The 141,304-nt window shown below is 39.4% G+C and overlaps 10 protein-coding genes across 18 annotated transcripts; 3 read left to right on the forward strand and 7 right to left on the reverse strand.

The window, feature by feature from the left end:
- Positions 1–3,865: 3,865 nt before the first annotated feature.
- Positions 3,866–20,287, forward strand: phldb2a (pleckstrin homology-like domain, family B, member 2a). 2 transcript variants are annotated; one of them, XM_063488043.1, is made up of 17 exons: positions 3,866–3,961; positions 6,411–6,485; positions 7,328–8,277; positions 8,411–8,743; positions 12,701–12,835; positions 13,512–13,649; positions 13,879–14,025; positions 14,843–14,953; positions 15,033–15,122; positions 15,212–15,349; positions 15,706–15,805; positions 16,843–17,041; positions 17,145–17,235; positions 17,322–17,468; positions 17,589–17,808; positions 17,935–18,020; positions 18,172–20,287. In XM_063488043.1, exons 2-17 carry the CDS (start codon positions 6,431–6,433, stop codon positions 18,310–18,312), a joined length of 3,081 nt encoding a protein of 1,026 aa, XP_063344113.1. In that variant the 5' UTR covers positions 3,866–3,961; positions 6,411–6,430; the 3' UTR covers positions 18,313–20,287. The 2 variants fall into 2 exon arrangements, with proteins under 2 accessions (XP_063344113.1, XP_063344114.1); XM_063488044.1 differs by having other exon boundaries at positions 16,846–17,041.
- A 1,347-nt stretch (positions 20,288–21,634) lies between these two features.
- Positions 21,635–26,164, reverse strand: si:ch211-244c8.4 (mucin-5AC). Its single transcript, XM_063486544.1, has one exon. The coding sequence runs from the start codon at positions 25,863–25,865 to the stop codon at positions 22,647–22,649; it is 3,219 nt and encodes a 1,072-aa protein (XP_063342614.1). The 5' UTR covers positions 25,866–26,164; the 3' UTR covers positions 21,635–22,646.
- A 1,361-nt stretch (positions 26,165–27,525) lies between these two features.
- LOC134636529 (organic solute transporter subunit alpha-like) lies at positions 27,526–33,618 on the reverse strand. The gene is made up of 8 exons (XM_063486545.1): positions 33,543–33,618; positions 33,293–33,444; positions 33,070–33,143; positions 31,611–31,769; positions 31,335–31,446; positions 31,074–31,220; positions 28,371–28,476; positions 27,526–28,272 (listed from the first exon to the last, which is right to left on the reverse strand). The coding sequence occupies exons 1-8, from the start codon at positions 33,613–33,615 to the stop codon at positions 28,118–28,120; spliced, it is 978 nt and encodes a 325-aa protein (XP_063342615.1). The 5' UTR covers positions 33,616–33,618; the 3' UTR covers positions 27,526–28,117.
- A 2,874-nt stretch (positions 33,619–36,492) lies between these two features.
- On the reverse strand, positions 36,493–43,547 carry zdhhc20a (zinc finger DHHC-type palmitoyltransferase 20a). Its single transcript, XM_063487479.1, has 12 exons — positions 43,421–43,547; positions 42,308–42,334; positions 42,114–42,208; positions 41,901–42,021; positions 41,402–41,471; positions 41,051–41,083; positions 39,295–39,415; positions 38,867–38,999; positions 38,633–38,759; positions 38,177–38,263; positions 38,009–38,088; positions 36,493–37,892 (listed from the first exon to the last, which is right to left on the reverse strand). Exons 1-12 carry the CDS (start codon positions 43,536–43,538, stop codon positions 37,849–37,851), a joined length of 1,056 nt encoding a protein of 351 aa, XP_063343549.1. The 5' UTR covers positions 43,539–43,547; the 3' UTR covers positions 36,493–37,848.
- A 1,439-nt stretch (positions 43,548–44,986) lies between these two features.
- pcyt1bb (phosphate cytidylyltransferase 1B, choline b) lies at positions 44,987–49,411 on the reverse strand. Its single transcript, XM_063487480.1, has 8 exons — positions 49,328–49,411; positions 48,155–48,254; positions 47,690–47,806; positions 46,130–46,281; positions 45,945–46,023; positions 45,710–45,852; positions 45,430–45,618; positions 44,987–45,223 (listed from the first exon to the last, which is right to left on the reverse strand). The coding sequence occupies exons 1-8, from the start codon at positions 49,409–49,411 to the stop codon at positions 44,987–44,989; spliced, it is 1,101 nt and encodes a 366-aa protein (XP_063343550.1).
- Positions 49,412–51,161: 1,750 nt separating this feature from the next.
- On the forward strand, positions 51,162–56,944 carry lipia (lipase, member Ia). Its single transcript, XM_063487490.1, has 11 exons — positions 51,162–51,245; positions 51,545–51,623; positions 53,140–53,510; positions 53,586–53,694; positions 54,444–54,545; positions 54,650–54,739; positions 54,821–54,985; positions 55,139–55,228; positions 56,356–56,464; positions 56,555–56,740; positions 56,860–56,944. The coding sequence occupies exons 2-11, from the start codon at positions 51,566–51,568 to the stop codon at positions 56,942–56,944; spliced, it is 1,365 nt and encodes a 454-aa protein (XP_063343560.1). The 5' UTR covers positions 51,162–51,245; positions 51,545–51,565.
- A 1,075-nt stretch (positions 56,945–58,019) lies between these two features.
- si:dkey-71d15.2 (SH3 domain-containing kinase-binding protein 1) lies at positions 58,020–60,767 on the reverse strand. Its single transcript, XM_063488297.1, has 4 exons — positions 60,606–60,767; positions 58,963–59,177; positions 58,722–58,785; positions 58,020–58,609 (listed from the first exon to the last, which is right to left on the reverse strand). The coding sequence occupies exons 1-4, from the start codon at positions 60,699–60,701 to the stop codon at positions 58,571–58,573; spliced, it is 414 nt and encodes a 137-aa protein (XP_063344367.1). The 5' UTR covers positions 60,702–60,767; the 3' UTR covers positions 58,020–58,570.
- Positions 60,768–63,814: 3,047 nt separating this feature from the next.
- On the reverse strand, positions 63,815–72,539 carry si:ch211-114c12.2 (uncharacterized protein LOC336578 homolog). 2 transcript variants are annotated; one of them, XM_063485970.1, is made up of 10 exons: positions 72,460–72,539; positions 71,158–71,219; positions 70,305–70,991; positions 69,346–69,984; positions 66,145–66,260; positions 65,912–66,023; positions 65,650–65,725; positions 64,667–64,738; positions 64,426–64,575; positions 63,815–64,330 (listed from the first exon to the last, which is right to left on the reverse strand). In XM_063485970.1, exons 2-9 carry the CDS (start codon positions 71,196–71,198, stop codon positions 64,435–64,437), a joined length of 1,884 nt encoding a protein of 627 aa, XP_063342040.1. In that variant the 5' UTR covers positions 71,199–71,219; positions 72,460–72,539; the 3' UTR covers positions 63,815–64,330; positions 64,426–64,434. The 2 variants fall into 2 exon arrangements, with proteins under 2 accessions (XP_063342040.1, XP_063342039.1); XM_063485969.1 differs by having other exon boundaries at positions 70,275–70,991.
- Positions 72,540–72,853: 314 nt separating this feature from the next.
- Positions 72,854–85,055, reverse strand: map7d2a (MAP7 domain containing 2a). Of its 6 annotated transcripts, none has more exons than XM_063486952.1 (17): positions 84,633–85,055; positions 82,618–82,710; positions 82,086–82,181; positions 81,922–81,999; positions 81,332–81,495; positions 81,142–81,238; positions 80,066–80,155; positions 78,490–78,596; positions 78,288–78,406; positions 77,800–78,173; positions 77,567–77,708; positions 77,307–77,478; positions 77,053–77,193; positions 76,884–76,934; positions 76,633–76,672; positions 74,905–75,556; positions 72,854–74,802 (listed from the first exon to the last, which is right to left on the reverse strand). In XM_063486952.1, the coding sequence occupies exons 1-17, from the start codon at positions 84,667–84,669 to the stop codon at positions 74,544–74,546; spliced, it is 2,712 nt and encodes a 903-aa protein (XP_063343022.1). In that variant the 5' UTR covers positions 84,670–85,055; the 3' UTR covers positions 72,854–74,543. The 6 variants fall into 6 exon arrangements, with proteins under 6 accessions (XP_063343022.1, XP_063343023.1, XP_063343021.1 ...); XM_063486953.1 differs by having other exon boundaries at positions 77,567–77,711; positions 82,095–82,181; positions 84,633–85,053; XM_063486951.1 differs by having other exon boundaries at positions 77,567–77,711; positions 84,633–85,051.
- A 7,909-nt stretch (positions 85,056–92,964) lies between these two features.
- Positions 92,965–99,195, forward strand: pdha1a (pyruvate dehydrogenase E1 subunit alpha 1a). Of its 2 annotated transcripts, none has more exons than XR_010095084.1 (11): positions 92,965–93,156; positions 94,251–94,319; positions 94,397–94,570; positions 94,762–94,888; positions 95,276–95,367; positions 95,531–95,623; positions 95,893–96,048; positions 96,413–96,484; positions 96,559–96,626; positions 96,707–96,857; positions 97,041–97,150. XR_010095084.1 is itself a non-coding variant. In XM_063487552.1 (11 exons), exons 1-11 carry the CDS (start codon positions 93,109–93,111, stop codon positions 97,889–97,891), a joined length of 1,173 nt encoding a protein of 390 aa, XP_063343622.1. In that variant the 5' UTR covers positions 92,973–93,108; the 3' UTR covers positions 97,892–99,195. The 2 variants fall into 2 exon arrangements, 1 of the variants encoding a protein (XP_063343622.1); XM_063487552.1 differs by lacking the exon at positions 96,707–96,857 and adding an exon at positions 97,727–99,195 and having other exon boundaries at positions 92,973–93,156; positions 97,041–97,149.
- Positions 99,196–141,304: the final 42,109 nt, after the last annotated feature.

Below are 141,304 nucleotides of genomic sequence, written 5' to 3' on the forward strand. Positions count from 1 at the left end.
ATTAAAATTCATATGTGCAAACACTGCCTGTGAGACATAATTCTGTTGTTTAAGCCTGTTAATTATTTTTATTTCTCATGGTTGTTTGTTTACATTAGGAAAAAAAAGCTAAACGCTTTTTATCGGTAAAAGCTGTTTACAAGTAAAACTTCACTGGATTTTCATCTCAGTTTTTATGTGAATGATTCCACTGACAGTATGAGAGCGATACAAAACGAACAAATGAAGATAAAGAGAAAAGATGGTGGTAGAATTATGACTTCCAGGGAGAAAAGGAAAGTATTTAAAAACTTCTCTGTGATCGCTAATCTCTGATCTTTATGTCTGTTGGTTAAATTCTACACAATATTACACAAAACAACACAAAAAAGGTTTGATAAAGCTTATCAACTAACATTAGAAATTGGTAGCGGTCAAGCATGTCTGATGCATTATTTCCCATTCCTGATACAGCAATGGAGAGCAGAACAGACTCACATAGGTATAATGGAACAGGCCCTGTTGAAGCTGGACATCACAAAGGTCTGAACACTGCTGCTTCATGCATAATCCGACATGATGGTGCTGATCGTAACAGAGAACCAGCACAATCGGATGCGCAGGATGAACTTTTAAGGAGTGTGCCAAATGCAGATGAAGACTCCAGTGTGACTTCACTGCCAGACACTAAAGAAGAAGAAGATGAAGAAGAAACACCTTTGGACGGGAGTGATGGGCTACAACCCAGTAACCTGGAGAGGGATGGATTTGAAAATACTAAGCCTGTACTTTGTATACCATAAAAATCAAGTGCATTTACCAACTGTGATCCATGTTAGTGTTTGGAAATCAATGAGCATCAAGTGGTGAAGCTACACACATACACACACACACACACACACACACACACACACACACACACACACACACACACACACACACACACACACACACACACACAGAAAGGTGATCCAGATCAAACTGGTAAAATTCAGCATGTGTCTAGTCATATTATCATCTTCATATAGTACCTGAATCATGCTGTCTAAACTATGATTGAACTTTGAGTTTGTGCTTTTTTCCCCTTTGGCTTTAAAATAAAACAAAAAGTGCCCATACTGGGCTCACCTTTGTCTGGCTTTTGATTTATTCTACATATCATTACCAAAACATACAACCTCCATGTCCAAAAAAGTTGGGATGCTGTGTAAACACAGTTCACCATGCCATCCCCAAATGCAGGAAAAAGCTCTATCATGCAAATACGTGAACTCGGTCAAAGCTCAACTAAAATAGACTGAGGTGGAGAACTAGTCGGTGGTCAGGTGAAAACGAAATTTTAAATTCATTTTTGCAAACATGGACGCAGTATTCTCTGGGCTAAGACAAGAGAGACAATCTGTCTTGCGATCAGTACTCAGTTCCTGCATCTGTGACGTATGGAGGCAGATTAATGCCTATGAAACTGGCAGCTGCTGGAAAGCCATCATCAATGCTGAAAGGTATGTACAGGTTTTAGAAAATATGCTCCCGTCCAGATGATTTCTGGCGCTGAACTGGCATACATGCAGTCAAAATCTTTCACCAGCTGGAAACATTTTGCATTGACTAAAATACAACAAAGAAGACCAAACACTGTTGATAAAAGAAGAGTGGATGCTTTTCAAAATAAAAGTTTCTTAAAATGGTGCATTTCCTCAGTTTAAACATTTGATGTTTTCTATGTTTGATTGTGACTCAAATACAGGTTTGTGAGTTTTGAAAATCATCCTGAAGTTTGGACTCAGGGTTGTATATAAATATTAAATATACTGGTTATTTACGAGATCAACAGAATTCTGTGTCTGTGCAGACAGTGGACTCGAGCTTGATTTGTGTTATGGTCGTATTGCAATATAAACATGGACATGATTTAATTGTTTGCGTTGTACAAATGTGACACTGCCTAAAGACGTCTGGACAACCCGCCTTCATTACACCACAGCCACTTAATTATAAGCTTGGTGGCATAACAAAGACGGGCGTCTTGTTTTGTGGTTTCAATCGGACCTTAAACCAATTTTCGAATTAAACTGACGTTTTCCATCTAGATAAGCAACGCAAACAGCTGTGATGTGGGTCATTTTACGGCCCACATCCTGCTGCTCTGATTAACTTTACTCGGGTCACTCCACAGAGTGGCTGTGGGAGGGTTTCATTTTTTCATTAGCGGTTGCACAAACTCCTCTGAGTAAATCTACATCGTTCAGTTTTAGCATGTCAAAGTGTGTGATGGTTGAGATGGCGGGCTGGGGGTTTGCCAGCAGGCCAAATGACAGATTTATTTATTTACTACAGCATTAGATATCCAAGATATGGGGTATGAAGAGAATAGGCAACTAGAATGAATTTTTCTATAAACTTTTTTTCTTTATATATTTGTGAAATTGGAACAAAAGAAAAGATCAACAGGGCTGACGGATATTTTCTAAGAAACCAAGCTTAAGTGAATCAAATCGCCACTTCGTATTCGCTGAAACATGTGAGACTTTTTCACGTTATGACTCAGACCTCCCAAAAATTACAGGAGATGATCATACACCCACTCCCACAATCTGACACCAACTTCTTCCCTACTTTTTCCACAGCTTAGACTCCACCGAATGCCTTCATGCATGAGTTCAGTCTATAGTAAAAAAGAAAAAATGCTTTTGCACGCACACGCATGTATACACACAGAGCCTGATGGAAATCTTTGTGTGGTTACTTTAAATCATACCTTTCTTTTGGACAGGAAGTGCCTTGTCATTCCATTGCTCTATGGCAATAACATTTCTTTGTTAGTAATAAACTTGAAGGGTTTTTTTGTTTTGTTTTAATGAGGCCCCTTTAAAGATTTACATGTGTCATTGCACTTTCCTGAAACTTTAAAGAATGCACGAGAGAGGGAGAGAGAAAGAGGCAGACAGACTTGTGAGTGTGCGTGTGCACTTTTAAGACAAAGACCCCGCCACAGTATCTGGAAGTAATCATCTCGTCCCGGCTGCGCTACACTCACAGCCCCCTCCCTATGATGTAACCGGAGTTTTTATGCATGATGGTTCGGGATGGTTTTCAGTGGGTTTTAGGGGATTTCTTTTAAAAAAAAACAACGACCATTTCATTCATTCGGCTCCCTGAAACTGCTGCTTCACTCTGTAGCCTACATTTTCTCATTGTATACCAAGATAAAATGTATGGAAGTGTTTCCCTCCACCAGGAATGAGATTATACAAACAGCAATTAAATCACTAGGTATGCTCTGTGTTGCAGAATGGGGTTTTCACCCTTTGCCTGCACGGTTAGTTGGGGAGGGGGAGTGAGGTTGGCCCCGTTTCAAGCATAGCAATGGGGCCTCCTCCCGCCTCCACATACTGCTGAAACAACAATCTAGGAGTCAACATTTTTTTTCTTTGTAACTCTTTTCTTTTCTGGAAAATGCACACTGTGAAAAACCTCCTCTGTCTGAAAACCTAATGTCTAATTTTCTGTAAATAGAAGGCCAGAGACCGCTGGTAGGACATTTAATTAGTTTTACTTTGAAAGTGGAGAATCAGCACCATCACGTGACAAATGCAGCCTTGCAGTAATTCACTCAGAGTCCATGATGGAATAATGAAAACATGATATTAATAATCAGTGTGAGGTCAGAGGTCAGAAACAGCTAGAGTCACTTCTGTCATCCCTCCTTGCTCATCAGCAATTCTCTATCTAACCAGAGAGGGGCAGCAACCGCGTCTGATGCTCGAAAGTAAACACACACTTCCCCCCCACCTCTCCCTATCTCTCCTGTGGAGGAGGATCTCAGCGGAGAGTTGAGGGTGGGAGGGGAGAGGGTCTCCAGCCTGGTCCTTTGTCATGGAAAGACTTTAGTGTGCTGTTTCAGAGAGAGAGAGGGACTGAGTGGACTTCAGCTTCATCACTAAAAGATCCTATAAGTATGTAACGGGGACAGAAAGCAAAGGTCAGTCGCTTTTCTTTTCTTTTCCTTCAAATTTCGCTTCAGCAGATGCCAAACTGGCTGGTCGGTACAAAGAGTGATGCTCCTGGAAAGTCAGGCGGCTGTGTCAGACTTAAGGTTGCGCGTTGTTTCTGTTTGTTGTACATCTGTCTGCGTCTGTGCTTTTACATGCTTGGAATAAATAAACTTGTAAAGAAAAATAACTCTTGTAGGCTAAAAAAAAGTTTATCTTTATTAACTTAACGTTGCCAGAAAATACTGCAGCTATCCAAAGAAAGTAGATGACAAAAACAGCAGTGGTTATCAGCAAGTTTCCAGACTACTCACCACAATCCCTGTAGGTACAGCGTGCTGTGAAATCAGGACATTTTAATGATTTTTTTTTTATCATAGCAAAAAATAAAAAAAATACAATCAAATCTTCTTTTTATATTACCTTAACCTCAAAGTTAATGCTTTGGTTTGCTGGTCAGAAAACTTTGAAGATTTCCTATATGTTGAAACACATATTCTGCGTTATATTTTGGCTCTTTGTAGACCCTCTAATTAGATTGAAAACGAAACTAATTGTTGACTGCATGGGATTTCCCTTCACTTTTTCCCTTGCATGGGAATAAAAATGACTGAGGCATAAGGCCACGGCAATTTCAGCACGTTAGAGCCTTAAAAAGCAGTGTGAAAGTATTCCTTTCGTTGTTGCCACACATTAGATGAAAGCCAGCTTATCAGTGGTCATTCCTCAAACTGTTTACATCTCCTTGTTTGTTTATGATCTGCACCTCCCTGCTGGCCTGCAGCCCGAGTAATGCAGTAAAAACTCATGCTCTTGACACGAGACAGTTTTTTTTTAGGAGGTCTGGAGAATGAACTCATACTGATTGATTGTGTCACTGTGTAAAAGGATACCCTGTTTCCTGTAGGCTCACTCTCCCTCTTCCTCCAGACAGCAGGAGCAGAAAATCTTGGATCAGCCATCTCTGTCTCACTCTGTGTCTGTGCGTGTGGATACAGGAAACGTCTGACTCTTTAAAATCCCTCGATAGTATCACCAGAACCAATAACATCCTTACTTTTCTGTGATCTTTGTGAGTTATGACCTGGAGCGAGGGGATTTGAAGATGGATTTCTTAGTTTTATTTAACATATTTTTTATTTTTGCCTTCCTTTTTCTTTTCCTCAGAGGGGAGCGCAAATCTTTATCCCCCACTCCACCACACTGGAAAAGCATGAGATTGAGGGCTGTGTGATTATGTTTATATAATAATCCAATCTACTCATTAATTAGCCAATTAAATGTTTATTCAAAGACATGCCAAAACCTATAATCCATCAAATCTTTTACTTTCTTTTTTTTTTTTGATTTTGTACATTCAGCATGAAGTGAGTCTGGACTTCAAACTGTGTGTGAATGACTGGTCATGAGTCTGTGGCTGAAACACTGATTAAGACGCAGGGCACTGCTTTTCAGATTTGGTTTTTATTGGTGACAGAGGGCCAGACATAAAAACTTTCCTCTAGACCTGTTTTAATACTCAAGACTTTAGGAAAGTTTTTATACGTCCTTATTTTGTGGTATTTTGAAGGATAAGTTAACAGAGCGGTGACTTATTCTGTGGAATTTGTATTTTTTACGTGAAATATTAAAGATACAGTCCCTCCAACCTTAAAAAATTTAAATAATTTCAACTTGTGGAGCTCAGTTATTGCGTTAGTTGGTCAATTTTGGAGTTATTAGTTGCTCTATCAGGCTGAGGGGGAAAAATAAATAAATAATTCACACACATTTTGCAAGCAGAAACTATTTTCTCTTTTACCAAAATACAGCCACCGTCCATATTACTCAGAAGAAGTAAGCATGTTGAGAGTGATAAGGTGTCGTGTTGCACATTAGCCATTCAGCCAAGCTTTCCTTTTAATGGATAGATGTGGGTGGCAGAAAGAAAAAAAAAATCTCCATGATTTAGTAGCTCATCCGGTTCATGCTCAGTGGAAAGTCACAGGTTAAGTAATTTAAGAAGTCCAAAAAGAAAGTGGTAAGTTTTGTTGTCATTGGTTACCCAAACCCTCATATCCAGGACAAATAAATCATCATTAAAGTTTGACCAACTTTCTAGGAGGACTGACCGATGGATGATGGACACCTCGCTCTCACTTAAGCCTGATAGTAACGATCTCCAACATGATATTGTTTACAGTAAGGTTTCTTGAGCTTTTTGAGTAGCTGGGTCTTGATTTCTTATGTGAACACCACAAGACATTTCTATAGCCAACATCTCCCAAACTGGAAACTTACTCAAAAAACAATTTAGATAAATAAACAGCAGCAGAAGCCATAGAAAAATATGAAAAGTATCTAACACAAGGAAGAATCTGGTTTATAGTAAATTCCTGTTTTTTATTTTTTTTAGGTTTTTCATTGATGTATATTGATTGCCTCTCCTTTCATGCACAGGGCAAAGCTAAATCAATGTGATGAAGAGCATGCTTCCCCAAAGGAGCGCTGTCGCCACACTGGGCTACAGCTCAGGTAAAACAACAACTGTATCATATTACTGATCACTACAATTACATTATTCAGAAGCGACACCAACAGGAAATGACATCATACAATTACATTTAATATTTATTACATGCCATTTGAATGGAATATGTTTCCACATTTATGGAAAGAACAGAGTCGGCTGAATCACAATAAAGCGGACTATGAGTATATGGTTAGCTTTCCTGAAGCAGCTCCGTGTCTTTCCAATCCATCCTCAAAGCTTCTGGGTTTCACTTAAAATGATATCTGAGTAAATGTGCATTGTGGAGCAGACGTCTGGACTATAATTTAGACACTGATCTGCTGAAAAAAATGCTGAGAATTTTATTTGAGTCTAAAGAGCGCAGTCATACTGCAACTATTCATGCAGGGAGAGCTCACACGAGAAGCAGTGCACTTCACTATTTATTTCATTTTGCAGGAGTTGTGAACATTCTTTCATCTCAAACAAACTCCCTAATATTTTGCATATTCAACGTCCAGTCACCCATGACTCAAGATCCACCCCCCGGCACAGATATTTTGGGTGTCCTCTTGCTGCCGAGACTATGATGTATTCTGGCTGGTCTTGGTCCACCAGCATTCTTCCATTTTTAGAAGAAACTTAACCACTGATTGAGCCAGTGTTTGTATTGGGCTCAGAACTGTATGAGAGTACATTCTTTGCTGGTTTCTCTACCCCCCACTTACTCAGCACATATGTGATAGCCCTTCTTTCAAGCCGAGCTGCTGTTTATTGTATTGAAGTACTTAAACTAACTTGACTGCTTTATGTAGGCCAAAAATAGATTGGCTTTCATGGTCTCTCAATTTTCTCTTTTTTGCAGACTGTGTGAAGATTGAGCACAGCAGTGGCGGCTCAGTGGCTGGCACGATGCTGAGGGGCTCCCGCTCGAAAGCTGAGCTACAGGAACTTATGGAGACGCTGCAGCGCAGGAAGAGCGCTCTGGAGGCTAGTCTGAGGGCAGCAGAGTGCAGCCGCAAGTACTTCAGTACATCTGTAGGAAACCAGCCCACCAGGCCGCTGTCGATCCTCAGTAACACAGAGCGTCCCCCTTCTGCCGCTAGAAACTTCTCTTACATGACCAGCAACAGCGTGCCACCATCACCCCGCCAAGGTGATCGCCAGCTAAGCTCTAATGGCTTGCTCCGTCACTCCCAGGCTCGCCACCAATCCCAAGACAGCTTGCTTCTCTCAGATGGAAGCTCTATGGTCTCCCCTTATGGGGAGCCCATACCACGTTCTCCCAGGGTCAAAAGCGGAGCAGCCAGTATGCCATCTAGCCCCAGAATGACCCGCAGGCTCTACTCACAGGGCAAAGCTGCAGGAGACTCCCGTCAGAGGAAATACTCCACGGGCTCCCTCAACAGCCTGGGTATGCACAGCCGTTCTCTGCCACGGCTTCACAATGCAGCAGATCCACCTGCGCTGTCACTGCCGTTACGCCACTCAGTAGGTTCCCACAGAGTGGTCGCTTCAGGAAACCGGCGCAGTCTCTCCTCTCTGGAGCAGCCTCCAGATGTGACAGTACCAGCCAGCATGCCCAGCACACCCAGGAGGGCTAGCCTGGCCTCTCTGAGCTCTATGGGAGTAGAGATTGATGGGACGGGGTTAGATCTGGGCATCGGAGAGAGGAGGTTGTCCTTTGGGAAGAGTGGTTTGAGTCCGGGACAACGGGTGGGCAGCATCACCTCTCTAAATGGCAAAGAGGAGCTCAAAGACTACCACCAGCATCAGAGAGATGAGCGACTCAGGGAGCAGAAAGTGCAGAGATTAGTGAGTTCTTTTTACCCAAATTTGTGCACTTTTATATCACTTTAACAATTTATTCATACACCTGTCTGAAAATGTAATCAGTTCATTATTTTCCTAGAATAATTTTAACCAAATATCAATCAATTATCTGCAGGAATGCCAGCGTCTAGAGACCATCTTAAACCTGTGCACTGAGTTGGGACAGGTAGCGAGAGAGCCAGCGGGATCAGCTGTTTCTGACCTGCAGAAGATCAATAAGGAGCTGGAGAAGCTGCAGGTGTCGGACGATGACTCAGTGTTCTCCGACTCTCCGAGCAGCACAGCTCAAGAGAGCTGCTTTGGAGCCAAAGCCAGAGACTTCCAACTCTCTGAGGAGCAGCAGGCCAGCCAGCGTCAGCAGAGCGGCTATAGAGAGGCCAGATCCCACTCACCTGCTATCAGTCTCAACAGCAGTGCACCCTCGCCTTCTATGCATCACAGAGCCAAAGTAAGTCCAAAGAACCCGTTCTCTTTTATAAGCACAAGTTTAGGAAAATGAAATAATATAATCAGTTTATTAGAAAATGATGGTATCAACTGAAGTATTCAGAAAGAATAAATCTACATCTTGTTGTGCAGTTTTCATTATTATTCTTGAAGTATCTTGTAGTTTGTGACATGTATGATGAGTTCAGTGGTACAGTTTTGTACTTCTAGAAGTCAGGAGGTTGGAAGAGTCTGAGAGAAAAACTGGAATTTTCTGAGGAGAAATTTACATAAATAAGAAAAGACTTCCTTTGTTTTTTGGTTGTACGAAGTCAAACAAATTGTGGGGGTTACCCCAAATTGAGATAAAGTTAACGTCACATTGCCTACAGTGGATGACCACCCAAACTGTACTATGCAGTCAGCATCATATCCACACTTTAATGAGACGCTGCATGAATATTCTGAAAAACTATATTGATTCAGGTGTAGTTATAGCTTTTGTCTACTTCTGCTACACTTACACACTAAGTGTAAGCAGATTTCACTGTTTACCAGTGGTAAATATTAATGAGGTTGTGAAGCAGGGTTGGGAATTTGAATTTTCCCATCGGGCCTCATGAGAAACTGAGACTCTTGTGGTTGACGCACCAATAAGCTGGACTCAGTTCTGCTCAGTATTAATTTTATCTCTTTATTAGGGGTGCAACGATACACAAAATTCACGGTTCGGTTCGGTTCGATACTTTGGTGTCACGGTTCGATATTTTTTCGATACAAAAAAAATGTTCATGCTTTTTTAATTTGTCATTTATTAAAATGATAAATTTATATTTTAACTCAAAAGTACAGTTTTTAAATTTAATGTTGCTGAAACAACAAAGTAATAAAAAATAAATCTATCTGATTGAGAAATCACTCATCTTTGGAAAAGAGAGTTTATTACAGAGAAATGGCTCTTTCCAAAATAAAAGCTATACTATACGCTTCTTCTGGGCTATATTCTCAGCAGCATATTAAACATATCAGGTCCCCATAAGGAGAATCATGTGCTAACGGCTGTCTAAATGGCTCGGGTAAAGTTTGTAGCATGCGTGCTTGTTGTTTTTGTCTGCTTCCACTTGTCTTTGCACTAGGATGATGTCGGAGTAAATGTGCAGTCATATTCATTGTGTTCCCACTAGTGCTGTCAGCGTTAATCTCGTTGAAATGACATTAACGCCACAACGCGGCAAATCTCCGTTAACGAGCTACCGCGGATCGCCCCGTGCGTGGGGTTGGACGGCGTCAACACGTTAACGAGCTAACTGCGCTAACGCACTAGTTCCCACCAATGTAATTGAGCATTGCGTGGCACATCCGACATACTGTTTTACTTTTGTCCATGACGCGCTTACCTTCAGGGTCATACGTCACATGAAGACCAAAATAGCTCTTGGTGTTACTCCACAACTAGCCTATGGAGTTAAGGCTTTTAGCTAACAAGTTAGCAAACAGTTATCTATCAAACATAGAGGGAGCTAAATTTAGGGTATTTTTCTGGTCTCTTGATCAATTTTTAAAAGTTTAAAAGTGCATCTTTTTTGGCATCTCATCTCCTAAATATGTGAATATTTATATTGAACTACATATTCATCTGTTACTTGCTAACGCTACTTCTTTGCTAACTTTGTTGCTAAGCCTGTAGCTTACTGAAGGTTTATTAGAAATAGCTTCAGAACCTAAAGTAGCACTGTTGGTTGGCAAAAGACCTTTTTAACCAGTTGGAAGACTCCTTCATGCCCCTGGTACATTTGAACTTAAAAAGCTCATCTTCTCAGTAACTGTAACCACACAATGAAAGGTGAGAGAGCTCTCCCTGCTTCGGCTTTATTGCAGAGCACACTATATTTACCTGTTATGAAAATTGATCACTTGCTTTAAAAATTTGTCACTTGGCGAAAAGAGAAAAATTGTTTTACTTTCTACTAACAGAATAAACTAACAAGTTCTTGCAGGTTGTTGATGTAATAATGAGTAATAAATTTGGACACGACCCTGAGGCTATTTATCTTTACCCTGGTTACTTCCTGGATGACTTTAACAGTGACTGAGGAGCGTTGTGGTGAAGATTAATGGAACACACCACTTCTGTGGAATGCAGTTAATCTGACTGCTGATTGCTTGTTTATCTTTCTCCGTTTATATATCAGAGTGTATTTCTTTTTCAATCCAAGTTTTCCCGTCCCACATTTCCTCCAAACTTCAGTTAAAACCTTGTTTGAAAGTTTTCTAGAGATACCAAATATTTGTATTTGAACTCTGTTGAAAGAGTACATAAAGAAATGAGGGGTGGGTCAAAGTTTTGTGCTGCCACTCATTTCTTTATGTTTTGCTTCCACAGAGCCAGACTCGCTTGTAATATTTAAAATTATCTCGAGCTGTTTTGAATAGTTCTCCAGGGTTTCTGAACTTTGAACACTGAACTCTGAGCTTTGAATGTCCTTCAAGAAGCGTGGAGAATTGTTCCTCTGTTTTTGCCTTATATCTGTACTATATTTCTATATGCCGTATGTTTGCATACATTTCTGCACCTATTTCCCATTTTACTAGCAACGTATATAGAAATAAGTGACTGGATCAAGACCAACATGCACAGTACTGCATTACAAAATTGTGTCAGAGCATTGAAAAATGATGTGTGCAGTCCCCCAAACTTTAAGGAAGAATAATTATAACAATTATTAGGCATTCTATCATAACTACTGTAAGTGTGTGCTGATAGTTTCAGTTTATGTTTATGTGGGTTGTTCAGACATAAACAGAGAAATCACAGTTACACACAATCCTCTCACAGCTTTGATGTTTTCTCTCACTACTATTTTATAGATGTGTTGCAAACTAATAACCAGATGAACATGTTTAAGGTACAAATATAAAAGAAACCAAATATATCAAATGCTGGAGTTTAGGCTCCCAGCCAGACCACCTCTTCTAGGCCAGTTTTTTTTCCACTCTCGAGCAGCAACAACCTAGAGTTGTGTCTGGTTTTAATGAAGAAGTCCTAGTTTTGTTTCAGTACTCAGTCATTCAAATTGTTGGGGGGGGGGCAGGAAATGACTTTATCCCACAGAGCATTAGCATGCGCATATGTGTGTGTGCGCGCAGCTCTGTGCAGTTGTGTGATTGGAAGAATGCTAGTGTATATGCGTGGCAGAGCCATGCGTTTTTCCAGATGTTTTGAACTTTCTGCTGAGGATAAATGGATGGAAGATGTTCCAAAAACATGTAATTATAATTAACCCAGGTAATGTAGCAGATCCAGCTGTCATGTAAACACACGGTTATAAAATTAGGTTTCCAAGTTGATGCCATTATTTTCTGCTATTTGTCAGTCGTGACAGAGGTTTACAGACTCCAAATACCCTCTCTGCCATCTCCTGCATTCCTCAGAGCTTTGTGTGCAGTGAAAAGAGAGCACTCACAACCCATCTGGAAAACTATAAATCCTAGAGCTGTTGTACACATGAGCGTCTGTCCAGAGAAAAACATCAACATGGCTTCTTCAGGGAAGAATACCTGATATTACAGGATGTCTCAAATACACCTACATATGACTGTGAATGAGCGTTTGCAGGGTGGTGGTCGATGGTGCAGTATGTGGGAGTGCTTTAGCATGAGTGGTGGTGAAGTGCACTGATAGAGATTTCCATTACAGCCAGTGGAAAAGAATCCCTGCTGTCACTGATCCAGCTTGGATGAGTTAAAACAGCAGCTGCTGTCGTCTAATTCAATAAAACCTGATTCTGCACGGAGGCATTAGCATAATTTACACAGCAAAAAGAGAGCTGTTGTTTTTTGTGTTATTGCATAAAGTCTCTTTTTCCATTTGATTTTGCGTCCTGTAAACGCGGGGACCTTTGTTTGTATATTTGTACTTACACAATGCGCAGCCTCCTGGAGAGCCGAGCATTTATCTGCGTTCCTGATGTCGTTACAGGCTTTGGAGAGCGTGCAGCTGAAACAGGAAGTAACGCACATAGAGGAAGAAAGAATCCAAGTTTTGAATAACATAGAAGAGCTGGAGCAGAAGATCAAAGACCTGGACAACCAGATGGAGGAGTCTCTTCGAGAGGTAGACGGCACAGTGCAGCACAAACACGAATAGTTTGTTCTTCATTTTAAAATATTTAGCTAATCCGCTTTTCTAGAGATGAAAGAACCTTTCAGACGAACACATGTGCACATATAATACTCCTTACTCTATTTAATTGCTGGAGTGTTGATGGAGCAGCATGACAATACGGGATATATCCATGGAGGTCGACTGCAGGGTACTTTTAGTTGGAAGGACACATGTTTTAATTCTATACAAGCAGGTAAATGAATCTTAAATAAAAGTGTGTTAGGTATTTGTGAGACTCAGTGAGAATTAAAAACTGCTGACTATAACTGCTGGATGGTCAGGGTCACAGATAGAGATGGAAAATACCCTGCAGTGGGCTTTTCTACATTTAAAACTAGGTGTTATTAAGAAAAGCTCATTGGAAAGTATCAATGGAAGAGTAATCATTGCTGATTAGAAATAATAAATTATTTATGTATTAAATTATCCATAAAGTAAACAGCAATTGCAGGATGAAGTGTGACATAATAGATGATTTCACTGTGATGAGTTAACTCAGGCTCCACAGATTAAAAACTGATGAAGCGAGCATCATGCTGAAATCCTGTGAATGTCCTATTCAGTGCACTAGTCCAAAAATAAGTCCAAAGGGACATTGTCACCCTTGCGTTGCTACTTCCTGCAGATGGAGGTGGAGTGTGCTCTCCTGGAAGGAGAACAGGAGTCGGAGATGGCCCAGCTGCAGAGGGATAAGGAGCTTCTGGAGCAGCTCAAGGGAAAAATTCACAATGTTGAGAAAATGAACCACACTGAGAAGTCACAGGTAAAAATGACAAGAAATGCAGTGAATTATTTCCTAAGGTTAGGTTTGTTATGAAATCTGAGAAGTATTTTTCTAGTTTTTCCACTAATCGGGATTTCAGTAAACTGGGGTAAAAAAAAACCCCAAACCCCTATACTTTGTATATTCATAGGTTTCTGTTAAGTCAGTTTACCCAAAGCTTTTACTCTTTCACATGGTTTGAATTTTATGTTTCCTGGTTGCTCCTCAGGAGACTGAGGAGCAGTCAAAAAGTTTGGAGGACTTGGAGTTTCAGAAGCTGGAGAGAGAAATTAAGCAGGACGAGGAAAAAGAGAATCAGAGCCAAGAGCTGCTGCGAGAGATCGCAGACTGTCAGCGCCTTACTGTCACCCGCAAGGTACAACACGTGAAGTTATAGAAGTGTGCATGCTGCATGTGGTGCATGTATAACTCACCCGGCATCGTAACACTCTAACCTGTATTTTTCTTCAGTAACTTTAATAACTGGGGGCCTTTTGGAGCACTGTGACAGAATTAATCCTAACAAGATGTTAAACTTAACTCAGATCTTTAGGGTGTGCAATTTTTAAGTCTAGCCTACACAGGAATACGGACACAATCAAATAGCACGGCTTCTTTAAAAAAAGAAATTTTATATTATTTTTCTAGAGGGACTCTGTTACAAATATTATATACACATAATGAATAGTCACTTTAAAAAGTGCATTTTTACACAATGGAAGGTAAAAAAGCAAACACGTTTTTAGTGATGATTGTAAATTTGCTTTTTTTCTGTATTTTTGTTGAATTTACTACACTGTGGTCTGTTGTCATTAATCTTACTGCAGGTTTTGCATGAAAATAAAGCTTCAAAATTATGAGATTTGCAGCACAAAGCATGAACTAATTGCAGGAAACCAGCAATGGTAAGCATGCAATGCTGAAGGCCAACTGAACACTTTTTTTTTTATTGAGTATCAAAACCCAGAAAGGGCACAGGAACTGGGTAAAGATATTTGCTTATAAAGAGGGTGTAGTATAGCCCAGAAACTGAACTGCCTTTATTAGAGTTTTCTCCGGCTCACTCTGCCTTACTTTCTCAATATATCACATCTCTCCATTGCTTTTTATTTTTACTGCGTTCTTCTGCCTCGCGCTTTGTGAATGCTGACATATGTAATGTGTACTAATGCTGCGCTCCTTATTTCTCACAGGAAAGACTCATGACGCTCAAGAAACAGTCATCTCAGATTACTTTACAGGCTCAGCAGGAACGGGAGAATTTCCAGAGAGAGAAGAACAATTTGCTCGTCATGCTTCAGAAGGTTTGAAAATTCTCCGAATGTTACAATTGTAAACACAGCCTTCGGTTTTATTTACTTAAAGACTGCCTCATGTCTGCAGGAGAGAGAGAAATTGGTGTCTTTGGAAGGAAAGTATGCAGAGCTGTCTGAGGGGCAGACCTTCGCTAACAATCCTGTAGCCATCAAAGAGGTAGGAGTCAGTGGCACAAACGGTGCAGCTTTAGATTTTTAATATTAAAAATCCTATTTCTCCTTTTGATTGCTCTGATTTCTGTGCAGCACTTGCACACTCTGAAGGAAAGACGAAGAAGCAGCAAGGAAAATTCATCACACCCAAATGACAGTCTACCTCATAAAAGGAGCCAGCAGCTGCTCACCACTTATGGCAGATCCCTCGGACGCACGCTTCCTCCAAAGGTCTTTAGGTTTTTTCAGAAAATCTGAGCAGACGGAAAAGGTTGGATCAAACTGGAAATTAATGCGTGCTCCCTCAGTCTGCTATATTAAAGAGCCCTTAGCGTGTCTCCTTTTTAAAACATTTGCAGTGGTACTTTCAAAATGATTGTGCTCATGGAGATTCTGGCCTGCAGATGCTTCGCCCTAGTTATTTGTTTATCCCTTGAGAATGATCCACCCAAACAGGAATTCTCAGTTTCAGTCTGGGTTGCAACATCCATCCAGCTCATGAAGTATAAATGAGAAAAGTTTGCATTTCTGTAAATGTTGAAGAATGCAGTCCTAAACAGCGCGTGTGCTCTTGTTTCCCCTCTCAGCCTCACCTTCCTTTGTCCCAAAGCTCAAGCTGTGGCAGTGTCATCCCACAAGGCTTCTGCTTCTCCCCTCGGGAGGTGAACCCTCGCCACTTGCCCAAGAGTGAGTCACACTGTCCCGTCTCGTCTGTATCAACCTCTTAGTAGTAGTTGTAGTAGTAGATCGGCTCTGCTCCTGGGGCTGTATGACTGTCAGGTCAGGAAACGCTGTGGTCCTTTGAAAATCTGTGTCACTGCACAAAGCAAGATACATTTAGTCTAAAACTGATGTTAAAAAAACACATCTTAACAGAAACGCTACATTATACAAGAAAGAAAATTGGGATTTTTAGCTTTGCTTGTTTCAAATCAAGAAACAAATGCAAATATCTTTAATGAAACAACCAAAATTACAGCATTTTTGCAATGAACTTCAAATCTTGACGTCTTTTTTGACCGAGTCGGATATCATTTGCAGTCAGTTGCCGTTTTTCTTTTCTTGTTTTCTTCTTTTTTGCATCAAGACAGTGATAAAATATCCATAAGATGCAGTCTGTCTGCTATCAGTTTGCCTTTGAATGGGGTCGAGTTGGCAATTATGGCACATCAAAAATTGTAAATATGCTACACTTACTACCTATATTCTGCCAGAACCTCATAGATTTGAAAAAGAAATTCATAAACTCATCTACAAGTAGTGATGGGGATGCTGAAGGAAGACAGGTTAACTATAAAATGACTCAGGTGCTCAGCAAGCTTGCTTTTATATGGTAATATAACCAGAATACAACAAGTTGAGCCAAGTGCAATACTGCAAAGATAGGTCACAGACGAGCTGCACTCATTAGCACAGACTGACTTAGATTGATTGCAACGTGCTGGCAATCTGTCTGCATTTACAAATTAGCAATTATTTGCAAACCTTTGCCAAACTGTCTGAGAATGATTACAGGCAGTCTGAGTCAGACCACATTTGTTAGGTTACCACCAGGTAACCTGTGCAATTGCCTATTTTTACTGTTTACTCTGTTTTTATAAGAGCTAATCCTGTTTGGCCATGTAGTTAATGCATTGCAACTCTTTGGATGTGATTTTGTCTGTTAACAAACATGTGTCCTGATGGTATTTTCAGTTTGTTATTTTAATATTTTCTTCTGTCAGCAGGCAACAGCCACGCGCATGTAAATGAAGACAGGCAAAGACAGAGTGATTTTTGCAACAGGTTGGTCTCTGAGCCCAACGTCTTCCTGGACTCGTTCTCTTACCCGGACAACAGCCAGGCGTCAGACACCATCAGCGTGGACAGCTCTGACAGCCTGGAAACCAGCTTCTCTGCCTGCTCCCCAGACAACATCTCAAGGTTAGAGACAGGAAACACGATGAGCTACACATCAAAGGAAGTTTCTTCCTTCTTTGATAGTTCTATTTGTTACTGACAGCTTGTATTTTCCATTTATTATCAGTGCCAGTACCTCCAACATGGCAAAGATTGAAGAGATGGAGCGTTTGCTCCGCGAGGCCCAGGCCGAAAAGCTGAGACTCCTCGAGCATCGAGTACTGAGCCAAATCTAACCTAAATTGTAACCTTGCGTGTTGGATGTGTGCATTTTATTATAAATGTAATTTACTTACATGTGCAGGAGCGGGAGATGGAGATACGCAGGCAGGCTCTGGAGGAGGAGAGGAGAAGAAGAGAGGAACTGGAGAAACGGCTGCAGGAGGAAACAAGCAGGAGACAGAAGCTTGTGGAGAGAGAGGTGAAGCTCAGAGAGAAGCAGAGATCACAGGTATTCACAAAAACTCACAAGAAGATGTTGAAATCCAATCTGTAGTTCACATTAGCTTCGTGTAACTACATTTCAGATAAAGACGAATAAAATGTCTACTTTCATCTAATTTTATCGCAGTCCCGGCTGTTGACAAGATACCACCCAGTAAGAAAAGACGACTTTGATCTTCACGGCCACATTGAAGCAGCCGGACACAACCCAGACGCCTGCTTCCATCTGGCCATCACTGATAAAACCTGTCGCGGGTTCCTCGTCAAAATGGGAGGAAAGATCAAGACGTGGAAGAAGCGCTGGTTTGTCTTTGACCACAATCGCAGGACACTCACTTACTATGCAGGTGAGTATCTTTCTTTTAGGTCTCTACTTTGATGTGCAGCTTTTAAGTTGCTGCAGCAATGGCTGTTGGTTTGAGCTACGCTAGGATACGTTTATACAGCAGTTCTGTTTATACTCCTGACTGCAGACAAACACGAGACCAAGATGAAAGGCGTCATTTACTTCCAAGCCATAGAGGAGGTGTACTATGACCATTTAAAAAATGCGCACAAAGTGAGTCCGTTTACGTGCGTGTGTTTATGTATCCGTGGCATTTTACCACGTGGCATTGTATAGTATTGACACCTGTTTGTCCTTTTTTTCTCCTCCCCCTCTCCTTTACTCTACTTTTTTCTCAAAAATGACATTGACTTCCACACACAAGAGCCCCAACCCCTCGCTGACCTTCAGTGTGAAGACCCACGATCGGGTGTACTACATGGTGGCTCCGTCCCCTGAAGCCATGCGTATCTGGATGGATGTTATTGTAACCGGTGCTGAAGGACACATGCACTTCATGGTGTAACAGAGCTACAATTATTGTTTGCTAGGTTACCTAAAAAATTTAAGCTTCAGTTTACACTTGAAGTTGTCTACAAATGAGCTTGAGCATAACTTCTGCTCAAATACAGACTTTGTAATGTAATCTTGTATAAGTAGATCAAAAGAAGTGGCATGAAAGTTTCATAATCAAGCTGTTTACTTCTTTCAGCACTTAAAACTGTAGCTGTTGCATTTTCCAGTTTTTTTTCCCCAATACCCTCTTCCTGTTTAATCAGCTACCCTTCTAAACTGCGGTACACCCTAATGCTGCTTCACCACAGATGTATGGCTGCCCAACAGCCGCCTCTTGCTTTCTTCAGTCAGACTGAAATTTTTTTCCTCCGAATGTCGACTCTGATGTGTTATTTCGATATCGTCACTAATATTCAATTATTAGCATTACTGCATTTTAAAGTCAGTCACTTTGAATGCTGCTGCCAGCGTAAGCTCACGTATGCTTATGTGTGCGTCACTTCTATTTAAACGAACGAACCATTTTTCTTCACACATGCAAATTGAATTTGTGAAGGATTATCGTAGGCACTTTGTGACTTTATTGTTTTAAGTTATTAGGAATTTTAGGCAAATATTTGACTCCTAGAGGCAGAAAATGACCACAGTGCAGTTAGATTCCTCTGTCTGTAGCTGTGGCTGCAGGCCTGACGTGAATGAAGCCGTGTCGTGCAGCGGTGATGCTGTATGTGCTGCATCACCCACGTTCCTCACACCTTTCATATCTGCGTTTTCACCAGCAGAGGTCCTCAGCGAGCCCTCAGACTGGAATGACGTAATCTGCTCTGGCCAAACTCACTTAGTATATATGAGTAATTATTGAAAGCTTTAATAATCTACATGTTTAATCTAATCTGTTTACTTGTAAAGCCTAGTTTATCGTGCAAAAACAAATGACAGAGGTTGTCATCTAGAAAGCAAAACGATTTTTTTTTATGTGTTTAATATTTGATGTATTCTCTGGTTGTGTTTGATAATCAAAGATCACTGTCACACCAGGTGACGAGCTGTCGGGTTACAGACTGCAGGGCTCACTGTAGAGTGCAGATCAGGCTGCAGAGCTGACAGTGTTGCAGGTGAAGTTGTTGCTTTTTTGGTTGATGCCTCTCTGTGACGAGAGGCGTTTTCCAGGTAAACATCTCATCCTTGTGCTGTTGTGCACTGTGTGAAACATAAGCCTTGAAACCCCCAAAATTACTGCATTTATATATACATATATATATATTTTTGAATACACTTCATATTTTATATTTTGTTTATAAACAGTAACTCTATGCTACAGATTTTTATACTCAACGTGTGTGATAAATAAATAACTCTGATCATGAGTCGTACTGTTAAAGGTATATTATTTCTTAATGTGGTGTCGGTACAATACATGCAGCTTACGCAGTAATGAGCATGTGAACTAAACTGATAAGAAACCAAAAAAGTGATTGGTTTTCAAATACAAAGGAGATTTAGAAAAGGCAAACAAATGAAACGTGTGTATTGTAATTAGCACCCGTAATTAAATACATAAAGGAACAAATATTAGAAGATAATATTGGAACACAACACAGCTGTTGCAGATATACTGCTAATGCCTCCAAAATGTCACTTAAAGTTCAGGAATTGTGCCATAAAATGTCTTTTGCTGCTAAAAAATAATTATTTAGGATATAAAATATTATATTCCATTAAAAAACTTAGTGTAATTTAATTTTAAACCTTATAGCATCTAATAACTGGTCTTGTGTGCTGTTCATGTGCTCATTAACGCACTCATGTTTGAAACCCCGCCTTCCGACACCGCAGCCTTTTATTGGTTGACCTAGTGGGGTTGGCATGGAAACAAAGAATGAAGCATGCTAAATTAGGTTCTAAAGAGGCACGTAGCCTCTCCAGAGGCAGAAACAGACACACAAACACAGACACGCCACAAAAAGCCAGGTTGGCCTCGGTGTAGTTTGTGTTAAATAATTGGGGCGGGGGGGGGGGGCTGTCTTCAGAGATAGCGAGACTGTGTGCACGGAAACAGACAACACAATCTGTATAAACACTGCGGAGACAGATCATACAACATAGCATAAAAGTATTTTCCACTAACACACACACACACACCGTTGTCGCGCGGTGCTCTCGGCTGTTATCTTTATCACTTACAGTATGAAATCCAGACTGCTGGATAATCATGTGAATGGATGCTGACACAAAGCAGCATACACATACACAGGATCACACCAGCATTTTCCAGCAATGGAGAGCATAATGTCGTTATCACCTTGTGGCACAGTGCGAGCCTGCAACTCAATACCTCCTCAGACAGACGTGATTCTAAATCTACAGACATTTATTTAAGTGTTTAAATCTCAGTGTGCAGGTGTTAAGCCAGGAAGCAAACATGTGTTGGATCAGGGCCTTAAGGAACAACTGTTCCTTTCTCAGGGAGACGTGTTGCCCTCGATAGCCTGCATCGACACCTGATGTGGTGAAATCCTCGTGTTTTTCTCTTCTCGGCCTGCGCCCTCTGGCTTTCAAAATCAAACAGAGGTCTTTTTGTGTCACCTCTGCAATCCTCATTTTGTAAATCAAAAGAACATTCAGCCTTTACTCCCTCTTCGTAACGCAACAGTCCTCTTAACATCATCCCATGACTCAGATCAGTTTCCCATCCTTAACCTGGGGTTTTAGCTTCATCTGCTATTAACCAGTCAAATTTTTCATGCATTTTCTGTGTCTGTGCAACATTAATAAATAATCTTTGTTGTTCATTCCACTTTTTTTTTTTTTTTGGTAACAAAATTATCAGCTTGTTCTTTTCCGCAGTGATATTAAACTCCAAAGCAAATCATCGACTCAGTCAGAGTGGAATCATTCAGCACGTCCATTAGGTACGTTTTTACACTAAGAATAGCAATGACACACATTCCCAGACCCTTTTCCCTTTGATAATAAGGTAGGCTATGCATGTTAAGCGTTTTCCCTCGCAGCTGATTGGCCTGGCTAGGCTGGCATTCATGTGCTCACTATTCAGGTCAGTGAGCTTGGAGTGTGGATGATGCTGGAATGATGTGTCTGTGAGGACAAGCTGAGACTTGGCTGCAGTAAGATGGTGAAGATCAGTCAGGAAAAATATATAATATTACTCCTTCTCTTTGCTCTGATTCTTAGCCTTTACTTATATTTCAGATTTACACGTTCCTTCCGTATAATCCGAGTTATTTGCAGGCATGTGTTCTTATCTCCCCGTGTTAAAACTACAACAGTACGAAAAACGGTGTGCAGTTCACAACTTAAACAGATCCCACATGTTAAGTACTCATACTGTTTTATTGATTAAATAGGAAACAGGACAACATAGATGAGTCTCTACACAGAGATGCTGTTCTCATCCGAGTATAACTGGGACAGGAATAAAGATGTGCCAGTTCATGAGCTGGAGATCTCATCCCACCATCCTTTCTGTCCAGAATGCCATTTTTAATGGCTGCTCTCCACTGTCAGTTTCATTGAGGGGAGTAATTTCCACTCTTTCAAACCACAGCCCCTCCCATAGTTCACAGTGAGATCTGAGTATGTTACATATGAGCAGGCGGACACACGGGCGCTGTACACTTCAACATATTGTGCAAAAACTTCATGGCATGTTTTTTTCTGCTACATACATCCAGAGAAAGGTGTGGAATGTAAAATTTGGTTGTTGCATTTATCTATAGAGCTCCTGCGGTTCATCTCCTGGCATAAATTAAAGGTAAAGGGATTGGTTATTATCAAAGAGACTTGCTGAAAAGAAAGACAAAAAAGACTTGAAGGTTCCTACAAAAAGTGGAAGTAACAAAAGTTAAAAGTACTGTAGAAAAGACTGAAAAAATTCTGACAGTCTGTAGGAAAAGCACCCTCAAAAAGGCACTCGCCCATGTTGTGTGAAAGGGTGTGTGTGTGTGTGTGTGTGTGTGTGTGTGTGTGAGAGAGAGAGAGAGACAGACTGTGTTCCCAGACGACCTTTTATCTCGCTCATCCTTTGTTACCGATGCTGCTTTGTGTTCAGGTGTGACCCCGAACCTTTCCTGAGTGCATGTCTAGGGTGGCTCAGCACCGAAGAGCCGGGCTTGTCGCTTCAGCTGCCCACGGGGATGTTTTGTGCTTGAGTGCTGTCAGTTTCCTTGACTCTGTTCCTGTTGCTTATGAAGTAGTGAAGCCAAGAGATGACAGAAAGACCAGCCAGGATTTACAGTATAGAATGCAAAGTTTAAAAAATTGTGATGTTGGAAAAAAGTTGCAGTCAGAGCAGTAATCTGCAGTCGACTGATTCAATCCACTGTCTTATTTCCTTATCTGGGCGCTGCCACCTGTGGCTGCAGGTTTAGTACCAGCTCTGCGGACAGGAACCTTGGACACGGGTATCTTAGTGCGAGGGGGTTCTTTAGTCTGAGGGACTTGGGAGGCAGTGTGAGTCTGTGCACCGTGCTTCACGGGGATCTTTGAGTCACGCGCTGAACTGGTGAGAACTTTCTGGTGTTGGGGGTGCTGACTGTCCTCCTGGGTGTGTTTTGAGGTGGCTTCTGCAGCACTGATTTTATCTTTGTTTCCTGCATCATGTGAGTTAAAATGGGGTCTTTCTTCTTCTAGCACGGGTGTAGGCGGATTTCTGTTTGATTCCTCATCAGCATGTTGCTGGCTGTCCCGGACAGGTAGCCTGCCCACTCTGCTTCCTCCTACGACAGGGATTTTGCTCAGCCCTGATGCTTTGGCTTGTGTTCTCTTTTCTCTGGGGGGCTCTTGGAGGCTTGTTCGCGACTCCTTATGTGGTTCTTCGGTTTTACACGGTGCAGTCTGCACACCCTCCCCATTTGTGCCATTTGGACTAGCCAATTGGCTATCCACTGTTGCTAGTCCACTTCCACTAGGCTTAGCAGAGGCTGGAGCTTCACTTGGCTGAGGTTTAGGGGTAGGAGGAAGAGAAGTGACAGGGCAAGGAGCACCAGGAGGTACAGGATGGGCTTTTGGCTGAGAAACTGGAATCTGACCAGAAGTAGAAAGCTGTTTGGCTACAGAAATTGGGGCAGGAGAGTCAGTAGATACAGAAACTGGGATTTTAGCCAGGGCAGGTGGGGGTTTCGATTGAAAAACCTCCTGTTGGGCTGGAGCAGATGGATCTTTACATGCAGATGCTGGGATTTGAATAGGGGCAGGAGGGGGTTTGGATTGAGGGACTTCTTTTTGAGCTGGACCAGGCAGATCTTTATATACAGTAACTGGGGGCTGAGCTGGGGCAGGAGGGGTTTTAGATTGAGGAGCCTCCATCTGAGCTGGAGCAGGCTGATCTTTACAGACAGAAAGTGGAACCTCAACAGGGGCAGGAGGGACTTTAGATTGTGCAGCCTCCTTTTGAGCTGGAGCAGGCTGATCTTTAGAGATAGAAACTGGGACTTGAACAGGGGCAGGAGGGGTTTTAGATTGAGCAGCCTCCATCTGAGCTGGAGCAGGCTGATCTTTAGATAAAGAAACTGGAATATGACCCAGAGCAGTAGATGCTGTAGAAACTGCTGCGTGAGTGGCAGGTGCTGGAATTGGTGTGGGAGTAGGGGGCGTTTTATCTAACAAGACCGAGGCAGAGGTGGGTTTAGTCGCAGGAGAAAGCTTAGCTGAAGAAACTGAAGCTGGAGTTGTTATAGATGCAGGGCTGGGTTGGGTTTTAGCTGTGGGAGGACAGATATCAGGAGCAGTTACATGTGAGGGAGGGCTTTTATTTTGTTCTGTGAGGGTAGAGGTGAGTGTAGGCTTGAAAAGGGCCCCAGATGCAGAGGCTGAGGTTGCAGCTGATGTGGGAGCTGTTGTTTTAGAGAGAATACCCGGGTCCGGAGAAGATGGTTTTGTTGTAGCTGTGCAGGCTGGTGATACTGTCACTGGGGGTTTAGAGTCTACTGTAACTGAGCTTAGAGAAGGTTTGCAGGAAGTGCTAATTGAATCTGACTTAGCAGGGGGAGGCTGGGAGATAGCAACAGGGATGGGTGGGCTGTGGGTTATTGATGGGGGTTTGGTGGAGACGGGGGGTGAAGTAGCTACAAGACTGGGTTTACTTACAGAAGTAGTAGTTTGAGGAGGCAGTACAGTCTGTGAAGCCAGTTTGCTAGCTGTAGAGGTAAGAACTGGACTAACTGAGGGAGCCTTTACTACAGAGGCTGGGGTGTTTGGAGGAGCTGTGGTCGCTGTAGAGGTGGACATCACTGTAGATTTACTTGTAATCAAAAAGGAAGACGTTGGAGCTGAAAGGTTTGTTGAAGTTACAGGAAACGCTGAGGGTTTTGTTGTAGTTGGCGCCGGAGCTGTGATGGTTTTAGCGCTGGCAGAAGGCTCAGAGGCTGGAGTAGAGTCTGAGCTCAGTTTGACTGAGGGAGTTGTCAGAGTGGAAGATTTGGTGAAAGTTGTGGCGGTGGTGGTGCTTGGCTTGGAAATGGGAGAAGAGGTTGTAGTTGCCTTCAACAGTGCAGTAAAGGGTTGGGGTGAAGTGGCAGTGGGGACGGCTACATGAGAAGGTTTTGCTGTGGAAGCAGTGCTGACTGTTGTGGGACTCAGCGGAGAGGAGATAGTGGGTTTGGAGAAGGGAGATGTGGATGTTGGCGTGACCTCAGTCACCACAGCGCTGATAGCACTGCTCGCTTTCCCCCACTCTGCTTCCACATCAGCCATGATGTCCCCACCCCCTGTGATGGAGTCAAAAGTCAGGAGAGACGAGATGTCCGCAAGCAACGAGCTCAGGCTGGTGTCCCCGGGCACCAGTGGTGGCTCAGAGGTGGGCGACGGCGCTACATTTTCATAAGTTTTAGTCACACTGCTTGTTGTTACCTGGGAAGTTGCGGTCTCTGGTGGGGACGGGGTTGCACTGTCCAGAGTTGTTGCGCTCTTGCCGTGCTCACGTCTCTCTGTTTCAGGGCTGTCCAGAGAGCGAGGCTGGGATTTGGGTGTGAGGGTGAGGTCCTCTTTGATGATTTCAACACTGTTGGCACGCGATGACATGAGGAGCGGACTAGGAGGGAGTTCCTCCTTCTCCTCTTTATCTTTCGATTTGAACTTAACATTTCCAAAGAGACCCTTCAGCCCACGACGCTGGCGACCCACTGGCTGGGACACGGTGTGGACTCGGCGGTCCCCCACTCCCCTCCTGCCACCCCTCAGCAGTGACAGGAAGCTGAGAGACTTGGCTGAGCTGGCTGAAGAAACGGAGTTGCGAGCAGGGGCGGCAGCCAGAACGCCATCTTCGCCGAGTTGCTCCTCCTCTGCCTGCTCCTTCTCTGCCTCGCTCACCTCCTGTCCCTTTTCCTTGTCCGGCTCCTGCTCAGAATCTGGCGCAGGACTCTCTGATAATCCATCTAGTGTTTTGCTCCTGTGAACAGGTGACTTGTTGTTTCCATCCCCTTTGCTTCGAATAGAAAAGATGTTACCTGGCTTGCGTTTGCCAAACAGCTTGAATCCTTTTCTGATTTTTCCACTTGGCTGCGATTCACAAGGTGGGGGGTCCATGTTCTCTGTTTGTACGTCCATCTTCTCTCTGCGTCCCCCTTTTGTTTTTGTATCCTCCTGTCAGCTGCTGCAGATTTTATTCCCCAGCCAGTGATGGAGCATTTATATCCAGACCTTTTTCTCCGTGTGTAGCCTTGCGCTACCTCCGCTGCTCTCAGTGTTTCTTTATCAGTTGTCCGTATCCCTCCCTCCGTCTGTCTTTCCCATCCAGCCCTTTCTCCTCTATTTCTCCCTCAAAAGCCCCTCCCCTTTGGCTCATTTTTGTCTGGCTGCCCTCCCTGGTTGCCATAGCAACTGAGGGGCTAAGCAGCTTTCGTCAGCAATGCAGAGCCAGGGGCTGTCATCAACCCACCCTGAACATAGCTTTCTCTTCCTCTCTTCCTGTCTGATGACTCTGTTTATATAAACAGCAAAGACAAATGCTCCATTAATAGGGCCACATTTTCAATTCTGAATGATCTGGCTTTATATAAAACTTCTCATCCAGATTAGGGCAGCGCTACCTCTATATGCAGCCTAATAATTGGTTTGTGCTGTGGATTTGCCTTAATTCTAAATAAACTGGCCTCATTTCAATCATGTGTATCGCCGCAACTCACACCAGTCTGTTAAATGTGTCATGAAGCTGTGATTTACGAATAGAAATTGACATCTATTAATAATAATAAAGAGCAATAATCTTAGAAGATAATTAGCATATTATTTGCCTTCCTTTTTCTTTCCATCTAATGTGTTGGATATGTGTTCAAAAAGCATATTTGTAACACCTTTTAGAAAACATTGAACCAACTGTAATCCTTTTTTAATTTTATTCATATTTTTAGTGGTGGCTAATTTTTTAAGTTTCTTAAAATCCCATTCAAAACTCGGGCTTGTTGGTATGACCTTTTGAACGTCTTGACAGAGTCACCACCAGATTTTTGAGATAGAGAGAAAAAGGAGGGCATTAAACTCTGTGAAGCAACTGCTAATTCAACATTTAAATCTGTGTGATGCCCCTGAGTTATATAGGCCTGCATGCCTTTTCTAATTTGCAAATGATGTATATTTATGAGGGGGAACTTGTTGTGTTTTAATTATCACCTAGTTAATGAATTTAGTTTGGGCGGGCAGAACTAGGGCAGCTCCTTGTGGCTGCTCGAGAAACAGCAGTAGAACGTACAGCAGCAAGTCTGAAAATAAAGCTGCTGTCTCATCCACATGCATTCTCTGGCCCGGATAAGTCTGTGTAAGTGGGTCAGCCTTCTTTGAACAAATCTGGCTATTCTGAGCTGTGTTAAGATTCAGTGGGACGCTTAAAGATATATTCACTCAGGCTCACTCACTCAAAGGGAAGTATCTTAAATGCAGTGTTTGCAAAATTGTCATTGTCGTGAAAATGTGACTTAAATAGAGATGGTGTGACATCTGGTTTGCTCACAAGTACCTCTTTTTAAAGACAATTTCATTAAAGTCTCTATTTTCTGCCTTACGTCCTCAGTTTAGGTCTACGCAGACAGTTGAGGTGCTGAAATGAACACAAACAGAAATGAACTGAATAATGCTTCAGTATTTATCGCCTTTGTTATGCTAAAGGGAGAAAATAAATAAAAACATATGTTGCTGTACACATCAGACACACGCAAACATTAGTTAACAAAATGAAAAAGTTGTTTTTATTCACTTCTCTCGAGGCCAATGTAAAACTCTCACCCTCTGTGCATTTGCCCCAGTGTGACAAAAAGCTCCAGTATTGTCTAAAAAATGGTAAAACTTCTTTAAAAAAGAAACTGCATACAAAGATACACTGCATACATGTTTGCAGAGACTGATGACAAGAGAAGATTGATACTACTGGTATTTCTTTATCATAAATGCGATATGAGGCGCATCTAATGGCCAAGAAAATGTCCTGCACAGCACCGTTTACATCTAATCATCTGCAAGAAACAACAATTCTACTATAACTAATGTAAGTCAGTCAAATTAAGAGATTTTCCTTGTTGGTATTTTTGTCAGCATAACTTAAAACTTTCAGTACCCAGAATCTATCTATCTATTATCATGCATAAACATCAGAACTCAGAAAGAGATTGACATATATCCGTGGAAAAAGTACAAAGACACAGGGCTAAAAGCAATGCAAAGAGTGCTTATGAATCCAGTAAAACAAAGGCATTTCTCTCTCCTTTCCTTAAATGAGGTAAAATGTTAGACTACTTTATGATCTCTTAACTTACATAATCATTTACATAGTTAAAGAGCAGTGATACACAGTGATTCACTGTCCTTTTTTAGACATCATGCTCCATGAGAGTAGCCTCTGGCAGGGCTGTGGTGTTCTCTTCACTGTCATGTGTCTCAACTGCCTCATATGTGCGGCGGTACAAAAACCGATTGACCAGGGTGATGATGAACATCTCCATGATCAGTATCTGCTGATTAAGCACTGTGGGACACACACAAAAACAACAATCAATCAGTGTTGGGTAGTTTCATTTCACATCAGTTGTGCATATCTGAAAGGCATTTAGAAATGTTTCTTACTGGTTCCACGGGCTTGAGAGCTTAATGGAGGAGCACAGGCGATGTTTCCGTACAAGGCCACGATGTTAACGATTGATGTCTGCAGCTGGCTCAATACAAGTGTTAACTAAGGATTAAAAACAATATAACATTTACACAGTGTTCATGCTGACTGTGTAGCATGTCTGTTAGGCTGATTTTCACTGAAAGTTGGTAGACAGGTTGGTGAAGCACAGGCAAAGGATGACTCCATTAAATCTTGGTGCATGCTCCAGTCATTTTCTTTAAATATATGATTTAGGTCATGGCTGTTGGTATTGCATTATTGGCTTTAGCCTTTGCAGAATACTAAGTTCAGTTCAGTTTTACAGGGAGAAACTTCTGAACCAAAGTCAGGGAGAGGCAGCCGTCTGCCACGACTGTTTGGGGTGAAGGGAAAGAGAGGAAAGCAGAGGGCGATAGATCCAACGACACACGTGGGAGAGTGCCAGATTTGAGAAATTATTACTAGTTAATCAACTGCAGTAGCAGTGTATAATCTACCCAAAAAACACCAGAGCCCCGTACTACGAAGCAAGTTCAGCATCCCCAGTGTACCCTTCTGTTCACCGAACCCTACATCAGCATTCAGGATAAGCAGTCACGCGAAGCTGGTTATCAGTTCACTAAGTTAACCAGGGTTTCCCTTGTGCACTCACTCACAAGAATGGATAAATCTGTCAGCAGAGTGGTTGAGTTTACAAAGGAAGATTAAACTATAGTGTTAGAAGATAAACATATATTACAGACTGAAAGCAACGCAACTGCTACAGACAGAGCAGCAGTGTGAGTGTGTGTAAGAGGGTGGTATTTAGAATACAGTTACTTTGTTGAAATAAAGGGATTACACGGCGGTCTTTTCCTGTTTCATATGTTAGGCTATGCTCTCTCTATTTTTAGTAATTCCACACCGGTGGAAACCCAAACAAAACACGCATTAAGAGGCTCAAATGCCCGTGTCTCAATCTAGCGTCTCATAATGACGTGAAGAAATGTTTTTTTAAATGATTTAATATGAAGGCAATAGCAGAGTGTTACAGGCATAGCCCTAAAGAATGTAGCCTCATGGGCAGTGTAGTCCGTGCTGCAGGGAGAATGGACTGCCATACCCGTTATGTGTCTGTGAGCGAGGGAGGGAGAAAAAGGAGAGTGGAAAAGTACGAGTTGTCATCGAGCAGAAACGGGAGCTGGAAGCATGTAAATATAATAATAACCACTGCAGCCAAAAAAGAGTGGCTGACAAGCCCAGTTGTAAGTAAGCTATTAAGACTCGACTGTACACTGTGTTCGTGTTTTCCTCCGGAACAATAAGTTCCGCTGGAGCAGCCTTTCAACGCCTCTCTCTGTCTCTCGCTAGCAAAGTAAAGACAACAAAGTAAAGCTAGTTTTCGGCTACGAGCCCGACACGGAACCCGACGTGTTAGCCAAAGGTCCCTTTACTATGGTTAGGAGCCGCGGACCTGTTTTATATACGCGCGGAATAGTTTTCTATACGAGATCGCTGCAAAAACTGCAGCCTTACCTAATGTCCACCCTACTGTTACTCATTTTATATTAAGATTTAAACATCTAGTTGCTATTGGTATGGTGAGTAACCTTCAGTAATAGTAATAAATCACACAGCAATAGGACATTAATTAGTTGTAAAAAAGCATGATAATATATTAAGTAATCCAAAGTATTCAGAATACGTTACTCTCATTGAGTAACGTAACGGAATACGTTACAAAATACATTTTGAGGCATGTATTCTGTAATCTGTAGTGGAATACATTTCAAAAGTAACCTTCCCAACACTGTTTAGCATAAAGAGGGATTTATATGTGTGAATAAAGTCTAGCCTATTTGAAGCCAGGAAAGAAAGCAGACAAAAATACAGAGTGTGTAAATTAGCAGAATTATTAGTTTCACAACTCTCATTGAATCCCAGCAGAATCTAATGAATTATAATAGAATATTTCATTAAATTACTGTTTAACAGACTGTTTTTATTCTTTCAGCTAAAACTTCATTGATGTTTAACTGTCTGAGAGCAAAAAACAAAGAGTTAAAAGAAAAAACAAAATTAAAACATAAGCTCATCAAGGAAATGCAAAGACATTAGATGCTATTGAAAAAGTTCTTGATGCTATTGACAAACTTTAGAGCCTCCTAATGTACACATACAGATATCCAAGAGACCTTTAGGGAGCTGTTACACCATTTTCTGGAGAACGGATTGGTCATCGGGCAGTGATTTCATACCCGTTGATCACTAATCTAGGACCTAAGCTGCTCTGAAGCCTTTTAGGTTCACGAGGTTAGGTTACCAAGGTGATATACACAGGTAAGAAGTTAACCACCTTTGGAGTACGGAAAATCGAGGATTAACTCTGAAGTTATCCGAATAAGACAAACTCCTGCTTCGTAGTACTGGCCTCTGGAGTTAAGTCAAATTTGTTGGTCACTTATGGATTTTCTCTGTTTTCACATTTTCAGCCTATTTGAGTTTTCACAATGTCAACAGCATCAATGCTGGCATGTATCCCTGTTCTCTGATAAAGAGGAAATGACCTTTTGATTTCTCTTCACAAATTGAGCTGATTAACTCATCACAAGAAAATTAGCTGCGTTAAGTCAGCTTCAGGAGTTACCCCCAAAACAAGTGAAGCACCTTAGCATCTGGTATTACAGCTGTTGACTCACTTGGTACATTGCATACTTTGGTATAATCTTGAGTGGGCGTAGATAGCGGTTCATGTTCATGAAGACAATGGCAACAGGCCAAAGGGAGATGATGGTTAGGACGCCAACAAATAGGCTAATCCAAAGGGTTATACCATAGATTCCTAGCTGAAAAAAAGAAACACACACACATTTATATGAATCTTATAGAAATATGTTTTAATTTAACGTACATCTATTTTAGTCCACTCAGATATTTAGAGAACCATTTCAAATACTTACATTAGAAGGATCATAGTTGCCATTGGTCCACAGTACTATAGACAGGACAGTGAACACCGATTTCAGGACTGCATACTGTAGAGAGCCTAACTTCAGCAGGAATAACATTCGCCTGAATAAACCCAGTCCAGAGACAGACTAACATTACACATCTGTACCATGATAAGGTAATGTGCAGTCAATGCAGAATGACAGAATATATGATATGGAAATCTGACACAGGCTTGAGCTAGAGCCAGGGCAGTGATATGCAGACTCTCTTTATTGACTCTTTACCTTGACATGGGGACGTCGGGTAAACATGGACAACAGCAGCAGCAGGGTCCTGTGCTGATCCAAAAGGGTTTACCAGAGAACTTCTCCAAAAAGGCATTGCTGCCCCCCAACTCCTCAATCAACAGAAGCAAGATCTTGTAAATCACAACTGCAAAATAACTGTAAGGAAAGAGGTAACTCAATACACGTCTAAGCTGTGCTGTTATGTATTGTTAATTATGCAAATCTCATAAAATATCAAATGAACGTAACCATCACAGGTAGAAAAATTCAAAAATGTTTTTATAGCAGTGTGAAATGTGTGCCTGATCTAGCCTGCTATGTTTGCGCAGGCAGCTAAAAATTCACAGTGGACAACTTGACTGAGATAAAGACCAGATGTTAGAGCCACCAGCTTATAAGCTGCAAGTAGGTGGTTTGAGTCCCTGTTCAGATGCTGACATCTGCTGACTGTTTTTGTACAGAATGCCTCACCAAAGTAAGCATTAGAAACAACTTGCATGATGGTAAATATAGATATAGATATATATGTTGATGCCAGGTTAATGCAAAATAGCCAAAAGTTCCATGCATCCAAATTCAGAAATTGAAGAAATCTGACCTGCATGGGAGACCTCCCAAATAAACATTAGCTAAGTTTTTTCAATTAGCATAAATGCAACCACCAAGCCCTTTTGAAATAAGTAATAACTCAGCCACAGTAAAACAAACAAACAAAAAAGGATTAGGCTAATGGCTGTTTCTCAAGAGCAGACTCACATCAGAAATGTGACGTATGGTGCTGCATGTTCATCTGGTCTGGATTTGTCCTGTTGCCTCAGGGACAGGACAGCTTGCTGTTTTTAATGCATTTATAAATTCTGCATTATATCAAAGATTCTTTCAAGATAATGTGAGGCAATCTGAAATTTAAACTAAAAGCTGGCCTTTCAACAGGATATAAATCTTTGCGCACTAATACATCCACTAATACACCCATCAGGGAACAGATTAAAAATCCCCCAAAAGAAAGCAAGTGGAAAAGCCAAGTCACAGCTCAGATTTCAATCTAACTTCCATGGAAGAAAAAGTCTGATGGAGACTAATTATGCCAAACACTATCAAAAAGTTTCCAGTAAAGAGCTTACTTACTTTTCCTAAGGATCATATTAGATCAGCAGATACTTTTGTTGAACTAATGTTTGAAAAAAGTGTTTGTATGTTCAAGTTTTTCATATTTATCTGGTTGTGGATCAAATGGCTCAATGGCGTTTTCTTTTTCTCTGTTATTTTGTGCAAAGTATGAGCTTTGACCCGTCACGTGTAATAAATCATCACACAATTAAACTGTACTATAACAATATAGAGATGAGTTCACTGAAAAGTGGGAGAGATTTAAGCTGAGCTAAGATCAGCCAAAAAAAAAAACCACTGACTACACTGGGAAATGTTTTGCAAGTGTAGTTAAAGGAAAACTCACCTGTTAGATGTCAGGTCTGTAATCATAAATGCCCTCGGGATCCACATAGCTAAGCATGACATGGTGGAAATAACCTGAAACGGTGACGTAGTTGTGTTTAAAATCATGCAGCTGCAACACCTAGTAGTGTTTGAAGATGTCTGTTAATGTAATGTGGCTTACAATCATATTTGTTTTACAATCAGTGGCATGTTATAAAACTTAAGCAGGCCTGAATACTCACTGGTGCTGCACCGTTTACCCAAATGACCAAGGTCTTCTTGGGGTAGGGTAGTTTTTTATAAATATAGGCACACTGTTCCAGGTACACAAGCAGGGAGACACAGGACATCAAGGTGAGCATGAAGTACAGGCAATATCCAAATGTATCTAGCTCTGATTAAAAAAAAACAATAGGAGACACATAGAAACAGCATGAATCAGACTTTCTTCAGGTTAAAATGTAAATGAATATAGTAGTGTGTATAACTTACTGTTGAGCATGTCAATAGCCAGTGGACGACCCTTCAGACAAGCTGGATCAACGGTTCCATTTAGAGCTTCCATGGTAGGCAGACGCTTGTCTTAAAAAATAGACTAACAAATATTAACAAGAGTAAAATTTAAAAATATAAATAGTGTTGCAGTCATAAAAGTAAAACCTGCTTCCCCTTTACATTCCAGAGTCTTCAACAGAGAGCTGAGTACCTTGCCCTTAAGGAACTCTGAAGAAGTGAAGGTGGGATAAGAAGTGGCAGGCAACTTTATGAGAAAGCATGAGCAACTGGTCACGCTTTTATTCACAGGTTTAAGTGACTGTAATTAAAAAACACGAAGGTCAGAGTTTTAGTGAAAGGCTGAGATCCATTGTGCGTCAGGAAAGGTGAACTTTGGCAGGGTGTGTTATTTCCTTCTCAGTGCATAATGTGAGCTGTGAGCTATAGTTTTTGATTCTCGGCTAATTTACAGTATTTCAACGTTAAACTATTGCTTTAAAGGTTAGCTTTCATTACTTCAGTCTCTGTTTGTCTTTCTGGTATGAAAGTTTAGGCTCAGCTATGGTCAGGTATGTTACGCAGAAATCTATGAAGCCATAGGAACATTTTATTAGAGTTTCTATCCAGTGCTCCAAAATGCAAAGTGATTCTTTTTAACCTTTTCCACAATACTATATATAATACTACTAAAGAAAGCCAGTACGGCATGAATGGGCGCAGAGTAAAACTAATGAGAAAAGTTTAAAGTTGAAAATCCTACATAGGCCTTTAAGTTCTATTACCTAGAAAGATTCCAGAGGGTTCAAATGTTGAGTGGTGAGACTATTAAACTTTATCTGTTATTCTATTACAGAGAGGTGAATGGCACTGTGGTCGCTCAACTGTCTCTGGCTAATAATTGTCTAGTTTTTTTCCCCCCATGTCATCATATTCCTTTTGCAAGAAGGAAAAAAATGATGCTCACAATCTTGATTCATTTCGAATACACACATTTCACCTGTTTATTGTACAACAGCACAGACAGTGCCATGGAAATGCCAAAATTTCAACTCCCACCAGAGGTAGAATAAAACACAAGATTTATGAAATTCTTCTACAAAATATTTTACTGCCCCAGTGGTTAAAAAGGCAGATCTGAAAGTCTGTCTGAAAAAAGAAAAATTACACACTTAGAGAACTTGGGAAAAGTTACAAGGATGAACAGCTTATGCTGTGTTTGTTGGTCTGTGATTGGTATTGTAATTGTAAATCTACATACATTTGTTTTGGATTCCTTATTGAGTTTAGTTGATATTTTGGAGCATTAAGTGATAGTTTGTGGAAGGTGAGAAAGCAGAAGGGAACAGGGCACGCTACCTGTGTGGAAAACCTTAGTTAGAACTGTTCACAGCTTACTGTGGGGTAAATGATTACTTCATTCCCTGCTGAAGTTGTAAGTTTGCTCAGTTATATATATATAAAAAAGAACAGTCTGTAATTTTTATGGTGAGAAACAGAATATCAAATATAAAATGTCCAGAAAAAACACATTACATGAAAGTTTAAAATTGATTTGCTTGCCACTGAGCTGTGCAAGCGTAACTTGTCTTAGTACATGGTGGAGAAACCCTTTTAGGCAAGCACAGGGGTAAGTTGATGTCAGAGCTTGTTTTTTACTTAATCTGACCACATCACTTTCTCCCAAGCCTGTGGTTTATGTCCCAATATGTGTAACTATTTAAAGCGCATTTGTTATTAAATTATTTATAGGACTTTGTAAAGATTTAGATACGTACTATGTGTCACACTTTTCATTTAGTCTTTTCTATATGGTGCTGTAAATGCATAAAGGTTAACCTCAGGTCATCATGAATGTCATGATGTCTGATTTTGATGAAACCTTCAGAGGCCTAAGATGTGCCTGTTTGCCAAATTTGGTTTCTCAACTCCTCGTGGTCTGGGAGTTGTTTGCCAGCAAAGAAAAAAAAACAGACAGAAAGGTATTTTTTACATTATACTCGTAGTAAGGGTAACTATCAAGCACTGAATTGCTGGTTTCTGTGCTTGTAGATTGCTAGCATTAATGATAACTTTCATCCAAGTATGCTCACTTCTGGCTTTAAAAAACACGCCCTTGGCCAAAATGCTATTGCAGAGTCTTAAAATGCTGGTGGCGGTGGGAAGTACCACTCAGCCTCCTAGTAGATGTACCTCTGGCGGGGGTGTCCAACTCCAGGCCTCAAGGGCCGGCGCCCTGAAAGTTTTAGATATCACACCTGAATCAAATGATTAGTTAATTACCAGGCCTCTGGAGAACTTCAAGACATGTTGAGGAGGTCATTTAGCCATTCAAGTCAGCTGTGTTGGATCAATGACACATCTAAAACCTGCTGGACACCGGCCCTTGAATCCTGGAGTTGGACACCCCTGCCCTATGGCTTGAGTTTCAAAATCCTACGTTCCCTTGTTCACAAGTTATCGCATTCACAAGATTTTTAGAAAACTTGACCTCTGACCTTAAGGGTCAAGGTCACTGAGATTAGAATTCATCCGAGAATTTTAGTAGATACATATACGCTATCGACAGATAAGCTAACAGCAATATGATCACTAATTCTTTTTTTTTTTGTTCATATTTCCGGTACAAATATGACAGACACCCCCCCCCCCCCCCCCCCCCCCATATAAAGGCACTGCTCAGGTATAGATTTCAATGGCAAAGGCAAAGCCATTAAAATCTAAGTTGCATCACATAGACTTCACTGGAATCCAGTTAAAGCTTAACTGGTCATGACTAACATCTTGTAAGCACTTAGGGTCCACAAGTTCAGTCATCTGCAGCGTTGTTCCTCAGTCAATGGAACATTTTAAAATCCCATTTTTGACAAAAACAAATCACACATTTGTTAAAGAATAGAGATGTATAGTTGTATTACATTTATTGTTACATAGCAATCATTAAGCCGCATGAACAATCTCGTAAAGAAAAAAAAAAAAAAAAAAAAAAAAAAAAAAAAAGCATCATTTTTTCAAGCAGGCGTTAACTACATCAGCAGCTCCAGGTGCCTGTTGGTAAGTTCACTGACATCGGTCATTGAACTACTGTGAGTCACTAATCATGTAGGCTGAAAGTAAAATCAATCAATCATGTTTTATTGTGCTACACATCACATACTCCAAAAGGAAGGTAATATAAGGAAACAATGGCGAGCAGTAAAGAGTGAAGAAAGGTTGTGACACCTTTGGATCACTGGTATAAACTCCACCTCGTCTATCGAGCTTTAGGCTCAAGGACATAATTGCCTGTTCTTTATGACGTTTTTTTATTGTGGGTTTTTTTATGCTCTGTGTTTTTGAAACTTTTAAATTTCTTTCAAAGTGGTGGACACAAACAGAAGACACTTCAAATAGATTCATGTTAATATAGAAATACAAAGGATGTTAGTTCTGTAGATGAAGAAGGAAATCACTTGCATTAATGTCTTTTTGAAAATAAATAAAATGTGATTTACAAATAAATACATAGAAAGACAAAGCAATTAATTTATAAAACAGGACAAATTACAGATAATTATAGTGCAATGAAAAATGCAATCTACCTGATCATCTTGGAATTATGGGAGACCTGTTGGCTTTGTGTTTCAAGTATCCGGATTGAGATTAAGCCATTTCAACAAGCATTAAACTGGATTTGGTCATCTAAGTTTTAGCATTTATCATCTTTATGTTTTTCCTATCAAATATATTATGAAATGAAAAATAAATATTTTAAAGTGTAAACAGAAAGACCTTCAAATATTTACAAATATGTAAACTAAATTTGAGACCATCTGATAACAGACTGCTGCTAATTGCACTGTGCTTGTGTTCAACTTATAAGACACACATTATTTCGGATGAAAATCAACGTACAAACCTTTTGCTCTGCAATTAGTGATTAAGAGGTTGATTAATACTGATAAAGGATGACTCTCTAGATGAAATCTTAAACATAAAACAGACAAAGACAAACACTGGCTCCCACATTTTGGGGATTATTTGAATGTCTTTGGTTTATCTTAAAGACATCTCCTTCCCTGAATCTCTTCTGCTTCAGACTGGTTCAGTCTATGAGGTCGCTGTAGAGGCTCTTTCTACATGATAGCAGTATTGTTGCAGTGCTCTTTCAAAGCACGCTGGATGAGGAATGGTCCATGTAATAAAAACAAATACAAAACATGTCGTTTGAGGCTGCATCAAAGCTTAAAATGAAGGTCTAGGATGACTCCCGTTGAGGTGATGATACTCCTGGTTTAAGGCATTGTAGTAGAGATACACATGACATCTACTGCTCCTTCTCTATTGTCACAGAGACAGTCTGTCCGCCATCTAAAAGGAAACAGTGTGCACAAAAGATGTCTCAGGATGGGTTGTTTATTGAGCACAAACAAAAGCAATTAGGACACAAAAGCATGAAATTGTGAGAAAGGGCATTAGTAACATACTCATTTTCTCTTTGCTGCCATCTTCTGTGTGCTGAACATTATTGCTGAGGACATGCGGGTTAGCTTCTCCATCAGCAGGCCTGCAATTAAAGTCAAAAAGAAATTAATTCAAAGTAAATAAAATTGAAGCCTCTGATATTAAAGATTTGAAAGAAACAGAAAACTTACCCTTTGCCATTCTGCTGGAGGACACTGTTTGCTTGCTCAGGATCTATCTGTACCAATCTGGTGACAAAGGAATGCCCATCTCCCTGACTGAAAATACAGAAAAAATAAATAAATCTTCACATTGGGTTTTTTTTTTCTTCATATTTCTGACACTCCATGAAATTAACTTTAATTTAAAAAAAAAAAAAAAGCAGGATAGGTCTGTTAGTACAAAACCAATTACCCTCCCATACTGTGTAGGCATGCACTAACACCATCTGTATGCGTACATCATTTATTCTGACTGATATGAAGTGGGTGAAAGTTTGGGCGTGCATCAGCTCTTGCCCCCTCATTTTGACTCTGTGATCCATTTTGTTAGTGACCATTTATGCAAGTTAATAAAAAATTTTTAAAGCAAACTTATCAGATGATCCATTTTTAGTGACAAAGCATATCACATGAGAGTAGACTCACCTTGAGAAAACAGGGAAAAACCAGTACTTTGCCTGGTCTCCAAACACCTCAGCTACATTTCTGCTAAATCCCAGAGAAAACCCATTTTTATCCGGCCCATTTGTGAAAAAAGGAGCCCTAAAAGCCTCTGAAAATGGATGGAAAACAAACAAACAAAAAACGACAACAGTTAGCCAGTGGTGATTTTTGTAGAAGTGGAATTAAACGAAGTATGTATTTATAGTATTAATTTACCTATAGTGGTCCTGTTCTTTCCCACGAGCCACAGATGGTATCCAAGAAGTGACACAATGCTGATGAAAAACAAGGCCGCCACAAAGAACAGAAACAAGATGTGGAATTTGGCGTGGGTGTCAGGCAGCTGTTTCTTTAGAATGAAGGGAAAAAACAAAACACACTTTTAGCTGATTAATCGTGACAGCCCTGAGTCAAATTATGTGGAAAATGAAACAAATTGATACTACTTTGTTTCCTCAGTACAACAAAGTCTTGCATGGAAATAAAATACTGTTTCACTGCTGGACTATGTGACAGGACCCACTGTCTTGTGTAAAGTGTGCTGCAAAGAATCCCCTAAAAATAGCAACAGGTTGATACTGATACATGTGGTGTTCACACCACTAAATGTCATGCAAACACCATGAGGAGGTTAATGTACTTACAGTCCAGAATTTGATGAAATACTGGATGACTGTTGCACAAATCACTACACAGTAGAGTGACGCATAGGACAAAAACAGGACAAAGTACTTGTAGTTTGAGAATCCAACACAGTTATTCACCCTGAAAGAAGATGACACCACAACAACAGGAAGGAGAAAAAAAAGAAAAAAGAAAAAGAAAGGGGGTGCTGAATAACATTATGACAATAGCCATGGAAAATATAGCTGAGATTATGTATGTATGTATGTATGTCTATCCATCTTTTTTTCCTCCCCCAATTCCTCCTAGTGGACCCAACCTTCGCATAAACATTGCCCAGGGCACTGTGATGTGCCAACATCTATATGACTTATACAAATATTTTATACAAACCCAGTAATCATATATATTTGCACATTTGACAGTTTTATTGCGCACCAAATCTCAAATTAGACTGTTGTGTCACAATACAACATATCATAGTGTCATACCATAATGATCATAGAGTATGTATATTCAGTGTTGGGAGTAACGGAATACATGTAACGCCGTTACGCATTTAAAATACAAAATATGAGTAACTGTATTCCGTTACAGTTACCGTTTAAAAAGGTGGTATTCAGAATACAGTTACTTTGTTGAAATGAATGGATTACACGGCGGTATTTTCCTGTTTCATAAGGCTATGCCCTCTCTATTTTTGGTTTCCACGCTGGTGGAAACCCAAACAAAACACACATCAAGAGGCTCTAATGTCTGTGTCTCAATCTCGCGGCCCATGATATTACTTGCAGCCCCCATAATAACGTGAAGAAATTTTTTTTTTTTAAATTATTCACAAAAATTATTTAATATGAAGGCAATAGGCAGAGTGTTACAGGCATAGCCCTAAAGAATGTAGCCTCATGGACAGTGTAGTCCGTGCTGCAGGGAGAACGGACTGCTGTACCCGTTATGTGTCTGTGAGCGAGGGAGGGAGAAAAAGGAAAAGTACGAGTTGTCACCGACCAGAAAAGAGAGATAGAAGCATGTAAATATAATAATAACCACTGCAGCCAAAAAGAGTGGGTGACAAGCCCAGTTGTAAGTAAGCTATTAAGACTCGACTGTACACTGTGTTCGTGTTTTCCTCTGAAACAATAAGTTGGAGCAGCCTTTCAACGCCTCTCTATGTCTCTCGCTAGCAAAGTTGTCCCAGACAACAAAGTAAAGCTAGTTTTCGGCTACGAGCCCGACGTATTAGCCAGAGGTCCCTTTACGGTTTTACGCCTTTACGGTTCGGAGCCACAGACCTGTTTTATATACGCGTGGAATAGTTTCTATATGAGATCGCTGCAAAAAGTGCAGCCTTACCTGTCTTACATGTCCACCCTACTGTTACTCATTTTATATTAAGATTTACAAATCTAGTTGGTATTGGAGTTGGTATGGCGAATAACCTTCAGTAAAAGTAATAAATCACACAGCAATAGTACATTCATTAGTTGTAAAAAGCATGATAATATATTAAGTAATCCAAAGTATTCAGAATACGTTACTCTCATTGAGTAACGTGACAGAATCTGTTACAAAATACATTTTGGGGCATGTATTCTGTAGTGGAATACATTTTAAAAGTAACCTTCCCAACACTGTGTATATTCCCAATCTCCCACTATGCACTGCAAAGTGGGGTTTGATAGTAATATTAACAACAGTAATAAGAGTAACGTTCAATTAATGTTCAAGAATTTAAACAAAGCAGTTTAATCGCAAAGTAAAAACAGAATATCATACCAGGGGCAGTGATGGTCCATTTTCAGCACACACCTTGAAAAAAAAACAAAACAAAAAAAAAAAAAAAAACAAGAAGCAAAATGTGCATCCTATCAGTACCATCCAGTATATACCAACATATTGATCTTTTCACTGACCCAGTAAACAAAAACAACACATTTGATAAACCCTTATTAAGATATTAGTTTTCCATATTATCACTTTACTAAAAAACAAAAACCATTTGAAATTGTTCTGTAACATTTCCTGAATTTCTATTGCCAGAAGAAGAAACTACTTTAGGGTGGATGTTTTAAGAACATCTTATTCAGGAATGTGTTGATAAAGTGTGGACACTTAGAGAGGACTCACATTTCACAGGTTGAGCAGTGATGGCAGCGATCAGGCTTGATTACCTGACAGAAGTCACAGTATCTGATGGCTAGAGAGAGAGAGAGAAAACAAAATTAACTGTATACCTGCTGGATATTCTTAAAGCATATTCATTAAATCTCCCTGTGAATCCAAGCGGGTCACATCCTGACTTTTAATTAGCAGGGGAGCCAGAAGAGAAAACAAGGTGCACCCGAGTCTAATTAACCCTCCTGACACAGGCTTTTCCGTAAACACGGCACAGACAAGCCTAGTATGTATTAAACTGAGAAACAACCAGAGAAGACATGTGATTGTCATTTGTAGTGCTTTTGCAATGTTGATGGCTGATGATGAAAACTTTTGTGCACTTCCTCTTTTTACAGAGCAACATTTTGCTAACAGAGTTTTCCCTGATGGTGTGTTTTGAAGCGACAACTGGGAATTAAAAAAACAAAACAAAGCACAGTCACTTACTACACTGCATCTAAAGCCATACCTCCTCCAGCTGTGCGTGTGTACACGGGTAAATTCCTCGCCACTTTCTTCAGGATCTCTTGTTGGGCCTCAGCTCGCTCTTCTCTCTCATACAGCTCCTTCTCTGCCCTGGGTAGACTGAACTGACAACAGAAAAAGAAAAGTGTTCAGTGATCAGTGTTTTGTTTATTTCCTCTCTTCCGCTAAGTGAGGAGTGTGACAGAAGCAAACTTACTGCTTTTGAGGGATTGGCTGGTTTGGACCAGATAGTTTTCCAGTAGGCCCATATAAACATGGCGAGGAAAATGTGAAAGATAACCAAGTAGCTGACTGTTGTAGAAAAAAAAAAGAAAAAAGAAGGATCCTTAGCAGGAGAGAAATAATAGCATCAAATATGAGTGAGTGTGTGTGTGTGAGGGCAATACTTACTTCGTTCAGCATTATTTGGGATTGTATCTATAGGAAGAAGGTAAAGTATATGTGTATATATTAGTTAGGAGTAATACATGACTACACATCCCCCACTTCTCTCCCTCTTCCTCACACCATGTTGCAGCAGCCTGGCACGGCCAGCAGTGACCCACCCACAACAGAGAGCTTTGTTTAAGCATCAGCAGGGATGTCCCTGTCCTGACCACAGCCGCAACACAGAGACATGCTGATACTGGTCTCATCAGCTCCTGCCTGAATCAAACTATTTAACTTAGCGTCTGTGTGTGGGAGCAGCACAAATCACACGACACACAACTTATTAAAAACTGCTGAAAAATAGCATAAACACTTAGGACTTACTCAGGAGTGCGCCAAATAAATTATGTTTACTAGAATTTAAATTACAATTACAGAATCCACTGCTGGAAGTTAAATGTGCAAAACGGGTAAAAACAAATACAAATCAAATTCCCTTTTTTTTCTCCTGAAACGATAAGTTGTTAAAATGTAATATTGACAAATCATTTTTTAAACTGCTCAAAATATGTTTAATTACAGATAAATTCACATTGATAGCATCAAAAAGTCACGGACTAGATTTTAAAGCTGGCTCGGAAGCACCTAATTTATTGACACCCCAAAACTATATAAAAAATAAAAATAAAAATAAAAATAATAATAATAATAATAATAATAGCTAGTAAATATATCTAGTAAACTCGGAAAGTTTTAACATGATTAAGCAACACACAAACGACACAAACCCTTTCACAGTCACTCCACTTTTCTATTTTTATGATATCCGTTATTTGACGCATTACGTCTGCCCTAATGGAGTGATTAATTATTAACGGAGAAAAGTATTTCCTCTCACTGGAGGGGAAGAAAAAAGTAGACAAACGAAGCTGTCATGAAAAAAAAAAACAATTTATGTAAAACGTTTCCATGAAAAGGAGAGACAGAAATATGTGTTAATATTCGCCAAACGTTTCATCGCATTACGGAGTGTGAAGCCAGATTTTAAATTGACAACTAGCTTATCAAAGTTTCAAACCCTGCCACTGTCAACTCACGCGGCCGCTAAATGTTTATAAAGGTGAGCGCACTTACAGACACACAGCTCCACAACGTAGGCGTAATAGGACCAGCCGACGACCAGGTTAATAAACAGGACAGGTACCCAATTCAGAGCCCGTTTACAGCACCTTAGCGCGTGAGAGGGCGCCATCTTTAATCCGTGTTTGACATTAGCTGACGGTGACGTCACAACCACGACTTTTAAATGGTCCAGCCAAAGACGCATTAGGATCAAGATGCTTCACGGCAGTGCAGGCGACGAGGAACGGAACGCGGATGTTTTAGTTGTTCAAAAAGTGCAATTTAAGTATATTTTTAACGCACCGTTCGTAATCATTCCTCTCAGCAGAGTAACAATCATAATAAAACACAGTGGCAGCTAAAGTTGAGCTCTTCTTAGGGCGTATTGAAGCATGTCAGCCTGTTAACCTGCAGACGGCGGAAATCTTGACTCGCACAATCTTTGGCTAGTTAGTTTCCTCGTGATATGCTCAGACTTTTGTATTTATGAGTAAGAATATGTTGAAAATAAACAAAAAACAAGCAATTTTAGGCTACTCATTAGGTTTAGTAAACTAGAACAAAAAGTCAGACAGAATAGTTCAAATGTTTCATTTATTTGTTCATTTATTATTTTGTCCAGCTGGGGGCAGAGAAACACAATGCTGTGTGAAGTTGTGGAGCACAGTTAACCATTGTTTTGGAGCTCGGTGTCTGTCCACCTGTTTGTAATTCTGTAATTTTAGTCTCCACTCCTAATTTGCTAGATGCCTTAATTGTCTTTCTATTTTTTATTGATTTTCTTTTCTCTTGGTGCTAGCTGGACAAGATAGGTGTGTGAATAAGAGGGAGGCGGGAGTTTAAATACATGGGGTTAGCCATTTAAAGCAATGGACAGTGCACAAAAGAACTGAAGAAGCGAATGTAGGTGAATGCAATTATCCTGTCTTATTCCCCTCACCCCCCAGGGTGCCCCTCCCTGATCGTTTTTCTACCGGAGGTTTCTTCCTGTTAAAAGGGTTTTTCCTTCGTATTGTTGCCAAATGCTTGCTCATAGAGGCTTGTTTGATTGTTAAGGTTTTTACTTCTTATTTACTTATTCTTACTTATTTTTACTTCGGGAGAGTGATAAGAAGGAAATTGTTAAATAAATATATTCTGTGACTGACCTCTTTTATTTCTATAAAACTGCTTAAACCTTTATTTATCAAGAGTTCCTTACACCAGCATGAAATTGCCTTAGGTTGCCAATACAAAGCAAATGTTTCAGTGTAGTACATTACAGTTTTAGGTGGAGAACCTCACTGACACTCAAGATTTTTATTTTTATTTTTTTGAAGATGAGAATATGCTCCATTACATTTAGTGTTGTATGAAAGAAACACAAATGATAAGACATGATGACATCCAAACAAAATTTTAATGTCGTTTTCCTTTTCTTTTCTGTACACACATTATGTACATGACGTTGGACTTAAATACACCCCTAATAAATTAAATATTTTCATTTTTAGTTGCTAGTTATAATTAATAGCCTCCTTTCAGAACATTTTCTTCCAAATGAATGGCAAATAGACTGCAAGAGGACAAATGAGGAGCTCATTGTGCATGCTTGCTGTTTGTAGAGGCAACTTTCGGCGACGAGCGTGAACGTCTCCCCTTTTTGGTTGAAGAGTGGGAAGATGGAGAGGAAGGTGGGGAGGCAGTTGCAGAAGAGGGGGTGGAGTCAGAAGAAACTGAGCGTCTTCTGGTGGGACTGCTGCTTGGCGAGCCACGAGGTGAAGAGTAGGGTGACAGGGCCTGGAGCATACGGCCACTTCTCTCCTGAATTGCATGCTAAACAAGGGCAGACACAGATCAGATTTTCACTGTGTGTAATGCTATGTTCTGTTGCAGTGATTTAAAGAATGCCTCTTGTGATTCAGTTTATGAAGACATGCTTGTTTTTGCTCACACACAGACTTTTTTCTAGTTAAGAAGACCGAAATTAAATCTTGTGCTACAGTTAGTGTGTGATGTTTTTATGGTGAAAGTGAACATACCCATGCTCCATCTGGTCCGAAAAGCTCCAGAAAGTTGCCAATGAATTCTCGTGACTTCTCTTCCCATTTGTGGATGAGGTCCTGGCTCTTCTCTTCCACCCTGTAGACAAAATGTTTCGACTTTTCCTCCACCGTACGGACTGTCTCTTTCATCTTGTCCACCTGGTTCTGGAGCCGGTACTTTTTCTCCTGAGATAAAGTAAGGTGCATTTGTGCCTAATTTTGTATTTACAGCTTGTTTTTCCTTTTACGTTTTATTAAAAATGAAATATTTTCTTACATTAATGAAGCCGACATTTAGTTCACGGGCTGTGTAGCCTCTTTGCAGGTTGCGTCTGACATACATGTCGTAATTACGAACGATACGAGTGATCAGATCGGATGTGGAGATGCCCTCCGTCCTCTGAGTGGCCACAAACATTCCTGACATGAACACACAAATACTTTAAATATGTGTAATTAATTATGAGAAAGAAGACAACTAGAATTTATTTTGACGTTGCATGAATCTTCACCTGCTTCCTTGATGTGTTTGTAGACGTCCTCTGATCCAGCGGAGGTGTAAGGTATATCATCATGGGCCACAAAGTCGATCTATGAATGCAACAGAACAGTTTACAGACAGTTTGGACACCATATAGCTTTAACACTTTATGACATTATAGGAAGCTGTGTTTAAAGTTACTGTGTGACCTTTGACCTTATGTTTCTTGAGGAATTCTGGTGTAAGACTCCAGGGAGCATCCCGCACTACCTCGTCAACGTAACGGCAGTGCCTGAGGGCTTCGTAGCGTTCGTCCTCTGTCATCACAGTATAGCCCTTAAACTTGTGAGTGAGTTCATCGCTGCACACTAGGAACACAGAGATTTTCAGTGCTTGCCTCCTTCCTGATTTCTTTTACTTTTTTTTTCCATATTTGCCACACTGACATGTTTCAGATCATCAAACTAATTTTAATATTGGACAAGATAACCTGAGTAAATACAAAATGCAGTTTTTAAATGATGTTTTCGTTTATTAAGGGAAAAAAGCTATCCGACCTTACCTGGCCCTGTGTGAAGAAGTAATTTTTCCATAAACAGTGAATCAATGAAGCATTAAGATCAGTCTTTCGCTGTGGAGGAATTTGGGTCCACTCTTCTTTGCAGAATTATCTGAATTCGGCCACACTGGAGGATTTTCTACCATGAATTAAATGTTAAACGTTCAAACTTCAAACTTTGACTAGGTCAATCCAAAACCTCCATTTTGGTTTTTTTTAGCCATACAGACGTGGATTTGCTGGATTGTTTCGGATCACTGTCCTACTGCATAACCTAAGTGAGCTTCGGGAAACAAACTAATAGATGGACATTCTCCTTCAGATAGCTGAAGCAGAAACTGATAGCAGAGAGCAGAATTCAGGGTTCCTTCAAGTCTTGAAGCAGCAAAGCAGCCCTAGACCATCACACTACCACTACCATGTGTTGATGTTCTTTTTATGAAATTGTTAGTTTCATGTCCGATGTAACAAGACTCAAACCTTCCAAAAAGTTCAAGATTTCCTTTGTCAGTGCACAGAATATTTCTCCAAAAGTCTTGGGGTCATCACAGTGTGAGATGAACCTTTGTTTTGTTTTTGGTCAGCAGTGTTTTTTTACCCTCTCAAGGTCACTTTTTTATTGCTGAATCATGAACTCTGACCTTAAACCTTGAGCCTACACTTCCCCAGATGTTGTTCTGGGGTCTTTTGTGACCTCCTGAATGAGTTGTCGATCTTCACTTTGGAGTGAAGAATATTCTTGATACTCCTAGGAAGGGCAACTGCTGTTCCAAGTTTTCTCTATTTGTGTATAATGGCTCTCACAGTGGTTCACTGAAGTCCCAAAGCTTTAGAAATGGCTTTGTAAATCTTTCCAGACTGATACTTCAGTTTTTCACTAGTTAGTCACACTTACTTCAAGATTTAACAAGGGAAGTATTTTCACACACGATCAGGAAGGTTTGGAGAATGTTTCTCACTTACTGAATGAAATCATTATTTAATAACTGCATTTATATTTACTCGAGTTGTCTTTGTTTTATATTAAAATTACTTTGATGACCTGAAACATGTGAGTGTGACAAATATGCGGAGAAAAAAAAGATATCAGGAAGGAGGCAAATGCTTTTTCACGTGACTCTTTGGAGGCTTCTGTGTCTATTTCATGACCCTGAAGGTTAAAGAGTGTTACTTTGAGCATGTGTTACTGTGGCGAGTGAATGAAAGGCATACTTTACCTCCTACTATAAGGTGAGTGTTTGGGAACACATTCTTTGCCTGCATCAGAGCTCGAGCATGTCCCGAATGGAAAAGATCAAAGATTCCATCAGCGTAGACTCTCACGGGGCGGTTAGCTAAACATGAAGGGTGGTCTTTAAATGCAGTCGTGTCATGACACAAAACTCGAGCAGTTTATATTTTTGCTGTTACAAATATGGAATTCTAATGAAACAGTGATGCTTTTAATTGTTAGTTAATCATTATTTTGCTGATTTGTCACTCAGTCAGATTCATAGCTGTGATCAAACCCTGAATCATCAAAATAACTGGCAGTTATGTAACAATGCTGATAATGAAATCACCATATTATAACTGATATCAGATAATTACAGCACAGCAAAATATCTTGAGTTAACTTTTCTTTTCCTAATTTTCTTCCCTGTGTATTCAGAATTTTTTTAAAAGGTGGTGATAAGTGCAACCTGGTGTCCCCCTCCGTGCTTGAGCAATGGTGAGCTTGTCATGTGAGATATCAGATTCAAAACCTGTAGACTTGGCAAAATCTGCTGGCTCCCGTGGAGTCTGAACACAAAGACCAGATGGAGACATTCAGATACAGTTGGTGAAAAAAGTCATCTGTTCTCTAAATCATTAAAATTTTACAGGTCGCCAGAATACATTATATGACACAAAACTATGTGTAATTACTGACGAAACATGTTCCCTCTTGCTTCATTCCTAACTGCTCGTGTTTCAAGTTTATCCAATCTCTTGCACATGTTCAGACTTCTGCCAAGAAGTGGATGTTATTGGTACAGTCATGTTGCATTTGATAAACACTGGGGTTCATAAAAACAGAAACTGTAAGACAGTATACAGGAACACTTTAGAAAATTAAAGCATTTAAGTGAATTACTTATAATAGAAATATATGAGATGTGGTGAGTTTGCAGGTTGTGCCTCCTCTCTGTATGATAATAACTTCAAGGTAGTTTTTTTTTTTTTTTTTTTTTTACCAATTTTAGCACATGGATGTTCAAAGATGCTATAGACTTTGTGTTGCATGCATGTACACCTTTATCCTTTGGTGTGCTGAAAGATATACTTTAAACTCTTGATCTCTTTTTAAGTGTCTTTTGCTCCTTGAGTTGATTGGTTAGTATACCAGTGCAAAATATTCCTTTGACCTTGTAAACACTAGCAACATCCTATGCTTCTTAATTTTTGTCTTGTATTCTGATCTCAGCCTTCATGGCTTATACACATGCTGACGCACAAGCCAGCATATTTCCACAGCGGACATAAATGTAAGAATTAAAATTCTAATAAATAATTATTGTTTTCGTGTTAAGTCTTTAATTTCTTTTGAGATTAATTATTGCTACTGCAGACATGAGTCATGCTGTTCCACGGAGTTAATCGGTTAACTTATCCCAGTCATATAACCACAGTGGAAAAGATTACCTCAGTAATATTCAAAGCATGTTAAATAATAATGCAGTATAAGGCAGAGATATACCTCACTTCATTATAGTGTCCGCTAAATATATTCACAAAAACAAAATAAGAGGGGATCTCGTGGGGCTCCCTGTTGTTTATTATTTGAAAAACAGTGTGCAGTTGGTTCTCTTTGCTAATGACAGAAGCAGGCTTACCCTGCGAGGGCCTCCTCTTTGATTGTGCGCGGCCTGTTGATGGTGCTGTCCATTGCCGCCACGGCCTCGTCTCCTGCGAGCCATCTGGGATGTTCTTTTGTCAGCCAACAATAATACTCCAGCCGCCTGCTGCTCCTCTCAGTCAGCCCTACTACTGCAAGGGAAGGATCTCTAAAGCTGTGTGTCTGTATACATCCTATCACCCTGCCTGACCCTGATGACAGGATAACATAGCGGGCAAAGTTCAGGCCACAGTGGTAAAGGCATTCAGAAATGTAGATTGCATTTGCAATCAATGCTGAGCTTGTAAAGACTTTCCCTTTATTTGTGCGGTGGCAGCAGCAGCATGATCCAGTGAGTGTTGATCCACTGAAAGTCCAGCTCTTTAACATTTTAGTACACATCTGTAAAAATATGCTTGGTTTTTTTTAACCGTTTTTCAAAATTTTATTCCTTACACTTTAACATAAAGAATAGAGGCTGCACACGTAACACTGTAATTTTTTTCTGAGAAAGCCATTCAAGATCAACTATGAAGCTGTAATGGGAGGTCAGACACTACCAGCCTTTGGAACCAAACACAGGGGACAGTGAGTCCCGGCATTTCTCAGAGTTGTTAAAAGTTAGCCACAGCGGCAGAAACCTGTGTATATCTTAAAATCAATAACATCCTGTCCTTCCTGTGCTTTATAGCACATAATGCACATCCTGGTTTTGACATCAACTCATTCAGTTTTTTGGTGCTGATGTGTTTCCCTATGTAACACACACAAACACGACAAAGCTGCACACGAAACATTATTTTCTACACAAAAATACATAAAACTAAGACTTTTCAGGGAGGCTAGCTGCTAAAAAATGTTTTAGCCAGTCAGTGACTCTGTCTACTGTTTCAGTTCAAGTATATGAAAAACACTGACTAGTGTGATTACATAACTTTTCATTTAGTGCTAACATCTGGTCAAAGTTTCAGTTTGTCTAGCAGGCTACTTTTATGACTAATATTCCCATCAGACATCTGCCTTTTTTCTTTAACTCTGCTCTCTTTAGTTTCACTTTAACTTTGAGCTGAGCTGTTTTTCAGTAAATGCAATGATTTTATACAAAACACATTTTAAAAGTGGAATAAAAGTAATGGACCTAGCGCTAAGCACTGGTGCGTCTAAACCAATCTTGCCAGAACACCCAAAGAGATAACAAGGCTGAAAGTCTTGTTATCTCTTTGGGTGTGTTTCATGTTCAGGAGATACCACAGATATGCAGTAATCTATATCTTTGTAATGTTTGTAAGGTATTTAGGACTTTATCAAAAGGTCCAAATTATTTATTGTAGAAGTATTTTTCTAAAGAGGAAACTTTGAGTCAGATAGTCGGTCACAGAGTGGAAATTTAAGAAATGTTTCACCAAACCACAGATTGGATGATCAACTCATACATATGTCTGCTTTTACGCATTACTGTACTGTAATCCACATTAAAGTGTAGGGAACTCTTTAACTGCTTTATGGAGGTGAGCTCAGAATGAACAACTGGCCTTGGTTTTCCAGAAGTGACTTATGGAAAATCCCCTGAACATGTTTCACTTTCATTGTTATTCCTCCCAGATAGATCGCAGCACTTTGAAAAACAAATGCTAGATTTTTGGTTCCAGATCAAAATAATCTCAGTCAACAACGAGCATAACCAGTCTGATCACATAGGAAGGGGGAGTGATTTCATGGGAATTTCTCACCTGTGAACACAATGACCTGGGGTAAGGGGGTGTGGTTATCTATGCGAAAGCATGCTGGGCGGGAGCATTGCTGTGCTGTTCTTCTTCTCACTTCCTGAACTGAAGGCCTCCAAATATGTGGAGGTACAAACACAGGATAACCTAACATTCAGGAGCTTTGACACGCCACGTTACCCTGCATTGAAGGTAAGACTCTGATTACAATAGAAACATTTCATATTCTTACATTCTTTGGAGAAAGGCAGAACCTGTACTATACAAAAGGCGTGCTGTATAAATCACCAGTCTCAGGGTGTTCAAGGAGCAAAGACATATTTTTCTGCTCTTTTCTGACCCCTGTTTGGTAGATGAGTAACCAGTTAAGGATACAGTGTAAAGTATTAGAGAAAGAGAACCGTCTGTTTTGTTTGTGTGGTTATATTATGAACAGGATAATGTTTGAAATGTCTTTTTATGTAATAGTCTGACTGATTAATCTATTTCAGTTTAAAGTGCCCGTGTAAAGCATGCTCCTGTGGCAGTATCTGATAACCTTTCTGCTGGTTACTGTTCAAATATGCAAAGGTAGGAAACAAATCATGACAATGTAAATGGCTTTCTTTACATATCAGCGGTGTGTGTGTGTGTGTGTGTGTGTGTGTGTGTGTACAGTGTTTGCACACATGTACAGCTGTGGTCACAAAACATATGACACAAATGTATCACAAGTTTTCAGTCAAGCAGCATTTGAGGAAATGCTGTTTCTTGGAATTAGTTAAGGGTCCTCTTCTAATTTTACTGTAAATGGAGTCACTGCTGATGTGCAACTGTTACTGAAAAACACATTTCTGTACTTTTTTTTTTTCATCTTAGTAAATAACCATCCTGTCAGTGATAAAATCTTTAAACAATCTAAGATATCATTTCAAGTTCTTACAAAGTCAGTGTCTAAAATATGCATTTGCTTAGCAGTAGATAGTAGGTGTTTTATGTACAGAGGTGTGTCCTGAGCTTTGGTGCTGTAAGTTTAAGTGAGTCAGTGCCAAATGAAAACTTGTAATGAGGAACAATGAGCTACACCCTGAAACCAATAGTACTGATGTCACAAGATGACATCAGTACAATGTTGGTTTGAGATATTATACAAACAGGCTTTCGGCACCAAGTGATCACAGAAAAAATGGTTTGCATGCTTTAGTCACACTGATGTTAAATCTCTTACGAGCAAACATGTGGCCAAGGTAGCAGCAATACAGACTCAAAACCCGTTAAAAATGCAGTATTGAAAGACAAGATCTACAACAACAACAATGTCTATGCTGGTCAGATCCATAAAGGTCCCACAAATTACATGAGACACACACTGGATATGAGGAATGGAAGTAGTCACTGTGATGTCAGGTTTGAGGCCTTGATTTTGGGGTTCTGCCCTGTTTTAAATCATTTGTAGAATTCACGATGAAGCAAGCAGCAGTATTTAACCGGTAACTCCTCCAAAAGGCTCCAACACTGAATCTATGAATTGGAGAGGTCCAATTCATTGACTTGACTCAGCATAAATGAATGTTTACGAGTCAATTGAGGATCAATTACTGTTGCATTTCATATTAAATAAATACATCCCCTGTACAGGTGAATAAGAGAATTGGTTATAGAGCTCTAAACCAACTTTTATTAATGGGTTGTATTTTTGCCATAAAGTTTGTCATTTTAACACTGGAGTCCAGGTGGATTCACTTAAAGCCTCAAGTGAGCAGTGGAGGTCATGCTGAATCTGTGGCTTGATTGTTCAGAGATGTTAGGGCAGCAAATCGAGGGCCTGCTCAGTTAGCCAGGCAGTTTCATTGTTGTGGCTGATCAGTGTGTTGTGGTTCAGTAGGTGTTTAAAGCCCTTTAAAATGTACTGCAAGTACAGGGTGTCAGAATAACGGGCTATATATATACTGTATATGACACATGCCTCTCAAGATGGCATAAAGTTTAGACGTATAGTATTTAGATGTTGTGCAGTCTTTCCCATGCAATGTCTGCAGAGATCAATTACATAATATCTTATTTACCTGAATGCATCTGTCTTGTTTTGTTTTTTATCTCTTACCAGCTGAGAAATGCGATGAATTTACCGATCTGAATCTTGGTCACTCAATCATTGGTACCAGCCTCAAAGTTCAGTTGTTGCTATACACTAGATTAAATGGGACATGTGGTACCCTCATGTCCCACACCGACCTGTCTGCCTACCCCCAATTTAACGTGTCAAAACCGACCACCTTCATCATTCATGGGTATCGGCCCACTGGATCTCCACCGCCTTGGCTCGACAAGCTCACTGAGCGTCTGCTGGTCAGGAAAGACATGAACGTTATAGTGGTAGACTGGAACTACGGTGCTGCGACTCTGAATTATTGGGAAGCAGTGAAGAACACACGCAAAGTAGCATCCAACATCACAGCTTTCATTAACATGTTGCAGGTATGGCAAGTTGTCTGATTTCAAATGTCACAGAGTGTGTAGTGTGTAGCGATTCTAAAACTGATGTTTTTTCAGGAGCACGGAGCCGATCTGAGCTCCATCCACATGATTGGTGTCAGTCTAGGAGCTCATGTATCAGGCTTCACAGGCGCTAACTTGAAGGGAGAAATTGGAAGAATAACAGGTAAGAGTGGCACTTACACTGACATCACTTCCACTTTCTGATATAGAATTAAAACCTGAAGTGGTATTTTCACTTGTTTTACATCCCTCTAAAACAGGCCAATAGTAAAGCGAGCCTAATTTATGCTTCAGGTCTTAAGAACAATCTTATTTGACTCAATCTAAAGGAGGAGAAAACTTCTTAAGAACTTGTCCCATTGAGAAGTTTACATGATGTTTGGAAACTGACGTGCTTAAGGGTGACATTTTGTAGTGGCTCTTGACTGAGCTTTTAATTCCTAGATTTCCAACTTTAGAAGTCACTAATAGCAAAAGGAGATAAAGCCACTGTTGCTAAAGGGTTTAATAAAAGTTGCAGAGTGTATAAACAATGTGTTATTTGTCATGGTTGAGTTGTGGAGTCAAAGGAACATACCATGCTTTGGGTTTTGCCTGGGTTGGAGCCGCCATGAAAAAAGCGGCACAGTTTTGGTAAAAATCCCTGAGGAGAGATGACGTTCAAAGATCACGCTAATTCTCTGGAGGCTCACTGAGAATATCTGGTTTAAAACAACAGGGAAAAACTGTCACATGGAAAAAAAGATATGTGAAAAAAATGAGAAAAGGAGACAGCTATGAAGGTCAGCTGGGATAAGTGCTTTTCCTAGGTGTTGTCTGAATATTTAAGTTAGGTCAACATTCTCTTTTCTAGTGTTGTGCTTGGGACTGAATTTCAAGCTCGACTGATGTTTTCTAATGTGATGTTTGCAGCACTGGATCCTGCTGGGCCAGAGTTCAAAGGCAAAAACCCAGAGGACCGACTGGACTCCTCAGATGCACAGTTTGTGGATGTCTTGCACACGGACATGGATCGTCAGTCAATCACCTTATTTATTATTATGAAGAATTTGTTTTCTTTACACAAAACAGGCATACACGTTGTGCATATGTGTCAATTTTTTATTGTTATATTACAGTGCTGGGTTTCAGGGAACCTTTAGGTCACATTGATTTCTACGCCAATGGAGGAGCAGACCAACCCGGCTGCCCAAAGACTATTTTCTCAGGTAAGATCAGTAAGTTTAGGAAACTTTTGGTATAAAGAACTGAACTTTATGTTAACAATTTACTTTCTTATCCCTGAAAAGGACAGTATTTTAAATGTGACCACCAGAGATCGGTGTACCTCTTCCTTGACTCTATAAATGCCACATGTACCAGCAGGACCTACCCCTGCTCGTCCTATAAAGACTTTCTGGATGGCAAATGCTTAACCTGCAGCCAGTTTGGTGATGCTGGATGTCCTATTTTAGGTTGGTGATGAAGAACACAAAGATGTAATTTTTTGTCAGCTGATAGGCAGTTACGAAAATCTAAATATGCACATTTTGCCAGTTTGTATTTTATTTCTTTAGATTTTACAGTGTATTATTTAGCGCTGACACAGGTGTTTTAACCTAACCCAGGTTATGACGTCATAAAATGGAAAGACATCCTGCTGGAACAGAACCAAACAAAGGCCTACTTCAAAACAAACGGAAAATCTCCATACTGCAGTGAGTAACAGTTTACTAATAAATACAGTAAGCTATAAAAAATCCTTAATTTCAATACAGCATACATTCTGATTGTCAGCCTGCACTGCCACCTAGTGGTAGAACTATACTTTTTTCAATGGTTTAACACATTTTAATGTGCCACTTTATTAGGTACACCTGTTCAACTTGTTATTAAAGCAAATATTTAATTAGTCAATCACATGACAGCATCTTGGTGCATTTAGTACATTTGCCAGAGGTCAGAGTAGAATGACCAGGCTGATTTGAGCTGTTAGAAAAGCAACAGTAACCACGCTTTACAAATAAAGGTATGCAGAAAAGCATCTCTGAATGGGCCACAGCAACAGATTCAGAAAGTCCTCCTCCTATCAGCTAAGAAAAAGAAACTGTGATTGAAGTGTGCACAGGTCCACCAAAATTAGACAAATGAAGATTGGAAACACATTACCAGGTCTCAGGAGTGTTATTGTCTGCTGGGAGATTTGGATGGTAGGGTCAGAATTTGGCATAAACAACATGATAATATTGATCTTTCCTGCCTTATTTTTGAGATATCCCAGATTGTGCTGGTGTAATGGTGTGTGGGATATTTTCTTGGCGCACTTTGGAGCCCATATTATGAACTAAGCATCATTTGAATGTCACTGTCTACCTGATTATTGTTGCTGACCATGTCCATCCCTTTATGACCACTGCTTCCAGCAAGATAACACGCTGTGTCAAAAAGCTCAAATCATCACAAACTAGTTTCTTGAGCATGACATTTAGTCCACTGTTCTCAAAGGGCCTCCACAGTCACCGGGTCTCAATCCAACAAAGCACTTTTGGGATGTGGTGGAATGAAAGTTTTATATCCTTAATGTGCAGTTGACAAATCTGCTGTAACTGTGTTTTGCTGTCATGTTAATGTGGACCAAAATCTCAGAGGAATGTTTCCAGCACCTTGTTGAATCTATGCCATGAGGAATTTATTTATTTATTTTTTATAAAAAATCTAAATGAACAGTTATGTTTATAACCCTTGAAATGGGGAATGAGCCAGAGAAGCAAGTCAGGTTAAGTGTTTGTTTTTTTATAGTTCAAAACAAAAGACTTGAATTAAAAAATGTCATGTCTTTGCTCAGTGACAAACTACAGGATGGATGTGATGATATGGAACAAGGATGTGCGGTGGGGATACTTGACTGTTAAACTTCATGGCAATGGTAAACAAGCACAGGCAACCATTGACCAGTAAGTCTCCTCTGCATATATAACCAAGACTTGTCTTTTTCTCCATGTTACTACCTTCTCTAACTAATGTATTTTTCCCCCTCATATTAGTAAATCCTTAAAGTTCAAGAAGTTCACAGAGACCGAGCTGTTGGCTGCGTTTGACAAAGACATTCAGTGGGTGGAAAAGGTGTCTGTTAAATTCTCCACTGGGAATGTATTGCAGCCCAAACGTAAGCTCAGAATTCTCCGAATCCGTCTCAAAAACCTGGAACCTAAAGAGAATAAAGCACAGGGGTATGCTAAAATTTTACCTTTAAGAAATGACACGCAGCATCAGCTGGTTTCTTTGTTGAAGCACCTCTTATATCTCCCAGCTGTAGATTTACTGAAGTGTCTGTTTTTTCCCCTCACAGGTCTCTGTGTCGATACGACGTCCTTCTCGAGGAGAACAAAGAGGTCACCTTCAGGCCAATTCCCTGTGAAGAATCCAACTTCTGAGGGGGGGAAAATTGCATAACATTTCACTGCATCACTGCATGTATGCAGAGAGATTCAGCTGATTCTACAGTTCTTCCAGAATTGTACATGAAAAGACCAGGACTGCTAAAACAAAACAAAATATACACAGCAGAACTGTGTAAATCAAATATTTACTGTGTAACAGTTTGTGTTCTGATATGCCATGTGATGTGCGAGGTTTTAAGAGTAATGTGTGTGTGTGTGTGTGTTTAAGAAGATCTAAAAATTATCTCAAGAGCAAAGTTGAGATTGTTTTCTCTTTTTATCTTAACTCATTCATTAGTCATTCGCTGAAAATAGCCATTTATTAGGTGGTGTGGTGGTTCACAATGTTGCCTCACAATAAGAAGGTCTATGTTTGAACCAGCTGGCTCGCTGGGACTTTTCTGTGCAGTTTGCACTGTCCCACAGTCATTTGGGGGGTTGGGTTAACTGGTGATTGATTCTAAGTTGGCTGTCGGTGTAACTTTGAGCGTGGACGGTTGTCCGTCCCTATTGTTAGTGCGATAGATAGATAGTGATTTGTCCAGGGTGTACCCTACAGCTGGGATAGGCCCCCTGCACCTCTGAACTGGATAAGTAGAAGATGGATGGATGGACCAGTAATGTGAATTAGACAGATTATCTGTCACAAATGAGTCAAAAATGTCTAACATAAATAAAGAGTGAAAAAATACTAACATATTTACTTTTTGTGATAGAAAACTAGGGCTGTCAGCGTTAACACACCATCACTATTAACGCAATTAAAATATTTAATGCATTTCACCCATCTGCAGTGCAGAATGGACAAACTTTGGACAAACTGCCCGAAATGCATTGACAGATTAATCCGCGTTAACGTGTTAAAGCTGACAGCCCCTGTAGAACACATAACGTACGACTGATGGATTTTATTCATTTTAGGCACTGGCCTTTGTTTTTGTTTTTTTGTTGCTTGTCTTTGCTTTTGTTCCTGTTTACTTTTTTATGCCAGTATAAATTTTTAACATACATATATCAGTAGTAACTATATTTATTTTTAATAAACACACAATGCACATCAGTACCCAGTAAATTTACATTCTTTGTGCAATCAGAAAGAAAACAAGTGCGATTTTTTTTTCTTTTTACAAGCCTAAAATCTGTGTGCTCATCCATATTACATTATTATAAACAAAATCTTTAGTCTCTGTAAATGAACTGCTGCTTGTCATTTCTCGTCCTCCTCTCTCTTGGAGTCACTGTCACAATGGATAAAAAACCAGTTCAATTATGCCGTAGTACATATTACCACCAATCATTGTCTTAATGGACAGTAATAAGTGAAATCTCATGGAAAACTCAAAACATGTGAGATTACAGTTTCCCGGCTGAATGTTTATGAATGCCTTTGGTGACGTGACAAGAAAAAAACAAGATGTTTGACGTGTAACTGCGCCGGTCGTCTCCAGAGGGAAAGGACAGTTTGCTGCAGCCTCCGTCTTTATGTCTGCTTCCATCTTTGCACTTTCACGAGTGACTTAGTAAAAATATTAAGCCCTCTGAGTCTGCCCACTCAGCAGTCCAAAAAGAAAGGGTAAATCAGAAATCTGATGAATCTGATGAAAGAATAGTCATCTTTGCTCATTTAGACATGTGCTTCTTCATTCGCTGAATTTCCATCTAAAACAGAAAAAAATTGGATTTTGAAAAAAATCTAATCACGATAAATCTTCCTACCTTGAAGTGTTTGAAATACAATGTTACTAAATTTTATTATCCTCGGCCACTTTACCTGTAACGTTAAGCGAATCCTTTTCTCCTCATCCAGCTCATTCATCAGCAGTTTGATTTCTTTGCTGGAATAACAGAATATTGTTAAATTAGCACAGCAAAAACCTGACTGAAAGTACAGTTGGGGTAATGATGCTGGAGGTGTCAAATGCCCTCCAGAGTGAGGATGAGCAGGTAAACAGAAAACTGTGCAGATGCCTACAACTTATAGCTAATGTGCAATTAGGGAAAGACAGCCATACTTGTGCTGAGTCTTCATCTGTTCAAACTGGCCCTTCAGGTCTCTCAGCTCTGTCTGCAGTTGTTCCAGGTTTGGCGAGGCGTGCCCTTCTGGATTTCTGCTGGGCTGTGAGTGTGAGTTGATGCCTGCGGGCAGAGCTGGGTGCAGCACAGCAGAGATAGCCTTTGGCAGGAGAGAGGAGAAAGACTCTGTGGGCACAGTTTTGGTTTCTAATGCCTGTGGAAAACACAAAAGAAATATAGGAAGTTGTCATTTACTGCAGTTTAACAGCTGTGGATTTTACGACCTGTAGCATTTTATTTTATACACTGCTCGAAAAAATAAATAAAAATGAAAGGAACACTTTGAAAACACAGATCTCAATGGGAGGGAAAAAACTGTGCTGATATTTATACTGATATAGACCGTATGATGAATGATGATGCCACATCGTGAAATAGAAATAAAAATGATCAACCTACAAAGGGCCGAATTCAAAGACACTCTGAAAATCAAAGTGAAAAAGTGATGCAGCAGGCTAGTCCATGTTAACAACATTTGAATGCAGCCACTTGAAATGGTGCTCAGTAATTTTGTGTGGCCCACCACGTGCTTGTATTCATGTCTGACAATGTCTGGACATGCTCTTAATCAGATGATGGATGGTGTGCTGTGTGATCTTCTCTGGAGGAGGAACTATCTGCATTTTGTCAACACATTGTCAAACACCACAAGGAACCCACAGGAACACTGCACCAACATAGGGTCTGACAATCCAAGGACTTTATCCTGATAACTAACGGCTGTCAGGGTGCTGCTATCTAGCCTGTAGAGGTCTGTGTGCCCTTCCATGGATATGCCTCCCCAGACCTCCTTGATCCACCACCAAACCAGTCATGCTGAACTACAGGCAGAATAGCGTTCTCCACAGCTTCTCCAGACCCTTTCACGTCTTTCTCACACTCAGGGTGAGCCTGCTCTCATCTGTGAAAAGCACAGGGGGTCAGTGATGGACCTGCCAATTCTGGTATTCTAAGACAAATACCAGTCGGCTCCATGGAGGACGTTGGGCCCTCAGGCCAGCCTCATGAATCAGTTTAATTGTTTGCTCAGAGACATTCACACCAGTGGCCTGCTGGAGGTCATGTTGTAGTGCTGGCAGTGCTCATCCTGTTCCTCTTTGCACAAATGATCAGGTACGGTCCTGCTGATGGGTTAAGGACCTTCTACGCTCCTTTCCAGGTCCTAGAGTAACTGCCTATTTCCTGAAATCTCCATGCTCTTGAGACTGTGCTGGGAGACACAGCAAGCCTCCTGGCAATGGCATATATTGATGTGCTTTCCTGGAGCAGTTAGACTACCTGTGCAACCTCTGTAGGGTCCAGGTGTCGTCTCATGCTACTGGTAGTGACAGTGACCCTAGGCAAATGCAAAACTAGCGAAAAAACACTCAGGAAAAATGTCAGTGTCCTCCACCATGTAAAACCATTCCTGGTGTCTCATTGTTGGCCCTCAGTGCACCTGTTGTTAATTTTATTAACAGCAAAGCAGCTGACACTGATTAACAACCCCCCTCTGGTCAATATTCTAGAAGTTTAATTATCTTGATGCTATGCTCTGATTAAAAAGTGTTAATTTCATTCAGTTTTTGAGCAGTGCACTTACAGGCAGGATGGATCCATTCTGAGTTGTTTGTTGAGTTCCTTCTGGCAGCGAATTCTTTACTTCACTCTGGGTTTTCTTTCGTTCCTCCTCCATCATGAGTGTTACCTGTAAAATAAAGTCTAGTTTGAGACGTCTGATAAGTAAAATACACTAAATGCTGACATGTTGTTCTAGCTGTTGGTGTTTCTTAGTCCCCGAAGATGATTTTCAACATGATTACAAAAAAGGGGACAGATTCACTACAGGGCAAGTACCTTTTAACTTTGTTTTAAGTAAGGAGTCAAAGTAGATATCTTCTGCGTCTCTACGTGTATCTCTCTGTGTGTATGGGGCAGCTCAGAAGAGTTAAATTTATCCCAAGGACAGAGTGACACAAGCAGACCACACCACACACTCTTTTCAAACACAGCACCAAGCTATAAACAAACTGGACGATTAAGAAATGGAATGGCTTGGCTTGTAGATGGCTTTCATTAAAAATGTATACTTCCCAGAGTCCGAAGCTCTGACTGTAACCTCTCATCTACAGCATGAGCTGCGTGCTCATTCAGCTTCTCCGTGATAGACACAACTGACACAAACTCCTCAGTGTCTTTGAGAGAAATGGAGATTACAAGTTAAAACACACCTCGCAGAGCTTGGAAGTCACTGAATGGTCATTCTTAGACATCTCGCTCCTTCTTTTGCACATTTTCAAAGTCTAGATCAACATTCTGCCTCAGACATGCAGTATCCGAGCACAGTAGCATTTCAATACATGTAACAAACAATAGTTGCAAGGCTTACCGGGAATGAGGGCTGAACTATAGCTGCCCATCGTGACAGAGAAGAATACAAGCGCAGAGAGTGAAAGACAGAAAAACCCTGCAGTGCCCTTAAGTCTACATCTACAAATGACAAATGGGAGCAAGTCAGTGGGACACAAATCAACAGAAACCTGTCAGCTCAGTGCAGTCTCACATCATGCTGCTTCTTTAAGAGATCTGTGCTCTTTGTCATGAATCAGCCCAACAGCAGAAATATTTCTTTATCAGTGAGTGTGAGAGAGAGACTACATGTGTAAGAGCAGAGGCAGCTGTTTCTCTCATGCCACAGCAGTGAACTAACGTGCAACACATGCTGGAGCCAGTGCAGAGTAGGGAGCACAGTGACAGATTAGTAAACATACTAAACCAATTACCAGATTATTGTCAGTTAAAGCCACGATCCGGAGCGCACGCTCACCTTGTTTTTCCAGCTCGCCGCTGAGATACAGCAGCATCTGCAGTAACTCGACACCACCCATTGTAATCCACAGTGGTCTGCAGAGTATGCCGCGATGAAGAGTGGTGCTGTCCGGTCTAAGTTTAGAGCAGCGCAGCCCCACTCTGCTCCCAAATATCACCGGGGCACAGCAAAGGGCGTCACAGACTGATGGCTGACAGTTGTTTAAACGGACAAACGATGCAAAAAACCAAAAAAAAAAAAAAATCAAGAAGGTTGACGACTTCAGTTTAATTCTCACAAGCTGTTTCAAAACAGTCGTCAAAGGGTGAGCGCGCTAGAGAGGCATATCCACATAAGGTTTGCAATAATGTCTTCATAAAAGGACATTCTTGTGAATGAGTCAGTAAAACGGTGAGTAAAAAAAAAAGAGAGGAAACAGAAGAGTTTCCAAACTCCCTCTACACACATTCACACTACTCTCATAACACAACATCAGACTGTCCTCCTGTCACAGCTCCAGAGATCAGCTGTTGTCGAACGCTTGAAGAAAAAGATATGTCTTCAGCTTAGGTTTAAAAAGTGACCTCAGACAAGCATCAAGTTGTCTGGGGTCACTTTGGAGGTCATTCCAAAGTGTCAGTGCCACAAGATGAAAGCCATGACCCCCTTTCTGTATACCTTTCAGCTGTGGGATGGGTCAGGAGTGATTACGTTACAGACCTTGAGAATCTTGAGGGAGTATATGTACACATGCATTTCTACCAAGACCATTTAAAGCTTGAAACACAAGCACTATCACTTTACTTTGTAAGGGACGGAGCCAGTGCAGGACTGCTAACACTGGAGTAATGTGATCTCTTGTTTTTTTTGTCACAGTAATCTGGCTGCAGCATTTTTAGAATAGTTGTAAAGGGGTAAGAGATGATTCACTAGTTGTTTACAATACTGCAGTCTAGAGGTAACAAAGCCACACATGGCTTTCTCTAGATCTGATGGACCTCTGGAAAAATTAGTATGAAAATTGTTCTGAGGTGGAAAAAAATGCTTCAGGACATGGCATTTGTCAAATTTGAAATATTTCAAAGATTTTTGTTTTAATAAAAGCAGTTAATGAAGCCTGATTAACCTTCCAGCTCTCAGCTACACGCTGCATAAGTATCACACAGTAATCATACTATGGGTTCACAGGCGTGTTATAAGCATGAGAAGTGAGGTTTGAATAACATTTTAAATTGTAATTTGGAGAATAAAGGCTCTAAAGATGCCTAATGAATGTGATTTCACAGTGCCCCAACTTTAAAAGATGTACAATATTTAGCAGCTAATATCAGTAATATATACTATTTACATTAACATTTTAAGTGAAAACAATAAAGTCTATCAAATGTACAGCTTTAGGAAATGTGAGGATTTTGAACTTTTTACTGCATTTTTATTAGGTTTTCCTATCAATAAAGACCCCCATTGCCACTCAAACTTCACCAAGGTACAGGAACACTTTCTGTGAATTACTAAAATAAACCTCAGAGAGAATAACTCTTTTACTCAGTATGATTGTTTTTAATGTCGCTCTTAATTTGATCTGTTATTGTATATTTTTTATGTTTGTACAGGATATTGTATTTGTTTTAAATGTTATATACTTATGTGGTACGTGTATTTTGAGTTTTGTTGCCATGATGCCAGGTCTCTCTTGGAAATTAGATTTTTTTACCTAGATAAATAAAGGACTAATACAAAAAACCCACTTATTTTCTAAACATATAATTACAGGATAGTCTGTATGTTTGTAGGAAATGGGAGAAAAAACAACAAACAAAAACAGGAAATCTACAGCATCTGATTTAAACATTTGTGGTATCAAGTCCCAAAACCTGTATCCACCTAGTTCTTTGCACTCATTAAAGGGTACACAGTATGAAAATCATTGTATTATTTTTAAATTTTGTACATTGTTAATGTTGTCCTAAACAACATTAAAAAACATGAAAAAGGGCTGAGACTGAGTGCTAATTCTCATTTTATTGAAAGTGTTTAAACACATTTTACAAGTAGTACCCAAGTGTCCACTGACAGACTGTTTTCTAATCAAAGACATCTCATCATGGGTCTTCATGGACAGTAAAAGTCAGATACTAAAGTGTTTTTTTTTTTTTGGTTTTTTTTTTTGCACTTAAATCTGAAATGTAATGCTGTTGGTATTAAAAAAAAAACCAAACAAACAAAAAACCCCAAACAAGGACTCCCATAATCACAAGCAGCAATTACCAAATCATCTGAAGAGAGGAAAAAGCAGAGCTGTATAATACAATGGCCTATGTTACAGACAATGTCAAACAAAATACTGCAGTACTTTTACAAAGAACAAAGTAAAACACCAAAATAAATTGAAAAAAAAAAAAAAAAAAGCAAAGCTTCCACAATGCAGGATGGGATTGTAGTGAAGCTTTCTGCAGTCCCCCTGACAGCACAGAGCTTGATGAGAATTTTTCTCCATCCATGTTAGCAGAACGTAGGATCTGTACAAGAAAAAGAAAAAAATCTTTAGAATCTTCTTACGTGTTGCTTCTGAAGCACGTATCAAACTTGAAGCCACTGATGTTTCCCAACTCACTAGTGGTCATCACCAGCGTTGCTGGTTGGGTCCTCGGTTGTACGGTGCGCGCTGACGCATCACTCTCATGTTACGGTATTTGGACACGATACTGTAACTCTTTCTGAACACTGGTCTCTGATTCGGAAAAGGACGCGGCACCAAGCTCTCCTTTTTCAAAAACAAACAAACTTGTAATGAAGAATTAGTTTTAAAGAACGAATGCTTCTTTTCCAGCAAGAGAAATGATCTCTCTACTTACCATGAGTGGTCTTCTAAAATTCCCAGACAGTTCAGGGCCCATCCTCCGTGGACCACCAGTGAACTTTGTTCTCTGTAAAAGCACAATGGTAAAAGCTGAGTATATACAGCATTTGTGTGATTGTACTGTAATCACAATACAAATTAGTTTTACATTTTCCGAAACATTACTGCTGTGTTTTTAAACTAGTTTCAATGTCAGGATGCTATAAAGTGTTAATAATAGTTTATCTTCATACCTCTGTAAGCTCAATATAGGTAGAGTTGGTTGATATGGACAAAACTTTTATCACAATAGAGAAACAGGTCTGCATTACTAGCTGCAACAACCAGTCTATTCACCAACTCTTAAACTTATCAAAAATAAATGTTAAAATAAAATGTTCTTGAAAATCGGGAAACCTATGATGCTTCAAGTTTGAGAACAAAATCACTAAATATTTAGCATTATTAATCATGTCTTAAAAATCTGAGAACAGCATCTAACATCACATTTAGGCTTTCTTTCAGTCACCTCACACATTTACTTTTTCTACACTACATGTATTTGGATAAGAATACTTAGCTTCAGGTTTAGCAGATGTCCTTTTGCAGATAACAGAAACCTGTCCATTATGATTGGCTGTTGTGGTGGCGTATTGACACCCTTAAGTAATGTCTGACAGGCCACATTACTGCCTGTCTGAATTTAAAAGCCTACAATTATCGACATTAACATTCTTTCCCTTCAATAAAGTACTCTGATTGTTTTATAGTCCAGCATTAAATTTTATTATGATTTCACTGAAAACATCTACATTAACATGCAGCCTATTTAGTTTCTTTCATATTTGATCTTGCAAAAATATTTAAATATAATTATTTTACCTTATTAATGCAGACTGACATTGTTTTAAAATACACGTTTTGCTGATTATTACTGTACATTTAGAGCAGTCTGTCTTTACGGATGATCTTTTCTTCAGCACTGCTTCTTTCACTCACTTGCATGGGTCCGGGTCCAGGTCCTTTCCTTAAGGGTCTCCCAGGTCTGTAGCTGTCATGCATCATATTAACAGGCCTACAAAAAACAAATAGCCATCAGAAACCTGAAGAAGACCTTATTTTTATGCTTCTGTGAAATCATACATTTTCCCCATACAGCTAAAAGAACATGAGGCTGTTACAGCAGTCTTTGAAAAAGACTGAACCTCCCAGTAAAGCAAGAACACCGTCTCAAACACTGGCATAGTTCTTTCCAATGTACCTAAACACCCTCTTATCCAAATATTCCTGTTTTCTGTCTTCAGGAGAAGATCTGGTATCACTTGACTTAGAGAGGCGTCTATTTGGTGTGGTATCTGCATCTGAACTGTGGTCTAAAACAAACAAAAAACATTTGAAGACACTGCTTAAAACAGCTGAGACCTTCAACAGATTATCAGATGAAAAATAAAATTAAAATTAGCAATAAGACAAGTACACAAAAACCTGACTTACCACTCTTTGACTTTGGGCTGCGGCCCTTTGGAGGCGAGCAGTCCTTGGAGGAGGAGCTCGGTCCAGGTGGCCAGTGCGACAAAACGACAAGATCGCGTTTCTCTATGGGAGAAGATCTGAGGAGAAAGTCACAGAGGTGGTGTTCAGAACACCAGTTCTGAACATAAATAACTTGAAATCTCTGAATAAAAACAGACCTCTACTACAAACTAAAAGAAAGCCTGGCAGCTCTTAAGTAATGCAATTTAAACCAGTAATGAACAAAACTGTTTTGTATGCTGACAATTCAAAAAGCCACGCATCGTTTGGGTACTTACAAAAAAACCCATGGAATGTCCATGCTCCTTTACTCCTATTTTTGTACCCTGAATCAATCAGTGCTCTCTTCATTTACTCAGTGATTGACAGAGCAGCCAAATGTTGGACGATGTTAAGAGATCAGATCAAGTCTTCTATCATCCCTCTTTCACAAGTGCAGGAAGGCAATGCATTTTTCCCCCCCAATGTCAGAATGAATTTCTGAAGGCTTTATAATCAGACCACACCATGTTGTTCCTTTAGTCATCTTCAGTTTTCATCATCCAAAGGGCTTCCCATGATTTAAAGGTGAGATTGGAGTCATCAAGTGATCTATAGTTCTGAAGGTAGAGGCACAGCTTGGTTTTTCTTAGTTTTAACAGATGATCTAAAGGTTGTCTGTTCACAAACAAGTTGAGGCTTAGAGAGGACTTACTTGAGGCTTTTCAGTGCCAACAAAGGAGGCTTCCATCCAATCATACTCTTCTTAAATGTTGGGATGTTAGGTATATTGGAAGAAAAGGCTGGGATCAGTATACCAGTTCTGCCATCGATGGGCTACAATGGCACTCAGTTTTCCTCTTCCATGGTAGTTTAAACTTACAGTTGGGTAGATCAGTGATATTCGACGGAGAATGTTTGTTTGGGGTTTTTTTTTTTGGTCCCTGAAACTGACAAGGTAGTGTCTTTACAGGTTGGCATTCACAAGTTTGGGTTAGAGACTTTCGTCACAGTTGCCTAGTAAAACGGCTCAAATGTTTTACTGTCCATGAGGCTTGTGATCCACACTTTATTATTTGATTTGGGTCAGACATCAGACGGGACAGGTAACCTGATAGTCCAGCTCACGTTCACACTGATTTAAATAAAAATAAATAACAAGATGTGACGCAGATGCAAAGAGAAAGCTGATCTTGTATCTGTTCCCTTTTAGTATCACATTAGGATTGAGGAGTCTTGTAATATCTTTCCATTCTTTTGCATCCATTGGTGTCATATGTATGGGCCTCACTGATATTGCGTACTTTTGTGGTCTCAGTGCGTTTTCCAAAAAAATTTAAGGTGGCATATCAAGACATTTCATACAAGGAAGGGTGATCTGATATGATTTGAACACGTCCATTGCGTAGCTCTATAGTTGCTGGTTTGATTTGTTGATGGGATTATCCCTCATGCATTTCATTAGAAAATTTTCAAATAATTCTCCAGAACTGACATGATAGTTATGTGGGGTATGTCAGAAAAGATGGGGTGCTATGAGAGCGTTTCTTATGAAGTTGTGGTGACTGCAGAGCAACAGTTCCAGCGCTTAGATCCACTGCATGAAGTGCAAGTAGCAGTTTGGCTCCTCTTCATTGTGCTGATTAGCAATGATGTAGCACCATTGATCTTCATGGTTACGTTTGTCCAAACCATTTGATTCTGATAAGCTGATCCAGTCCTTCTGCTGTAAATGAATTTGCTTTACTTCTGTCTGACAGAGTGGCTAAAATGCCTGGAAGTTCCACAGTGTCTGCATACTGGACGCACACATCTGATGAAAGCTCAAGGAGGAAAAATCCCGACTGTGGTAAGTACTAGATTTTGGGAGGCTTTTTTGGTTGTTTTTAAACTTTTTGCTCAATTCCTTGTCTCTGGTTTTAAATATTTTTATGTTTTCCAGACTCAAGCATTAGTTTGTTTACTGGATTATTTGAAGGGAACAAATTAAGGTTTAGGGCTCAGCTAATTAATCACTGCAAATAAATGAAAGTGCACTTTGCCAGCTACTATGAACAGCAGCCATGTTAACCAGTGTCCCAGTTTATTTGAGATTTACTGGCTTTTTGGTCTCTGCAATCATCCTCCGTCTTGAAATTCTGACTGTATGTGAAGCTTTCTTCTTGGCTCGTCTTATGATTTTTCTGTGTCATATCCTAACACCCTGAACAGCAATTAGTCATAAAACAATGTAAAGCTTTCAGATTTCTTTTTCTGCAAGCAAATACGCAATTTAAGGCAACAATCGCTGTAGTAAGTGACAATCGTACCATTTTCAGGAGGCTGTGATAAAATTTCAGCCCAATGGAGCCTTCACTAGCACAGTGACCTCGTCTTCTGATTTGCGCCATTTGTTTTGGGGTTAGGGTGGGCTGCTTAACTGCTTCTTGATAGAGCATAGACATAATGTGTTTCCTTATCTGGAGAGCTGAGTTAGGAGCAGGGGGGTCGGATAGGAAGCTCTGTGCAAGATCAGAACTTGACAATGCGATGACCACGACTGCTGTAGTACGTCTATTCGCCTGTTCTCCTTCATATATATTAGTATTATATATTGTTCACCGGGATCTCTTGTGAACACACTTCTGAACACCATGTTTCCACTAAGGTGAAGCGTGTAATTACAGTTTAGGTGATGGCAAATGCGGTCCTCTTCACGCCCATCATTTATCTTGTTTTGCATACAGAGACATACTGTTTTACATGAGAGCTGTTAACATCACTTTGTGGATGAAAAGGGCTTCAGAACATGCTGAAGAGCACTTCTTTTGAGATCAAGTCAGCAAGTGCTGACAGAAGAATCCTTTGACAGCAAAGCTCAAATAAGTTTTCCAAACTCTTCATCAAGGGGGTTATTAAATCTTTTGGCGAAGATTTAAATTAGATCCTGTGTAACAGACGCATAAAACTTCTCTCCATCCCACTTGACAGGTAGATACTCTCATACATATGTGGTGGTATGTGAAGGTGGCATGTGAAAACATTTGTGGATTTTCATCAACCGAACCACTGCTGCACATTTAGCTCATCACGACATCTCCTTTTTCCACAGTTGGGACCCCTTTCACATAGAGACATTCTTGACCTCCTAATCATCATCATCATCAAGCCCCTGCGAACAGTGCAACAAGGAAAATACCGTACCTGTGCGCGCTCAAGGACCGACGAGACTCCACCTGCTCTTTTCCTGTATCAGAGTCTCTGGAAGACTTGTTGGCACTGCTTTCTTCTCTGGGGAGTGACTGTGGGGGTTTTCCCCTTCTTGTCTCCACTTTTCTCAGGGGTACTGCATTTAATTGGAAACGTTTCTTCCTGAGAGCAAGAACAGAGCTGGCATTTCCTTGTAAAGCAGAATCACCCAGGCGAAACCTCGGTCGCACATATGGGGGTATTCTGAGCCTCATGAGTGACTCTGCTTTGACTTGTCGGCTCTTAACCAGGAAACTTCTATCCCTAAGAGACAAGGGTTTGCCACCAAATGGCCTGGGAATGCTGAGCAGTTGGGGTCTCACTCTCCGGGGCTGTTTTGCATTGCCATGCTCCAGTGCTGCGTCCGAGGAGGACATGCTGATGTCTGATATCCTCCTCTTGCGGGGTCCTGCCATTTGCCTCTCCTGAGGGCCCCTGTGGTAGGAGGATGAAGGTGATGGGCCTCCTTTCCATGAAGGGGATCTGTAAGGAGGTGGGTGAGGCACATCTTGTGCCCTCTCTCTACTGTGGGATCGGCTACCCTGCCTCTCCATGGGACCACGCTGGCGCCTCGAGTCTTGCTCAGATGACCACCTGCATATCCATCAAACAATAGAGAAATCATTATAATGACAGATCCATTGCCATTTTAAGTTGGAGACGGAACTTAACTCTTAAATGACAGAAGTAAACAGGTAGGAGTAAATTTTCAACGAGTATTTACAGGTGTGATACTCCTCAATGGCAGGTATAACCACATTTACACAGGTCCCCCCATTAACCCCCTCTAATAACTATGAGCTGGGACATAGTAGAAGTAATCATTACAGCCCCTTTGAGTGGGAGGACTGGCCACCTTCAGGCCTCTGCTTTAATAATTTTACCCAGCTGGGCTTGCTGCTTCACGGCTGTACCTCTCTGTACACGAGCCTCTCGCATGCATCTCTCTGGGGTTCCTCTGTGACCCCGAGGGCCCATGTTGCCCATTATGTGAGAATGATCCAGCCTCGTGCCAGCGCTTCACGTTGTGACCCGAGTGTTCCTGAGTGGGCCTTTCTCTTGGACTGTAATTCCCTCGAGGGTCTCTACTCCGCTGCTCCTGATGAGGAAAGCCTGACTGCCTTTTGGGGCCTTTGAAAGATCCCTGGTAGCCTGGTGCAGAAACTGGCCTCCTATCAGCTGGGTGGCCACGAAAATGCCTTGGGGAAGATGATCTGTGACCAGAGGGGTGACCATGAAAAGATGGACCTCTCTGACTATGATGTCCTTGCGCAGGACCATGAGATGATGACTGATGCTGGACTTGAGGGGAGCGGGTTGGCCTAGATGGAGGCAGCCGTCTCTGGCTATGGTGTGGTTCCATTTTAGGATGGTACGGTTGAAAGGAATCCTGATTTTGGGACCTCCAGTTATTAAAACGTGGCTCCCTTTGCTCTCCCATCAGAGGAACTCTTCTGACAGGTGGGGGTCGTCCTCTACCTCTGGATTCCCTCCAGTTAAGTGGAGGCTTTGCTGGGTAGCCCTGGGCATCTCTTCGACTTCTAGAACTGGGGTTGTAATTGCCTTCATTGTGTCCAGTAGCATGACTGTCTCCATAAGGTCTAACAGGACACAAGAAACACAAAAACTGGTAAGTTCCACCAAACACTTTAAATCGTTTTGAAGAATGAAGTCCAGAGTTCACGTTAAGTCATTAACTTATAAACTTTATGATGAACATAACACCAGGTGATGCTAGTGCAACTAGATACAACTGAAAGACATTACCTGGGCTTTAAGCGTGGTGGTCCAAAATGCGTTCGGACCATCTTTGGCAGACTGTGAATAATCTATGGACAAAAAGAAATTGAAATCATTGACCCTAATGAGATGTAATACTAGACTCTCAAAGAGGCCTATCCTGACTTTTCAGCCATCCACATCTTAGTTATGCACTTGTTGTGTTTTAATAGTTAACTTTACCCCCCCATACAAAGACAAGCAGACATGTGCAACATCTAAGATTGACAGATATATAGTTCCATTTACTTCCAGTTAAAAATTTCGTTTCATTATAATGGGCCAAGAACAGCAGCCAGACTAGCCAGTACAATCGCTGTTCATTAGATTACCAGGTATAACAGATATAGACAGTTGGCTTTTTAGGCTTCAAGTTCGGTTTTCATTAAAATCAACTGCAATTTACATATTCTTTCAAAACAACGACCCAAGATGGCTGCGCAGTGTCTATACTTGCTTCTAGAGAGGTTTTCACAGAAACTCAGAGTCACACTTTCTAAAGGAATAAACACTAAATAGGATGTTACAAAGATATCAAAAAAAAAAAAAAAGACAGCGAGAGAGAAAAAGAGAGGGTTTTCTTTTACTGCTTGTCGTTTCTTACGAACATGTCGTTTATATTCGCCTAAATTCATCATGTTTACAGCATCCCAGTCATGAGAATAAGTAAGAAATTGCGATAACACCGCCATGAAGGGACCATATTTCCCACACCTCCTTTTACCAGAGCCTCTTGGCTCATTGTGGCGACCCTAATTGAACTCGACGGCTAAACAGTTTGCTACGAAAAGACAAAAACCAGGTGACCTCCATTAATACAGGCTTGATTGTATCATCGTAAATTCTAACTTAAAAGCAGTACGCGTAGGCTGGGTGGGTTTACCATGGTGGTCACCGTTTTAGTTTCGTTCAGGAGCAGAGCTGACCGTGCTTCCATTTTTGGTATCAGCTCGCTTCAGCTGTTGGTTAAAATAACACCAGACAAGCACGGGCGAAAACCACCCCACGCCAGGCCCGAGTACATCGCCTCAATGTTTTGACTAGGTCAACATTTGTTGTTGTTTTTGTTTTGTTTTTTGAAAAAAAGAAGAAACTAAAAGCGCATCTAATTGCAAAGTTAGCTAAGCATAGCTAGCTACTTGGGATATTTCGTTAGTTGGTAACGTCCCTACGCTAACCTTCCAAAATGACATTCACCCGAATCCTTTCAAAGGAGTAACAACACGTTACACAAAATTAAAAAAAAGGTTCACCAATGCGTGCAATTCGGCCATTTCGAGAGGTACTTACCTAAACGCAACGGAAGAGTGAAAGACGAACGCTGCGCACGACACAGCACTCGTCGTCTCACGGCCTTCTTCTTCTTCTACTGCTTCTTCTTGTATTTTTCTCGGCAGTTAGCGAAAAGCTTAAAGGCGCATTAGCGCCACCTTCTGTGTCATGACTCTATCGTAGCAATCATTTTAGTTTAAATAATATAGCATAAACTGAAGGATATCCTACCCACCTCAAGAAGTCAGTAAATAAATAACGCGAAACAGGCAGAAAAAAAATGTTATCAACATGGTGCAAATAAATAATCATAGTCATTGTTCATTTCAGGGTTTACAGACTGCTGAGTGCTTATGATCCTCAGCACCCGTGCTTCATATAATAGGCACACATGACCACAGAGCCAAAAAAGTCGAAATTCTCAGTTTTGCGCTTTATTGTTTCAGATATCCATGCTAATCATGCACAATGTCTACAGTAATTACATAAGCTAGGTGACTGACACTGGTTTCATGTATAGCAATGAGCAAGCGTGAATACTTCTTTGATGTGGCTTTGTGTATTATTAGTTCATAACCATTTTCCAGTCCTCCAGCTGTTTGAATATGCAAAATATATATAGATGTGTATATCAAACCATAACTCAGATATATGATTTATATTTCAATGTGGCTACTTTGCATAAGACTGTTATATGGCCACTGATTTGGGTTGTTTGACAACAAAAACTAAATGTCACTTCTTAACTGCACTGAATGTCGACATTACTGTCTGCACCATGGCAGACATGATGCATTTCAAACCAAGTTTCAAGTATTACAGGTCACAGACACACAACTATCCCAGTGATCAAGTTAAGATAAACACAAAATAAGCACTGAAGTAAAGCAGCTGCTCAGTCCCAGATAAGGCATCTCTACTGAAAATACATTTTAACGCAATACAGAAAGTGAATGTCACTGAATTGTTGAAGAAGTGTTCATGATCTCAGATGTAAGGGGGGGGGGTCAGCAGTAAACAGTATCTTTAAAGCTACAGGCCAGATCATTTGCAAGTCGCTCAGCAAACATTCCTGTCCCTGCGCCCTTCAGTCCTATACTTCAGTATCCAGACATAGAGGGAAATTTCTGTTTCACAGATAAGTTAGCCCTGGGTCCGACATAGCAAGGCACTCCTACAGATATCTTTTTAAATAACAAGAAGTTTAAGGCTGCCTTGCTTTCTTGATTTCTGTATATATTTGTAGAAGACTGGTTCTGCTCTGCAACATACTGGTACTTTCTTTGCATTGATGACATGACTTGTTTTTAGTTTGCTGCAACATTCAAATTTACTTGGAATTTTTTAGGGTCATTTCCCTCCTCATTTGCATGCAGTTAGAAAGATTTGAAAAGGGAATAAAGGGAAAATATCAAGATTATGGTTTGCTGGGAGAGAAAGTAAATAATACATAGTTGGAGTAGTCTGCCTGGATTTTAGTTTGTTACGTAAATCCAATATCAATACACACACCAGTAACATTGCCAGTTAGCATTCAAAATAAATCTGTCATGAACATTAAATAGTCTTGCCTTCCCAGCAACACTTTGAATATCATTTAAAGGCTTAGGAGGGTGTTTGGAAAGGCTACAGTCATCAGTGCTCTGAGCAGGCTTTAATACAACATGAAAATGAACTGGGAGCCAGTAAGGAGTCTGTGCAGGGCAAGCTCTTCCCCAGCTAATGTAATTAAGTAATAGTATGTTTTTGAAATTTTTCTAGTATTCAAATCCCTGATATTTTTTTCTCCATCGGGTCACACATCTACTGACTGTCTGTCATATGTGGATACTTGTCCTCAAAACAAGAACTGCAGATTCACAAAAGCTGTAACACAGTCATTTGCTATGTTATTACTAAATAGGAGATGTTTTGTTTATATTGAAGGTCATATTGTACATTTTTAGGTCAATCTCTATGGCTCTATTCCCATTACTTTAATGACACAAGAGCACATAGTCAAAATGTGACATCCTGTGAGCGTATGTGTGCCTGTGTGTGAGAGAGAGACGGAGAGGACAGAGACAAGGCAAGCAAGAGAGGAAGAGAAAGGAATTAATCGGCTACTTGATGCTTAGTTTATTCGAGGACGGAGGTGCCATCCCAGTGAGCTTTGAGTCTGAGACGGGACTGACGACACCCTCAATGAGGTTCTTGTTGCAGTCACCGATGCTGCTTTCAGAGGACAGTTTAGCATAGGTGACGCTCCCTGTCAGGTCCATCAGCTCTTCGAGGGCCCGGGTGTTACTCATGCCGCTGCTCTGGATTTCATTGACAGGTGAGAACTCTGGGATCGAAATGAGTTCTTCCTTTGAGGCCGGGCTGAAATATGACAATATGAGAAATCATATATATTACATATTCACACAGTCCACACTCCCCCCCCCTCACATTTTAGTAAAAAAGTGTTACCTAATGACTCACCTGACCTCCATCGACTGCACCTCATCGCAAGACCCTGTGTGCTTCACATCGAGTGGCTCCAGCTTGATGACTGGTGGTGACAGGTTTCCCATTGGAAGGGGTTTCACAGGAGGTCTACCAACCCCAAGCTGGGACCCTCCTTTATCCTTTCCCCCAGCTTTGTCAGCTGCTGGCACATCCACGCTCTGCTCTTTGCTTGCTTCAGCTGTTGGAGCACTCCTCTTCAAGGCACTTCCTCCACCCTTTCCTCCATTATTCATCATAACGCCCTCTCCCCTCAGCTTTGTGGGTTCTTTCATGATTTGGTCTGTGACATTAACACTTGCTCCGTGCTGCTGGTTTACATTCATTTCCATCTCTCCTCCCTCTTGCTGGAGTACACAGGCTTTGGCTACTTTAAGGTGGCTGCTAGTCTCTTCCCTGGTTTGTCTTGTCTCAGATTTCTTGTCAGGAACACTGTGCGTCATGAGATGAGTGTTGTTTTTTACTTGCTTCTGATTGTCCATCTTTGCTGCTGCTGCTGTGTCTGTCTTCCCGAGAGCAGTGTCCTTTATTTTGACCTGAACCATGACCTGCTCTTTAACCTGAAAGTCAACCTTTTTGGTTGCCAGCTCTTTAACCTGAGCATTGCTTTGAATAGTCTTTATATTACCTGTGAAGAATTAAAAGATTTATTTTTTACAGTGGACTTTCCTTTGTGTCGACTGTCCAGTTCAACACTAACATTTAATTTAAGTTTTAGCAGAAGATATCACAGATGTCATTACCGACAGCATCGGCTTAGCAGGTAAAAAAACAAAAGGACAGCTCAAATAAAGCATAAGCTCAGACTGTGCAGAGCAGCCCACTGGAGACAGAGCTGAATAAATCTTCCAAGGGCATTTTCAAGAGCGGCTAATTTTACAGTCAGCTCCCTTGGCACTTCACTGAAAGGTGCCCTTTCAGCACCAGGAAGGAAGTCCTTGTCTCCTCATCCGCCACCAAACGTTGCAGAAACACCATGAAAGATTTTAAATGCATAGAAATGTGGCTTCATCAGCTGAGGGTCACACTCATTCTTCTGAATAATCAAAGCCAAAGCACCAGAACAAGCCAAATCATAAAAATGTAGATGCTGTGGCACATGCTCAAAATTAGCTACTGCAAATTCATTCAAGCTAAATCAGTGGTTCTCAAAGTGGGGTCCGGGGGAATATCCATAGCCATCGGGGTGACATTCAGGGTGCAACAAACCCTCCTCACTGCTGCATAGCTTGGTTGAGTTGGCTGACATACTGAGTTTGGTTTTCTTGAGAGCTGAAACGGGATGGCCAGTATGCACTATGTCTCGTCAGATGTAAATGAAGTCAGACAGGAAGACAATTTTGTATTTGGAGCCTAGTAGCATTAAGGGTATGCTGAAAATATACAACTGTTTTGCACCTAAACCAACTGAAATGCGTTGGTGTTTAATACCATGACACAGGCGTGGAAACACACAGTTGCAATGACACTCTGAATGGGACTGTTAGAAGCTTGTGGCTTATTGGTGCTGGGACTACGAGGGGGCCCTTAGAAAATGTGCTCCCTTGTAAGGAGCAGCTGCCCTGGCACCCAAAAGTTTGAGAACCCTTGAATTAAATCATAAACCTTGCATGCCCTGATTGCTTCTTTACAGCAGAGCACAGTAAGCAGGACCAGCAAGCAAAACCTAGCGGATCAGCAGGGGGGACTGAATAACACACTAACCTGGTGGCGAGACGCGCTTTGTCTCCACCTGTTCCTCCGTCTGATTCAGCGCAGAACAGAGACGATCAAGTAAACATTTAAGGCAATCAGGACACACAACCAAAGTATCACCAATGATAGAATTTAATAAAGATAACAACATGAGAAAGTTGTAATAAATTAAAGTCAAAAGAAAAAAATATCAAACAGTCAGCGGGTGCTTAAAGGCAGCAGGTCTACTGTATGAGGACAGAAGCTGTCTCTTACAGTACCTTCGACTCAGCTTCACCCTTCCTAGTTCTCTTCATAATCTCCTCAATTCTCTGGAAAAGAATATCAATATTCAATCACTTTGGGAACTTTCCAGATATTCAAACAGATATTTCAAGAGAAGAAATGCAATCTGAATACAGCAGTTGATTTGTCTGTGTCTAAAATAACCTTTTTTCTTTGTTGCCGCTCCTCTTCCTCTTGCTGTGTCTGCAATTCTCTGTCTTGCCGCTGACGCTCCACATCCTCTTGAGCCAGGACTTTGGCTTTTTCTCTCTGTTGAGAGCAAGACGATCCATACATAGCCAAAGACTGCAATGATTTATACAGTAATCCAACATTTTTAAAGACAAGAAATCTACAAAAATCTAAATGCAGAATAATTAGCAATAATAACAGACCAGCACTTTATAAAGACCAATGACCTCTCTGTCCAGCTCAGCCTGTAGCTCCTTCTCCTGCTGTTCCTTCTTACGTTTCTCTTCTTCTTGTTTCAAATGAGCGTCTGCCTCACGCCTTCCTCTCTCCTTCACTTGCTGATTCACTGGCTCCTGCCGTTGCTGCTCCAGTGCAAGTTGCTTCCGTTCCTCTGGTAACCTGATCCACATGCATATGAATTTGTCATCAACATGTTTTACGTGTATACAGGACCTTATTTAAGGTCATTCCAGATCAATAAACTCACCTTCCTTCTTCTTCTTGCTGCTCCCGTTTTTTCTCCTCCAGTTCTTTCTGAGCCCGAGCCTGGCGCCTACGCTCAGCCAGCAACTTGCTAGCCTCCTCTGCATTTGATGTGCCAGCAGCCACCTTCCCTGTGCATGGTGCTGCTTCTATCACATAAACAAAGATGGAGTGAGACTCTTCCATATGTACTAAAACTGAATGTAAAGGGGAAAAAAAGGAACTTATAGAATCCACCTTTTTTCTTGTCTCCATCCTGAAAATTGCTCTGTGTCATCTTCTCTAAGGGATCTCCTTTGGAAGTCAGCTGGTTCCCTCTTTCAGGCGACTGACATTTTTCAATAGTGTCTCCTTTGAGGTACTTATCGGAGGATTTGGTTTTAGCGATTTCAGTACTGGCCATATTCTTCTGAGCTGGTGGAGATGAAATTAAGCTGTTGATGTCAGCGCTCTTTTTCACTGCAGTCTCAGCTTTGGTGTGCTCGCCCTTTTTTCCCACCTTGTCATTTTCTGCTTTTCTATTATCACTCGGGTTGGGGCGCTGTCTTGTCGGAGAGTAATGGTACTGATGTGCATTGCTAGGAGACTGGGCGCGAATCCTAGGTGTTAGCCTGCACACAGAAGGAGATGTCCAGCTTAAGAATATAGTTTTATAACAAACTGAACAAAGTACTGCTCATGCTCAGAGATACATTTGCCCACCTTTTACCAGCAGTTTAGCTTACTTGGAAGGGGTGGGAGGGGAAGCCAAATGTTTGGTGAAACTGGCAGGAGATTCAGATCTTCTCACAGGGGACCCACAACCTGGGGATGCAGTTCTTCTCTCTCTGCGCAGCCGCTCTTTCTGTAAGAAGTGTTGGCTTCATTTAAATCATAGCCTGTATCCACTAATGTCTCGTTCTTAAAGATGTTGTGTCAAGGTCTAACCTTTGGGGTGTTGGGAGTGGACTGAGAGCCTCCCTGAAGTCCAGCTCTGTTGTGATCTACACGGTTCACCGAGGTGTGGAAAGGTGACCTGTGAGGGCTGCAGGGTGCTGCATGATGACAGAAATGAATCTTGGTGAATGATACTCACTGATAGAGAGATAAAGATACAGCTGTAGGAGTAGGAGTACTGGACAGCGGGTGCTGCATACAACTAAAGCCTACACACTTATTTTTACAACAAAAATAAGCTACACAGTATCAGAGCTGGAGGCATTCATTTTTTTTTAAAACACTGCATTTCCTCTCTCTGATTAAAAGGAAGGCAGCGAGCTTTCAGCTTAGGATAAGCAAAGTCTAATGTAGAAAACATTTCACTGCATCTGCATTTTTGTGATTCAGCCATCAGTCAGACATAATAAGGTATTAACACTTTCATTTTAGCAATTAACCCATGCACTACAGTGCACTACAGTGCAGCATGATGCAACCACACACGCGGCAGTACAGTGGCTGTGAAAAACAGTGCAGAAACCCACTCCCAACATTTGGTTTGTGACTGCAAATGAAAACAGACACAGATTTTTGTGCAAACTCAAATTACAAAAGCAAAGGCCCTAAACACTGACCACCTTGCAACACCCACGTCATATTTTTTTGCCATCTTTGCACCTTGTCATCAAGCTGAGCGGTCTCTAAGGAGTGCAGTCATCTCAGTGTGGCTGTATCTGTGTCTATTTTTGTGCACATATTTTTATTCTAGGTCACTTACGATTAATATCTGAAACCATCTGCTCCAGGGACCCAAAGGCAGCACCACTTGCTCTTACTCTGAAAACCTAATTTCAGGTTATCACAATAAAAAACCCCAACCCATCTACAAACTCTGAAAACACCCTCCAGCATTTCAGATCCAGGATCCAGAGTTTAACTACAGAATTTAAATACTAATCCAGAAATTGTTTTCTGGATTACAGGAATGTCCCTGCCACAGTGAAACACAGCAAAAATCTCATATAGGAATGCTTAATTAGGCTTGATGATAATGAATTAATGGAGGAAACAAGTTTAAACTAACAAGATTCAGTCTGTAAAAAAGCTGACACTGTGCACTTTTATTTCCCTCTTTCTCCTGCATGGTGGTCTACTCGCAGATGTGCTGCGGAGTTCGCAAAGAAAAGCAAACTGAAATATTTCTGCGTGCTTTTATGTGAAAATTACGTTACATCAGATTAAGACAAGTATTTTAGGATAAATGTTTAGAAATATGACAGCAAGACCTCTTTTTCTGATAACATCTTTGTCTTGATTTCAATCCCTGAAGGCATAGTACTGTGTTCACAGTGCTGTGCCTCTTTGCTGTCTTTGCAAATAACTCAAATGTAAAAACCACTGCAAAAACATACACAACGAGGCCTGCAAAACATACAAAAGCAAAGAAGCTATAAAACTGAGCAACAGAGTAACTTAACAGGCGTGCGTTACAGAAAGAAAAATTTGCTGGACACACAACACACCGTAACTCTTGGATGAACAGGTGGGATAATGGATTTGGGAGGCAAGGGGGGCTAAACTTTACCAGATTCGCTGACAGCAGGAATGGGGGAGGCAATGCCATGGGAAAAGGCGGAGGCAGCAGAGAGAGGGAGTGGGGCATTCTCACAGTCACCTATAGGCAGCGGGCGGAGCAGAGCAAACAGAGCATTTATGAACAGTTTATCTGAGCAATTCCTCATCCAGTTGTAGAGACCAGCAGGGATGCTGTGAAACCATGTAACAGAAACATTTTTTTTCCTTTAATTTAAAGCTGCTATTTGTAGTTTTTGCATATTTTTGAGTGTATAAACATGGAGTTAGTGTATCAACTACTTTTATTCATTTGTAGACGTTTGAACTGACAGTTCTCTCCAAAATGAAACTGACATATTTTTATTCTGGCCCATAGTGCTATTATCCATTGTCTTCCCTTGTGTAGTGTCAAAAAACACACACATAAAAGCGAGGTGTGTCTTTCCAGAAATCATGTTCCTGATACTCAATAGAAATCCACAAACTTTGTTGCATGCAGTTTATTTTCTGTCTATCAACCCACACCTGCCTACTGTATAGAAGGGTGTGTGTATCTACCTATGACAACAGACTTGCGTCAGTGTGACAGGATGTAAACATTAGCCCCCGCCCTCCCCTCAGCTGAGCTCTAATATCAGCTATACTGTATGCATGCTTCTTTTGGTTGGCAGGTGTAGTTTAGCAGAAAGAAAATAGTTCCTACATGAAACAAGGTTTGGATTTTTTCCTGGAAAGAGACAAAGTTGCATAAGAATGAGGATGGGGGGACATTTGTCACTACCGAGCAGAGGAACTGTCCTTCAAAAAGATGCTGATTAGCGATACACCCGTGCTGTGTAATTCCACCATGTCTTTGCAGAAAAACAGGAAAACATCTCTGTTCATGCGCATTTCAGAAGCCAGGCTGTCAGCCATGATCAACCCTCTTTAACACACACATAGTGTTTGTCTGTGTTATGTTATCTAACAGAAATACAGCAAAATGTAGCTGCAGTGTCTTTTCAGTATTCTGCTATTTCAGACCATCCCACAATATGCTTCCATGCTTCTTTGTTCTCAGGAAAAAAAAACCCAGACTATTCTTACCTGCTCCTTGATGGTAGCCTCTGCTGCAACGTTTTGTCCTCTGCTCCAGCTGAAGGCTGCGCTCCAGAGAGCGTTTCATCAGGGCCTCGAGACGCTCCTGAATGCAGCACAGCAGAGGTGACTTTTACACAAACACTACAACTTCACCATACTCACTGATCACAAACACACAACACAATAAAATGCTGACCCGCTCCTCCTCGAGCTGCTGCCTCCTTTTTTCCTCCACTGCAGCTCTGCGGAGATCCTCTTTCTGCCTCTGCTCCTCCAGCCGCCTCCAGCGTTCCTCCACTGTGCGTTCATACTGCAGCCGAGCTCTGCGCTCCTTCTCCCTGATTAGCTGTTCCCGGGCCGCTGAGAGAGACAGAGTGTCTTTTTGCTCTTTGCTTGTTCATGCATCACACATACCATGACTTTCCTTCTCTTTAGTAAATTGGTTTGGTTCAATTTAATTTGGTTAAGTTAAGTTTGTGTCTCTATCCACGCCCAAGATGAAATCATGAAGTGAGAAAACCCTGTCATCATGAGGTCACCACTGGCGCTGCGGGATTATCTGCGAGTAGGAGACCTACTTTTGCGGACTTTCCTATCTTAAACTCTCTAAAGTGACACAGCACATCGTATCAAAAACCCAGTGAACTCAAAGTGCATCCTCTAGCCCTTCTATAACCAATTAGACTGCAGAAGAAGGGGGGGGGGGGGAACGACTGACTGAAACTGGAAAGGAACAAAAAGCCAGAGGCCAACAGAAAACAAAACAAAAACCAGGACATCACCTACCCAGGCTTCTCTCCCTCTCCTCTCGCCGCTCCTTGGCTAAACGCATCCTGTCGTCTGTCCTCAAGTAACCCTCCAGAACTGAAAGAGGAAAGATATTAGAGAGCAAAAACAGGGCAGTGGCAATAAAAGAAAAAAATAAAACAAAAACAAAAGTTGAAACTTACTTGGTTTACCTCCATGGCTGCTGCTGACATTAGCAGGTAGGTGGGAAGGGGAAGCGTGCCCATTCATGTGTAGCTTCTTCTCTGTGTTAGATGGGGCTGGTTGGAGGGATGGAGGGAAAGGACACTCAGCTTTGCATAAAGTGGGGTGACATCAGTGCACTGCTACTTTCTCATCAGCAGAGGGAAACATTCATTCAGCTTGATTAGGGGCTTCTGTGTGGCAAAATGCTCAGTCAAGAAGTGCCAAAACAAGCAAGACAGGGGAGGAAACTATCCTCCATGTGGGAGTCAGTCCACATATGCTGACTGTCGCTTTTTGTTATTGTTGTTGAGCGTTCACAAGCCGCTCCTCCATTCACCGATAACAGCAAGGCCCTCAAGCACGCTGCCCTAATATTTGCAGGCCTGCAGTCTATAAGCAATTGTGCAAAATTCCAAATGATTGGAGAGTAAGTGAATTTAATCCAGATTAAACAGATTAATGGAAGGAAAAGTGTGATTTATGTGACAGAAGCCAGAGAGGATTACTCACTGTTTTTTCCAGTCCGGGCTGGAGAGCTGTGACTGTTTGTTGGAGATTTCTTGTCAGGAAGTAGAGTGATGGATGGCGGTGCCATCTTTTCACCTAAAGCACAAAACAAAGTAACACTTGGTGTGTTCATCTAAACGATACGGTCATTTTACTACATCAGTGTCACAAAATCACTGTGTGAACGGAAAAGCTTGCCTGTGTACTTATATTGGTAAATACAACGGTCCATTAAAGTATGTTTATGGAACAATGATGTCATATTTGTGACAATTTCTGCTGCTCTCTTGGCCAGATTTATCTTGAAAAACATATTTTTTATTCTCACTGACACTTTCCACCCAGATAAATAACGGAAATGTAACAGTCACTTTGCCGAAAACTGATTGGAGCTTCTAACATGTGACAGTAATATTCGTTTTCGTTCAAAGTAACTTCATGAGACATATGTTTGGCATATTTTTCACACATTATAGGCCAAAAAGTCATTTATAACACTTTAAATTCCCGCAGTCTATTTTTGCACAACACTGGTGCATGGCAAAGTAAACCACAGTCACATGATGTGTTCTCATTTTAAGTCTTTTCCCTTAAAAAATAGAGTGACACCGATAAATTAGAGTAATAAGTCAGAATATAAACCCTTTTGGATTTTAAGCTTTAGAACAAACACATTTTCTAAAAGTTCAAGAGTCAAAACAAACACATTAATGATCAAATATTACACTGTGAGATGACTATTGTCCTGAAATGAATCCTGAAATAAGTCAGTAGCACATCATCAGTGTAAAGCCCAGCCATGAAAATTTTTAATTCCACAGATTCACTCAATCGATCTGTGCGTCGCTGGCTGAACTGTCCTCACACAGCCAGTCGCTTCACTTCATCAAGTGAATTACTTCCTTTCCAGTCAGGGCTTTTATTGCCTGCTGAAATCTGGCAGACAACACAGACTCCTTTTTCAGCATGATCTGACTGATCAGACACGAGAGCTAAACGTTAATGCTCAGCTGACTTCATTAAACATATTCCTGTGCTCACTCATCGATTTGTAACATTTCCATGATGACATGAGCTCTTTTATTGGTCACAGGTAAGTCTACCTCTGAGTAAGGTGGTTGCAATTATTGACTGTAGCTTTTACGGCTTTGAGGGTAATAAAGACCAGGCTGTCTCTGTTTTATAGAGGAGCCTGTCAGATTACTCTTAAACATTAAAAATAAATTTGTATCTATCTATCTATATGTATATTTATATATGTGTGTGTGTGTGTGTGTGTGTGTGTGGAAGCTGAAGAGCTCATGGAGATGAAGTTGCTTTAAAAGCATTTAGAGGTGTAAATATTCAGTCCTTTCATCTTTCTCCTGTATGAAGCAGTGAACTACAGTGACACGGGCAAATCTTTCGTCATGATAGTTAATTTGATTATTGTGCAGCAGGGATATTTCTCCTCTTTCACGGTGTGCAGGGTGGAAGCTAAACAAAGTGAAAGCTTATTATTCAGCTTATTGCTATTTTTATTGCACAAAGTCTGAACAGAAATGACTTCTTGTAACATCACCCACAGGCCTCTCTTGTACCTCCACCCATTTGGACCTTTTTGAGCGTCGTCACAGCAAACAAAACAAAAATAATTTTAATAATAATAAAGAGCAACATGGGCTCAGCATGGGACCCCGTATCAAAGCCCTAGCATTGATATCTACCCCCACACAGCTCACACAACGACAGAAACACACAAAGAAACAACGCATTTCTCTTGTTCGCATTTACTCCGGATTAGTGATTTAGCTTTTTTTCAATGAAAGTGAGGTCGGGCATGCACTTTACAGACATTACCGCCATTCCCACAGTGGCTACTAAGTGAGAGAGAGAGAGAAAAAGACGCTGGAGCTGGATCATCACCGCACAGCGTCAGGCAAATAAAGCAGCAGCGCTAATATGAGTTGCGTCATGCATGAGTCTGCTTTAAATCCACGACGAGGAGCGTAAACAAACCCCACATACATCAGGCTTACCTGTGACTGCGCCGGATGAGGCGACTGTTTTCGCCATGGTAGCTATTACAGTCAGAACAGCCTACACCCAAATGTCATCCAAAGCGGGCTACAGTGATGCAGCACGGCGATCCGTTTCCCTCCAGCAGCACTGATAATCGCAGCCACGGCGAACCAACACGAACACACAGCATTCAGCGAGGTGCACTGAAGGTCGCTATGCGGCTGTGGTGAAACGTGGATGGAGGAGAGAGAGAGAGATGCTGCTGGGAATGAAGCGGCAATGATAAAGCGTATACAAACCCCGTGTGCTCGCCAAACCACAGAGTGCGTCTGCACGGCGTGAGCGCGCACTCATACACGGGCCGTCACACATTACCGGCAGATGGAGATTTCCACTCTGTGCAAACAGCAGGCGGGCCCAGAGTGAGCACACTTTGACGCAGCGACAGATTGCGGGGACACTATGTATAAGCAATGTGTTGTTGTTGTTGTTGTTGTTAATTGTAATAGCCTCGTTTCAGCAAAGATAATTTATATTAAGCTAAAACTGCGTGTCACACAACTCAAGAAAAGGCTCGTTATTGTGACAGTGATGTTCATACAGAAGTTTGTTTTGTACGAAAGACATGCAGGACACAATATCATCAATCTGATAAATACAGTGGCCGAAAACAGGTGGGTATGCAGTAGAGGTGGGAATGACCAGACACACAATAGGTCACTCATGCTACAACATTAATTTATATTATTTTTCAGCATTATGCAATATGCTGAGCATTGCAATTTATCAACTTCCTTTAGTTAAATTCTATAAACACCTGTTTAATCCCATAACAAAACTATCTCACTTGTGTTGTTTTTGTTGCAAAATTACACTGTCAAGTGCACCATCGCTAAAACCTGCCATAAATGTTGTCATAAGACAGAGCCAGTCTGCTACCAGTCTGAGACTGAATGTGGTGAAGTTGGCAATTCCATGCAATCTGTTTCTGATAATACAGCAATGAACTGTGTCAAACAGTTAAAAATCACACATCTGTCTCTGTCTGGATACAGAAATTCACATTTATCTATTACAGTTCTTCTCAGCACCCTTCCTGCTCTATTGGAATAGAACAGCCAGTTGAGTCGGATCTCCTCACTTGGTGCTCACTGACAGGTTCATTCAGACTGATGGCAACATTTTGGCAATCTGTCTGCATTTGTAAATCTGATAGATAGTATTTGCAAACCTTTGACAACTCTCTGGAGTGACTGCAGAGAGGTCCCCCATATCAGGAAGATTGTTGTCATGTCAAAAGTGGCCATGAGGGCATAACATCTCCAAGTTCTGGGAAACCATTTAGTCACCACAAGTTGCAACCAGTCAAAAAATGTGAAAAAAATCTATACAATCGCCATGCATTCACCAGTTCTTTTGTAGATGCAACAAAGTTGTTGTCCTAGTGATTAAACTGTTAACTTCCTCTGAATCAAGAGGTAGCTTTTTCACACTAAGTGTTGAATGGCTTATCTCTGGAAAGTGGAGCATCAGATGAGTTCTTTTGTTCAATAAAGGGCTATTCCTTTCTTTTCTATTCAGTCTGCTATTTTCTTTCAGTCATTGGTTCCTATGCATTCTGTGACTGTCTGAATGGCATTCACTTGCAGTCTTCCACGCCCTTCCCTGACACGCTGCATCACTTACTACATTCCCCAGATGAAAAAGGTGACAACATCTCACATTCTCCGTGAGTTAATGAACATAAACCACAAAGCCCAAAAGGGCTCATGACTTCAGTCTGGTTCTTTGGCATGTTTACCTTTGCAGGGCAAGCTTCTTCACTCCTGACTGAGATGATGTGGCTCAATTATTGTTCCTGGCAAGACCATAAATTCCACTTAGCTAGCTTAACCTTGAGGTCAGCCTAAGATTGTTTGGCTAGGTCATCATAAATGTGACAAATGCTGATAGAAAGTCCAGCCTCACACAATAACGTCATCCAGATACACTGCAGAACTTGTTCACTGCTGATCCACCAAGTGGTTGTGAGGGTTATGAATGGTGTCAGTGCATGCATCCTTTTTAGTTGCTCTGATATCTGGTGATGTGGATCAAGAGGAAGACAACAAGGGTTGACTTCACAAGCCTTTCCTGTCCTGTGCAAAGCTGATCCAGCTCATCGATCAGGCCCCAATTCAACAGTTAGATAGTGACTTGACTGGCTCCAACCAGGCTAGATGTTTCTTTCAGCTGCGATGATGGCTTCATTGCAGCAGGAATCAACATGTTGCTTGTGGCTTCTACAAATCTGTTTTTTTGCTTGAGTGTACCCAGCATTAGAAGAAAAACACCTGTGATATGATGGAAGGGGATCTATGTATACTGAATTTTGTTTCAGGTGATTATGAGCCTAGTTTATGGGCTGCTGAGTCCAAAACACCAGAAGTGGCCACTGGAGCTACTGAGAAACCTGTGGTTGAGAAATTAAGACAAGAGATGCAGGACTTCAAATCCATCAGAGTGCACTGTTACAACTGTGGCCTCTGCAGCTAGTTGGGGGTCCGTGTAACTAAATTGCAGCAACGATGGATGGGTTGGCTCCTTTTAGTGGATGGCGGTGCAACCTTGTCTGAAATTCCCAAACAGGTTTGGTTAGCAATCACTAACAGCGTGTGACCCAGAGTTAATACAGCTTTGTGTTTTCTAGTTAGTTTTTTTTTTTATTTCATTTTTTACATGGTTGTTTCAGTTTAGTTTTTCACTTTATTTTATTAGTCTTTTATTAATACTTATTACATGGAAGGTATATATCAGAGGCAAGATTTAGGAAAATCAGTAAGTGTTATAATAAAAACCCATAACCTTTTAGTCTTATAGGCATCCATAGTTTTGATAAGCATGTCCATCAATGCCTCATCAGAAAAGTTCTAATATGTTTTTTCTTTCTTTCTTTTTCTTAAGTATCTGTAAAAGATACTTAAACTGAGATATTTTTACTCAAGGACCCCACCACTGCAACGAGAGTAATAAACATGGTGTCATTGTGTAGATAGATATATTTAAGCCCATGCAGCAATTTTCGTAATAATTTAACACACTGTACTCAATAAAACACACCCCAGCTATCAGGGCACACAGATCAACTGAGGATATCAGGGTATCAGATTTACTTCGATGGAACCTGAGTTTCTCCTTCTTCGTCTTCGTTTCCGTCTTCTTCTTCTTTGGTTCTTGATGGCAGCTGGGTGGGTGCATTACTGCCTCCTGTAGGATTTTGTAGTCATTTAATGTCACTAACCATTCAATGAGCCCTCGGATGCCCTGCCTCTTTAAGATAGCTTGATACTGTTGCCCACTTCAGTATGCTTTCTAAATGAGGTGTAACGCGGTAAAGGACCAGGGCGCCTGACTGCAGCTTGATGGTTAATGAGCTAATCAGAAGTAGCTTGGACTACAGAGCCTGAGTGTGTGAATAAAACACAGACAACAGAAATAGAGCTCAAATATACATACATATACATATATATAGAGAGAGAGCTCAAATATATATATATATATATATATATATATATATATATATATATATATATATATATATATATATATATATAAAACACCCATCTCGCCCCTGCGGGCGGTTTATCCTTCAAGCTCGGGTCCTCTACCAGAGGCCTGGGAGCTTGAGGGTCCTGCGCAGTATCTTAGCTGTTCCCAGGACTGCGCTCTTCTGGACAGAGATCTCCGATGTTGTTCCCGGGATCTGCTGGAGCCACTCGCCTAGCTTGGGAGTCACCGCACCTAGTGCTCTGATTACCACGGGGACCACCGTTACCTTCACCCTCCACATCCTCTCGAGCTCTTCTCTGAGCCCTTGGTATTTCTCCAGCTTCTCGTGTTCCTTCTTCCTGATATTATTGTCATTCGGAACCGCTACATCGATCACTACAGCCGTCTTCTTCTGTTTGTCTACCACCACTATGTCCGGTTGGTTAGCCACCACCATTTTGTCCGTCTGTATCTGGAAGTCCCACAGGATCTTAGCTCGGTCATTCTCCATCACCCTTGGGGGCATCTCCCATTTTGTCCTCGGGACTTCCAGGTTATACTCGGCACAGATGTTTCTGTACACTATGCCGGCCACTTGGTTATGGCGTTCCATGTATGCCTTGCCTGCTAGCATCTTGCACCCTGCTGTTATGTGCTGGATTGTCTCTGGGGCATCTTTACACAGCCTGCACCTGGGGTCTTGCCTGGTGTGATAGACCCCAGCCTCTATGGATCTTGTACTCAGAGCTTGTTCTTGTGCTGCCATGATTAGTGCCTCTGTGCTGTCTTTCAGTCCAGCTTTGTCCAGCCACTGGTAGGATTTCTGGATATCAGCCACCTCCTCTATCTGCCGGTGGTACATACCGTGCAGGGGCCTGTCCTTCCATGATGGTTCCTCGCCTTCCTCCTCTTTCTTGGGTTTCTGCTGCCTGAGGTATTCACTGAGCACGCTGTCAGTTGGGGCCATCTTCGTGATGTATTCGTGGATGTTTCTTGTCTCATCCTGGACTGTGGTGCTGACACTCACCAGTCCCCGGCCCCCTTCCTTCCGCTTAGCGTACAGCCTCAGGGTGCTGGACTTGGGGTGAAACCCTCCATGCATGGTCAGGAGCTTTCTTGTCTTTATGTCAGTGGCTTCTATCTCCTCCTTTGGCCAGCCTATTACCCCAGCAGGGTACCTGATCACGGGCAGGGCGTAGGTGTTGATGGCCCGGATCTTGTTCTTACCGTTCAGCTGACTCCTCAGGACTTGCCTGACCCTCTGCAGGTACTTGGTGGTTGCAGCTTTCCTAGCGGCCTCTTCATGGTTCCCATTTGCCTGCGGGATCCCCAGGTACTTGTAACTGTCCTCTATGTCTGCAATGTTGCCTTCTGGTAGTTCAATCCCCTCAGTTCTGACTACCTTCCCTCTCTTTGTTACCATCCGACTACACTTCTCCAGTCCGAACGACATTCCAATGTCATTGCTGTATAGCCTGGTAGTGTGTATCAGTGAATCGATGTCTCGTTCACTCTTGGCATACAGCTTGATGTCATCCATGTACAGGAGGTGGCTGACAACCGCTCCGTTTCGTAGTCGGTATCCGTAGCCAGTCTTGTTAATGATCTCACTGAGGGGGTTCAGGCCTATGCAGAACAGCAGTGGGGACAGAGCATCTCCTTGGTAGATCCCGCACTTGATGGTGACTTGTGCTATGGGCTTGGAGTTGGCCTCTAGTGTTGTACACCACATTCCCATTGAGTTCCTGATGAAGGCTCTTAGGGTCCTGTTGATCTTGTACAATTCTAGGCATTCCAGTATCCAGCTGTGGGGCATTGAGTCATAGGCCTTCTTGTAATCAATCCAGGCTGTGCACAGGTTGGTCAGTCTGGTCTTGCAGTCTCGGCTGACTGTTCTGTCTACCAGTAGCTGGTGTTTTGCACCTCTGGTATTCTTGCCAATCCCTTTCTGTACCCCGCTCATGTATTGACCCATGTGCCTGTTCATCTTAGCCGATATGATGCCTGACAGGAGCTTCCATGTAGTACTGAGGCAGGTTATTGGTCGGTAGTTGGATGGGACCGGTCCCTTCTTTTCTACTGACAATTTGAATCCCCATTCTGTTCCCCACCTTTCCACTTGCTTGATTCCATGATGGATTTTCTTTATTATCTGCTCAGTATTTTTGACTTCTCCATATCCATTGGTATTTAAAAATATATCATCTATGATAATAGAAAACAAGGTCGGACTTAATCCACTCCCCTGAGGAATCCCATTTCCCACTATACATTGAACTGATAGGTCAGTACCCATTTTTTAAAATTGTTCTTCCATCTAGTCCTTGGTCCAGTTAAACATCTTTCCTCCAATATTCAGCAAATGCATCTTGATTAGCAGTCCCTCTTTCCATAGCATGTCATAAGCTTTCTTAATATCAAAGAACTCTGCAGCAACTGTCTCTGGATTCACTTGAGCCTTCCTTACATCATGCTCAAGGCAAACTACTGGATCCATTCTCCAAAAAGTTGATTCTGTTCATCTGGACGTAGCGTTTTGTGGGAGAAACGTTTCGTCACTCATCCAAGTGACTTCTTCAGTCTCAGCTGACTGCAGGTTTCCTCAATCTTATAAACAGAACATTTGCATAATGACTGAAACCAGCCCACTGAAGGAACAATGGGCTGGGAGGTCAGTTCCTTAATCATAATTATGCAAATTCTCATGACCATTGATCAACAACCACTGACCAAAACCCACTGATCAAAGACCACTGATCAATGGTCATGAGTACCATTCACAGAGAGTTGGGGAATGGCTGCAATCACAGCATTGTAAGATGGCGAAAGATGTACCCTTAGGCCCCCTCCTCGATTCAGAGATGGTCTTTCCCTTTTCACGTAAATGGCCTCCTTGACTCCACGCTCAAACCAGTGTTCCTCCCTGTCCAGGATGTGTACATCCTCATCCTTGAAAGAGTGTCCACTGGCCTGTAGGTGTGAATAGACTGCAGAGTCCTGGCCTGACGAGGTAGCTCTTCTGTGTTGTGCCATCCGCTTTGCCAGAGGTTGTTTGGTTTCCCCGATGTATAAATCCTGGCAATGCTCCTGGCACTTAACAGCGTACACTATGTTACTCTGTTTGTGTCGGGGGACCCGATCCTTGGGGTGGACCAGTTTTTGGCGCAGCGTGTTTTGGGGTTTAAAAGCCACAGAGACCCGGTGTTTAGAAAAAATGCGTCTCAACTGCTCCGATACTCCTGACACATACTGGATCCATTGTGCTCCTTTCTACCCTGAATCCACTCTGATACATTTCCATCATACATTTCCTTTACTTTTAGGAATAAAGTTTTTGGTTACTAATATTATACTTTGCTTTATTTTATTTAGTCCAGAGTATCCACATTTAGTTCGTTATTAACCTGTGCCAAGTACTTATCACTTGTTTTCAGAAATTTCTTTCAATTGGCTTTTGCAAAAATTTATTGTTATATTGTTATCACATATTCTTTCCTTTTATCCCAACTTTTAACAACAATATACGACTGTTCACTTCCCACTCATAGTTCTATATTAACTATATTGTTGAACAAAGGGGACACATCTTCCCCTTCCTTCCTCTTCTCTGTGTCTACAGAGACTGCCACATAGTCATATAAATTAAAAAAGAATCAAATTTTGATTTAAGCCAGAATTACCGGACACAAATTAAATCCTGATATGATTTTCTTTCTTATCTCCATTAAATTTCTTGTATTTCTGGCATGAATTGTCCATCAAACTTCTGGCATTACATTGGGGGAATGAGTATAATTAACAGAAATATCCTATACATATGCTCTGCAGCTTTTGCTATTATTTATATTTTTTCATTTCCTTCTTTTGATCCAGCCGTTTTCTTGCCTTCGTTTGCTCTTTGCTCCATACAGCCTGATGGATGGAGCATTTTTTAAACTCCCTTTTCACCACTTCATAACCCCAAAAAGCTACACTGTGGTTACCTCTGCAGTTGCAGCATTTCCAATTAACTCCAACGATACATTTGCCAAACTCATGAACCCCTCCAAAACAATCACACCTGCAACTCTTCTTACATATAACTGCCATGTGTCCAAAGTCTTGACATTTAAAGTATCTCATGGGCTTTGGCACATATTCTCTCATCCTTTAGGCAATAAACCCAAAACATACTTCAGCAAGGAGCTCTTGCTGCTGGAAATGAATTAGAATAGTTTCTGCCTCTTAAAAAAATATATAAATATATATATATATATATATATATATATATATATATATATATATATATATATATATATATATATATATATATCCTCTTTATCATTAACCTTTACATTTTTAATACAATTATTCCTCAGTTGGAAAATTTCCCCAAGGTCAAACAAAGGGAGACCACACTATGGCACATGTTCAAACAAAGGTTTATTCATCCAAATTATTTGTTAATCAAATAGATATAACATCACCCCCCCCCCCCCCCCCCCCCAAAAAAAAAAAAAAAAAAATCACCACAGTGGTATCACACAGAAAGGTGTCAACTCAGCTCTGTAGATTCGGCAATCATATTAAAGCAGTTTGAATTTTAGATTCAAGCTGCTCTTCATACTTTTGGCCACAAGATGGCACCAAAGAAGACTTTGCTGAAAAGCTTCGGGTAATGAACCCTTTTTCAATACAAGCTTCAATGCTTCAGAAGGCTTCATACTGCCATCACCACCGCACATCTAAAGTCTTCGTCCTTGTCAAATATAGGGGGGTCGAAGAAATTATATTATTAAATAGCCACTGATCAGTGTTGCATTTCGTACACTCACCACCAACTACGCCTCTCCTCTACTTCGAACACAGCCCGCTGTCGGCAGTTGCGCTTTCTATCTGCCGATATTTAAGACAGCGAAGAAGCCCCAAGCCGGAAGGACACATCCTGACATTAGGACGGTTCTGTGGTGGGTTAGGTCAGGAAAGATGCTAGCCATCATCTCGAATGTGTTTAGAGCCAGTGCCCAGCGGAATGTAAGTGCTGTTTTTTTTTTTATTCCGTAAACGGACTTAGCTAAACATTGCAAAATGTAGTCTCGCGAAGAGCGCCAGTCGACCCAAAACAAAACTGTCATCGCTGTTCTGACCTTGTAAGCCTGAATGATAGCTTCATTAGCTAACACGGTAAAAGTTTGCGCACAGATTTAAAGTTTGAATGTCAGCGGACAGTCAGTAACTACTTAGTTAATGTTTAAATGACTGGAAATGGGAACTGTTAAAGGAAGGGTGAAAGCTAGCATTAATAACAATCAGTCTTTGGCTAAACATGAGATTCAGTGCCAATAGCTTGAAAAAAACCGAAACATAAAACAACTGTATTTGATATTTTTGTGGCGCTTTATAATAAGGTCACAGAAGTAAGCATTATTATGGTAGTAATAGGGTATTAGCAAGTGCATAATTCATCATTTATATAGCATTACTCTTCCTTAGTATTCCATTCATAAATACAGATATCTTATCATGACTGTGATTGTGATTATTACTAGCAGTCATGTAGTAACAGTGATAGCTGTACATAGTTACAGCATGTACAGCAATGATAGGTGTACATGGTCATTTATAAATGTTATAAATTACATACTAAGGAGGAGTAACAATATATAAACGATGAATTAAGCACGTGCTAATACCTTACTAATGCTTAATAGTCTGACATTATTATAAAGTGCTACCGATATTAAGAGCTTTAACAACAAAAACTGCAATGACATGTCCATTCTGCAGTCACAGTCCATTTTGTTATGAACTTAACTTAAATCAGATGACAACTTAAACTTTTGGAAACTTAGTTACAATCCATTTAAAGACTATTCAGTGAATGATTTAACTATAAACCAGGTCCTATGAAGGACAAATTATAATAATGGCTGGTTGGGGGAGGAACCTTTGCAGTAAATGGGATGAGGGCTAAAATGAAAAGTCCAGTAGAAGCATTTAACAGACTAATGGGAAGGCACTCTGTTAAAATGAGTGCCTTGGGAGTTATATGATCTCTGTAGTTGTCTCAAAATGTGACATGAATTGCTTTTATAGATTAAAAGCTCTTGCATACTTGTTTCTCACAGGGGGCTGCAGTGATTATGTCAGCACGCACATATGCTGACTTCACGACCCAGGCTACCTTTGAAATAAAGGTAAGATTGAAATTGTGATGTCGTGAACACAGACTGGCACTTGGCAGTTTGACTCATGGGTATTTGCTTCTCTATAGAAATGTGACGTCTTCAAGCTGGATGAGGGCCCTGCCACTCAGGTGGTTCTGACTCGTGATGAGGGTCTGCAGTACTACCGCACCATGCAGACGATGAGGCGTATGGAGCTGAAGGCAGATCAGCTCTACAAGCAGAAAATCATCAGAGGGTTCTGCCACTTGTATGATGGCCAGGTTGGATGATTTTTCTGATCTACAATGAAAGTTAGGGATGGTAGTTTAAACTTCGGAATATCTGGCAAGGATCTTAAACTTTTTGGAGGAATGGAAGTTTTGAAGTGTTGCCCTATGAAACATTTATTGACTACTCTTCAGAATAAATCTCCCTTTAGGACCAGACATGTCAAGCTGTTTTCTCATTATAGGAAGCTTGTGCTGTTGGTATTGAAGCCTCAATTAACTTGTCAGACCACCTGATCACGGCATACCGTGCCCATGGCTACACTTACACCCGGGGAGGCACTGTGAAGGAGATTATGGCTGAGCTAACCGGTGAGTTGTTGGTGAAGACATTAAATATCAGTACACAATGGAACTCTTTTTGAATTGACTCCCCTGTGAAAAGCGGCAACTGTTCAGTTGCTGCTGGAGTAACTTGACAGGTTTTGAATCTTTATTTTCCCAAAAGGGAAGCTGTTGAGCCCAAGACATAGAATATTGAAGTTCTAAAATGATGACACTAGAAATGTCTCCCTAATTGACTGAAGGCGGGACACATTTGTTGCTGGCCCTGCTTCAGCTTGGTTTTCTAGTCCCTGAGATTAAGGTTCTAGGAAACTTATTTAGTCTGGCTGAACCTAGGAACAAATTTCAGTAGATGATGTACTTTGAGCTGTAAATGCTTTTGTTAATATCACCTAATATCTTTTTCATGCACAGGCAGAAGAGGTGGTATTGCAAAGGGCAAAGGAGGCTCTATGCACATGTACTGTAAACACTTCTATGGTGGAAATGGAATTGTTGGTGCTCAGGTAAATATAACATTTGGCAGCTTTGCTTTAAATTTGTTGCTGATCTTTCTGCCTTCCATGGTTTACGATCATCTAATTGCATTACAAGATGTCATTGGTTTGAACTGACACTTGTACATTTAGACTTTAACACTGACGTTTACTCAATGTTGGACTTCTCTAGGTTCCTTTGGGTGCTGGTGTAGCACTTGCCTGCAAGTATCAGGGCAACAACCAGCTGTGTGTCTGTCTCTATGGTGATGGTGCTGCCAACCAGGTATGTGTAGCTTTTTTTTACACAAATAGGTTCAAGAGCAACACATTTGGATCTACAACTGGCCAGTATTTACTTTACTTTGCAGTACACAGACAGATTTAATCTTGTTCTATGGGAATTGAGCAAACTTGTGCTAAATGCACAACATAACTAAATTCTGGGAAGTGTTAAAGGATAATAAATGGCCTTAGTACAAAGGAGAATCTAAACTGATGTAACTGGGCTTCTATTACAGGACACCCTTTTAAAGTCTTGTGTATATTTCACAGGGCCAGATTTTTGAAACGTACAACATGGCTGCTCTCTGGAAACTGCCTGTTATCTTTATCTGCGAGAACAACCGGTATGGCATGGGCACCTCAGTGGAGAGAGCTGCAGCCAGCACAGATTACTTCAAGAGAGGAGAGTTCATTCCTGGTCTGAGGGTAGGGGTCTGGCATGCTTGAGCACATTTCTTACATGTAGAGCTGCATCTGTCATTTTAAGCTGTTGCAGAGCAACAGACACTTGACAGAAGCTGATGTCTTGCACAATTTGTTAGCAATCGAAATAACAGTTATTCAATTTGGGTTTGTTCAATCAAAATTACAAATGAATGCCTAAACCTTGAATACACACTAGATGGAAGTGTGGTAAATGCTATTTGGAGTGATGTGTTCGTGAAATGTAAACACTTTCAAATGTGTTTGGTGCTACCATAAACTTGTAGAATCTGCATGTTGACCATGTCAGTTTATTACTTTTTGTAAGATAAGATTAAAGAAAAATACTCAGTAACTTTGTGCACAGGTGGATGGAATGGATGTTCTCTGTGTCCGGGAAGCAACCAGGTTTGCTGCTGATCACTGTCGCTCTGGGAAGGTACGTTTAAAATGTCACATTGACGTGTGCAGGAAATGCGACTCGGATCTCTAACTTCTTTGTCCTTTGCTCAGGGTCCTATTCTCATGGAACTCCAGACATACCGCTATCATGGACACAGCATGAGCGATCCTGGTGTTAGGTAAATGACTAGCTACTTGATTATTTAAATTGATACAACTTAAAGTGGCTAAAGTTCTCACCTACAGTTTAATCTTACAGATTTTCTCTTCACTGTGCCTGTGCCCCTTACCTCTGCTCCTTAGTAGTCTCCATGTACCCCCTTTGTAGTGACCTGACAACAGCCTAGGGATGAATTGAGATTCAGTATCTTCTGTCAGATTTCTTTATTTGATAGACTTCACACCTCAAAGTAATTTGAATTTCATTTGAATCTGCATAGAAATAATCACAGAAATTTTAAAGGCACTGGTTTCTCCAAAATGAGCCTAAATTTGTCAAAAGTAATATTACAAAACAATTTAAATCCTCAAAGTGCATTTGATAGCAACAGTAGTGCATCCCTCCAACTTTCCTGCACCCTCTCCCCTTTTAGCTACCGCACACGTGAGGAGATCCAGGAAGTGCGCAGTAAGAGTGACCCCATCTCCATGCTGAAGGACCGCATGCTCAGCAACAACATGGCTAGCGTGGAGGAGCTCAAGGTAGGAAATGCTTCACATATAGAAATCACATTTCTGTGAGCCAGCACTTCTGACAATTTGGAAGCCTCAAACAAGAGTCCTTGTTTTTGTAACTGGGTATTAAAAGACAGTGATACTGCAACAACTTAATAACCAAGTGAGTTTAAGATCATTCTGACTAAGCATACTGACATTTGGGTTAGCTTTAGTCTGTCAAGTGAAAGTGAACAGCATGCTTTAGAGGTGAGGGTAATGAAAGTGTTTGCTCTTTAACAATAGTGTAAAATTCTACAGCTAAATTTAGGATGAGATCCTCCAGGTTTCATCCCTTGTCTTTGAGGAAAATTGCATTCATAGACTGGAAAATGCATTTGAGACAGAACAATGCTAAAGTCTTTATAAACAGGTGGGAAAAATACATAGTCCCATGGAACGAGGGGCACAAGCTAGTTACCGCGCTAGAGTCATGCTTCTATGAGCTTTAGTAGCCTTCTCCATTTGAAGTAGGATGGTAAACAAAATATGTCTATTCTCTGTTTCTATTGGTTTGACCAAACGTTCTTTGCTGCAGTGTCTAACTGTCCTTATTTATCTGTAGGAAATTGATGTAGAAGTGAGAAAGGAAATCGAGGATGCAGCTCAGTTTGCCACCACAGACCCAGAGCCCCCACTGGAAGACTTGTGCAATCACATCTTCTGCGACATGCCGTCTTTGGAGGTGCGCGGCACAAACCCATGGGCCAAGCTGAAGTCTGTTAGCTAAAGTTCTTGATTCTCCTCCCTCTTACAATCATAACCCACCCACCCCCTTTCCTTAATGCACACGCCATGTACTTTAAACTAGTGCCTCATCACCAGAGCTTTAAGCATCAGCAAGTAATCGACTTCTAGAGCTAAGTAAACAGTTGGGGCCATTTTTACAAAGAAGTGTTGGTTTAAACTGACACAAAAAGAATTGGAGATCAGATTCACTTTTCTACCTCAAGTCTTGAAATTGCTACAGTGAAATGTTAAAACATTATCAGTGTTGCCAATCTAAAATTTAGACCTGCATTTATCCACTTCACCATATTTAACTTTTAGCCAGAAATGTTTCGTGATTAAAATCACAGTTTCTGGCAGACTTCCTTTTATTAAGACTTCTTGAGGCATATTTATTCCTTAAATCTCTGTAAATCTGACTCCATGTGAATATGTAGTGGATTATTTGCTATTTGATCTGGTAATTTTTGAGGTGCTGTAAGTGTTCACTGTGTCAAACACAGGCTGTATGACCTTAACATGGCTTTGTGCTCTTTATACTTAAATGTACATGATAAAGAAGTCAACTTGAGACATTTGCTTGCGTCTTTATTTCAATTGTCTTCAAAAATGCTGCAAATTGTAACTGTTCAAAATGTTAATCTACATGAATGGGTCTGGTAGATCTGAAAGCTGAATTTGACTCACGAGTTGAGCAGATGTCTGTGTTCACATGATCCTGAGTTCTTTTTCAGATTTGGTGGCTTGTCTCCAAACATTTTTAGAGGCTTGGCTTAAACTAAATGTGGGTGAACTAGAAATGAAATGATCAAGTGAAAATTGAAAACCTAACATTGGGTGGCAAGTTCATGCAACTGTGCCTCTGGCTTTGTAACTTGTGTGATCAGATGTAACTTCAGTGACTCATCAACACGCTTCTATCCCTACTGGCTTGCTTTGCATACTATTGATGCAAGTTTTTAAAGAACTCTGCAACTCTTTCAAGGGGTACTGGGAGATTAGGACTTTCTACAGAAACATATTGAACTGTTGGCTTCAATGCCTAAAGCTAAAATTCTTAGTGAATCTGTTACAAGGTGGGGAATGATGTAAAACACTCTGTGGAAACATTGAGTTGCTTTGATAAAGGGATTTTGTAATGCTATTTGTGTATTCTGTAAACAGAGTAAAGAGGTCAAGGTAACTTTTCAGTAATGCAATGCACCATGGTTAAACATGTTTTGGCTCTTCACCACTGCCAACTTAGGGAGGGTATTGGATCCTGTGTGAAATGCATACAATAAAGTAATTAAGTCAACAGTCAAATTTACTGTCAGTTGTGTTTTTTGCAAACATGGAAAATTTCTCAGCTTGTGTGGGTTAACACTTTAGTTGCATTTCCCCAATAAAGCACAAAAAGTATTGAACCCTGCAAAAATGGCTTAAAATTATTTTCTAAGATGTTGGGCAAATCTGCCACCAAAAAAGCTCCAATGTGGCCTTGATTCTCCAAGGGGAACTCCAACTAAAATACCATCCTTCCAAAGCTAATTGTTATTGTGGAAGCTGTTTAACACCTCAGTCCAAGAGAATTTAACAGTGTAACTGGGTTTAGCTGCAAATTTAAATACACGTTTTGCATCTTCTCTCCCATTAAACCATTTTAGTCAACCATTGTGTTCTATTGTGAGGAATTATAAGCAGTTACTCCCATTAGCATATAAATTGCACATAGGATGGAGGTAGTGACTTGCCCATAGTTGTGTATCCTTGGGCAAGATACTAACCCCAAGTTGCTCTCCGATGCATCCATCGGAGTATGAATGTGTGAATGTAGTTAGAAAGCACTAAGTACAGATAAAGTGCTTGTGAGAATGGGTGTGATTGGGTGAATGTGGCATGTTGTATACAGCGCTTTGAGTACTCCGGGAGAGTAGAAAAGCGCTATATAAGAATCAGTCCATTTACCAATCAAATTTTTATGGAGTGCTTTCTCCCAATCTTCATCAGAGAATGAAACCAACATATGTTTACTCTATTCTTCCCTTATTTGATTAACAGAAGGATTGATTTCATTCATTATCTGAGTATATATCATTGATACTCTTCTTTTGTTTAATAAATTGACCTTCAGCAAAGAGTCTAAACAGGATGTTGGGAAGTATCTGGAAAATTTGCAAACTTCTTATGTACAAAGTCTCTAATGTATAGAAGCCCGTTTCCGCCACTAAAAAACCCCAAAAAACGATACTTAACTCGAAATTTCGAGTTTTCTTTCTCGAGATTTCTCGAGATTTCGACTTATTTTCTCGAAATTTCGAGTTAGTAACTTGAAATTTTGACTTAGCAACTCAAATTTTCGACTTAGCAACTCGAAATTATGAGAAAAATAACTCGAAATTTCGAGAAAATAACTCGAAATTTCGAGTTATGGATTTTTTTTCTTTTTTCTTTAGTGGCGGAAACGGGCTTCCATAGCCCCGTGGGTCCAAGGGAAGGAGGAATTGTGGAACAAAAAAAGAGGCAGAGCCAGAGCGGGAGTACCATACCACAGACTTATGTTTGGAGATTTATCAAGTCAATGGGAACATTATAGCCTAAATATTCTCCAAGATAATACGAAAAATATTTATAAAAAAATTAATGAAATTAAAAATGAAGGTGTAACTCAATATAAGTACGTAGATAAAGACGAGAATCTGTCGATAGTTAAGAATATACAAGACAAAGTATTGTCCGAAAACATGAGAGATATGGTATGGCTCATCTCACTCGGGCGCCTCCCTGTGAGGGCAGTGGTTCAGTGGAGTTGTTTTGTTACAACCAAGAAATGTCCTATGATAGACTGTGATGAAGATGAGACCTTAGAACATCTACTATTGGACTGTTATAGGACAACTGAGATAAGGCAGAAGATGACAGAGATTGGTTATGATGTTGATGTTAACATTAAAGCAGTTAAATATGGTTTGTTTAAAGAAAAAATGGGTGAAGACAAAAAGAGACTCTTTTGGTTAATAATGTGTGTAATAAACACACACATTTGGAAAACCCGTGCCAAAGGAGTGATAGAACAAAGGATGATAAGTAGTGATGTGGTGAGTAAACATATCATTACAGATCTACGGAAAAGAAGAACAGTGGACCTGAAACTTGGAAAAGTTTTCCCTTGGGATGTATTGAAACTGTAAGTTTAAGTGTTTAGTTTACTCAGATGCTTGATTTTTCTCCTTTGTTTCCCTCTTTCCTTAATGAATGGTATGTGATCATGGTTTTGTATATGTAATTCTATGTGTATATAAATTTTATGTGGATGTAAATTTTATATGTATGTAATTTTGTATACTTTAAATAAAGTGTTAAAAAAAAAAGTAAAGCGCTATACAAATAGAGGCCATTTACCATTTAATGATGCTGGGGGGAGGACTCGTTTTAATTAGGATTCATGTGGATCTGCTGGGACAAAAAGACTGGTTTAGAGACCCTCTGTGCCCAAGGAAAGGAAATTGGTCCAGATTTGGAGAAGTTTGAATTTGAGAGTGGAAGCCCCAGAATCTGGTGTAGAGACCCATCCTCTAACAAACGCCAGGCCTGATAAAGTGGATGGAAAGCCTTTCTCAGGAAGATGTAGGATTGATATGTTTTTGGCTACTTGTTCTTCTGAGTGACCACCTTTCCCTGTCTGTAACCAGGCTGACAATCCTGACCCTGGTGGCTTTGGGCCTTGGATTCCAGGCCAGACTTGTGTCCTCAGCCAGTAGTCTGACTTGGAGGAAGAAAACTAAATCTTGTGTACCCCATTGCAGTGTGAGTTTGGTGGTTTCTTACTGGTCAGTATTAGAGCTTACTACGTTCTTGTACTGGAGCCATTTTGAGCCGTACGTAATATTTGGCTTTTGTCGACAGGATTTTTGACCAGCATACAAAACCACCTGCCTTAGACTGATCAATATGGGTGATGAACTATCTGAAACCGTTAATATGGTGTCACCATTTTTTATTGGTGCACCTTGGGTACCAGAATTTTGTGGCCTTAACACTAATTATGAAGACTGGGAGAGCCAGATTAGTGCAATGCTCCATGCTCAAAAGTGGTCTAAGGAACAGCAGTGTGATTTTCTGCTGAGTGCATTAGGAGAACCACAACGTGAAATTCTTATTTTGGAGCCAGTGGAGCGGGATACGCCAGATAAGATCTTTCTTCAATTTAAAGAACTGTATGGGGACAAAACAGCTGTGGGTACCTTGCGTGCCATGTTTTATGACTGCAGACAAAGGCCAGAAGAGCCTATTAGAAAGTTCACTTTACATTTAAGGGAGATAAGTCATCGCCTGCAGATAAAAGAGCCACAAGACCCGTGCCGACCTGTACATGCATGATCAGTTTGTCTTGGGGCTCATAGAGAGCGAGATACACCCGGTGCAGGTTTCACCTCCGATGTCTGTTAAGACATGACCTCTCTCATTTGAACAGGTGTGTAAAGAGGCTTTGCAATCAGAAGCAGATGCTTTGCATAGCTCATATGAAAACTCTGCTTGTGCCATAGTAAAAGGAGATCTAAAGTGGCAGGATACCTTGAATTGGAAAGATACATTTAAAGCGGAGATTCTCGCAGAAATGAAGGAGCAAATTATGGATGTCAAGAATACTCTTCAGGAGGAGCTGAGAGAATTTGTTTGACCAGCACCAATGCAACAGACATGTCCAGCTCCCAGCTCTTTAGTTCCTCTCAGTATAGGAGATGTGCTGAAGTGTCTGAGCCACCCCCAGCGACAAAACAAATTTCACGGCCACGGCATAAGTGGGATGAACAAGGGCGACCCATCTGTAGTAAGTGTGGAGCCAGTGGACACATGGCAAGAGAGTGTTGCCATGTGTCCATTAACTCTTGTATGCCATATGTAACCAACTTTAGAGACGTAAAGGTGTGAATTACAGCACAATAACTATTTGGGCTCGTAATAAGACCCTGGCCAAAATCAGAAGACACAAAATTCGTGAGGAGCCAAAGTATTGAGAAGCAATAATGACTCGGAGACAGTGCTGATAACTTTTGAGTAGCCACTCTTGTATTTTTACAAAGTGGAAAAAATTAGTGTCCAATTTGTACAGGAAAGAAAGTATAAAAAATGAAAATAAATAGTGTGCACACTTAAACAAAATAAATTTACTTGTTGGGGCCCTTTAAGAATTCAAGTTATGTTGACAACAGCCAACTTCAAAGGTCCTTGTGAGTGTAATTGGAAGGTATGTATGAGTGTGTATCTTCTTTGGGGTGAATTGTCCTCAACGTGGTTGGCTTGCCATCTACCAGAATCTCGTCCTGGTCCTCGGACTTTTCCTGTCCTCTCCAAAAACCCTGACCGTTGCTCTGTTTCACAAAGCCGAACACACACTAGTGTCGGAATTGCAGCAGCTCTCCGGATGAACGGTGAGTGGTTAGCCGACGTTGCTTCTCTCCTTCATCCAGCCACTCGACTGCGGACGTCCAGCAGGTAAGTATGCTGGCTTTCTTTCCTCTCAATTCTGAGTTTTTCCTCTCTTTCGTCCCTGTGTTTCTGGATTCGAGTAGCAGATGCCTCCACTCCTGTTGCTGAGATGAGAAAACCCGGGAGAACCATGCGCCTTCACCTCACTTCCTGCCTGACAGGGTCAATGCGGCCTGCGTAGGCTCTGATTGGTTTTTTCTGGGCTACACATACCTTTGACTTACTAATGGGAACTGCTTGTTAAATGAAGGCTGAGATGATTCCTTAATGACTTTGTTCACTGGAATGAAAAAAAGGGATATTTGATAACTCAGAAGTGAAAAGTTTCTACTGTGCTGAACAAGTGTTTTGCTTATGTGCAACTCTTGTACACCCAGTTTTTATGCTTGCTTTTTTATGTTATTATTCTATTGTCTGTGAATGCAGAACAACAGTGTTATGGTGTATAGAACTGATTCAGAATTGATTTTCTTTTCATTAAAATGGTTTCGTATAACACACACTTCTATCCATCAAAACAATAAAGGTTTACACCCTTATTTTTAACCATTTCAGGCCAGAGACAGTTTTTATTCCACATGACGTGTGTTCCATAAATTTGGTACTGTTAACATTAACTTTTATATCCAGCTGAATAGATCTGTAATTTATTACTTTGGTTTGATTTTTTTAGTTTTTCTTTTCAGGAAAAGATGGATAAGCTTGGTGTTAGTCCTTTCCACAAAGTTTGATTTGTTAAAGCTGTTTTCTGCTTACAGTATGTGAATATCAAATAAAGTCTTTTGAATCAAATTATGCCAGTCTTTCATCACATGTATCACTTGTTTTTTGGAGTGTTTTTGTTTGTTTGTTTTTTAATTTTGTTATCAGACATGGAAAGTTCCAAAACTGCAGATTTTAGACACTTTAGACCTAAAATGAATGTATATTTATTAGGGAAAAAACATTTATTTCTCCATGTGACAGTGAGAACATTGAGCTTACCTAGTAAGGTCCAGTTATTTGTTTTAACAAACATTTCAGGCACATCCTCATCTGTCTGTATTAAGAGTGGCCTTTGGCGTCATATTTCAGTTGCTGCATTCGTTAATTGATTTTGTAACACCAAGACTTTAATATTTGAGACTGCTGTTAAGCAGGTCAAAACTGAAATTTCATGCTCATCTGAGGCTACAGATATACAAAACCTGATTTACTTCACACCAGATCATTTCTCATATGTAGGAAAAGGTAAGTTCATTAAATGAAACTTAAAGGCTCTTTGGCTCACGTCTTCATCTGGATGGTACAGCATAACCAGGTTAAGACAAATGCGTCATCTCTAAAAAACTATATTTGTGAGTGTTTTTCAGTGTTTTTAATTATTTGTTTTAATTTTATTTTTCATTGTTCACTGTGGACTGGTAAACATTTTATCAATATATATTTCATAAGGCCATCGTTAAATATTTACAAGAAATCAGGCATTATACAGTGTGTAAACTTCAGTCCAGTGTGATTTGGATGCTCACCAGAAAATGCAGCCAGATATCAGCTGGCTTTAGATACATTTCAGATAAGATAACCTTTGTTAGTCCCAGAGTTGGGAAATTCAAATGGTTACAGCAGCAGAGTACACAAGGCAGGAACAAATGAACACATGCAGCATATCTAACAGCAATAATGCAAAAATAGAAGAAATATAGACTAAGAAATAGATATGTACTTATATATGTAAGTCTATAGATCTATATCTATATCCATCTATCTCTATATATCTGTATACATACATATACAATATATATGATGCAATAATACAGATTACTATTAGAAGAAGAATGAAACATTTCATAGTGCAGTGTTTGGGTGTTAATAGTAGCAGGTATTTAGTATTGCACACTGATATATGTAAAGACTCCAGTGTGTGCATATGTGGTGTACATTCACTGCTGTTGTGCAGTGTACAGTCTGACAGCAGCTGGAGGGAAAGGCCTCCAAAATGTCCCCTTTGCACACTGTGGGTGCAGCAGCCTGTCACTGAAGGGACTGCTTAGTGTTGTCAGAGTGACCTGTATGGGGTGGGAGCTGTTATCTGACAGAGATAACCACCTCCACTGGGTCAAGAGGGCATCCCAGAGCAGAGCTAGTTTTCTTGATCAACCTGTTCAGTTTCTTCCTGTCCCCAGCAGACCACACCATAGCATGGACAATACCACCAAAGAGTCCTAGAAGGTCTTCAGGAGCTCTCCCTGCTCCCTTCCAAAAGACTTCTCTGTTGCAAATTAGGGCTGCCACAAACGATTATTTTGATAGTCGACTAGTCACAGATTATTTTTGCGATTAGTCGACTAATCAGATCATGCATCCATTGGACGCAAAACGTACAGCTTATTGCACCAGCATGCATCTGCTCTTATATAACTATCATTAGCTTACAGCTTTAAGTGTTTAAAGTATGTGCTAACTAAAAATAAAGACAAGATGATAGTTTATTAAATTTTAATGAAATTTGCAGATTGTTTCGGTGCAGTTTAATAAACTCCTTGCTATCTAAAATATAACGGGACACCGGAGTATATTCTCGAGCATCTCACACTTCTGATAACCAGTTGTCTGCTTGACGTTTATTCAGCTGTGTAAAAACTATAACTTTAATCTCAGGCAAACCGATTTACTCAGGAACAAATAAAATACTAAAAAAAAAGGCCAAACAATAACATTTTTAAGTTATCTAAGTGACTTATGTATGTTTAACCTGAGTAGCGAAAGAAGGCGGTGGGTTTGAAAACCATTTGCCGGGAGTCCGGTGTTCTCACGGGCTCTAGTGAGCCTTTCCCCCGGCTAGCTATCGAGCTAGTGGTTGACAGACGTCTCCGAAAACGTCGGAGCGCTTTTGAAAATATGTGGTGTCTTGATAAACTGAGCAGATATTTGAGGTTTACACAGTTACATTCTCGCCTGAAAATATATTAAACGTTTATTTTGTAACCCAGAAAGAATAATAAGAGTAATATTAAAACTAACTAGCTGCCGCCATTGTTGGAAACTGAGCTGGGCTGCGCTATGAATTCTGGGACAGAGCTACTTCTTCTTCTTCGGGGTTTAACGGCAGCTGGCATCCTTGTACATGCAGTGCTGCCATCTTCTGTTTCAGTCCGTTATTACACTCTTAAATCCTACTACTTATTCCTGCGTCTTTTGTGATCTTACAAAGCTTCAAACGACGCGTCGACTATTAAATCAGTCGTCGACGATTTTGATAGTCGACGTAATCGTGACTAGTCGACTAATCGTGGCAGCCCTATTGCAAATACAACCGTCGCTATCCTTTTGTGTAGATGGACTCTCTGTTGTTACTCCAGACCAGTTTATTGGTCAGATCACTTATATGAGTCAGCTATCTTAATGCCCATTCTCTGGATGTTCACTGGTGTAGGTGGAGTCCACTACCTGCTCCTTGGTTTTCCGAGTGTTGATCTGGAAGTGGTTCTGCTGGCACCAGTTGGAAAAAGTCCTCAGTCAGTTCTCTGTATTCCCTGTTGTCCTGTTGTCAGTAAAGTACACAGTGGGGAGATGCTCTCATTGCCCACTCATTATTTTAAAATAGAGATAGCCTACATAGTTCATACATATGAGAGACTGTTATGAGCAAATTGGGAGAAAGCGTTAAATGAGCTGTGGGCCACTGCTGGCACTGTCATCACATTGGAGGGTCACTTTAGTGTTCAAGTAGTATAAAAACAAACAAGAAAAAACCCACAAATATTTCAAAAAATGCAGTGTTTTGTTTGTTTGTCACTGAATAGTGTTGGAATAAAGTGTGAAAATTGTGAAGGATTAAAATATTCCAAGAGCTCAAATTACTTCACCAAAACATGTTTCATTCATATTTTATCAACACAAATTGCACAGGTTTATTGAATATGAATAACTTGTGTTAATTCAACTCAATTGTTTAAGCTCGTGCCAAAGCAAAACATCTGTGTGCAACCAATGTCCACTATTGAACTAAGTAAACTCAGCATGTTTTTTTTTTCCAGTGCATAATCACATTTAGTGTAATAAACTATTAAAGCAGAATTACATATTAGGATTTAGCCAAGTGTTAGGATGTAATGCAGAGTAGTATTTCTAGTAGGCTTGTTTTGATATGCCTGTTTTCATTTTATTTTCTAAATTTTAAAGAAGGCTTTAGAAAGGTCAAAATAAATCTTCTGTAAGGGAGTATCAGCTATTCTAGTAGAATTTATTTTACCAATGCAAGGGTGCATTAGTACCTTGTAATACAACATATCTATTTCATAAAGGGCGAACACAAATTTCCAAAGAGACTTCCTGGCAGCTGCCATTTTAAGTATAACCTCTGGTACGGGCACATTCAGTTTGCAGCAGCTATACAACAGTGGCCTCTAAAGGTGTTTACACACTATGACCAAATCAGACAATGCAACACAACACGCAGGTCGCCCCAATGAATTGATTAAGCTGGTAGCAGTGACTTGTTAACTTATCATTTGTCATGCATATCTCCCATGAATGATATGAAATCATTTAGAGACATAACATTGACATCACAAAGTAGAAGCTGCAATCAGTTTTTAGGAAAGTGAGTTTAATAAGAGTAGGTAAAATAATGCAGTAATTTCTTAGATTTTATAATCCCTTTATAAATCATGTTGGCTACAGCCTATTTAGCAGGGCAACAAGAGCATTAGACAAACAAACAAACAAACAAACAAACAAACAAACAAACAAACAAACAAACAAACAAACAAACAAACAAACAAGCAAACAAAAACAAAAAAGTTAGTAACCAGGGATAAAAATGCTGTATATGAAAGGGAAACCTAATGGACAGATGTGATGCCTGAACAGTGGTGGCTTTAAGTGATGTATCAACTCAAACATGCATCCATCGTCTATGTCACATAAGTACGATGATCGGTGGTGATTGTTGGCGCCGCTTTGGAAGCAGAAACTGTTGGTTTGAAAGCCTTTAGTGTCTCCTTGTGGCGGGACTCTTATACTGCACTGTAAGATGTCCAGCAGTGTCAGCCGTATGCTAGAAAGTGATACATTAAAATTTCTGGGGTCGCCATGAAGAGCTTACTTCCTTTCTTGGTCAGTGTGTAAAATGTGGTACTTAACAGATTGAAAAGAAAAATGATGGCACCCTTGTAGTTCACACAAGTGGTGATGATTCAGGGTTTTAATTTTTGAGCCATCATACATTTTAAAACAGGAAAGTATACTATTTAACATATGTTAAGGCAAAGCTAATATAGCTGCTCATATATAGCTACTTATAATTTGAAGACCAATGAGTAGACTTCCCAGAATGGAAACAGCACTCTTTGTGTGGTTTGAGAAAACAGTCAAGTTGTTAAGAACTATGACTGAGAAGAATCCGCCTGTGTACAGCAGCAGGCTGCCTTCCTAGAATTTGGATATCCTCCGTGCGCTCGTCTCTGCATTATGTGCATTACCTCTCTTGGAACGTTAAAACCACAGCAGCTTTTTATACTTTTTTTCATTCACTATCAGCTTACACGTAAAGTCTACTCTGAAGAAAATTATTCAAAACATGCTACACAGTCACCAATCCCAGCAAATTCACCCCTAAGTCCGACTGTACAAAACAGAAAATAAAAGAGCTACATCTCAGACTCTACAGGCTTCAGTTAGCATGTTAAATGTGAAAGTTCAGTTAGAAAAAGACTGAACAAAAACGGCCCGAGTTGAGCAATTAACCAAAGTGACAAACATTGCTCTAAATAATACTCCCCTAATCCAAGTAGTCACCCAAACCTGGACGTGGATTTAGAGGCCTGAGGGCCATCTCACACATTTATTCAGAATAAAACAAGTTTCAATTAAAATTAAACAAATCAAAATCTTATGGACGTATCCCTTTCACATGTTGGTAAAATGTTTAGGATGACATGGAGATATAACACTCATGCACCCTGAAAATTATGAAGGTCTAAATATGTATCAAAGGGACTCACTGAACATCAGTGGATTTCTATGGGGCAAACGTACTTAAACCAGCCACTGTGACCATTGCGGCAGAGCAGAATGAATGATACTGATGGGGACTGTGAGGGTTAAATTCCTGCTCTTACAGGATCAGTGAGTGTCTGTTTAAAGATTATTAACATACTTTTACATCACTATGGAACACCAGCATTTCTGCACAGGAGAGAACCACCTGCCTTAATCTACCATGATGCTCTGTGTTGTGTTGTCATGGCAATATGAAGTCAAATAAATACAAATGTAGAAAAATGCACATTTGAAGGAGGACAAGAAGACAGCCAACTGGAAGAGCTTTTGAAGCAGGAAAACTTTTCTGGACTTCTCTTAATTTAACTGGAAATTTTGCTAATACAAGTCAAGGAGGAAACAAGGAGGCAGGTTGGATTATATCTGAGGACAGGACGCATGAAGGAGAAGCATGAGGAGAAAACAGCAGAGCGATGGTGCAGAGCTAATCGTGGATCAAGTCAAAGAAGCAAGCATCAAAACTGTGAGTAAACATAACACACAAAGAGTTACAAATTACTGTGCTGATTAAGGAAACATTAAATTGGGTTAGTTTGGGGTCTGGAGCTTCAGGTTTGTGGGTTCAGTTGGTCTCAAAACTGAGGAAAGACAAAAAATGTTTCTTTTGAAAGGTTGTTGGAGGATTCTTACTGCCAGAAATATCTGGGTCTGCATCTGCTTTTATTTAAAAAAAAAAAAAGTTGAATTTTATTTAGTCACATTGGAAAGGGAAAATTGGAGGATCAGGACAATAATGTGGCCAAATTTACTGTTTCCTTAATCAGAACAATAATTTTGATCTGAACTAGAAATGTTGAAATGGGTTATTTTCTTTCTTCTCTACTGATCACTGTGTTACATGTTGTGTTACTTGTCAGTCTACATTAATGTTAATGGTACTTTTAAAAAAAGTAGAAAAAGGCTCTGCACCTGTGAAAAAAATAGGTATCCAAACCCCCAAAATCACTGAAGATCAGAGTAGCTAAGCCCTGGTTAACTGCAATTATATTACAGGAGATGAAAAATATTGGAATGATTGAAAGAAACAAAGATTGCTTTAGTGTTTGAAGATTCGACTTTCTTATTGAAAGAGACGAAAACTAATCTATGTGTGACACTGAGAAAAAAACTGAAAGCTTAAAAGACCTGGAGGTCCAACTGTTGTTATACAAATGTGCAAACTTGTTTTAATGACATTAGAAAGAAAAATCAGATGTTTAAAAAGGTAATATATAAAAATGATTTTTATATTACTTGAAAAAATGATGTTGGTTAGTGCGGCTGTATTTGGAAAAACTGCTGGGTCACTAGTAAGCTGAGATTTAATGTGATAAACTGAGGATAGGTAATATAATCTACACACTTGCTATTATTGTTGTAATCCATACACAAAGTTAATATTTGATAAAACATCAATCATAATTGGTGATCAATGCAAGTTTTAAGCAATAATATTTATTTGCATTCACAACTAATTTACAAAATAAAAAAAAGAATCTTGTTTTTTTAAGAAAAAAAGACGTTTCTTACTGACTTCAAACTTTTGAGCTGTAGAGGAGATTGATGAGCACGCAATAAAGTGAACTTTTTAGGGAGAGTTTGCCATCAACTCAATTTTTGATGATAGACAACCTAAAAAAATGAGCGTTTCTTAGACACTGATGTGTGGAACGATCACATGATTATAAACCAGATGAAAATTGACTTCAAACTTTTGAGCTGTAGTGTAGATTGATTACAATGATAGCGTATAGTTATCTATTACAGAAGAATGTATAGAAGTATGAGGACAGAGAGACATTCTTTAATGTAATATCACATGAAGTTTATCAGTAATGTTTTCACAGCTTTAATCAAATCATTCATCATCCATAAGTTGTGATGGAAAAATGTCTGCATGTGTGCAGGAGCCCATTTTTAGAGACAATCACTCCTGTGTTATAATGTTAATTGAAGTTTATCAGGTCAGAAGACCAATAGATGATAAGAAATATACTCTTACTAATTATTAGAGTTACAAGTACTTTGCTAAGCAAAATTAAATGAGGTTAGGTTGGAACTTGAGACGTTTACATAAAAGGTTCAGTTGGTGATGCATGAAAGAAAATAATCTTCTTCTAAAAATCTTTTGGAGAATTCTGATGGTAAGAAATGAAAAATATTCAAAGAGTGAAACTGTTAAAAAAGTGAAGGTTTTGTGCAGCTGGGTGTTGCAGCCCCTTTAGAGGAAAATGCAAACTTGGTTTAATGAGGTTAAAAACAAAACCTGGGATGATCCAGACACATTTATTGTTTCTTTAATCATCACAATAGTTTGAGTTTGTGCTAAAATCTCTTAAAAAGCTGTTTTGAATGATAAGTTTGGCTTTAATGTGTTAAACTTGCTTTAGATAAGACAATGTACCACTGAACACAGGAGGGATTATTGCTGAAAATGGGTCTCTGAACACTTCTGTAGATATTCTATTCAAAATCATTCATGATTTGTGATCAGTGTTAATATTAAGCATTTATATGATTTTTTACTCTTTTGATTAATTGCTGTGATTCAATATGAGACCAAATGTGAGTCTATTCAGAAAACAAGACATTTCTAATTCACCTCAGACTTTTGAGCTGTAGTCTACATTGTAATTATAGTGTACGGTTATTGATTAGAGCAGATGATATGAGACTATCAGGAGAGACTGTTAAAAAGTTATGAGCTGTCTTGATGCAGAGAAAGTGGAGTTTGTCATCCTTGAGCTGCTGCCAAGATAGGCAGCAGGTAGGATTGAATGATGCTCTGGCTCTGTGGTCAAGTTCAGACATAGGCTTTAAGCAACCATGAGCCACTGATAAGCGTGATAGATTAATAAGCATGTATAAAGTGGACTTGTTAGGGCCAGTTTACCATGAGCCTTGCTAAAGTTGAACTTCATTTGTATTTAAAGACAGACTTTAAAGAAAATTCTTATTTGAAACTGGTGATAAAATCCAGGTCAGACACAGTTACATACAAACATACAGTACACACTACTGCTCAAAAGTCCCTGATTTTAATAGGAAATTGGCTTTAATGTAATATCACATGAAGTTTATCAGTAATGTTTTCACAGCTTTAATCAAATCATTCATCATCCATAAGTTGTGATGGAAAAATGTCTGCAAGTGTGCAGGAGCCCATTTTTAGAGACAATCACTCCTGTGTTATAATGTTAATTGAAGTTTATCAGGTCAGATGACCAATAGATGATAAGAAATATACTCTTACTAATTATTAGAGTTACAAGTACTTTGCTAAGCAAAATTAAATGAGGTTAGGTTGGAACTTGAGACGTTTACATAAAAGGTTCAGTTGGTGATGCATGAAAGAAAATAAATTTCTTGTAAAAATCTTTTGGAGAATTCTGATGGTAAGAAATGAAAAATATTCAAAGAGTGAAACTGTTAAAAAAGTGAAGGTTTTGTGCAGCTGGGTGTTGCAGCCCCTTTAGAGGAAAATGTAAACTTGGTTTAATGAGGTTAAAAACAAAACCTGGGATGATCCAGACACAATTATTGTTTCTTTAATCACCACAATAGTTTGAGTTTGTGCTAAAATCTCTTAAAAAGCTGTTTTGAATGATAAGTTTGGCTTTAATGTGTTAAACTTGCATTAGATAAGACAATGTACCACTGAACACAGGAGGGATTATTGCTGAAAATGGGTCTCTGAACACTTCTGTAGATATTCTATTCAAAATCATTCATGATTTGTGATCAGTGTCAATATTAAGCATTTATATGATTATTTACTCTTTTGATTAATTGCTGTGATTCAATATGAGACCAAATTTGAGTCTATTCAGAAAACAAGACATTTCTAATTCACCTCAGACTTTTGAGCTGTAGTCTACATTGTAATTATAGTGTACGGTTATTGATTAGAGCAGATGATATGAGACTATCAGGAGAGACTGTTAAAAAGTTATGAGCTGTCTTGATGCAGAGAAAGTGGAGTTTGTCATCCTTGAGCTGCTGCCAAGATAGGCAGCAGGTAGGATTGAATGATGCTCTGGCTCTGTGGTCAAGTTCAGACATAGGCTTTAAGCAACCATGAGCCACTGATAAGCGTGACAGATTAATAAGCATGTATAAAGTGGACTTGTTAGGGCCAGTTTACCATGAGCCTTGCTAAAGTTGAACTTCATTTGTATTTAAAGACAGACTTTAAAGAAAATTCTTATTTGAAACTGGTGATAAAATCCAGGTCAGACACAGTTACATACAAACATACAGTACACACTACTGCTCAAAAGTCCCTGATTTTAATAGAAAATTGGCTTTAATGTAATATCACATGAAGTTTTTATCAGTAATGTTTTCACAGCTTTAATCAAATCATTCATCATCCATAAGTTGTGATGGAAAAATGTCTGCAAGTGTGCAGGAGCCCATTTTTAGAGACAATCACTCCTGTGTTATAATGTTAATTGAAGTTTATCAGGTCAGAAGACCAGTAGATGATAAGAAATATACTCTTACTAATTATTAGAGTTACAAGTACTTTGCTAAGCAAAATTAAATGAGGTTAGGTTGGAACTTGAGACGTTTACATAAAAGGTTCAGTTGGTGATGCATGAAAGAAAATAATCTTCTTCTAAAAATCTATTGGAGAATTCTGATGGTAAGAAATGAAAAATATTCAAAGAGTGAAACTGTTAAAAAAGTGAAGGTTTTGTGCAGCTGGGTGTTGCAGCCCCTTTAGAGGAAAATGTAAACTTGGTTTAATGAGGTTAAAAACAAAACCTGGGATGATCCAGACACATTTATTGTTTCTTTAATCACCACAATAGTTTGAGTTTGTGCTAAAATCTCTTAAAAAGCTGTTTTGAATGATAAGTTTGGCTTTTAATGTGTTAAACTTGCATTAGATAAGACAATGTACCACTGAACACAGGAGGGATTATTGCTGAAAATGGGTCTCTGAACACTTCTGTAGATATTCTATTCAAAATCATTCATGATTTGTGATCAGTGTCAATATTAAGCATTTATATGATTATTTACTCTTTTGATTAATTGCTGTGATTCAATATGAGACCAAATTTGAGTCTATTCAGAAAACAAGACATTTCTAATTCACCTCAGACTTTTGAGCTGTAGTCTACATTGTAATTATAGTGTACGGTTATTGATTAGAGCAGATGATATGAGACTATCAGGAGAGACTGTTAAAAAGTTATGAGCTGTCTTGATGCAGAGAAAGTGGAGTTTGTCATCCTTGAGCTGCTGCCAAGATAGGCAGCAGGTAGGATTGAATGATGCTCTGGCTCTGTGGTCAAGTTCAGACATAGGCTTTAAGCAACCATGAGCCACTGATAAGCGTGACAGATTAATAAGCATGTATAAAGTGGACTTGTTAGGGCCAGTTTACCATCAGCCTTGCTAAAGTTGAACTTCATTTGTATTTTAAGACAGACTTTAAAGAAAATTCTTATTTGAAACTGGTGATAAAATCCAGGTCAGACACAGTTACATACAAACATACAGTACACACTGCTGCTCAAAAGTCCCTGATTTTAATAGAAAATTGGCTTGAATGTAATATCACATGAAGTTTATCAGTAATGTTTTCACAGCTTTAATCAAATCATTCATCATCCATAAGTTGTGATGGAAAAATGTCTGCAAGTGTGCAGGAGCCCATTTTTAGAGACAATCACTCCTGTGTTATAATGTTAATTGAAGTTTATCAGGTCAGAAGACCAATAGATGATAAGAAATATACTCTTACTAATTATTAGAGTTACAAGTACTTTGCTAAGCAAAATTAAATGAGGTTAGGTTGGAACTTGAGACGTTTACATAAAAGGTTCAGTTGGTGATGCATGAAAGAAAATAAATTTCTTCTAAAAATCTTTTGGAGAATTCTGATGGTAAGAAATGAAAAATATTCAAAGAGTGAAACTGTTAAAAAAGTGAAGATTTTGTGCAGCTGGGTGTTGCAGCCCCTTTAGAGGAAAATGTAAACTTGGTTTAATGAGGTTAAAAACAAAACCTGGGATGATCCAGACACATTTATTGTTTCTTTAATCACCACAATAGTTTGAGTTTGTGCTAAAATCTCTTAAAAAGCTGTTTTGAGTGATAAGTTTGGCTTTAATGTGTTAAACTTGCATTAGATAAGACAATGTACCACTGAACACAGGAGGGATTATTGCTGAAAATGGGTCTCTGAACACCTCTGTAGATATTCTATTCAAAATCATTCATGATTTGTGATCAGTGTCAATATTAAGCATTTATATGATTATTTACTCTTTTGATTAATTGCTGTGATTCAACATGAAATCAAATTTGAGTCTATTCAGAAAACAAGACATTTCTAATTCACCTCAGACTTTTGAGCTGTAGTCTACATTGTAATTATAGTGTACGGTTATTGATTAGAGCAGATGATATGAGACTATCAGGAGAGACTGTTAAAAAGTTATGAGCTGTCTTGATGCAGAGAAAGTGGAGTTTGTCATCCTTGAGCTGCTGCCAAGATAGGCAGCAGGTAGGATTGAATGATGCTCTGGCTCTGTGGTCAAGTTCAGACATAGGCTTTAAGCAACCATGAGCCACTGATAAGCTGATAGATTAATAAGCATGTATAAAGTGGTCTTGTTAAACAGCTCTGATAGGAGAAAGTCAATGAGCACGCAATAAAGTGGACTTGTTAGGGCCAGTTTACCATCAGCCTTGCTAAAGTTGAACTTCATTTGTATTTAAAGACAGACTTTAAAGAAAATTCTTATTTGAAACTGGTGATAAAATCCAGGTCAGACACAGTTACATACAAACATACAGTACACACTACTGCTCAAAAGTCCCTGATTTTAATAGAAAATTGGCTTGAATGTAATATCACATGAAGTTTATCAGTAATGTTTTCACAGCTTTAATCAAATCATTCATCATCCATAAGTTGTGATGGAAAAATGTCTGCAAGTGTGCAGGAGCCCATTTTTAGAGACAATCACTCCTGTGTTATAATGTTAATTGAAGTTTATCAGGTCAGATGACCAATAGATGATAAGAAATATACTCTTACTAATTATTAGAGTTACAAGTACTTTGCTAAGCACAATTAAATGAGGTTAGGTTGGAACTTGAAACGTTTACATAAAAGGTTCAGTTGGTGATGCATGAAAGAAAATAAATTTCTTCTAAAAATCTTTTGGAGAATTCTGATGGTAAGAAATGAAAAATATTCAAAGAGTGAAACTGTTAAAAAAGTGAAGGTTTTGTGCAGCTGGGTGTTGCAGCCCCTTTAGAGGAAAATGTAAACTTGGTTTAATGAGGTTAAAAACAAAACCTGGGATGATCCAGACACAATTATTGTTTCTTTAATCACCACAATAGTTTGAGTTTGTGCTAAAATCTCTTAAAAAGCTGTTTTGAATGATAAGTTTGGCTTTAATGTGTTAAACTTGCATTAGATAAGACAATGTACCACTGAACACAGGAGGGATTATTGCTGAAAATGGGTCTCTGAACACCTCTGTAGATATTCTATTCAAAATCATTCATGATTTGTGATCAGTGTCAATATTAAGCATTTATATGATTATTTACTCTTTTGATTAATTGCTGTGATTCAATATGAGACCAAATGTGAGTCCATTCAGAAAATAAGACATTTCTAATTCACCTCAGACTTTTGAGCTGTAGTGTACATTGTAATTATAGTGTACGGTTATTGATTAGAGCAGATGATATGAGACTATCAGGAGAGACTGTTAAAAAGTTATGAGCTGTCTTGATGCAGAGAAAGTGGAGTTTGTCATCCTTGAGCTGCTGCCAAGATAGGCAGCAGGTAGGACTGAATGATGCTCTGGCTCTGTGGTCAAGTTCAGACATAGGCTTTAAGCAACCATGAGCCACTGATAAGCGTGATAGATTAATAAGCATGTATAAAGTGGACTTGTTAGGGCCAGTTTACCATCAGCCTTGCTAAAGTTGAACTTCATTTGTATTTAAAGACAGACTTTAAAGAAAATTCTTATTTGAAACTGGTGATAAAATCCAGGTCAGACACAGTTACATACAAACATACAGTACACACTACTGCTCAAAAGTCCCTGATTGTAATAGAAAATTGGCTTTAATGTAATATCACATGAAGTTTTTATCAGTAATGTTTTCACAGCTTTAATCAAATCATTCATCATCCATAAGTTGTGATGGAAAAATGTCTGCAAGCGTGCAGGAGCCCATTTTTAGAGACAATCACTCCTGTGTTATAATGTTAATTGAAGTTTATCAGGTCAGAAGACCAATAGATGATAAGAAATATACTCTTACTAATTACTAGAGTTACAAGTACTTTGCTAAGCAAAATTAAATGAGGTTAGGTTGGAACTTGAGACGTTTACATAAAAGGTTCAGTTGGTGATGCATGAAAGAAAATAAATTTCTTCTAAAAATCTTTTGGAGAATTCTGATGGTAAGAAATGAAAAATATTCAAAGAGTGAAACTGTTAAAAAAGTGAAGATTTTGTGCAGCTGGGTGTTGCAGCCCCTTTAGAGGAAAATGTAAACTTGGTTTAATGAGGTTAAAAACAAAACCTGGGATGATTCAGACACATTTATTGTTTCTTTAATCACCACAATAGTTTGAGTTTGTGCTAAAATCTCTTAAAAAGCTGTTTTGAGTGATAAGTTTGGCTTTAATGTGTTAAACTTGCATTAGATAAGACAATGTACCACTGAACACAGGAGGGATTATTGCTGAAAATGGGTCTCTGAACACCTCTGTAGATATTCTATTCAAAATCATTCATGATTTGTGATCAGTGTCAATATTAAGCATTTATATGATTATTTACTCTTTTGATTAATTGCTGTGATTCAACATGAAATCAAATTTGAGTCTATTCAGAAAACAAGACATTTCTAATTCACCTCAGACTTTTGAGCTGTAGTCTACATTGTAATTATAGTGTACGGTTATTGATTAGAGCAGATGATATGAGACTATCAGGAGAGACTGTTAAAAAGTTATGAGCTGTCTTGATGCAGAGAAAGTGGAGTTTGTCATCCTTGAGCTGCTGCCAAGATAGGCAGCAGGTAGGATTGAATGATGCTCTGGCTCTGTGGTCAAGTTCAGACATAGGCTTTAAGCAACCATGAGCCACTGATAAGCGTGATAGATTAATAAGCATGTATAAAGTGGACTTGTTAGGGCCAGTTTACCATCAGCCTTGCTAAAGTTGAACTTCATTTGTATTTAAAGACAGACTTTAAAGAAAATTCTTATTTGAAACTGGTGATAAAATCCAGGTCAGACACAGTTACATACAAACATACAGTACACACTACTGCTCAAAAGTCACTGATTTTAATAGAAAATTGGCTTGAATGTAATATCACATGAAGTTTATCAGTAATGTTTTCACAGCTTTAATCAAATCATTCATCATCCATAAGTTGTGATGGAAAAATGTCTGCAAGTGTGCAGGAGCCCATTTTTAGAGACAATCACTCCTGTGTTATAATGTTAATTGAAGTTTATCAGGTCAGATGACCAATAGATGATAAGAAATATACTCTTACTAATTATTAGAGTTACAAGTACTTTGCTAAGCAAAATTAAATGAGGTTAGGTTGGAACTTGAGACGTTTACATAAAAGGTTCAGTTGGTGATGCATGAAAGAAAATAAATTCTTCTAAAAATCTTTTGGAGAATTCTGATGGTAAGAAATGAAAAATATTCAAAGAGTGAAACTGTTAAAAAAGTGAAGGTTTTGTGCAGCTGGGTGTTGCAGCCCCTTTAGAGGAAAATGTAAACTTGGTTTAATGAGGTTAAAAACAAAACCTGGGATGATCCAGACACAATTATTGTTTCTTTAATCACCACAATAGTTTGAGTTTGTGCTAAAATCTCTTAAAAAGCTGTTTTGAGTGATAAGTTTGGCTTTAATGTGTTAAACTTGCATTAGATAAGACAATGTACCACTGAACACAGGAGGGATTATTGCTGAAAATGGGTCTCTGAACACTTCTGTAGATATTCTATTCAAAATCATTCATGATTTGTGATCAGTGTCAATATTAAGCATTTATATGATTATTTACTCTTTTGATTAATTGCTGTGATTCAACATGAAATCAAATTTGAGTCTATTCAGAAAACAAGACATTTCTAATTCACCTCAGACTTTTGAGCTGTAGTCTACATTGTAATTATAGTGTACGGTTATTGATTAGAGCAGATGATATGAGACTATCAGGAGAGACTGTTAAAAAGTTATGAGCTGTCTTGATGCAGAGAAAGTGGAGTTTGTCATCCTTGAGCTGCTGCCAAGATAGGCAGCAGGTAGGATTGAATGATGCTCTGGCTCTGTGGTCAAGTTCAGACATAGGCTTTAAGCAACCATGAGCCACTGATAAGCGTGATCGATTAATAAGCATGTATAAAGTGGACTTGTTAGGGCCAGTTTACCATCAGCCTTGCTAAAGTTGAACTTCATTTGTATTTTAAGACAGACTTTAAAGAAAATTCTTATTTGAAACTGGTGATAAAATCCAGGTCAGACACAATTACATACAAACATACAGTACACACTACTGCTCAAAAATCCCTGATTTTAATAGAAAATTGGCTTTAATGTAATATCACATGAAGTTTATCAGTAATGTTTTCACAGCTTTAATCAAATCATTCATCATCCATAAGTTGTGATGGAAAAATGTCTGCAAGTGTGCAGGAGCCCATTTTTAGAGACAATCACTCCTGTGTTATAATGTTAATTGAAGTTTATCAGGTCAGATGACCAATAGATGATAAGAAATATACTCTTACTAATTATTAGAGTTACAAGTACTTTGCTAAGCAAAATTAAATGAGGTTAGGTTGGAACTTGAAACGTTTACATAAAAGGTTCAGTTGGTGATGCATGAAAGAATATAAATTTCTTCTAAAAATCTTTTGGAGAATTCTGATGGTAAGAAATGAAAAATATTCAAAGAGTGAAACTGTTAAAAAAGTGAAGGTTTTGTGCAGCTGGGTGTTGCAGCCCCTTTAGAGGAAAATGTAAACTTGGTTTAATGAGGTTAAAAACAAAACCTGGGATGATCCAGACACAATTATTGTTTCTTTAATCACCACAATAGTTTGAGTTTGTGCTAAAATCTCTTAAAAAGCTGTTTTGAGTGATAAGTTTGGCTTTAATGTGTTAAACTTGCATTAGATAAGACAATGTACCACTGAACACAGGAGGGATTATTGCTGAAAATGGGTCTCTGAACACCTCTGTAGATATTCTATTCAAAATCATTCATGATTTGTGATCAGTGTCAATATTAAGCATTTATATGATTATTTACTCTGTTGATTAATTGCTGTGATTCAACATGAAATCAAATTTGAGTCTATTCAGAAAACAAGACATTTCTAATTCACCTCAGACTTTTGAGCTGTAGTCTACATTGTAATTATAGTGTACGGTTATTGATTAGAGCAGATGATATGAGACTATCAGGAGAGACTGTTAAAAAGTTATGAGCTGTCTTGATGCAGAGAAAGTGGAGTTTGTCATCCTTGAGCTGCTGCCAAGATAGGCAGCAGGTAGGATTGAATGATGCTCTGGCTCTGTGGTCAAGTTCAGACATAGGCTTTAAGCAACCATGAGCCACTGATAAGCTGATAGATTAATAAGCATGTATAAAGTGGTCTTGTTAAACAGCTCTGATAGGAGAAAGTCAATGAGCACGCAATAAAGTGGACTTGTTAGGGCCAGTTTACCATCAGCCTTGCTAAAGTTGAACTTCATTTGTATTTAAAGACAGACTTTAAAGAAAATTCTTATTTGAAACTGGTGATAAAATCCAGGCCAGACACAGTTACATACAAACATACAGTACACACTACTGCTCAAAAGTCCCTGATTTTAATAGAAAATTGGCTTTAATGTAATATCACATGAAGTTTATCAGTAATGTTTTCACAGCTTTAATCAAATCATTCATCATCCATAAGTTGTGATGGAAAAATGTCTGCAAGTGTGCAGGAGCCCATTTTTAGAGACAATCACTCCTGTGTTATAATGTTAATTGAAGTTTATCAGGTCAGATGACCAATAGATGATAAGAAATATACTCTTACTAATTATTAGAGTTACAAGTACTTTGCTAAGCACAATTAAATGAGGTTAGGTTGGAACTTGAAACGTTTACATAAAAGGTTCAGTTGGTGATGCATGAAAGAAAATAAATTCCTTCTAAAAATCTTTTGGAGAATTCTGATGGTAAGAAATGAAAAATATTCAAAGAGTGAAACTGTTAAAAAAGTGAAGGTTTTGTGCAGCTGGGTGTTGCAGCCCCTTTAGAGGAAAATGTAAACTTGGTTTAATGAGGTTAAAAACAAAACCTGGGATGATCCAGACACAATTATTGTTTCTTTAATCACCACAATAGTTTGAGTTTGTGCTAAAATCTCTTAAAAAGCTGTTTTGAATGATAAGTTTGGCTTTAATGTGTTAAACTTGCATTAGATAAGACAATGTACCACTGAACACAGGAGGGATTATTGCTGAAAATGGGTCTCTGAACACCTCTGTAGATATTCTATTCAAAATCATTCATGATTTGTGATCAGTGTCAATATTAAGCATTTATATGATTATTTACTCTTTTGATTAATTGCTGTGATTCAATATGAGACCAAATGTGAGTCCATTCAGAAAATAAGACATTTCTAATTCACCTCAGACTTTTGAGCTGTAGTGTACATTGTAATTATAGTGTACGGTTATTGATTAGAGCAGATGATATGAGACTATCAGGAGAGACTGTTAAAAAGTTATGAGCTGTCTTGATGCAGAGAAAGTGGAGTTTGTCATCCTTGAGCTGCTGCCAAGATAGGCAGCAGGTAGGACTGAATGATGCTCTGGCTCTGTGGTCAAGTTCAGACATAGGCTTTAAGCAACCATGAGCCACTGATAAGCGTGATAGATTAATAAGCATGTATAAAGTGGACTTGTTAGGGCCAGTTTACCATCAGCCTTGCTAAAGTTGAACTTCATTTGTATTTAAAGACAGACTTTAAAGAAAATTCTTATTTGAAACTGGTGATAAAATCCAGGTCAGACACAGTTACATACAAACATACAGTACACACTACTGCTCAAAAGTCCCTGATTGTAATAGAAAATTGGCTTTAATGTAATATCACATGAAGTTTTTATCAGTAATGTTTTCACAGCTTTAATCAAATCATTCATCATCCATAAGTTGTGATGGAAAAATGTCTGCAAGCGTGCAGGAGCCCATTTTTAGAGACAATCACTCCTGTGTTATAATGTTAATTGAAGTTTATCAGGTCAGAAGACCAATAGATGATAAGAAATATACTCTTACTAATTACTAGAGTTACAAGTACTTTGCTAAGCAAAATTAAATGAGGTTAGGTTGGAACTTGAGACGTTTACATAAAAGGTTCAGTTGGTGATGCATGAAAGAAAATAAATTTCTTCTAAAAATCTTTTGGAGAATTCTGATGGTAAGAAATGAAAAATATTCAAAGAGTGAAACTGTTAAAAAAGTGAAGATTTTGTGCAGCTGGGTGTTGCAGCCCCTTTAGAGGAAAATGTAAACTTGGTTTAATGAGGTTAAAAACAAAACCTGGGATGATTCAGACACATTTATTGTTTCTTTAATCACCACAATAGTTTGAGTTTGTGCTAAAATCTCTTAAAAAGCTGTTTTGAGTGATAAGTTTGGCTTTAATGTGTTAAACTTGCATTAGATAAGACAATGTACCACTGAACACAGGAGGGATTATTGCTGAAAATGGGTCTCTGAACACCTCTGTAGATATTCTATTAAAAATCATTCATGATTTGTGATCAGTGTCAATATTAAGCATTTATATGATTATTTACTCTTTTGATTAATTGCTGTGATTCAACATGAAATCAAATTTGAGTCTATTCAGAAAACAAGACATTTCTAATTCACCTCAGACTTTTGAGCTGTAGTCTACATTGTAATTATAGTGTACGGTTATTGATTAGAGCAGATGATATGAGACTATCAGGAGAGACTGTTAAAAAGTTATGAGCTGTCTTGATGCAGAGAAAGTGGAGTTTGTCATCCTTGAGCTGCTGCCAAGATAGGCAGCAGGTAGGATTGAATGATGCTCTGGCTCTGTGGTCAAGTTCAGACATAGGCTTTAAGCAACCATGAGCCACTGATAAGCGTGATAGATTAATAAGCATGTATAAAGTGGACTTGTTAGGGCCAGTTTACCATCAGCCTTGCTAAAGTTGAACTTCATTTGTATTTAAAGACAGACTTTAAAGAAAATTCTTATTTGAAACTGGTGATAAAATCCAGGTCAGACACAGTTACATACAAACATACAGTACACACTACTGCTCAAAAGTCACTGATTTTAATAGAAAATTGGCTTGAATGTAATATCACATGAAGTTTATCAGTAATGTTTTCACAGCTTTAATCAAATCATTCATCATCCATAAGTTGTGATGGAAAAATGTCTGCAAGTGTGCAGGAGCCCATTTTTAGAGACAATCACTCCTGTGTTATAATGTTAATTGAAGTTTATCAGGTCAGATGACCAATAGATGATAAGAAATATACTCTTACTAATTATTAGAGTTACAAGTACTTTGCTAAGCAAAATTAAATGAGGTTAGGTTGGAACTTGAGACGTTTACATAAAAGGTTCAGTTGGTGATGCATGAAAGAAAATAAATTCTTCTAAAAATCTTTTGGAGAATTCTGATGGTAAGAAATGAAAAATATTCAAAGAGTGAAACTGTTAAAAAAGTGAAGGTTTTGTGCAGCTGGGTGTTGCAGCCCCTTTAGAGGAAAATGTAAACTTGGTTTAATGAGGTTAAAAACAAAACCTGGGATGATCCAGACACAATTATTGTTTCTTTAATCACCACAATAGTTTGAGTTTGTGCTAAAATCTCTTAAAAAGCTGTTTTGAGTGATAAGTTTGGCTTTAATGTGTTAAACTTGCATTAGATAAGACAATGTACCACTGAACACAGGAGGGATTATTGCTGAAAATGGGTCTCTGAACACTTCTGTAGATATTCTATTCAAAATCATTCATGATTTGTGATCAGTGTCAATATTAAGCATTTATATGATTATTTACTCTTTTGATTAATTGCTGTGATTCAACATGAAATCAAATTTGAGTCTATTCAGAAAACAAGACATTTCTAATTCACCTCAGACTTTTGAGCTGTAGTCTACATTGTAATTATAGTGTACGGTTATTGATTAGAGCAGATGATATGAGACTATCAGGAGAGACTGTTAAAAAGTTATGAGCTGTCTTGATGCAGAGAAAGTGGAGTTTGTCATCCTTGAGCTGCTGCCAAGATAGGCAGCAGGTAGGATTGAATGATGCTCTGGCTCTGTGGTCAAGTTCAGACATAGGCTTTAAGCAACCATGAGCCACTGATAAGCGTGATCGATTAATAAGCATGTATAAAGTGGACTTGTTAGGGCCAGTTTACCATCAGCCTTGCTAAAGTTGAACTTCATTTGTATTTTAAGACAGACTTTAAAGAAAATTCTTATTTGAAACTGGTGATAAAATCCAGGTCAGACACAATTACATACAAACATACAGTACACACTACTGCTCAAAAATCCCTGATTTTAATAGAAAATTGGCTTTAATGTAATATCACATGAAGTTTATCAGTAATGTTTTCACAGCTTTAATCAAATCATTCATCATCCATAAGTTGTGATGGAAAAATGTCTGCAAGTGTGCAGGAGCCCATTTTTAGAGACAATCACTCCTGTGTTATAATGTTAATTGAAGTTTATCAGGTCAGATGACCAATAGATGATAAGAAATATACTCTTACTAATTATTAGAGTTACAAGTACTTTGCTAAGCAAAATTAAATGAGGTTAGGTTGGAACTTGAAACGTTTACATAAAAGGTTCAGTTGGTGATGCATGAAAGAATATAAATTTCTTCTAAAAATCTTTTGGAGAATTCTGATGGTAAGAAATGAAAAATATTCAAAGAGTGAAACTGTTAAAAAAGTGAAGGTTTTGTGCAGCTGGGTGTTGCAGCCCCTTTAGAGGAAAATGTAAACTTGGTTTAATGAGGTTAAAAACAAAACCTGGGATGATCCAGACACAATTATTGTTTCTTTAATCACCACAATAGTTTGAGTTTGTGCTAAAATCTCTTAAAAAGCTGTTTTGAGTGATAAGTTTGGCTTTAATGTGTTAAACTTGCATTAGATAAGACAATGTACCACTGAACACAGGAGGGATTATTGCTGAAAATGGGTCTCTGAACACCTCTGTAGATATTCTATTCAAAATCATTCATGATTTGTGATCAGTGTCAATATTAAGCATTTATATGATTATTTACTCTGTTGATTAATTGCTGTGATTCAACATGAAATCAAATTTGAGTCTATTCAGAAAACAAGACATTTCTAATTCACCTCAGACTTTTGAGCTGTAGTCTACATTGTAATTATAGTGTACGGTTATTGATTAGAGCAGATGATATGAGACTATCAGGAGAGACTGTTAAAAAGTTATGAGCTGTCTTGATGCAGAGAAAGTGGAGTTTGTCATCCTTGAGCTGCTGCCAAGATAGGCAGCAGGTAGGATTGAATGATGCTCTGGCTCTGTGGTCAAGTTCAGACATAGGCTTTAAGCAACCATGAGCCACTGATAAGCGTGATAGATTAATAAGCATGTATAAAGTGGACTTGTTAGGGCCAGTTTACCATCAGCCTTGCTAAAGTTGAACTTCATTTGTATTTAAAGACAGACTTTAAAGAAAATTCTTATTTGAAACTGGTGATAAAATCCAGGTCAGACACAGTTACATACAAACATACAGTACACACTGCTGCTCAAAAGTCCCTGATTTTAATAGAAAATTGGCTTTAATGTAATATCACATGAAGTTTATCAGTAATGTTTCCACAGCTTTAATCAAATCATTCATCATCCATAAGTTGTGATGGAAAAATGTCTGCAAGTGTGCAGGAGCCCATTTTTAGAGACAATCACTCCTGTGTTATAATGTTAATTGAAGTTTATCAGGTCAGATGACCAGTAGATGATAAGAAATATACTCTTACTAATTATTAGAGTTACAAGTACTTTGCTAAGCACAATTAAATGAGGTTAGGTTGGAACTTGAGACGTTTACATAAACGGTTCAGTTGGTGATGCATGAAAGAAAATAATTTTCTTCTAAAAATCTTTTGGAGAATTCTGATGGTAAGAAATGAAAAATATTCAAAGAGTGAAACTGTTAAAAAAGTGAAGGTTTTGTGCAGCTGGGTGTTGCAGCCCCTTTAGAGGAAAATGTAAACTTGGTTTAATGAGGTTAAAAACAAAACCTGGGATGATCCAGACACAATTATTGTTTCTTTAATCACCACAATAGTTTGAGTTTATGCTAAAAATCTCTTAAAAAGCTGTTTTGAATGATAAGTTTGGCTTTAATGTGTTAAACTTGCATTAGATAAGACAATGTACCACTGAACACAGGAGGGATTATTGCTGAAAATGGGTCTCTGAACACCTCTGTAGATATTCTATTAAAAATCATTCATGATTTGTGATCAGTGTCAATATTAAGCATTTATATGATTATTTACTCTTTTGATTAATTGCTGTGATTCAACATGAAATCAAATTTGAGTCTATTCAGAAAACAGGACATTTCTAATTCACCTCAGACTTTTGAGCTGTAGTCTACATTGTAATTATAGTGTACGGTTATTGATTAGAGCAGATGATATGAGACTATCAGGAGAGACTGTTAAAAAGTTATGAGCTGTCTTGATGCAGAGAAAGTGGAGTTTGTCATCCTTGAGCTGCTGCCAAGATAGGCAGCAGGTAGGACTGAATGATGCTCTGGCTCTGTGGTCAAGTTCAGACATAGGCTTTAAGCAACCATGAGCCACTGATAAGCGTGATAGATTAATAAGCATGTATAAAGTGGACTTGTTAAACAGCTCTGATAGGAGAAAGTCAATGAGCACGCAATAAAGTGGACTTGTTAGGGCCAGTTTACCATCAGCCTTGCTAAAGTTGAACTTCATTTGTATTTAAAGACAGACTTTAAAGAAAATTCTTATTTGAAACTGGTGATAAAATCCAGGTCAGACACAGTTACATACAAACATACAGTACACACTACTGCTCAAAAGTCCCTGATTTTAATAGGAAATTGGCTTTAATGTAATATCACATGAAGTTTATCAGTAATGTTTTCACAGCTTTAATCAAATCATTCATCATCCATAAGTTGTGATGGAAAAATGTCTGCAAGTGTGCAGGAGCCCATTTTTAGAGACAATCACTCCTGTGTTATAATGTTAATTGAAGTTTATCAGGTCAGATGACCAATAGATGATAAGAAATATACTCTTACTAATTATTAGAGTTACAAAAACTTTGCTAAGCAAAATTAAATGAGGTTAGGTTGGAACTTGAAACGTTTACATAAAAGGTTCAGTTGGTGATGCATGAAAGAAAATAAATTCTTCTAAAAATCTTTTGGAGAATTCTGATGGTAAGAAATGAAAAATATTCAAAGAGTGAAACTGTTAAAAAAGTGAAGGTTTTGTGCAGCTGGGTGTTGCAGCCCCTTTAGAGGAAAATGTAAACTTGGTTTAATGAGGTTAAAAACAAAACCTGGGATGATCCAGACACAATTATTGTTTCTTTAATCATTACAATAGTTTGAGTTTGTGCTAAATTCTCTTAAAAAGCTGTTTTGAATGATAAGTTTGGCTTTTAATGTGTTAAACTTGCATTAGATAAGACAATGTACCACTGAACACAGGAGGGATTATTGCTGAAAATGGGTCTCTGAACACTTCTGTAGATATTCTATTCAAAATCATTCATGATTTGTGATCAGTGTCAATATTAAGCATTTATATGATTATTACTCTTTTGATTAATTGCTGTGATTCAACATGAAATCAAATTTGAGTCTATTCAGAAAACAAGACATTTCTAATTCACCTCAGACTTTTGAGCTGTAGTCTACATTGTAATTATAGTGTACGGTTATTGATTAGAGCAGATGATATGAGACTATCAGGAGAGACTGTTAAAAAGTTATGAGCTGTCTTGATGCAGAGAAAGTGGAGTTTGTCATCCTTGAGCTGCTGCCAAGATAGGCAGCAGGTAGGATTGAATGATGCTCTGGCTCTGTGATCAAGTTCAGACATAGGCTTTAAGCAACCATGAGCCACTGATAAGCGTGATAGATTAATAAGCATGTATAAAGTGGACTTGTTAGGGCCAGTTTACCATCAGCCTTGCTAAAGTTGAACTTCATTTGTATTTAAAGACAGACTTTAAAGAAAATTCTTATTTGAAACTGGTGATAAAATCCAGGTCAGACACAGTTACATACAAACATACAGTACACACTACTGCTCAAAAGTCCCTGATTTTAATAGAAAATTGGCTTTAATGTAATATCACATGAAGTTTATCAGTAATGTTTTCACAGCTTTAATCAAATCATTCATCATCCATAAGTTGTGATGGAAAAATGTCTGCAAGTGTGCAGGAGCCCATTTTTAGAGACAATCACTCCTGTGGTATAATGTTAATTGAAGTTTATCAGGTCAGATGACCAATAGATGATAAGAAATATACTCTTACTAATTATTAGAGTTACAAAAACTTTGCTAAGCACAATTAAATGAGGTTAGGTTGGAACTTGAGACGTTTACATAAAAGGTTCAGTTGGTGATGCATGAAAGAAAATAAATTTCTTCTAAAAATCTTTTGGAGAATTCTGATGGTAAGAAATGAAAAATATTCAAAGAGTGAAACTGTTAAAAAAGTGAAGGTTTTGTGCAGCTGGGTGTTGCAGCCCCTTTAGAGGAAAATGTAAACTTGGTTTAATGAGGTTAAAAACAAAACCTGGGATGATCCAGACACAATTATTGTTTCTTTAATCACCACAATAGTTTGAGTTTATGCTAAAAATCTCTTAAAAAGCTGTTTTGAATGATAAGTTTGGCTTTAATGTGTTAAACTTGCATTAGATAAGACAATGTACCACTGAACACAGGAGGGATTATTGCTGAAAATGGGTCTCTGAACACCTCTGTAGATATTCTATTAAAAATCATTCATGATTTGTGATCAGTGTCAATATTAAGCATTTATATGATTATTTACTCTTTTGATTAATTGCTGTGATTCAACATGAAATCAAATTTGAGTCTATTCAGAAAACAGGACATTTCTAATTCACCTCAGACTTTTGAGCTGTAGTCTACATTGTAATTATAGTGTACGGTTATTGATTAGAGCAGATGATATGAGACTATCAGGAGAGACTGTTAAAAAGTTATGAGCTGTCTTGATGCAGAGAAAGTGGAGTTTGTCATCCTTGAGCTGCTGCCAAGATAGGCAGCAGGTAGGATTGAATGATGCTCTGGCTCTGTGGTCAAGTTCAGACATAGGCTTTAAGCAACCATGAGCCACTGATAAGCGTGATAGATTAATAAGCATGTATAAAGTGGACTTGTTAAACAGCTCTGATAGGAGAAAGTCAATGAGCACGCAATAAAGTGGACTTGTTAGGGCCAGTTTACCATCAGCCTTGCTAAAGTTGAACTTCATTTGTATTTAAAGACAGACTTTAAAGAAAATTCTTATTTGAAACTGGTGATAAAATCCAGGTCAGACACAGTTACATACAAACATACAGTACACACTACTGCTCAAAAGTCCCTGATTTTAATAGGAAATTGGCTTTAATGTAATATCACATGAAGTTTATCAGTAATGTTTTCACAGCTTTAATCAAATCATTCATCATCCATAAGTTGTGATGGAAAAATGTCTGCAAGTGTGCAGGAGCCCATTTTTAGAGACAATCACTCCTGTGTTATAATGTTAATTGAAGTTTATCAGGTCAGATGACCAATAGATGATAAGAAATATACTCTTACTAATTATTAGAGTTACAAAAACTTTGCTAAGCAAAATTAAATGAGGTTAGGTTGGAACTTGAAACGTTTACATAAAAGGTTCAGTTGGTGATGCATGAAAGAAAATAAATTCTTCTAAAAATCTTTTGGAGAATTCTGATGGTAAGAAATGAAAAATATTCAAAGAGTGAAACTGTTAAAAAAGTGAAGGTTTTGTGCAGCTGGGTGTTGCAGCCCCTTTAGAGGAAAATGTAAACTTGGTTTAATGAGGTTAAAAACAAAACCTGGGATGATCCAGACACAATTATTGTTTCTTTAATCATTACAATAGTTTGAGTTTGTGCTAAATTCTCTTAAAAAGCTGTTTTGAATGATAAGTTTGGCTTTTAATGTGTTAAACTTGCATTAGATAAGACAATGTACCACTGAACACAGGAGGGATTATTGCTGAAAATGGGTCTCTGAACACTTCTGTAGATATTCTATTCAAAATCATTCATGATTTGTGATCAGTGTCAATATTAAGCATTTATATGATTATTACTCTTTTGATTAATTGCTGTGATTCAACATGAAATCAAATTTGAGTCTATTCAGAAAACAAGACATTTCTAATTCACCTCAGACTTTTGAGCTGTAGTCTACATTGTAATTATAGTGTACGGTTATTGATTAGAGCAGATGATATGAGACTATCAGGAGAGACTGTTAAAAAGTTATGAGCTGTCTTGATGCAGAGAAAGTGGAGTTTGTCATCCTTGAGCTGCTGCCAAGATAGGCAGCAGGTAGGATTGAATGATGCTCTGGCTCTGTGATCAAGTTCAGACATAGGCTTTAAGCAACCATGAGCCACTGATAAGCGTGATAGATTAATAAGCATGTATAAAGTGGACTTGTTAGGGCCAGTTTACCATCAGCCTTGCTAAAGTTGAACTTCATTTGTATTTAAAGACAGACTTTAAAGAAAATTCTTATTTGAAACTGGTGATAAAATCCAGGTCAGACACAGTTACATACAAACATACAGTACACACTACTGCTCAAAAGTCCCTGATTTTAATAGAAAATTGGCTTTAATGCAATATCACATGAAGTTTATCAGTAATGTTTTCACAGCTTTAATCAAATCATTCATCATCCATAAGTTGTGATGGAAAAATGTCTGCAAGTGTGCAGGAGCCCATTTTTAGAGACAATCACTCCTGTGTTATAATGTTAATTGAAGTTTATCAGGTCAGATGACCAATAGATGATAAGAAATATACTCTTACTAATTATTAGAGTTACAAGTACTTTGCTAAGCAAAATTAAATGAGGTTAGGTTGGAACTTGAGACGTTTACATAAAAGGTTCAGTTGGTGATGCATGAAAGAAAATAAATTTATTCTAAAAATCTTTTGGAGAATTCTGATGGTAAGAAATGAAAAATATTCAAAGAGTGAAACTGTTAAAAAAGTGAAGGTTTTGTGCAGTTGGGTGTTGCAGCCCCTTTAGAGGAAAATGCAAAATTGGTTTAATGAGGTTAAAAACAAAACCTGGGATGATCCAGACACAATTATTGTTTCTTTAATCACCACAATAGTTTGAGTTTATGCTAAAAATCTCTTAAAAAGCTGTTTTGAATGATAAGTTTGGCTTTAATGTGTTAAACTTGCATTAGATAAGACAATGTACCACTGAACACAGGAGGGATTATTGCTGAAAATGGGTCTCTGAACACCTCTGTAGATATTCTATTCAAAATCATTCATAATTTGTGATCAGTGTCAATATTAAGCATTTATATGATTATTACTCTTTTGATTAATTGCTGTGATTCAACATGAAATCAAATTTGAGTCTATTCAGAAAACAAGACATTTCTAATTCACCTCAGACTTTTGAGCTGTAGTCTACATTGTAATTATAGTGTACGGTTATTGATTAGAGCAGATGATATGAGACTATCAGGAGAGACTGTTAAAAAGTTATGAGCTGTCTTGATGCAGAGAAAGTGGAGTTTGTCATCCTTGAGCTGCTGCCAAGATAGGCAGCAGGTAGGATTGAATGATGCTCTGGCTCTGTGGTCAAGTTCAGACATAGGCTTTAAGCAACCATGAGCCACTGATAAGCGTGATAGATTAATAAGCATGTATAAAGTGGACTTGTTAGGGCCAGTTTACCATCAGCCTTGCTAAAGTTGAACTTCATTTGTATTTAAAGACAGACTTTAAAGAAAATTCTTATTTGAAACTGGTGATAAAATCCAGGTCAGACACAGTTACATACAAACATACAGTACACACTGCTGCTCAAAAGTCCCTGATTTTAATAGAAAATTGGCTTTAATGCAATATCACATGAAGTTTATCAGTAATGTTTTCACAGCTTTAATCAAATCATTCATCATCCATAAGTTGTGATGGAAAAATGTCTGCAAGTGTGCAGGAGCCCATTTTTAGAGACAATCACTCCTGTGTTATAATGTTAATTGAAGTTTATCAGGTCAGATGACCAATAGATGATAAGAGATATACTCTTACTAATTATTAGAGTTACAAGTACTTTGCTAAGCACAATTAAATGAGGTTAGGTTGGAACTTGAGACGTTTACATAAAAGGTTCAGTTGGTGATGCATGAAAGAAAATAAATTTCTTCTAAAAATCTATTGGAGAATTCTGATGGTAAGAAATGAAAAATATTCAAAGAGTGAAACTGTTAAAAAAGTGAAGGTTTTGTGCAGCTGGGTGTTGCAGCCCCTTTAGAGGAAAATGTAAACTTGGTTTAATGAGGTTAAAAACAAAACCTGGGATGATCCAGACACATTTATTGTTTCTTTAATCATCACAATAGTTTGAGTTTGTGCTAAAATCTCTTAAAAAGCTGTTTTGAGTGATAAGTTTGACTTTAATGTGTTAAACTTGCATTAGATAAGACAATGTACCACTGAACACAGGAGGGATTATTGCTGAAAATGGGTCTTTGAACACCTCTGTAGATATTCTATTCAAAATCATTCATGATTTGTGATCAGTGTCAATATTAAGCATTTATATGATTATTTACTCTTTTGATTAATTGCTGTGATTCAATATGAGACCAAATTTGAGTCTATTCAGAAAACAAGACATTTCTAATTCACCTCAGACTTTTGAGCTGTAGTCTACATTGTAATTATAGTGTACGGTTATTGATTAGAGCAGATGATATGAGACTATCAGGAGAGACTGTTAAAAAGTTATGAGCTGTCTTGATGCAGAGAAAGTGGAGTTTGTCATCCTTGAGCTGCTGCCAAGATAGGCAGCAGGTAGGATTGAATGATGCTCTGGCTCTGTGGTCAAGTTCAGACATAGGCTTTAAGCAACCATGAGCCACTGATAAGCGTGATAGATTAATAAGCATGTATAAAGTGGACTTGTTAGGGCCAGTTTACCATCAGCCTTGCTAAAGTTGAACTTCATTTGTATTTAAAGACAAACTTTAAGACAGTAATGTTTTCACAGTTTTAATCAAATCATTCATCGTCCATAAGTTGTGATGGAAAAATGTCTGCAAGTGTGCAGGAGCCCATTTTTAGAGAAATTAAATGAGGTTAGGTTCGAACTTGAAATTTTAATATAAAAGTTTCAGGTGATGATGAATGTAAGTTTCACATAGTAGAAATTTGTGTTTATCATTTATATTGGTTTTATTCTGAGTTTTGTGTTTATTTGTGAGCATTGTTTTTATCTCCATGATTTTACTCTGTTTGTATCACATGTTTTTAGTCTGTTTTTACATTGTTTTAATCCACTGTGGATTGGCTGGGCATGGGACAAATTAGCTGATAGTCATCACCTGCTGAGGCATGTGTCTGTCCAGTGGTGTCCTTTCAGCTGTTTAAAGGACTTATTAAAAGGAAGCAAGCTGAGTACTGGAAGGAGAGAGGCCCTAGATTGGAAGAGGAACGCATGAAGCCCGTCTGGAGATCGGTCAGAGTGATGTGGTGACCCAGTCCCGACATCAGGAATGGCGACAGTAGGAGACAACGCGTGTGATTGACATCAGTGCAGATGTATACCACTGCCTGCATTTGTGAGTAGTGGCTGACTGTTGTTCACTGGGTGCAGCCGTGTTGGGAGAGTGTCGCCATGGCTATAAGCCAGTGCAGCTTCCGGGATGATGGTTCTGGCTCCTATTTGTTTTTACGTACAGGTGATGATGTGAGGGGAGCCGCTGTGGTATCGAGCGACGGACTCCAATGCAGAATGCGAACTGGGCTGGGATGTGATGGGGCCCAGTGGATGGACGAGACTGGGACAGGAGGCTCCTAGTCTGCCTGGCACGATGCTGGCGTGGACCTCGCTTAGCAAGAGGAATTTCTGTCCAGCTCAAGAACACACAAGGAGTATTCGTCCTGGGTTGTGCGACTGGGTGGGATTTTTGTGCATGAAGAGAATTGTATTTTTACCAGTTTTAGAATAATCTTATCTAGTCTCGGTGGGAATTTTAGCATATTGAGAAAAATGTTGTTGTGAATTGGCTTGATTTAAATCAAATTGAACTGCACTCAATTAAAACCAAATATAACTTGTAATCAAATCTATTCAAATGTAAAGTCATCTCACTCAATTTGGACAACTAGCACTGAAAAATACACTGACATCCTGTGTTTTCCAATTAGCAGATGAGAGGTTGCTGTTTTATTCATGACTCAATACTTGAATGGTTTTATCCTTTTTATGAATAAACATTTTAAAATGACATTGCTTCATTGTATGATTAATTCTTTGTCTGTGTCAGTCCTTAATACATACACATGTGTACAATAATTCTAGTTGCCATAGTCTCCGGAGATCCTATGCTCCGTTTTCTCATACTTTTCTTCACTGTTTACCTCATTCTGCCCAATAAAATGTACAAATTTCTGTAAACAATTATGACTTGTTTTATGCCATTAATAAAAAATGTCTCCATATGAGGACGTACTTGAAAAGAAAAAGTCACCACTTTGCATTTTACAAAGCAAGTAAACAAACACGGGGCTATTTATCATATAAATAACTTTTAGGTCTGTGGGATAGAAGGATAGGAGCTTTAAATGTTGTGCCTCCATAATTATTCTAGAGTCTTTACAGTGTTCAGCGACTGTTGTGATTTGGTGCTATATACATAAACTTGAAGTGAATGAATCCACCTGTTCACAGGAGATCACAGGAAGATGACACCAAACATCAGAAGATCTTATTGTGCGCCAGAGTAAAAGGGTGGTTTCTTGGGACTAAAAGCACATAAACTACAGCAGAAGCTCACATAAAGCAGGAAATAAGCAGGCAGCACTTCAACTGCTAATGCACGTTTTGCACTTTTATTGTTGTGTCATTCACTAACAGTTCAATGGTGCAAGATTACCATATACAGAATTAGGATATCTGCATGACACATCTATGCTATACAGCGAATGGATTAGAATTATTACAAATACAGTAAGCATATTTACATTTGATTTCAAGCTCCATACAATATAAATATTTACAAAGTATGAAAATGAAACCGGTCTGACAAATAATGTACAGTGTTAATGACGGGTTTTTTTCTCCTTTTCTTTTGGTGAACAAATCTGAAAGGGGGCGGGGTTAACTGATATTAATTGTCAGAGGGGGAAAATATCATGGCTAGTTTCGTTTGAAAGGCATCAACGGAAAAACAAACACACACACAGAAAAAAGTGATGAGGTGAAGAAAGACACATTAAGTGTGCTGTCGTTTTAGATGTCACAAGCTACTTTGTATAGTCCTAGATCCCTGAATTAAAATGAGTTAAAATACACCTTTATTTTGATAGAGTTCAGATGGATGCCTAGCATGACTAATGAGTAGATATCCCCCCCCCAAAAAAAAACAAAAAACAAAAAAACAACAGACTTCTAATTCACTCAAACTGCTTTCTAATAAAGAGGAAGCACTAATGTAACTCACCTCCTCAGTCGGGGTGCAGGGGTTACAATTTAGGTCTCCTTTTCCTTCCCCCCCCCTCTCTCTTACATTCAAACCCTCTTTTAGTTCACAGTAGAACAGGCCGCCACACCATCATTTGGTTTAATATGAGTGGAACAACTAAACCGCACAGACTTTAAATGATCAGTTAGTTGAACCTTTTCTTAATATCCGCAAAGAGCTGCAAACTAATATATATATATATATATATATACACTGCAAACATTAAATACACAATCCAAAATAAAAACACCTCTGCAAAAGAAGTGGAAAAGTTTGCTCTGGCGGCGCTTCGCATCAACATGTATATGAGGTACATTGCACTTTTGAGATTTGATCTGTGCATAGGTGCATCTTTGATGTGCAGCTCAGAGATCCACAATCCAGCACGTTTCTGTTTCTCTGACCGTCAGGCTGGCTGACCCGAGGTCACGTCAGAGCTTTGTTTTTTATCTATATGTAACAGACAGTCGGTTCCTCTCTTTCCACGCATTTCATACAACACAGCAGGCATACTGCTGGTTGGTTGACCAGAGTTTTTTAATGCCTGTCTACATGAACACATCTCGAGAGGCGTAGGCGCCAAAAAGTGAATCTGGAGCCAAATGTAGCAGCTGCAGCAGGGCACACAGAGCAAATATTTTCATGGGGTAGTATCAGAAATAGGACCTTTGAATATGTAGTCCCTTTAACTTCTTTCCTTCTATTAAACCCTTTGAGAAACAGCTATCCAGTGTACTCCTGATATGTGCTCTTATCATTTGTTCCTGATGCTCAAATACAATCCTGGACTCAACATATGTGGCTGTGTCTCTGTCCTTGCTATAGATATGTGTTAATGTGCAAAATAAGGTTAAAAAATAAAGAAATAAATGTGAGTTAGAGCAAGCTAGAGGAGCAGAGAGGAATGTGTTAAATGAGGGTTAACTACCACACTGATCCCAGAACAGACCGCATGTACAAATCAAGTTCTCCCTCTAGTTCGTTTTCATCCTCCTAGTCCTCCTCCTCCTCTCCTCGTAACCCTGTTTTTACTCCTTGGGATGAAAAAGCAAAAAGGGGCCGAATCTACTCCTGCAGGAACAATTGGTCTTTTTTTTTTTTTAACTGCTGAGATATGAAGCGATCCTCGCTTGTTTGTCTCTAGTTAGTCTGCAGTTTTTATGTTAACACAAATGCATGAGTATTTTACTGACTCACTAACTGACACTGGCACTATCGGGGGTTTAGTGGCGGCATATGTACACAGATTGAGGAGGATCTAAGTATGACGTGGATAACCGTGGAAATCGGGCGTGGCCCGCCTGTCAAATTTCATTCACACTTTGAGTTTTTGTTTCAGAGCCTGTTTCAGCCTGATGCAAATCTCACTGCGAGAAGAAAAATACCCTATAAATCTATTAGCAGCTATAGTTTAGGTAGCAGAGCATAAACTAACACGTCACTTGGAGAGATCTGTAGATTTTTCCTTCATGGTTTCAAATGTAAGCTGGCTGATTTGGTTCATTTTTGTTTTTTGTTTTAAACTGAGCAAACCTGGTCTTCTCCCAAGGACTGCTGCAGGTATCATGCAAGCATGTTAATTTAATAAAAAAACAAAACCAAAAAAAACCCCAAAATAGAATGAAACTCATTTCAGGAGACAAATAACACTGATAGCGACATTTTTTTGTACAGATGATTGGCAAACGGAAAGTTCCTGGAGAGTCGTGCACACACAAGTAGACTACTACAACATGCTACTTAGTTAGGGGAGTTTGGGAATGACAACGAAGCAGAACAAAATTAGACCCAAACATTGTCATGGAAACAAAAACACAAAAAGCTGAGGGAGGAGGAAAGCTAAGTTGGCAGCGGGGTTGCTGGAGGGAAGCGGGGAGGCAAAAGTTCTGTGGAACTTCAACGTTTTAGTCGCATGAAAAGTTGTGAGGAGAAGGGAATGTTTTTGAAGGGTGCAGAAGCTGCACGTTTGACTGTGGTGTGAGGAGCGTGTGTGTGTGTCTGTGTGTGTGTACCTTCTCGTTCCTGCTAGCAGAGGATTAAAAGCGTACATCCAGGGGTAAATGGGATATTGCACAGTGGCAGGAATAAGCAGCAGTATAAAGTGAACAGTACAACATCTGTACTGGCAGTTATTACAGTATTGCACTTTTTTTTCAATATAAATACCAATAAAGGGAAGTGACCAGTGCAGATTATACAGTGTGCTTGTGAAGCTGCAGGGTAGCTTCTGAGTGCGTCCTGTGGAGTGTGTTGTGTGTGTTTAAGTGTTGTGGTTGAGGTGTCGTATGGCTTGATGGTAGAAACTGTTTTTAAGTCTTGTAGACAAGCGTGTTACATCCAGCCTTTCTCGATCCTGCCTCAAACCGTACCTTAAGCATGGCCTGCTGGTCTTCGCTGTATTCCACCTGTGCTGTGGAGAGGTTGAGGACGCCTCGCTCCACGGGGTCCTTGTCACCAAAGACCTACAACATCATCGTGCAGCAGATGGAGTCACTGTGCATCGTTCAACCATTCGGCGCACTTTACACAAGGAGGCGCTGTATGTGAGAGTGATGCAGAGGAAGCCTTTTCTCCGCCCACAGCACAAACAGAGCCGCTTGAGGTATGCTAAAGCACATTTGGACAAGCCAGCTTCATTCTGGAATATGGTGCAGTGGACTGATGAAACGAAAATTGAGTTATTTGGGCATAACAAGGGGCGTCATGCATGGAGGAAAAAGAACACAGCATTCCAAGAAAAACACCTGCTACCAACAGTGAAATATGGTGGTGGTGCCATCATGCTGTGGGGCTATGTGGCCAGTGGAGGTACTGGGAATCTTGTCAAAGTTGAGGGACACATGGATTCCACTCAGTATCAGCAGATTCTGGAGACCAATGTCCAGGAATCAGTGACAAAGCTGAAGTTGCGCCGGGGCTGGATGTTTCAACAAGACAACGACCCGAAACACTGCTCAAAGTTCACTAAGGCATTCATGCAGAGGAACAAGAACAACGTTCTGGAATGGCCATCTCAGCCCCCAGACCTGAATATTATTGAAAATCTGTGGTGTGAGTTAAAGAGAGCTGTCCATGCTTGGAAGCCATCAAACCTGAATGAACTAGAGATGTTTTGTAAAGAGGAATGGTCCAAAATACCTTCAACCACAATCCAGACTCTCATTGGAACCTACAGGAAGCGTTTAGAGGCTGTAATTTCTGCAAAAGGCAGATCTACTAAATATTGATTTCATTTCTTTTTTTGTGGTGCCCAAATTTATGCCCCATCGCCAAGATCTTTCCGTTTACACAGACACTCAAGACCCTCTGTGAACACAGCAAAATGCCTTTGCATTATTTCTTTTACTCAAGTCTTATCTGATCATTTGAGGAAGACAGAAAACACAAGCGTCCCCAGTCTGTTTATAGTAAAACCAGAAACAATAAATTAACAATTCACTTTAATCATGCATTAACAATTTGTTGGCCGCTTAGAACAACATTTAAAAAACAAAAAACCCATAGATCAGAGTATAAATCCTTTTGAGGCAATAATAATTTTAGGTTACTTTACAAAAGTAAAAAGAAAAAAAATGGTACATTTTAAAATCCTTTGTTTATGGACAGAATTCTTCCTGTTGGACACAAGAAGCAGACTCCAGAAGAACTTTGAGACTCTGCAGAAGTCTGATTAGGCTGCTGTTCATGCAACTGGCTCACTGTGGTGTGATAATAGTGTATTTCTCAAAGCATAGGGTGTAACAAAGAAATGGATGCCTCCTGATGGGAACAGTGAAGATGGTTTGGAAGTCCTAAAACCTCTTCCTTTGTAATGGGCAGCAGTGGGTGACTCCTCTTGTTACATGCCAGTTATACCACAGACAATCCAGCTAAAATTCTCACAGAATTTCTCACAATTGAGAAAGTGTCTTATTTCCTTCTGACTTTCCCATCTTACTCTTGTTTTTATTTTTTGAAGTACATTTCCTGAAAAGTCCCCCATTTCTATGATCAGATATGTGAGCCTGATCTCACAGGTTAGGGTTCGGTAAATGAACAGTCATACCATTTATTTTTTTCATTCACAACATACTAGATATTATTCTTTGGTTCACAAGCTGGACCAGCTCTACCAAGTTATCTATCACTGTACTATGCAATTAACAGCATTAACCCTTCAATGCCTGTAACAAAAAACTAAATGTCCTTCACATGATCCAAAGTGGGGTCTTCAAACAGTCCAGCACCTGGAACTGTTTGTGTACTTAATAATATATTGCTGAGCTTCTCTAAGTTACAGTAGCTTGTGTTAGTATGTGTACACAAAGACATAAACGTTCAATGATAAAAACACACAGTAGAATAAAATTGTAAGAAGTCATCAGTTGATGCAGTTTAAGGACACTTGTTCTTCTGTGCAGTCTCACCTGGAGCTCACGTTTCTAGTTCATGCCATCATGACCAAAGATTCTTCAATTAATAGTTTAAAGATGTATGAATGCACTGCTAACTGCTCTTCAACCTTATAAAAATCAACATGCATTTTGAATAAGAAACACTTTTACAAAACCAAAAGCTTCACTGTGCTTAGTGATTTATCTGTCTAAAAAAAACAGGTTCAGTTTGTAACTGAGAGAGCGGCTCGGTGGCGCTGAATTATATTTCCAATAGAAACACAATTTCATATGTTGTAGTAACAACACACTGCCACAAGATGGCACCCAAGACCTACTTTACCATGCTGTTCCAGTAACAAAGAAAAAGTGACAGAGCCTTGAAAGAGTGACAGTGACACTTTTTATGAACTCATCTGTAATGTGTCATCTTTTCTGTAGAATGAAGTACTTCCCTTCTTTTAAAGTAAATGCAGGGAAGTACTTACAAAGATCCTCTAAACATGTTTCTGAAATAATCCTAAACACAATCATTAAATCAAAAATGCAAGAAATAATTTATTTAATCACTGTTCTTAACTTAATTCCTTAACTTATTACAAAAATAAACAAAGACTTTTCTGCTGTCTCA

The sequence above is a fragment of the Pelmatolapia mariae genome, linkage group LG10_11 (genome assembly GCF_036321145.2).
Source record: "Pelmatolapia mariae isolate MD_Pm_ZW linkage group LG10_11, Pm_UMD_F_2, whole genome shotgun sequence".
In the NCBI taxonomy this organism is placed as follows: Eukaryota; Metazoa; Chordata; class Actinopteri; order Cichliformes; family Cichlidae; genus Pelmatolapia; species Pelmatolapia mariae.

Excerpts from the sequence above, each read along its gene's own strand:
- LOC134636529 (XM_063486545.1), bottom strand. The coding sequence starts at position 33,615 with ATGGAAGCTCTAAATGGAACCGTTGATCCAGCTTGTCTGAAGGGTCGT. Across the intron at positions 31,770-33,069 it reads ACAGACCTGACATCTAACAG|TTATTTTGCAGTTGTGATTT; the intron begins GTGAGTTTTCCT and ends CTTTCCTTACAG. Across the intron at positions 28,273-28,370 it reads CTCTCAAGCCCGTGGAACCA|TGCTTAATCAGCAGATACTG; the intron begins GTAAGAAACATT and ends TGTGTCCCACAG.
- lipia (XM_063487490.1), top strand. The coding sequence starts at position 51,566 with ATGCTCCTGTGGCAGTATCTGATAACCTTTCTGCTGGTTACTGTTCAA. Across the intron at positions 53,511-53,585 it reads CTTTCATTAACATGTTGCAG|GAGCACGGAGCCGATCTGAG; the intron begins GTATGGCAAGTT and ends ATGTTTTTTCAG. Across the intron at positions 55,229-56,355 it reads CGGAAAATCTCCATACTGCA|TGACAAACTACAGGATGGAT; the intron begins GTGAGTAACAGT and ends GTCTTTGCTCAG.
- phldb2a (XM_063488043.1), top strand. The coding sequence starts at position 6,431 with ATGAAGAGCATGCTTCCCCAAAGGAGCGCTGTCGCCACACTGGGCTAC. Across the intron at positions 13,650-13,878 it reads ACCACACTGAGAAGTCACAG|GAGACTGAGGAGCAGTCAAA; the intron begins GTAAAAATGACA and ends GTTGCTCCTCAG. Across the intron at positions 18,021-18,171 it reads ATTTAAAAAATGCGCACAAA|AGCCCCAACCCCTCGCTGAC; the intron begins GTGAGTCCGTTT and ends TCCACACACAAG.
- zdhhc20a (XM_063487479.1), bottom strand. The coding sequence starts at position 43,538 with ATGGCGCCCTCTCACGCGCTAAGGTGCTGTAAACGGGCTCTGAATTGG. Across the intron at positions 42,335-43,420 it reads CGTTGTGGAGCTGTGTGTCT|ATACAATCCCAAATAATGCT; the intron begins GTAAGTGCGCTC and ends TTCTTCCTATAG. Across the intron at positions 42,209-42,307 it reads CCCAAATAATGCTGAACGAA|TCAGCTACTTGGTTATCTTT; the intron begins GTAAGTATTGCC and ends TTTCTACAACAG.
- si:ch211-244c8.4 (XM_063486544.1), bottom strand. The coding sequence starts at position 25,865 with ATGGACGTACAAACAGAGAACATGGACCCCCCACCTTGTGAATCGCAG.
- pcyt1bb (XM_063487480.1), bottom strand. The coding sequence starts at position 49,411 with ATGGCTCGCAGGAGACGAGGCCGTGGCGGCAATGGACAGCACCATCAA. Across the intron at positions 46,282-47,689 it reads CACTCACCTTATAGTAGGAG|TGTGCAGCGATGAACTCACT; the intron begins GTAAAGTATGCC and ends CTGTGTTCCTAG. Across the intron at positions 45,619-45,709 it reads TAAATGTCGGCTTCATTAAT|GAGAAAAAGTACCGGCTCCA; the intron begins GTAAGAAAATAT and ends ACTTTATCTCAG.
- si:dkey-71d15.2 (XM_063488297.1), bottom strand. The coding sequence starts at position 60,701 with ATGATGGAGGAGGAACGAAAGAAAACCCAGAGTGAAGTAAAGAATTCG. Across the intron at positions 59,178-60,605 it reads AGAATGGATCCATCCTGCCT|GCATTAGAAACCAAAACTGT; the intron begins GTAAGTGCACTG and ends TGTTTTCCACAG. Across the intron at positions 58,786-58,962 it reads CAGATGAAGACTCAGCACAA|CAAAGAAATCAAACTGCTGA; the intron begins GTATGGCTGTCT and ends CTGTTATTCCAG.
- map7d2a (XM_063486951.1), bottom strand. The coding sequence starts at position 84,669 with ATGGCGAAAACAGTCGCCTCATCCGGCGCAGTCACAG. Across the intron at positions 82,000-82,085 it reads CAGCCATGGAGGTAAACCAA|TTCTGGAGGGTTACTTGAGG; the intron begins GTAAGTTTCAAC and ends TTCCTCTTTCAG. Across the intron at positions 75,557-76,632 it reads AAAGCGCGTCTCGCCACCAG|GTAATATAAAGACTATTCAA; the intron begins GTTAGTGTGTTA and ends AATTCTTCACAG.
- pdha1a (XM_063487552.1), top strand. The coding sequence starts at position 93,109 with ATGCTAGCCATCATCTCGAATGTGTTTAGAGCCAGTGCCCAGCGGAAT. Across the intron at positions 95,368-95,530 it reads ATGGAATTGTTGGTGCTCAG|GTTCCTTTGGGTGCTGGTGT; the intron begins GTAAATATAACA and ends GGACTTCTCTAG. Across the intron at positions 96,485-96,558 it reads ATCACTGTCGCTCTGGGAAG|GGTCCTATTCTCATGGAACT; the intron begins GTACGTTTAAAA and ends TCCTTTGCTCAG.
- si:ch211-114c12.2 (XM_063485969.1), bottom strand. The coding sequence starts at position 71,198 with ATGGTCCGAACGCATTTTGGACCACCACGCTTAAAGCCCAG. Across the intron at positions 66,024-66,144 it reads CAGCCCAAAGTCAAAGAGTG|ACCACAGTTCAGATGCAGAT; the intron begins GTAAGTCAGGTT and ends TGTTTGTTTTAG. Across the intron at positions 64,739-65,649 it reads CTGGACCCGGACCCATGCAA|AGAACAAAGTTCACTGGTGG; the intron begins GTGAGTGAAAGA and ends GTGCTTTTACAG.